The 144,179-nt window shown below is 41.3% G+C and overlaps 1 protein-coding gene across 1 annotated transcript; it reads right to left on the bottom strand.

The window, feature by feature from the left end:
- Window positions 1-45,077: 45,077 nt before the first annotated feature.
- Window positions 45,078-143,455, bottom strand: PRDM6 (PR/SET domain 6). The gene is made up of 7 exons (XM_060091894.1): window positions 142,849-143,455; window positions 133,561-133,868; window positions 76,034-76,161; window positions 72,376-72,500; window positions 60,967-61,309; window positions 52,298-52,474; window positions 45,078-45,192 (listed from the first exon to the last, which is right to left on the bottom strand). The coding sequence occupies exons 1-7, from the start codon at window positions 143,453-143,455 to the stop codon at window positions 45,078-45,080; spliced, it is 1,803 nt and encodes a 600-aa protein (XP_059947877.1).
- Window positions 143,456-144,179: the final 724 nt, after the last annotated feature.

Genomic DNA, 144,179 nt, shown 5'->3' with positions numbered 1-144,179 from the left:
GCCTCAGTATTAGTATCTGTAAGCAGGGTTAATAATAGTATCCATGTCTCTGTCGAGAGTCTTAGTTTCAGCAACAGATGTCACTGGTCCCATGGAGATGCCACTGTGACAGCAGTGCTCACTGGCTGCTGATGCTGGAAACCTTTGCTGTTGGAACCTGGCTATGGCTCTCCAGACCAGGGCATGCTCCAGGCGGTCCCTGCCCCTTTGTGTCATTCGTTCTCTGACTGAGGTCCAGAACAGGTCCATCTGACTGATGGAGCCTCAGTGACTTGTCCCCATCCCAGTTACACGGGAGGCTGAGAAAGTAGGTTTTTAGCTTCCATAAAGGGAGGAAGGGAGTCTCTGACTCTACTTAGACCTCAGGCTGGGAAATCCTCCAAGAGAAAGGGAGTTCAGGTGCTGGTAGGCCACAAAGAATGTCCACTGCACCTGTCTGAAAGATTACTGCGAGGATAAAATGAGCTCATGAATATGAAATGCTCAGCATAGCACATAATAGAATTTCAGAGCTCAGCGGAGAGGTTTAATGGCAGAAAACAGGGGTCACGAGAGCATCTGTGGAAGAAAAACAGAGCATATTCTGACCAGGAAATGGGGTAGATGTGTTAGAAAGTCCTTGTGTTCCTGTCAGCCAAGTTAACAAAGGTTTCCAGAGATTCTGAATTCTAAATTCACACATAAAATGTGAAGGACCTTGAACAACTTGAACAAATGGAAGATTAAGGAAGAAGACAGAAAATCCTGTGTTTGGCTTCATTTTGAAGGGGACTCATCTGTGATGAGCCAATAGAGAGAAAGCCTGTTTCCCTCTGTTCCCAGGTAGATATGACGCTATGGCCTTTTTCAGCACAAGACGCAAACCTTCTTCTTATTCCTGTGAGTTTTATTTTTAAAACGTAACTTACAAGATTTTTATGGAGCTACCTTAAGCAGAAACATGAAAACACCTGTAACTGCTCTTTTTTTTTTTTTTTTTTTTTTTTGGTGAAAGAATTGAGTTCACAGAAAAAGTCACTTTTCCTACGTCATAATGAGTCAGCAATCACAGAAGGCTTGAAGACGCATAGGGAATAATCAGGTGGAGTTTTGCAATCTTTATTAAAATCCTTCCTGCCTCGACATATTTCTTCAGCTCTGGCCTTATTTTCTGGAAATTCTGGGACTAAGCTTTATATCAGACCATAAGCAGGTTTCAGGGAGAGGCACATAAGTTCTATTTTCCTGTTACTTCCCACAAAAGCTGGCCAGGATCGCACTACTCCTCCAGCATTCAGCAAACATCATTAACCACAAGCAGTCCATATGCTGTATCTGGTGGGCCACCGCCAGCCCTCTGCTTCCTGGGACACAGGGAGAGAGAGCACCCTCACCTCATGCTATGAGAGTGGTCAGCATTAAACAGTATTTATTAAACAGTCCTATGCATGGGGCACCGGGCTACACAAGTAAGTAGGGCTGTCACAGTCCACACCCTTTGGGAGCTTACAGTATCAAACAGGAAATTTCTCAGAGCCTGGAGGCGCGCTGGTGAGGCACAGCACTAAAGCATTCATTCACATCACAGGGCCCGGTTTTCTCCCAGCCAGCGGTTCACTCCATCTGGCTCCCCAGGCTCTAGGCTATCACTTAGAGGCAGCTAAGCCTCAGCTCACTTAAAAGTTTCATTATTAGGAGAATTCACTGCAAATGCCTGTACTAAATCAGCCCTTGTACCAGAACCTCCACAAGCCCGGTCACTTCCCTTCCACAAGACCCACCAGGTCCCACGTGGGTTACAAGGTGAATGCCATGCTCTCTCCTCTGTCCAGCCTGCTGCTGGTGCAGAGGTGCGAGGCACCCCCAGTGATCCTGGATTATGGCAGAGGCCAGCAGGTATGATACAGCTCCCACTACACATGTCCTAATACACAATACAGAAAATGCAGATAATCACACGGAAGAGAAAACTGACCCTTCTGACTTGTGGGCATCAGAGAAGGATTCTGGAGAGGAGGGAACTTGAATTACATCTTGAAATCAGATGAGATTCTGATGGGCAAAGACCAGGGGGGCAGGCATTGCAAACTTTGGATGGGTCCTGGAAGAGTTGGGGGAAATGATGGATTTATGGTCTGGCTGTCAAATAATTCTCTCCCACATAAGGCGTATTTCACTTACTTTAAAAAATCCTTGGGTCTATAGGTTGGAAGCAGGATTGGGACGTATGGGGCTAGGAGTCACCCCTGTTCCCCTTGTTCCTGCTGCTACCACCCATCCCCTTGTTTCAGCTAGAGACACTCCACTCCAGGAGCACAAGAATGACAAGTGGAAGAACAGCCACAACCCAAACTGCAGCAATGCCAGATGAAGGAAGACTTTGGGGATCGTTCAGAAATACAAACTCATCCAGCCATCCCTGCCATTCTAGGTCAGAGTCAGAGGACTGAAGACAAGGCACTCTCATACACTGCTGGACACACGTGATCGTTTTCTCCCATCCCGGGAGTCAACAAAAGCATTTTGTCTGCCAGGTGTTTGGCAGTGGCTCGGACAGGGAGAGAAGCCAGTGCCAGCCTTATAGCCTTGGAGGCAAAGGGAGCTCCACAGTACATAGTTCAGCCCGCTGCCTTTAGTCTGGGAAACACGCAAGTCATAAGGCAGAGTTGAAAATGAAACAGTTGTTTCTAACTCAGAGAGTTTCTTGAGAAGATGAGGTTTAGAAATTGATGTGTCCAGCCTGATACTGGATGCTTCCCTCTCTTGAGCGTCCTCCTACCCAGGCTACCCATTCTACTCTTCTCATTGATTTGGGGTCACACATTCAAGAGGCAACTGCCTGTCCTTCCACTCCACAATGCCAGAGTTCGCAGGGAAAAAGATGGTCCTTAACCAAGGGTCATCTTCTCAGGAGAGGAGGTATCTGCTTTGCATCAATTCCTGTTTAGTTATATCCTACAATTTCCTCTGCCTTTAGTGATCGTAAATGAAAGCATACAATCATAGATACCAAAAGAGACCTATTATTACCCCTTTTTTTCAAAAGAAGAAGGAAAATGATGCCTTAGTCATTTCACATCCTCATATAGAAAACCAGCCAAGTTTGAAAAAGAACATTTCAGCTACACAAACTGAGACTCCTACACAAACTTCTCCTGACATGAGAAAGGATTCATTCTTCATGTGGATGAATTACTCGAGATTCTCTGATTTTGCTGGAAGCTTGCAGTTTTCCCATGTATCCCTATATCTTCATCAATCTGACTCATAATTCTTTTTTAATGTGGTCACTTATTAAAACCAAATATGTTCTACTTCTATCATGTAGTAACAGTGTGTGTTTGGATTACATTCATGCATGTTATTTAGAAAAAACTGGATAGCGTCATTACAAATGAAATTCCTCTGGAAGCTGATAACTTGTACACTGTGATTTCATCTTTCCACCTACAAATGGGACCAGTTCTAAAGATCTGTGACATTAAGTGAGTAGTTGTACAGAAATTGCTTGGGGATCATCTGGTTAATAGCAACTAGCATTTGGGGGTTTGTTTCTTTTTTTTGTTATGATTTTATTATAATTATTTTGGCTGAATTTGTTTCTTCAATTTATAAACTAGACACTAGATAAAGCAACCCAGACAGGAAATTCTCCACCAGTGAATGTGCAATTCAGATCCATTACTCTAGGTTTAAACTACCAATAAGATTTTTCTTCTTCTGAAAAATAAATGGGTATGTACTATTTCATCCAGGGCAGCAGGAAGAGAAGTTGGTCTTTCATCACTTTTATATAATTAATGTGGTACTCTCTAACTATAACTAAATAACAGTATATGGCAGATGAGTAGTCAAAATCATTCATCCAATTTGCTTTAAGAGTTAAGTATGGGGCTTCCCTGGTGGTGCAGTGGTTAAGAATCCGCCTGCCAATGCAGGTGACACCGGTTCGAGCCCTGGTCCGGGAAGATCCCACATGCCACGGAGCAACTAAGCCCATGCGCCACAACGACTGAGCCTGCGCTCTAGAGCCCACGGGGCACGACTACTGAGCCTGCGCACCACAACTACTGAAGCCCGCGCGCCTAGAGCCTGTGCTCTGCAACAAGAGAAGCCACTGCAATGAGAAGCCCGTGCACCACAACGAAGAGTAGCCCCCGCTCACCACAACTAGAGAAAGCCCGCGTGCAGCAACGAAGACCCAACGCAGCCAAAAATAAAAAAAATTTTTTAAAGATAAAAACTTTTTTAAAATAAATTAATTAATTAAAAGAAAAAAAGTCAAGTACATACATTGTTTGAGTGGAAGAAAAGCTTAGGCTAAGATAATTCTTTGTTGGAAAAATATAGGTTTTTCTTCCTTCACTGTAAACATTACATACTTTACATACTTATATAGGAAAGTAAAAGGAAAAACTACCCATAATCCAAACACCCAAAGAGCAACAAATCACAAGTGTTGGTAAATTATGTCCGTTCTTTTCTCTATTCATGGCTATTGAGTTGAATGTTTGTGGTCACACTGTATTTAAACTTTTACATTATAAGTTAACATGACAACATGACTTTCCAAGCATTTGTTGATTCTTTGTACACCTTATTTTAAAAGGCTGCATAATATTGCATTAAGCAAATAATTAATTTAAAGGCATTAGATTGTTTTCCTCTTTTAAATAAAATTACTTTGGACATCTTTGTGCATGAAGCTTTCTCCATCGTTAGGATTAATTTTCACTGGATAAATTTTCAGAAGCGAAAGTACAATTTTTCATCTTTATTTACAAGACTGTTTGAGGTCTACAATTATTTTAGTTAAGTAGAACTTTTTCCCCTGCCCTAGGGAGCACTCACTTCTCTGCCATAAGAGAAGTGATCTCAAGTTTGCAATAAATAACTTCATAATTTCAGATGATTCCCTTTTCAAAATGTCCCTGTTTTTAGGAAAATCATATCTTGATATGATCGCACTGTTCTTTTTCAAAGTCAGGATTTCAAAGCTCCGTTTTGGAAATATCTAGGGCTTGATTCAGTGCTTAGTATAGAGAAGAGAACTCATTAAAGACTGGAAGGAAAAAAAGAGAGACAACTTCTTTCGGCAATATTAAAGTATTATTTATGTGGCGGGACCAGACTAATTTTCTATTGTTTTTGCACCATTATGTTATATAGTCCCTGGAAGGGTGTGACACCAGGGTATGGGAATGTCCCCACGCACACAGTTCACATCTGCTTAGCCATGTGAATATCACTGTGCCAGGAGGCCGGGATGTCAGTTTGCAGCATAGAAATCATGCTGTCGAGATTTAGTTCCTGAGCAACTGGAAGAGAGATTCCAGAGGGCCAAGTTCAAGAATGACTTAGAAATTATAGACCAGATCACACAACTGTCATAAAGCTATCATCAGTTAATAAAAAAGGGTTTTCTTTTCATTAAAAAAAATTTGGCTTTTTTTCCCCCTTTTAAAAAAATTATTGATGTTGGAGGCTTTGGGAACTTTGTCTGACCTTCTTTCTGCTGACTTTTTCATTTCCTGTTTCTCTTTTTTTTTTCTTTTTTGCATAGCGTGGAGATCTCTGAAACAAGCTCCCAATGTGTTAAAAACAAACACACATTCCCTAAAAATAATTGAGCTTCAATGTCCTTGCTCCCAGAGCCCTGCTATTCTAGGGTCCATTGCTTCTGTGAACAAAAATTCAGTCTCCCTCCCCTCCCTCTCTTATCCTCCCCCTCCTCCCCTTTGCTCCCACAGAAACTAGGCTGTGCAGACATTTGTAGGAGGAAGTCCAAGAAAAAGTATGAGAATATTCTGAATGAAAAGCAAATCTCTAGTAAGGATGAATATAAGTGTCTGTAAAATGTTTCATAGATGAGCTTGGTTTAAATTCAAATCCTTACTCATAGCTCCATAGGGGGAAAAGGAGGGCACAGATAAGCCAGAACAGAAAATCACAAACATACTCGCTCCAGTTCTGCAGTGCATCAAGTTACCTAGTAGTAAGATGACATTCTAGGGCCTTCTCTGAAGCACTGAGAAAGTGCTTCTCAAGTAGCCAGGCCCCTTGCTCAGCACTGGGGATAGAGCAGTCAATATGGCAGACACCATCAGCACCCTTGTGGGCCTTCCAGACACTGAACAGGCACACAGCCCAGGCAGGGAAGGAGCCGTACAGGTGCTGCTGTGAGATCCCAGAACAATGGATCAAACCTTGTCAGGGCAGGGCAGCCTCCCTGAGGAACATGAATTTTAGCCCAGACCTGGAGCTTGCTAAGCAGAGAGCCAGGTGGGGAGAGGGGCAAGCAAAGAACATTCCAAGCCCAGGACCCATGTATTTGGAGACTCCATACCTGGTTTACTGCAGGCAGAGAGGACTGTCCAGGGTGTCTGAGAAAAAGGAAGAGGAGGATTAGAGAAGTTGCAGGGGGTGGGGGCAGGGATGCTATCATACAAAAGCCCCCAAGACTGTGAGATACATTTGAACTTGATCCCAAGGGCGGTAGGGAGCAATTAAGTGGGGATGCAACACAAGCAGATTTGTACATGGGGCCTGAGAGTATTTTGAAATAGTAGTTTAGGCTTTTTTTTTCTGTCCACCATTTTCTTCTTTATCTTTTTCCTTTTTAAACAAATATCTGACTGTGCTTTTCAGTATTTGGGGGAGGTGTGCTACTTGCAGGGCAGTAAGAAGATACACCATGCAAGAATTTCTGCTTTAATTTTTAAAGCCTAAACACTTAGGGAACTTGGAGATCTGCAAAGGAAGTAGGAAGGCATTGTAGGGTGAAGGAGGATGGAGATAGGGGCTTCCTTGCAGGTTAGAAAAATCGATTCCTTTGGACTTAGGGAAGAAGAGAGTGATTAGTAGGTTCTGGAATGGTGGGTGTATGGTGACAACCAGCAGCAGTGAGACACCAGGGAGCTCCTAAAAAAGAAACAGAGATGTGGGCGATGGTCATCCCAGAGGACATCTGTTGGCTGCCCCTAAACCTTGATCATATAAGAACCTGGAAGACTGACACAATTCCAGGGAGCCAGAGAAATCTCAAGAATGCCTGGGGATAACATTTCTATCAGCCTGGAAGGATTGGCCTTCAAAACTAAGAGAAGGGTGATCCATGAAAAATAAAGTCCCGTGGTATTTCTTACACAGCTGACGTTGTGGGCCACGATCCATACCATTTATGCATATTGAAAGGCAAAAGGCTCAGTCTGGCTCCTGTGTGAAAAATGGACGGGAAAGAGGCAGGTGAAAGACAATAGCGGCCTGTACTGGAGAGAAACATATGGGAATGAAAAGAAGTGGACAGATTTGCAAAATATTTAGGAAATGGAAGAGCAAGTACTTGGTGATGGGTCAGAGGTGGCAGTGAGTGAGATGGGGGAGTCAAGGATAACTCCCAGGTTTCAGGCCTGAACGATTAGGTGGGTGGTAGAATAATATAGGAGTCCATTTCCTTCAGTGACTAACTGTGCAGTGGGGCTGAGGAAGGTCTCTTAGAGATTTTATTGGGTCAGATGCAGCAATGAGATAGGGAGGACGTAACATTTTACCAATAGCGTATGAACAAAGATGTAGTAAATGCTCCCAAAGGCAGAAAATGCAGTTATTAGCTAAGGAGAAATAATCTCAGAGGTCAACACATTGCTGGAGATATCACCAATCAAAATCCTTTCTGTTGGGGCTTCCCTGGTTGCGCAGTGGTTGAGAGTCCGCCTGCCGATGCAGGGGACATGGGTTCGTGCCCCGGTCCCGGAAGATCCCACATGCTGCAGAGCGGCTGGGCCCGTGAGCCATGGCCGCTGAGCCTGCACGTCCGGAGCCTGTGCTCCGCAACGGGAGAGGCCACAACAGTGAGAGGTCCGCGTACCGCAAAAAAAACAAACAAACAAACAAAAAAACCTTTCTGTCCACTGTCTCAAATACAGAAAATGAAATATTAATGCTGAAAGAGGACTCAGGAGTCCTCAGACTGGAAGTGTTCCCTAAAGCAGGAATCTTCTCTCGAAGGATTTTGACAGCAGTCTCTGCTTCTGCACTCCCAGTGCCCCAGCACTTGCTATCTTTCAAGCAAGACCACATTTGGGATTCGTGCCTAATTATAAGAAAGTTCTCCTTACCTTACATGGAAAACTGCCTCATTCGCCTGCTGCTCCCAGTTTTGCCCTCTGGAGCTACGCTTAAGTCCAATTCCTCTTTTACATGACATTTGAAAGCTGTTATCATGTTTCCTCTAAGTTTTCTTTACTCCAGGCTAAAACTATACATCATTTCCTTCATTTTCAAGGGACGTGTAGTAACAGAAAGAGCAACTAATATTTATTGTGTGTTGAGAATGTGGTAAGGGGTAGGAATGTCTTCCCTGCTGTAGCAGGATGTCTTTGCCTTCTGCCTGCTGAATGGAGAGGATTCTGAAGACCAAGAGGTGGGTGGAGGCAAAAAAGACCATGAGAGCCTGGGTGCTTGTTCGTGGACAGCCACCCCACCATGATGCTTGCATTAGACTGTGATGTGAATAAAAAATAAATTTTCCTGGGTTAAGCCATTGAGAATATGAACTTTGTCTGTTACAGCAACCAGTGTAACCTTAACTAATACAGAGATCTGTAGGGGAAGTCAGATGCCATAACAAAAACCTAAAATGTGTGGCAGTGGCTTAGCAGCTAGTTCCAGAAGTTCTAGAAATTGTAGAAAGGGTCAGAGTGCTGGTGCATGTTGGCTACTAGCTGCCTTTAGCAAGGTATTATAAGAAAGAGCTGAGCTTGGGAAAGAATTGGCCAATTTTCAAGCAAGATTGGAATGAACAGAGGAAGTCTAGGGATCAAGGATCTTATAAGGTTGGAAAGATCAATCACTTCTGGACCCCAAAGGTTAAGAGATGAAATTGAAGAATGCTTTGGGGATAATGGCCCAGTGAGACTTCTCAGTTGAACAAAGTGACTCAGTCCTGGAGCAAAAACCAGATTAAAGCTATATTACTGTACATGTAATGACCTCAAAGAAGCTGTCATTTAATTGAGAGAGATGGAGAGAAGAAAGCAAAGAAATATGAATGTTGGAGAATAATATCTGAGAAAGAACTCTGTGTATGGTTACTAGCACAAGGAATTCACAGAAGCAAATAGATCAGAAGCCTTCTGAGTTTCTGAGAATATCCTCTTGCCAGAGAAGCCCTGAGCCTGAACCGAAACACAAAAACAAAAACTCTTTTGACTGTTTAAATGATAAACATCCTTCAGGTCCCTGAACTTACACCATCAGAAAGCTGAACAGACTGAAAGGGACACTCCTCAATATCCAACTTAGGTGTACTTACAGAGGATAATGGAAAAATTTTCAGAGGGTGGAGCCAGATCCTCAGGTGGAGGGCAATGGACAGAGGGTTTCTCATAGAGAGTAGGGCCACGAGGAGCCTCTTCTAGACCTGAGAGAAAGGGTTATATATTTCAGAGATCCTGGACTCTGAGCCAGATGCAGTAACTGGATGGGATTCAGAGCTGTCTCCTTTGGGAAAGAGGTAAGTGTAGAGGAAGAAGGAAGTGGGTAACTGGTGACCAGAATGCTGGACTGTGGCAGAGACTGCTATGTGTTCACCAAAACTCATTTTCTTTCTTCTTGGGCACTTGCATTTAGTATACTTCCCAGAAACCCTTGCACTTAGGTATGGCCACAGGATTGAATTCTTGACAATGGAATGTGAGTGGAAATGATTTGTCACTTCCCTGCTGATGAGGTTAAGAAGAAAATAGTCACTCACCTCATCTGCAGGTACAACTATGAGACAGAAGGATCTTGGGTCCCTGAATGACCTCATGGAAGGCCAACTGATGAGAATAACCACATTGGACTGTGATATGGGCAAGAAATAAACTGTAATTACATTGGGTCACTGAGAAGTCAGAGTTTTTTCTGTTCCAGCAGTAGGTCTTACCTTAATAAATACAATGCATTATCTCACTTAATATCCATTTTATAGATGAAGAAATTAGAGAAGTTAAATGACGTGTTCAGGATGACTCATTTAGTAAGAAGGACATCCAATGCTAGAACGTCAGTCTGTCTGGTCCCAAAGCCCATATATATATATATTTTTTCTGGTACGCAGGCCTCTCACTGTTGTGGCCTCTCCCGTTGCAGAGCACAGGCTCCGGACGCGTAGGCTCAGCGGCCATGGCTCACAGGCCTAGCTGCTCCGTGGCATGCGGGATCTTCCCGGACCAGGGCATGAACCCATGTCCCCTGCATCGGCAGGTAGACTCTCAACCACTGTGCCACCAGGGAAGCCCCCAAAGCCCATACTTTTAATCAATGTGCTATACTGTTTCCCAGGAGAGCAGGCTTCTAGATCCTGTACCCCCTGGCTCACAATCCCTGGATGTTCTGAGTTTGTCCACATTTTTTTCAGAACTGAGCACAATAATTTACGTAATAATTTAGGGGGATGTGACTTAAATTACTTCTCTCTTGTGGAATCATCTTCTATGAATGAAGCCCAGGAGCCCTCTCGTTATGTTAGTGGCCAAGCCTCATCCTAGGACCACTGACTTTAATCAACCAACACTCTTAGACCCTCTCACCACTGCTAAACCCCTGCCCCAGGTGGAACTTAAATAATTACTTTTAATCTAAGGGCAGATTTTAGAATCCATCCTGTTTAATTTCTTCTTGATAATTTCAACCCGGTGTTCTAGCCTGTCCACATTTTTCTTCAATCATCCAGATGACTATCCCATCTGGGACTATCCCATACTGGGATGGAATCAGCCCCGTGGGAGGAACAGTATCTTAGGATTCATACTATGATGAGTCATTGTACTAAGGACTTTCTGTGCTTACTTCCTTTAATCTTTTCCTCCTGCCCATTTTAGAAATGAGAAAAGCAAGTTTTAGAGAGGTTAAGATTTCACAGTTAGTAAGTGGAGCCCATCATCAGCCCTAATCACTGAGTGATCTGAACTGGTAGGTAATATACTATAATGACTTTTTCCCCTGAAAGGGGAAGAGAACTAATATTTACTAAGCACAAACTTTGTGTAAGGTGCTTTATCCTACCACATTTAATCCTCACAATGATCCATGGCATGGTGGAACTTGGAATAATTTTAAGAGATTTTAAACACAAAATAGAATAATTTGGAAGGTTCCCTATGTAGTAAAAGAGTCTATATAAATAAATAATGGCAGCAGAAAGAAGTCACCAAGTAGATACCTTGGGTCCAAGCTAGCTAGAGTGGAATTCTGTGAAAGCAGAGATTTTTTTCTCCTGAACACTGCCTGGCACAAAGTAAGTGCCCAATAATGTTTGTTAAAATGAATACATGAATGTGGACCTTAGTGGGCACATATAAAATTCTCTCTGAGACAAAAGCTTCACTCATACAACAATTATTTATCAGGCAGCTACTATATATGAGACAGTTTGTGGGGCGGAGGATGGCTTAGGGAAAAAAGAAATAATCCAAATACACACACACACACACTCACCCTGACACTACATAGATCTTGATTAATTTCCTGACCCTGACTAATTTCCTTGGAGGTTGTGGAGCTGAGCTATACCCAGGCCAGCAGTGTCGTGAAGTAGATATGCAGATTACTGTTCAAGAAGCCCTGCATTTAAACCCAATACAAACACCCAGACTTAGCATGGTGTTGGGTGTTGACCCTCTTAAATCAACATTGGCAGATGTTCCGTTGGATTGGAATAATTTAAGCATAACCATACTAGGGAGTGGGTCAGAAGACAATCCTGCTAGCCAGGCTTTCTCAATGCCATGGAATGTATGAGCTCTCCAAAGTTCCCCTGAAACAGACACTAGGGGATGGATTCCACATACACCAGGCCTTGTTTGACTCTCGTAAGTGTCAGCCCTTGTCTGTAAGGGTTTTCCTCCATCCTGCTCCTACCTGTGTCCTTTCTTGTTCTGCTCCAGTCTCTTCCTGCCCACCCCCACCCCCGCTACCATGCTAGTTCCTTCTTTCTGAGTCTCTTTTTCTCTTTTCTTTCTTCCCCCTTCTCTCCCTCCCTCTCTTCCCCGCTTCCTTCCCTCCTTCCTTATTTCTTTTCTATACCTTCTTTTTTAGTCTCTTTTCTATCACGCTAGTCTTTACCAGTCTCTCTCTAGAAGACACTGGAATTTAGAAGCTCCAAAGAGGAGTTAAGAACCTCCTTGTCCTTGCTTTGGAGGCTGAGATTAAAGCTGGCAGGGAACAATCAGAATGCGATTTTAGCAGCAGCCATTCACAGGCTACATCATACTTCCTGCTGACAAATCTACCAGCTGAGCTATTCACATGCTGTCATTTCAGGCAAAATTGTTTATGCGTCGCATAATGCTGGTCTATGTTGTGTCTGTTCAAGCCCTGGCCAGGGCTCTGTCCTGGATTGGGTAGTTGGACCAAGACACATGGTCCACACAAAACATGAGCGATCCATATTTGGTCATGAGTATGCCTTAAACACAAATGGAGTTTGGCACGACCATGGCTCTACAAATCCAGCCCACAGATCAAGTCACACATCAGGGAAAATCAAAACAGAATTAAGTTGGCCACTTTTTCTTTGCACAGACACGAGAGGTATTTTGGGTTAAGTCTGTGAAACCTTGTTTTTCATGTTCAAGTCAGCCTTTGGGCATGGCCAAATGTTATCAGTGCCCTTTCTTTATACAACTTTTTCCCATACACAGATGAAGGAGGCCTAGGCCCAGACTCAAAGCATGGATTCAAAAGCAGCCCATGATCAAATGGTAGTTTCTTTCTGAAAGAGTTTTGAGATAACTGGATAAACACCCATTTGCCCAGGACAGTTTGCATATGTTCCTGTTCAATGGATGGGGAATAAACAGGGTCTGGCCCATGATCCTCAGAAGTGAAAACACTTCTCAGAATAGAACACAGATTATGGACTCCCCATTGTCCTTGGCCTAGCCTTCCATGGACCTTGACATTTGGAAAAATTTTGGACTTACCTTCCATAATTCTTCTCTAGGAACTCAAAATTTCAGTCACATTGGGTAACTCTTTGTTTGCCTGATTCTCTTTCCTTCCAGGTCTTAGCTAATGTGATCCTTTCTCTTTGCACTTTCAACATTTCCAAACTGTAGTCATCCTTCAAGTCCCAGGTCAAATGTTAGTTCCAAATGGAAGCAATCACTCCTCTCTGTAACCTTGTAGCACCTTATGCCTCTTTAAAGATGCTTGTCATTTTCTATGTCCAACTGTAACCTCAGAGAATTCTGGTGTCACTAGAGGGAGTGCTAGACAAAAAGAATGGACAACTCTAGGACCAGCTGGTGACTCTGATTCCAGAGACAGGGGTTTGTGTTTCTTGGTGCTCCCAACACCCCACTCCACTCCAGCATCTACTCTGTACCTCTCTTTCGTAAAACATACATTTTTTCCTTCTTAGTATTTTGGAAGGTGGGAGAGACAAATTGCCTGAACTGCAAAGGAAAAAAAATAGCAGCAGCTCAGGAATGAAACTACAAAGAGTTCTCCCCCTACCGTACATTCAACGTGAGGGCTTGCCTAATAACCAATTTAGAAAATTAAATGATCAAGGTCACCCGTGAGGGAGAGAAGTACAGATATTAGATGAGACCAACACTGAGTCTTTAAGCATTCCAGGCAACCTAGAAAACCGGGGACTTGGCTACCCAACCACTAGCCACAGTCAATACACTGGAGGTGGTCTTGAACGAGAACCCTGAATGAGAAGACTCCCCCTCCCCCCCCTCCCCCTGCCCAGATACGGGGAATAAGGCTGATGGACACAAAGTACAAGATCTCCGGCTTCTCATGAAATCCAAAGACTTGGCATCAGTTAAATGCATTTCTTTACCCAGTGTTAAAAGTTTATTTTGGAGGTATGGGCATGGTGATAGGAAAAAAATGGTACTCATGCAGGTCCAATATAATAAGGAATTTGGCTAACTTTTGTTCCTGGTTCCTGGGAGGAAGCCTCTAATCCCTTAGACTTTCTGGAGCGACAGTGGTATCTTTGTTATTCATGGTGCTCCCCTTCCCCATCACAACCCTGTTTATGTCAATGGGATAACTCAGGATGGGACTGGTGATGTCAGAAAGACCAACCATGTGATTCAAGGGTTGGGGCTTTGAGCCATGTGATGTCAGCACCATCTGTGAGGATGGGGACTGGAAATTGAGCTGTGTGGACCATGACTCACTCATTCATACCTGCATAACCAAACCCCAATAAAAACTCTGAACATTGAAGCTGGGGTGAACTTCCCTGGTTGTCCTACATCGATGTGCCAGGAGGGTGGTGCTCACTGAGAGTTCAGAAGCTTTGTGTTTGGAAACCTCCCAGACCTGTGTGTCTTTTCTTTCTGATTCTGATTTGTATCCTTTCACCATATGAAACTGTAATCATAAGTAAAGCAGCTTTCTCAGTTCTGTGAGTCATCCTAGCAAATTACCAAACCTGAGGGGGTAGCGGGAACCCTCAAATTTGTAACCAGTTGGTCAGAAGTGCAGGTGGCCCAGGGGCCCTGTGTTTGTGGCTGGTGTTTGAAGTGAAGGTAGTCTTGTGGAGGACTAACTGTGCCCTCAACCTGCAAAATCTAACTCTGGGGAGTTGGTGTCAGAAGTCTTTGCAGCAAGAGAGTAAATATCCATAGAACAAGATTTGTGACAGAATAGATACTATTCCTAAATCTAGAGACCTGAGTTTCCCATGCAAGAATTAGGACCCAAATAAGATCTCTATGTTAATGCATGCAAGAGGCAGGGCTGTGCCTAAACAGCCCTGTGGTTCCCTAAATAACCAGAGCAAAGTCTTAATCTGTTTGTTGAATGAAGTAAAGAAGTCTCAAAAGAATAGACTAATTCTATCACTTTCACGAATTTTAATGGGATCAAAGTTTTGTAAAAAGTCATATGCCTTCTATGCCCAGGTTAAAAACAGAGAGTGGAAGTATATGCATCAAAATGCTAACCATAGTTATTTCTGAGTAGAGGAGAGGGAATTTTCCAAAATATATATTACCTTTTGCTTGCTGGTTTGTTCGTTTACATTATGTTTTGCTTTTATAACCTATTAAATAATGTGGGTTGGGGGGTGTGTGTGGCAAGCTTCTGGGAATAGAAGGATGTCTTCCAAGGGCTAGATAAAACATTGGGTTCTTTCTAGCACTGCTGATGCAGAACCTATGTAATAACAATTTTTTCCTGTTGGTGTCACTTTGGCTCTGTGATCTTGGACAAGTCATTTCACCTCAACTTCACCATATGTTAAATTGGGGCTTAAATAAGATGGTGGCTAATATTTCTTCCCATTCTAAAATTCGAAGTGTGCGTCTAAAGACTTAAGATTATGTGCCCATAGCTCCAAAACATCCACAGATGCTAGAGATGAGGAAGAGGAGTTTCTGAATAGGTGAGCTCCGCTAGGGGAGTGAATATTTGCATAAAGCTGATTTAGCAAGTGAAAAATGGACTGTGACAGATTAATGCTGGGAGACTTGATCTGCTCAGTGTCTGGCCCACACAGCCTGGGTCTGATCAGATCTTCAAAGTCACATGGTCCCTATTGGGTTTTACAATAAATAACTCAGACATATGAGTTAGACACCAATTAATGAAATCGTCTAGGCCAGAGGAGAGCAATCCTCCTGGGCAGTCATTTTGGAAGCATAGACCATCCACTTGGTTTGCCAAACCTGGGGCTTTTATTCCTGCCGGTGATAGAAATGGTAGGATTCCTCTTAATTCCAGATGATCTTTGCTCTGAAATACACCATTGGTTACCATGGAGGTCCAAAAGCGACTGGCTCCCACAGACTTTACTGATAATGAAAGGCCATTCTAATTCTACTTGGAGTTTGGACTCATTACTGGGAAGTACTGGGGGTCTGTATAAGAAGGACAAGAAACTTCTGATAAAACTATGTTTACTTACTTTTTTGTTTATATCCATCCTGAAAGGATATAGGAATGACTCCAGGTAGCGTTGTTTTGGAAAGTACTGGACGCAGCGTCTTGAGGCATCATGTTTCTGGTTGAGAAAGAAAACTATTGACGTATTCATATAGATTGAGAACTAAACCCACCATGGGTCCTCAATAAATATCAAGCAATCAATCAATTCTCCAGCACAGAGAAGCTTTCTGTTCCAAACATGCAGTCATGGAAGGGAGCTTGGCCCAAGACCTATCTCTCTTTTCCAAATGATGTGGCTCCCAACTCCAGGAAAAGTTCTGGGTGGTTTTTTTTTGTTTGTTTGTTTGTTTGTTTTTGTCCCACAGCAACTGACGGCACAATACTTGGCAGCCCTGGAAACAGTGATTTCCAGATCGAGACACCAAAGGAGTGAGATTCTGCTGTGTGTTGGTCAAACTTTTACAACTTAATGGAAAGAGAATCTTAAATTATCACCAGGCAGCTGATTGGAAGTGGCTGTACTTGTTTTCAGAAATGTTCTAAGTAAAAATTGATGTGATTTTTAAAATGGAAATCTATTGTATGGAACTCTTTAGCATGGAAAGCACTTGCTGGAAGATAGCCATAAACTACATTTATTTGATTCAATTTTGCATCAATCAGTATGCCTCAAAGATGACATTCTGCATTTTTTATTTAATGATATGTATATTATATTATAAATTTTACCTCTAAGTGTGGGGCAAGAGAATGTTAAAAATCCACTGTAATGTTTGACAAGCTCCTAACAATTGTTAAACACTGCTACTGCAAAAAACGATTACCAGTGAAGCTTGAACATTTGCAGTTACCCACTTTTTGACTTATAATACTGAGGTTTCACCAAATGTGAAATTCACTTCTGAGGGTTCTGCTTTTACATTGCCCTTTAAAATGATGCATGTTTTAATGGTTCCTTGGGCACATATGATTTGCAAGACTGTTTCAGCTGTAATTTTAGAGACCTTTTGATGGACCATTTTTCTTTGCCTTTTGGAGAGGAGAACTAAAGTTATGTGTTCATATATGTTTTCTATTTAATAGCCATGTATCAAATCCCTACATACTTTTTAGTGTGGTGGGACAATAATTTGATATATTAACCATGTGAGGCTTTTTTTGTTTGCATTTTTTTAGCACTGTGACCCCGTGAGCGTCTCCCATTAGGGCCATTAGCCATACGGCCTCCACTGGAGGGCAATTTCAGAGGGGATAGGTGAACAAAGGGGCAAATCACGAGTTTTTAAATTCAAAAGCTGCTTATCCTTGAGTCTGACAGAGGAAGCATTGAGACCTAATTAATCTCTGTGGGGTTCTACCCCTCACCCTCACCCAAAATAGCGATCCTGAGAGCTGGTGAGCAAAACAGAGCTGAGAGGATTTGTGATTGGCTATAAGATGGGGTGGACACTTTGCCCAGGTTGGGGGGTGAGTAATTAGATATAGAGAATCGGGCGTGTTTTCCATTGTGGGTACTGAGAGGTGGCCAAGCCCCTTAGAATTCCTTTGTCATCGTGCCCCTGGAAAGCAAGCTAATGGCGTAGCAGTGGGGAGACAGGGAAGAGAAAGGCAGTGCTCAGGAGGTCCTGAGGCCAGGGTAAGCAGCCCCTGCAAAAGAGATACGGCCTGGGGCTTCCAACCAGGGCTCTGATGAAGCATCATTCACTGTAGCAGATGCCAGCATGGAGAGATGAAGACCAGCTAAGACCCAAAGTACATGGCATGGCTTAGCAGAAGCCAGATCTTTTGTATAGATATGAAGAAGCCCGAGCACTTTTCACCATCACAAGCTCATGCACCCCCCTAAACTCACCCCAGACACCCTATCGCTAAGGAAGACTCTCTCAAGTCAACTGAGATGATTCGTTGCTAAGGAAGACCTTCTGAACCCATAATCCCTCATAGGAGAAGGAAAGAAAAAGGAAACCCTTAAGTGACTGAATCTGCCCTTAAAATTACGGATCAAATTTTAGAATTGACTAGATTGTGTTCTGGCTGTCAGATGAAGGCAGAAATGAAATGTAAGGAATAGAGCCACAATTCTTATAAGTTTGTGGCCTGAGAACTCTATCTTCCACAAGTGTAGTGTGAAACAAATATTCTCCTTAACGCCTACACGAACAGCAACAACGTACTGCGCAGAAAACAGAGAGGCTAAGTAAACTTTGACTTAGTAAATCATGAAAGAATGAAAGTTTCCCTGGTGAGTGGAAAGTCACCAGAAGACTGGAGTTCCAGTCTCAGCCCTGCCACTCACTAGCCGTGTAAGCTTCAGTGAGTCATCTGGTCTTTCCCAGACTCTGTTTTCTCATCTGTAAAGTAGGGATAACACTGCTGTATCACAATGACTTGCACAGGGTCACGGTGAAGGTCAAATAAGAAAGTATGTGAATGTGCCTCTTAGGCTACAAAACACTGCATAAATGTAAGGTATCTCAACTATTTCTTTCTGAGGAACAGAAACACGGGGAAATCAGTTCCAAGAGGCAACAAGAGCCTTTGGCTGCGTGCATGTAGGTCATTCAAATGGTCTGCCCTCAAGATCTAAGAAACAAAAGCTTACTTGAGATTTTAAATAATTCTTCTTAACTGGTATATTAGGAGAATGGTTGGTAGTCTGACTATTTTTCAACACTATGATTTTAATCACATCTAAATCAGGTAAGTGTGGAAAGCATTACATCTCCCTAGCTGACCTTCATCCAACATGCAGGGGGACAGCCCTTGAAATTGATTTGGTCCAAACATGTATTCCTCTTTCTTTTACAAGGCTGATTTCTGACTCCCTCTATCAGACTAGTTTTTCATATCAGAAGAATGTATTATAAAGTTAACAACTAATCTAAATAAGAAACGTCAATCCTCTCATGCTTCATCTCAAGGAAAGTAAATCAGATGCCATGAAGCTATGAGATACTGCAAAGAAATGGGACCATAAAAAACAGGACTGGGTGATGGATAAACAAAGTCAGGGAGTGGTGGTCGGTAAATTCAGAGGAATTCTTCAGCGATGGCCCCAGTGCCTGTGTGGCCCACACACACGGATGCCTGCGAAAGGCCATACACACACCAGGTTAACTTACAACAGCGCGCCCACACGTACTCAGGCGGGTCTGTCTTTTTGTGCAATTAAACATATTATAAAAGTATTTCTTGCACAAGTAATATTATATTTTGCTTTACTATATAATGAAACTTTTATACATATACATTTCTGTACTTTACATGCATTATAAGGGGTTTTCAGGGATGACTGGACTACGCACATTTCTTGCCTTAAATAATACTGACTTAGGAGCCAAATCTCCATATAAAATGGAACTTCTTTACATAGCTTAGTAGTCAATTCTTGCTAAGTTGACAAAATTTTAAACACAAAAGAATCATGCAACTCTCTAAGGCAGAGTCATCTTATCCATATTTACCTACGTTTGGAGAAACAAATTGATCCCAAATTGATTTGGAAGTGAATATCCTTACTAGATTTACAGACCTCTAGATAAGATTTGCACCTCCTCTGCCAACCTGTTTATTTCACTCCCAGCTAACCCAATTCCAGGGCTGACAATGTATTTTCAAAATCCTCAGGAATTTGGCTTCCAGAAGCACTGGCTTCACAAGTGGAACAGAAGGTAGGGTGAGTAAGGCATCACATGCATAACCAAGGCTTGAGGTAGGGCAGAGATATCTGATTTGAAAACCAATCCATTTTAATCACATCCCAAATTAAGAAGATGGACATGCAATCCTCAGGAAGGGATAGTACAGGCAGGAAGTCAGAAAACAATCTTCAGTGTCCTCTTTTGCTTTTGTTAACAGTCTCTGGAGATCTACATGAATTTTTGGTGAGAATATTTCTGCAAGTACAATGATAGGAAATTATTATTGACCTTTTCAATAGGCAAAGTTGTGATAAAATCTGTTTTTCTGATGCCTTTCAGACTGGTTACTTCTAAACACCAGCAAATTCCAGAAGTAGATAGTGACTGTAACAGGTATTGCCAGCCCAGGAAAGACTCAAGAGGATGGATACCCTACGTTTTTCATATCCAAGGGAGGCAAGTGGAAAATAATGGCAGCAAGCAGCATTAATTCTGTCCCTAACAGCATCATTCATGGCAAAACTAAGCCTAGAAGCTTCAGCTCCAGAAATACTGGGGCTATAAGCTTTGCCAGCCATTGCCTCTGGGGAACAGGTTTGTTGAGGATACTTGGGTCAATGCTTGCCCACTGGTTAGGTTTTAAAAATAATTACCGAAAACGCAAAATTTCACACTCTTTTCTATGGAGCCATGAGTGTTTCAAGGGACAAAGAAGAGGCCAGTGGGTCCTCCTCCACCCAAAACATCTCCACTGTTTTATATATTGGGATTTTGTTTAAAATTTCATTTTTTTAAAGTTCCACTGTTAAAAAAAAAAAAAAAAGCTTAAAAATTACTGATCTAAACTGTGCTTCCAACTAGTAATTTTTTCTACTTCACTTGGACGGAAATGATACCCCCAGGTGATGACTTTCATAGGTTGATGATGCATAGATGTAAAGAGTATATCCTTGAATCAATTTTTAGTGGAAGCCTTTGGACTTAATTTTAATTGAATATTGTCTGGGCCTTGAATTATGAGAGAACAAACCAGAAACACCTGTGTGACCATGCATTATTTCAATGTCTGTCATTTTTCCCCTGATATGCCTCATTCTGTCTAAATACTATATACCAGTGACTTCCAATTGGTTTTCTGCATCATTTCCATAACTTTATATTTTAGTTTCCTTCTAATAAGTCTTGGTAAAATGCAAAGTTAGCCCCTACTGCTCTCCAACCCAAGAATTTCTTAGCCTTCCCTCCTCTTCTCGCTGGTCAGTCTTGCTGGTTGCAAACTTCTTTGTCAGCCCATTTCGAGATATGAGAACAATCTTCACAGTTTTTCTAACTAAGAGTGAAACCAAAATGTCCTTCCAAAGTCAGAATAAAGTACCACAGTTTTGTACTTTCCCTGGCAGCAGGAAAAGATAAAGGTTTTCCATGCATGCATACATCACTCTGACACGTGGTTACTGGAGCTCATCAATTGCTGGCCAATTTTTACACCACTTTTGGCCTTCAGCTCCTAACACATAGCTCTTTGCATATGAGGACTCATGTTCAATGCAAAGAGACTTATTGTTCACTGAGTGACCCCATAAGAGGCAAAAACTTCATGCTTGTTTTGAAGGAAGAGCTTCATTTGGAGGAGACCAGTTCTCATCAGGGAAATGCTCTTCGGCTTTAGTGAGGGACATTTGCAATCCCCTTGGAGCCAAGTCATTTACAAGATCACTCACCAGCCCTGTGTGAGAAGGTTGCATGCCAACCACCATGCACCTGGGCAAAGAGGCATATATAACTCCAGAGCAGGTCATTCTGAAGACCCATTTTCTGAAGAGGAAAACGTAGTCGGGCAGAGAAGGAGGGGCATCTCCTTATCACAAAGCCTCCTTTGATAGAATCAAGCACACTTGACTGGCTGATGAACCCCAGGCCTCCCAGGGTAACCCTCAGCACAGAACAGCACTGATTCCTGCTCTCTGTGAATTCCTGCACTCTGAGGAATGGCTGTCTGAGAGAGCTTCGTGAAGCTGGAGCTTATAACTTCCCTCTGGAACATTCTTCTGGGGCTCTGCCAGCTAGAGCATTGCTTAGGGCCCCTGGCTCTGCAAGGGCCACAGAAGACAGGCCTCTAGAATAGCAAAGCCTCAAACAACAGCAAAAAAGGCCCCCAAGGGCTTCCCTGCTGGCGCAGTGGTTGAGAGTCCGCCTGCCGATGCAGGGGACACAGGTTCGTGCCCCGGTCCGGGAAGATCCTACATGCCACAGAGTGGCTGGGCCCGTGAGCCATGTCCACTGAGCCTGCGCATCCGGAGCCTGTGCTCCGCAGCGGGAGAGGCCACAACAGTGAGAGGCCCACGTACAGACAAAAAAAAAAAAAAAAGGCCCCCAAGACCCAGCTTCTGACCCTGTCAGTGATGGAGCCAACCAAGCTGTTTCTACCCACCAGGCCAAACCCAGAAGAAAGGGTTTGGCTGCACATGGTATTGAGTTTTTCTGTTGGCTTCTCAGGTTGACCCACTGACCAAATATGATACCCTACCACTGCTTGGGACTTTGCAAGTTTATAATCCATACAGAAGAAACATTGTCATGTAAACCTTGCCAAGACTCTAGGCCCTTTAAATTCCCAACTAAGAAGCCGAGGAAATTTATGGCAGTGTTGCTAGATGGGGAGGCCAAGTAAACGCACAATGTTGATCTTAGGTCTGTTTAAATTTCTCTTGCCTCTGGCACTTTAAGAAGTAGCGGAAAGAAATCATTTACTCATAGGTGCATTAAGCATTTGGAAACACAGGGGTACTGGGGAAGAGCATTTGGAATGTAATTGATGGCACACATGTGGTCCTGGCCTGAGGAGGGCAGGATTTCACTCCAACACTGTAGCCATTCCTGTCCTGTCCTGTCCTGGGTGGCACAAAAACCTAACAGTACCTTCATGCAATAAATAGAGTGAATTATGTGGACTCTCAGTTTTCCTACCAGTGATGTCTTGGTAATTAACCAGCCCTCCCGTGTCCCCATAAAAGGACACGCTGCTTGGAAATGGAGCTAGTCATCATACAAGGAAGATCCAGTTGGCCTCAAAATATAAGGACGTGGCTTTTTCATGCAGGTTTCCTCTGTTCCTTTGTAATTAGTTCTGGGTACCTCCTCTGTCTTTTGGGTCTGTAATGATTGCAGGATTAGCAACAGGAGTCACTCAATTTCAGGTCCTTTTAGGACTGTAGGTGGAGGAGAGTGAGTTGAACCATAAAGAGAAAAATCAGCATTTAGCACACACGGTTCGGCCTTCATTTGCGCGTTGCACATCTTTGTGGGAGAATCTGGGATTCAATCAACAATGAATGCTTTCGGCAAAAGGCTGTGCTTCTTTCTGCATGTCTCATGGAGAAGGGTGAGGCAAAATGCCACGGAATCTCCAAGTCTTGTCCAGAGTTGGAAGTGACATGAAGGAGGCTATTTTTACATGCCAGATTACCTTGATTTAATACAAGATGAAATGCAATCTGATATGAGAACTGGTAATGGACTAACAAATGACTCAAGTAAAAAGTCATTTTAATGTAAAGTGCTGGACATGATGTATAACCTTCCCGGGAAGCCTGCTAATTGTGCGCCCCTAAGGTTCATGGCTATAGGAATTTTCTGGATGTGACGCCTAACCCTTATCTACCCTCCTCCCGCAGTCTCCGCTTTAGTGCTCACTTGTGTGTAATCTGAGGATTTTATACTTGGAAAACTTGCTGGAGTTGAAAGTGGAAGAAAATACGCCTTAATAGAATTTATAATTTAACAACCCAATAAGTCAGACTAGAATTTATTGGAACAACATCTCCTAAGAATCTTCCATATCCCAACTTCCACGATCAGTGACCTGGATCTTTAAAAGAAAGAGAAAAGAAAAGCATGCCTTAGAATTTTTTTTTTCCAGCTGAAGAAAGCTGAACTTAAGTCCATAGGGTTATTTATAGACGGAGGGGATAGTGAAAGAAAGAAAGAGAAAGAAAGGAAGAAAGGAAGCAAAACAAAACAAAACAAAACAAAGGTCTTGGTTTCTAATTTCCCTGCAGCAGGAATGACTTACTTCTGTTTTCATTCCCTCTAGTCTCCACCCTCCTCCCATTAAGTTCTCAGATTTGTGTATCTTTAGATGCAGGCACTCGAATGCTTTCTTCACTCAGGAAGTTATTCTCCTCACGCCTTGTGAGGTCTTGGAATAAAAATCAGTTGAGAGAGAAACAACTGCTGCTTCACTGTTCAGAAAAAAAAAAAAAAAAAAAACATTGCATCATGTAGCTCAAAAAAGTGTGGTGGGTTGTGTTTTTTTCTTTTCTTGGTTGGGGAGGGGAGGGTGGGAAGGGGATAGCATTGAGTGGGGGGCAGGGAGGAAGGCAGAGGGGAGGAGAAGCTCATTTCCCACATGTGTAATTTTCTACTCAGGGGAACACATGAGCTAACAGTCACTGTCTGCAAACATGGTTTGTAGGGGAACAAAATGAAGAGCGTTTGGATATAACCACCTAAGTCAGAATGTGTGGTGTTTGTGCCTGTGAGGATTTGGAGTCTCTGTTTTGTCTAATTTCTTCACGTATCCCTCACTCTCGCTCCCACTAATCCCCTACCCCGACCCCCAATACTAAGGCTTTTCTCAATAACAAACAAAAATATTTTACGAAAACTAGGCTTTATACTCAAAACGTTCATTGCTTGCTCCCTTAAAGGAGGAGAAACATGGTTTGGAAAGGCTTTGTTTATTGGTCTATAAATCATGGTCACCATGTCTGACCCAGCTGCTGGGGTGCCTGGGGTCACTGGACCCTTTCAGAACTTAGAAGCTCTAAAGCTCCTCTTTTTGCTGGGCTCTTAATCAACCCTCCAAAGGCAGAAAGAACATCAAACAACTAAGACCTTGGAGAAGGATTGGCGGTTTAAGTGACTCAGCCTCTGCTGAGAGAAAGAATTTCTTAGCGATTCGACCCCATCGTAAGTGTGTTTTCTGATTATTTGGAGGCAGATGAGGGTTGGACAAGGGAGAAAGAAGAGATCATTCCAAATAATAAAAATGATTTAAAACCAAGAGCAAAGACAAGAAATATCAATCCCTCTGACTGAGTTCCCTCCTCTTGATAATAAAGATAATAGTAACTGCTTCCCAGTGACACGGGGAGGATTCAAGGGTGATGCTCAGTCTCCCAGTCAGTGTGCCCAGGTCAGATTCTGGCTATTTGTGCCTAGATTTTTCTCATCTGTAAAATGGTGATAAATTATAGTGTCTACCTTATAGGGCTGTTGTGAGAATTCAGTAAGAAAAGGACAGGCAATGTGTTTAGTAATAGGCTGGTATGTAGTAAGTACTCAGTGAAAGTTAGCTATTATCAGAAGACAGTCAAGCGCCTCGCATGATATCTAGGCCCTCAATGAAAGGTGGTTTCCCTACCCACAATTCTTAATTACCGGGGCAAAATGAAGCAGCATGAAGTAATTACAAGTCATATCTGGGTTCACATCTTGATTTCTTTCCTCACTAGCTATGTGACCTTGGACAAATTACTTTCTATGAGCCTTGGTTTTCTTCTCTAAACCAGATAACAACGCCTATCTCACAAGGTAGCTATGAGGACAAAATCAGAGGCTCCACACAGGAAAATGTTTCATTTGATGGTGATATCTGGCTTAGAAGCTGTCAGAAACCACAGATACACGCTCAGTGTTCATGGGTCTGATGAAATAAGCACGTATTGAATTCCCACTGTGGGCAGGTGCTTCAACAATACATACTGAAGATACAAAGGTGAATATCGCACAGTCCTCCCTCAAGGAACTTCAAGTCTAGGGAAGGAGACACATAAGGAAACATCTTTTTAATTCTCTGTGGCTCTTGGTCTTGTCAAAGCATATTCAGAAGACCAGAAAAGACTCGATAACGTACTGTTCCGTTGCCTGAGACATCTTTCTCCAACTCTTCACTGAAGTAACTCCTATTGTCCTTCACTTTTTAAAAAATTCTATTTATTTATTTATTTTTTATACAGCAGGTTCTTATTAGTTATCTATTTTATACATGTTAGTATATATATATATATATGTCAATCCCAATCTCCCACTGTCCTTCACTTTTAAGACTGAACTTCACTTGGTCAAGGAAGCTTTCCCGAACTCCAAGCTGCTACACAATACAAAGGCACCCCATGTTTCCCACTTTCTACACTCATCACATATATCATGGCTTGTTCATTGCACTCCCTACTACCTCAGCCTACTAGCACTTTCAGGGCTGTGTTAAACTCATTCACTTGGAAAATGCACTATAAATCTTTTACACACAAAGAACTGATATGCCCCCCCCCCAAAGTGGCTCATGGATGAATGAACTAATTATGAGGTGAATCAACTTTCTAGGACATCCTGGGGGCCTCAGTGTCTAGCATCTGGTCTGAAGGACCTGGAAGCAATTCTGTGATTGTTAACAGAATCCAATGAGTCAAGAATTACTTTGAGAATCCAGAAATAAACCCTCCCATAGATGGTCAAATAATGTTCAGCAAGAGTACCAAGACCATTCAGTGGGGAAAGGACTGTCTTTTCAACAGACGGTGTTGAGAAAACTGAATATCCCCACGTGAAAGTGTGAAGTTGGACCCTCACCTTATACCCTATATCAAAATTAACTCAAAATGGATCAAAGACCGAAATGTAAGAGCTAAAACTATAAAACTCTTAGGAGAAAATACAGGGAAAGCTTCATGACATTAGATTTGGCAATCATTTCTTGGATATGACAGCAAAGGCACAGGCAACAAAGGGAAAAAATAGACAAATTGGACTTCAATGAAAATTTAAAAATGTTGTGCATCAAAACACACTATCGGGCCTCCCTGGTGGCGCAAGTGGTTGAGAGTCCGCCTGCCGATGCAGGGGATACGGGTTCGTGCCCCGGTCTGGGAGGATCCCATATGCCGCGGAGCGGCTGGGCCCGTGAGCCATGGCCGCTGGGCCTGTGCATCCAGAGCCTGCGCTCCGCAACGGGAGAGGCCGCAACAGTGAGAGGCCCGCATACCGCAAAAAAAAAAAAAAAAAAAAAAAACACACTATCAACAGAGTGAAAAGCCCACTCAAGGAATGGGAAAAAAATATTTGCAAATCGTATAATCCCTGGCTAAAGGGTTAACAGCCAGAATATACTAAACCTTACAACTCAGTAACAACAACAAAAACTAACCTGATTTTAAAATGGGCAAAGACTTGAACAGACATTTCTTCAAAGGTATAACAAATGGCCAATAAGCACATGAAAAGATACTCAACATCACTAATCATTAGGGAAATAAATGCAAATCAGAACGATGAGGTACTACTTCACACCACTAAGATGGCCATTATTAAACAAACAAACAAACAAAAAACAGAATATAACAACTGTTGATGAGGATGTGAAAAATCGGAAAGCTTGTGTATTGTTGGTAGGAGTGTAAAATGGTACAGCCACTATGGAAAACAGTATGACGGTTTCTCAAAAACTTCAAACTAGAACTGCCATATGATCCAGCAATTCCAACTCTAGGAATATGCCCAAAAGAATTCAAAGCAGAATCTTGAAGAGATATTTGTACACCCATGTTCATATCAGCATTATTCACAATAGCCAAAAGGTGGAAGCAACCCAAATGTCCACTGGTGGATGAATGGATAAAGAGAACGTAGTATGTACATACAGTGAATATTATTAGTCTTAAAAAGGAAGGAACTTCTGACATGATACAACATGAATGAAACTTGAAGACACTAAGCTAAGTGAAATAAGCCAGTCACAGAAGGACAAATACTGTATGATTCTATTCATGTGGGTACCAAGAACAGTCAAATTCATAGAGATAGAAAGTGGAACAGTCTTTGCCAGGATCCAGGGGGAGAGGAATATGGGGAGTTATTGTTTAGTGGGTATAGAGTTCCAGTTTGGGAAGATGAAAAAAGTTCTCGAGATGGATGGTAGTGATGGACGCACAACAATGTGAATGTACCTAATGCCTCTGAACTGTACAGTTAAAAATGGTTAAAATGGTAGAATACTATGTTATGTATTTTTTTTACCACAATTTAAAAAATAAAACATTTACTTTGAACTAAAAGCATTTTGGTAATGAAAGGAATCTGAGAATCCTACCCAAGGTTTGAAGTCTGAGGTTTTTCTCCTTATGGGTTAAGTCAGTTTCCTTTGAAAGGCTGAAGAGCAGGGTCAATTCAAGTAGACAGGTGAGGAGAGAAGGCAGGATGCAGCTGGATGGTATTTGGAAAGAGGCTGGAGTTTGGAAAATCCAAAAAACACTGATCGTCCCAAGCTTCACTTCCTGCTTCTTTAGATATTCTTGTCTTTTTCAGGGAAATGGACTCCATTTGGTCTGAGTCACTAGCACTTCTTGAAATGTTGCTTTGAAGAGCTTGTTGATGTGCAAGAAAACCTTAGCCTCTTATCTCCTTTGTTTTTAATGAAAGAGGCTCTGTGATTGGCCAGAAGATCATAAAATCAGTAAGACTCAAATTCATATCCAAAGCTGTGGCCTGTGGAGTTTGAGCACTTCCAAAACTTGGCTCAAAGGGAAAGGGTTGGAAGGAAATCCTGCAGAATGAAAGTTGCGGTAGGCTGGGTACCCAAAGAATGAGCTGGGGATGGACCCTAACTCCTTAAGCAGGGGGAGGGCAGGAGGCCAGGACCCAGGTCTTCTCTCTTGGTTGCCTGGCTCATGTAGGCACAGCTGACAGAAGGGTAACCCACCAGGCTAACGCTCAGGAAGCACATGAAAACAACCCAGTCTAGGAAAGCCATCTTAAACTGAAAAAAGGCTGGAAAGGAGAGGAAAGACCAGGGTGCTGGCAGGAAGCTCTTAACTGTGGGAAATGGTCTTTTAAAAGAAAATGAGGCAAACCTATCAGTGATTCTTCAAACCTCACCTTGTGAGACTCAAGGAACCTCCACACTGAATCCAGTGTATTTGCCTCATCAGAGGGACTGTGGCCTTTTGTTATTTGGCCTGAAGTAAATGTATCAAAGTTGCCCCCAGTGAGTAGCAATGGGAGATACTAAATATATTTGTCCCATGGACAATGTCAACTTTTAGAAAGCAAACTATTTCTAAACCTGAAAACAGAATTCATCCAGCTGTGGCTTTTGGCCTATTTCCGTAAGGATTCACCTAAGAATAATTTCTCCTAGAGCAGTTACTTTGAGGTCTGTTTTATGTGGGTGCTGCCCTCATAGTTGGGACTCAGTGGATCAGGTCCCTTCCTGCTCTTAAAGAGGAGGGCCTAGTCAAGAGGCTTTTTTAAGACTCAGAGCCAGGGAAACTCCTCACATAGGAGATGCCCATGGAGGAGTGGGCAGTGTGTGAAGGGGGACAAATGGAGCGTAGTGTGAAGAAGGGATTTTTTTTTCCCAGAGTCATGTCCAAAATTTGCTTGGAGAAGCAGCAGGGCCAGGAAATAGTGAGTCACGTCCCAAGCCTCAGGAAAAGTGACTTTTAGACACTGCTGAGTCAGTGTGACTTGGCCCATAAAGAGAGCGATTTAAATGCCCATTGGTTGCAGAATAGTGAGATCTCCAAGCTCTGAGAGAGATGAGCACTGCTATGAATGACTTTCAAGGAACTTCACAGGATTCTCCTCACTCTTTCAAAGTTTTAGCTGATTTCCAAGTTCTCTTTGTCCTGGTCCTGGGCTATTTCTGTTATGAAAGTCCCAGAATAAATCTCTGTGAATGGCTCAAAGATTAAAACATTAGACCTTTAAGAAAAAATAAACTGCTATTGAAATCTAGATATACACACTGCAGACGAATGGTTCTGCAGAGCTTTGACAGCTACTAGAATTCTATTAAGTGGTCTTTAGCAGTTTAAAATCATGGCCCGGAACTTCCCTACTGGCGCAGTGGTTAAGAATCTGCCTGCCAGTGCAGGGGACGTGGGTTCGAGCCCTGGTCCAGGAAGATCTCACATGCCGCAGAGTGACTAAGCCCGTGTGCCACAACTACTGAGCCTGCGCTCTAGAGCCCACGAGCCACAACTACCGACTCCGTGTGCCACAACTACTGAAGCCCAAGTGCCTAGACCCCATACTCTGCAACAAGAGAAGCCACTGGAATGAGAAGCCTGCACACTGCAACAAAGAGTAGCCCACGCTCGACACAAAAAGCCCACATGCAGCAATGAAGACCCAGCACAGCCAAAGATAAATTAATTAATCTATTAATTAATCTATTTACTTATAAAAAAGAAAAAATCATGGCCCTCAAGTTCTTTGGCATTCCTTGAGTAGAGAAGTGAGGGTCAATGTCTCGTCTTTTGAGTTTGGGCAGGTTTGTAACAGCTTCACCCAATGGAACATGATAGAAGTGACACTATGTGACTTCCAAGGCTGGTCCTCTTGGGATGTTCACTCTGGGGGAAGCCAGCCACCATGTAACGCGTTAAACTCCCCCTAAGACTGCCATGCGAGGGAGGCCATGTCCAGGCACTCTTGTCAACCGCCCCAGCTGAGCTCCCAGCTGACAGCCAGCATCAACTGCCAGCCACACCAGAGAGCCATCTTGGATTGCAGCCCAGTAGAGCTTTTCACAGATGATCCAGCCCCATCCAACTGCTGGCTTGAGAGTTTCTAAACAAGAATCACCCAGCTGAGCCCTTCCTGAATTCCTTAACCACAAAATTGTGAGCAAAATAAAAAGGCTGTTTTAAGTCACTAAATTTTGGGGTAACTAGTTATGCAGCAATGGTAGTCTAAATGTGTCCCTTGGTAGTTTTAGTGGTTTCAGTGGGAACGGTGAGGAGGCAGGTTTATTTACACACATGTAACACATTTGTAATGTATGGTTGAGTAGGGTTTTTATAAAAATCCCATTCTGTTCTCAGTAACCATTATATTCTTAAGTTATACATGCACTATTAGGATTACATGGAGTCAGTTTTTCATGGCTAACTTTCAATTAACAGGCTACAGTTCTTCATTATATTTGCATGTTATTATCAACAACAGTTACATTTGTATTTTTCATTCTTGTTATCCATACATTTTTATTTGCTAGATGGAAGATATATCCCCATTTTATGGATGAGAGAACTGAGTCACAGAGACATTAAGTACCTAGCTCATGGTCACATAAATTTTAAGTGTTGGATTTGAAACATGACCCCAGGCAATGTAGCTTGAGTTAATAAACTTTGACCCTCTGCTGCCTCTCAATTATCGATCATTTTATTCCCAATTCACACACACACACACACACACACACACACACACGAATTCCAAAGTGATACACTGAAATGCAAAAGAAGTAATAAAAATAGTACTAAAAATATACATCTCAGGATGATGTCATAAATGTAAATGATCACCAGAACTCAAATGCAAATATATAAAATATGCATCTATATAGGCTGGGATGAGTGAATCCTAGTATATGATATCTGAAAAATAGATTTTATAAGATCCCCTCTCCATTTACCCCTGGTCTCTAGTATGTTTTCTGTTAAAAAAACTTTGTCCTGTAGTGTCATAAAGCAACTCGAGTCTTCCCCTTATTTTTAAACACAGCACAACAACCTTCCTGATAAACCAACAGTTTTTCTAGAACAAGCTCAAAATAATACTTTTCAGCAAGAAATTTACAAATTATGCTGCTAAGGCATACAAAAAACCAAAAGTACAGAGGCATCATTTAAAGTGACATTCTCTACAGCAAAACAAGCCACACTATTTCTCATAAGCTTGAAAAGCCAGCTAAATATTTACTGATTGATATCATGGTTGGCAAGAAAGCAGAACAAGCTATTGGAAAAGCTCCCTTTTCAGATGGCACTGTGGGTGCCACTTCATGACAATGACATAAAGAGGAGCAATTTCCATCATGTGTAGTGATTAAGAACATGGACTCCAGAGCCAGAATACCTCAATCCTCATAGCTACTCTGCTACTTGTTAACAGTGTGACCTTGGACAAGTTCCTTACCCCCTGCCCCAAGCCTCAATGTCCTTGCGTATAAAATAGGACAACAATAGTACTGCTGCTAGGAGGTTGAAGTAAATCAATAATGTAAAGCACTTAGGACAGTGCCTGGCACAGAGTACCTGCTATATAAGTGTTTGTCAAACAAGTAAATAAAACATGTGCTAACAGACATTCCACCCTGGAGTTGGACAAAACCACTGATGTACAGTGTACACATTCAGCATACGTGAATATGAAGGAGAAACGTGTGATGACTCTTGCTCTAATTAACACTGAAAGCTAATACTACAGAAGAAGAGACCTTTGGGGTTACCTTAATAATCATTTTGTGAGCTATAATACAAAAGGTGAGTCAGTTTGAGTACTGATGGGGTACTTAGTATGTATGTACTAAGAATAAAAGAGTAAAATAATTGTCAATTATTAAATAAGTGTCAATCCATAGCCAGCTTTATTCACAAAGAACAGTGCGTGGCCAAAAATCTGCCTCCAAATCTTAATTAGATGTTGAAGGAAATAATGAAAATTGTAAATATAATGGACTCACAGCCACTGATTGTCTTTTTGATGTGCTGTATGAAAAAGCAGCAGGAACACAAGCTCTCAGATTCTTTACACTGAGCTGTGTTGGTTACTGTATTGATTATCTATTGCCACAGTTATTCCATATAACTAAGAATCACCAGATCTTTGTGGCATGCAACGGTATTGCTCATGTAGTCAGAATCATTTGGGAATTCGCTTGGCAGTGCTGTTGAATTTGGTGGGGCTCACACACATTCAGGGGTTGGCTGGCTCTCAGCTTGGGGCTACTGGGGCAACGAGGCTTAGTTCCAAGGGCCTGGCATCCTCCAGCAGACAACACCAGACATGTTCTCTTGGTAACGAAGAAATACAAGAGCGCAAGCAGAAACACACAAAACCTCTTGAGGGCTAGGCTCAGACCTAGCCACAGTCACTTCTACACACACTACTGACCAAGAAGCTAAAAGCCAGCCCCTATTTGAGGTGTAAGGAAATAGACTCCACCTCTTTGGTAACCAAAACTACAAGCTCAACTTGGCAAAGGGAATGAATCCACAGAAGCAAAGGGAAAGACCATTTCAATGATTCAAAATGTTCTCTCCTCAAGATTTATTTTTCAGTTGATGTATTTTAAAATTTTACCTAAAATTGGTGGGCTGTGTCTATGAACTGCTCACAATGTGCTCTACGGTTTGAGAGCACGCTGATTCTACAATCAGCCTTAAGATATCATGATTTTAAGTTAAAACTGTACTTTCTTATAAGGCCAAAATGGAATACAAATGTCTAACTGCTAAGGGCTTTTTGATACTTGATTATTTTTATTATTTGTTGGAAAGAAATCAGTGATTTTGGACACTTTTTAAAACCATAAACAAATACTACAACAGAACTGGAAGAAATACTTTCTACAGCCATATACAACCACAGTGGATTAGGAAACCATTTGCCTTTAACTCTCAGGTTGAAATTTCAAATTTCCAGCTTTGAAACAGTATACGTTCTTCAGGGTAGACTCTGACACACAGCTGAAAGTAATTTTCAGTGATACAATTCTCCTTAATTCCTGGGCTTGTGGCTAACCTGAATGTTGATGACTCTGAATGAACCATCAAATACCTGCTGCCATTGCCAATAATATAATTGGGAATTAAGTGTTTCTAAATTAAAAGAAATAAAGAAAAAGAAAAGAAACTGCCAAGCCATGGAAACAGACCGATGGCTCAAGCTGTCCCTCATGGAACCAGACCAGATTACCTTTCAGGAAGACAATTTGGGGAAAGATAACGGACGCTATCATTCCTACTGTTTACATGAAAAAGGTTATGATTTATTTTTAAATGTTTTATTATTTAAAAACGTATGACAACTCTTTACACCTAAAATTGGTGGACTACATATATGCTCTTTGCCATTATACGTTCTGTAGACAATAAAAGTTTGAAAAACAAACAATGGTCAGCAAATTATAAAAAAGAGCTTGCCAACCCTGAGAATCAGCAGAATAGATTCTGTATAGATGCAGGCACTTGGAGTTAGATTCGAGAATACTTATCATTAGAGAATGTTGTCATCCTGCATTGCAAAAGTGACACGGTAAGCCTCACTGACCAATGAGGAAAAGCGCAAATGAAATTACCTTAATGGAGAAAATTTCCCAAAAGTGACTCTGACTGCCACTCACTAGTTGCAAGATGTTGGGTTATGAACTACAATGGTGCATCAGTTTCCTATAGCTGCTATAACAAATTACCACAAACTTGGAGGCTTAAAACAACAGAAGTTTATTCTCTGGCAAATCTGGAGTCTCTAGGGGTCTGAAATCACGGTGTTAGCAGGGCCATGTTCCCTCCAATGGCTCTAGGGGAAAGTCTTTTCCTCTTTCCATTTCTGGTGGCTCCAGGCATCCCTTGGCTTGTGGCTGTAGCACTCCCATCTCTGTCTCCATCTTCACATGGCCTTCTCCTCTGTGTGTCTTCTCTTCTTTTGTCTCTTATAAAGACACATCACTGGATTTAGGACCCACCTGGATAATCCAGGATCATCTCAAGATCCTTAGCTTAATTATATCTGCAGTGACCGTTTTGCAAAATAAGACATATCTACCCAGATATGCAAAATATTCTTGCATATCTGGGTGGATATGTCTACCCAGAAAGATATGTTCTGGGTAGACATATCTTTGTGTGTGTGTGGTTGTGGGGGGTACCATTCAACCTGCTACAAATAGGAAAGAGGATGGTAAAACTCAGAAGAGAATACAAATGGAAGCTTGAAAGTCTTGTTAAGGATGTTAAAGATAAAATGGATTGTTATCTCTTATAAAATGTGTGTGTACGTATGTGAGTGTACTAGTTACCTGAAAGCAAGGAAAATTGACAGAAATGCCCTGTAAGATCACTCCCCATTTTATTATATGGTGAGTTTGGGACTAAAAGTTCAATTTTACCTGCTCTGATAGGTACTAAAGAATTGATTTTGGTTGTGACTGGGATTCTAAATAATTAGTATTCCCTCACAATTGTATGCATGTCGTGCATAATTTCTGTACACTCAGATTTGCTTTCAATTTGGGGATCAGGAAGGGGAATAATCTGGCATAACAGGTGGGAAAAATCTCTGCCTGGCTGTGAGTTCCCCTTTAAATGAATAAGAAAATGACCTCTCTGACTTGTTGATTTGACCTGGCTTCCTTTCTGGGTCTCTGTGGGCCTCATACTGCATCATAAACAGGGAGAGAAGTTCTTGGTCTCAGAAGCAGGCACCCAGGCCTCTTGTCACTCTTGCTAGAAGAGGGAGCCAATCCACCTTGCTTGTTCTTCCTCATTACTTAGAATCTTCATGTAGAGAATGAAGAAACGCACATCTCTTGGTTAGCTACTATATCTACTATTACCTATTATTTCCATTCAAACTTTTGAAGCTCTAACTGACAACTGAAGGGCACCATTCGAAATGCAAGACCTTAGAGTCAGGGTTCTTTTTTTTTTTTTTTTAACATCTTTATTGGAGTACAATTGCTTTACAATGGTGTGTTAGTTTCTGCTGTATAACAAAGTGAATCAGCTATACGTATACATATATCCTCATATCCCCTCCCTCTTGCATCTCCCTCCCACCCTCCCTATCCCACCCCTCTAGGTGGTTACAAAGCACCGAGCTGATCTCCCTGTGCTATGCAGCTGCTTCCCACTAGCTATCTATTTTACATTTGGTAGTGTATATATGTCCATGTCTCTCTCTCACTTTATCCCAGCTTATCCTTCCCCCTCCCTGTGTCAGGTCCATTCTCTATGTCTGTGTCTTTATTCCTGTCCTGCCCATAGGTTCTTCAGAACCATGGGTTTGTTTTTTTTTTTTAGATTCCATATATATGTGTTAGCATACAGTATTTGTTTTTCTCTTTCTGACTTACTTCACTCTGTATGACAGGCTCTAGGTCCATCCACCTCACTACAAATAACTCAATTTCATTTCTTTTTATGGCTGAGTAATATTCCATTGTATATATGTGCCACACCTTCTTTATCCATTCATCTGTTGATGGACACTTAGGTTGCTTCCATGTCCTGGTTATTGTAAATAGAGCTGCAATTAACATTGTGGTACATGACTCTTGAATCAGGGGTTCTTAAGTTGAGTTCCAGGATCCCTCACTGAAGATCAATGTAAAGTTGGGTGTGTTTGTAAATTTTTCTGTGGAGCAGTCACATTCTCAAAGAAGTCCATCACCCCCAAAAGGTAAGAATATCCACAGGTTGACTCAATGCTATGAACCATGAGTTGGTTATTGACCTTTGGTAAGTTCTTTAGTTTCCATGTGCAAACTTATTATCCACATGGGGATGACAGCAATGATAAAATTTCAATAAAACAAAAAAAACTTTGACTCAAATATAATACAAATGTCCTAGTGAAGGGCACACTGGGTGGCCTTCAACGTAGGTGGCAAATTCTTCCAAAAGAACCCACATGGACAGTTCACTGTGGTAGCTATTTAGTAGGGAATACAAACACTTGTCTCTGTTCATTTCAACTCACATCTCAGAAGGCAACTCTGTGGACTTGCCTGAACTCTGCTTGCAGGGAGAACTGACCATTCTCTCAAATCTGTCCCCACTGCTTCTTGTACAGTCTCCTACAACCTCTATATTTTACTTGATTACATGTCTTTCTCTCTCTTCCAAATTTCATCACCCACCATGTCCTAGTGATTTTTGTATTAAGCAAAATGGAATCATAAATTTTTAAAAAATATTTGTTAAGTGGATGTATGAATGAATGGATGAATGACAAACACGAGTTGTCTAAGGACTAGAAGCCTCATTAAACCTGCTTCGAAGTGTACCAACCAGGAGGCTGAAAACCACAAACACCCTTCTGGCTGGCCCTGCCTTCCCTCCACCAAGCATGGAGCCTGACCAGAGAAACAAGCTACACAGGAAAACAGTCTCATGTGTATTCCCAGAGCACCCTTTCCTTAAAGAATCTCCAGAATGAAACGCAGGTGCCTGGTGGCTGCTGAGTACTACTATTTTGAAAGTAGATCCTCACTTCTGATGTAATGTTTTACTTGAGAAATTTTTGCATGTTGTTCCTGGACAATGGGAAATCCATTTGGTATGACAGAAGAAGCAACCTGAAAACTCCTTGTTTCCAGGTTGGGGTTCGCTGCTGAGCTTGGCCACTCAGGAGAGCAGCTGCCTGTTGGCAGGATCGTTTTCACATTTATTATACTGGAATCATCCTGGTGCTTATGGAAAGGACAAGCAACCGAAAAATGGAGTGTAGACTCCCAAACAGAAACAGTGCATCTTCCAGTTGCTTAGACCAAAATACCTTGGAGTCATCCTCGACTCCTCTCTTTATCTAACAGCCTGCATCTGACCCATTAGCAAATCCTGACAATCTTCAAACTATGCCCAGAAGTTAACCACTTCGGGCCACCTTGACCACTTCCACCCTAGCAGAAGACATTATCATCTCCATCTGTATTGAGATACCCTCCTAACCATCTCCCATCTTCAGCCCACATTCTCCTACAGTCTATTCTCAACAAATCAGCCAGAATGATCCTTTTCAATCAGCCCATGCCCCATCTCTGATCAGAGCCAGTTTTTCCCCACCTCACTCAAAGGAAACAGCCAAGTTCTCACAATGGCCACCCAGGCTCTAAATGGTCCACCCCACTTTACCTCTCCAACCTCACCTCCTACAATCTCTGCCTCTTTCCATCCACTCCAGCCTCAGTGTCCTTGCTAATCCTTGAAGTTCATATATTTCTTTCTCAGATACAAGTGGAATTTTATTTCCTAACAGAATAAGAGAAAAACAGCTGATTTTAGCCTTCTGACTGAGAGCCCCACGGCCTTGGACATTAAGAAGAGTCACAGATCCAGGTTACTCACAGAGCAAGTAAACTTCTTGAAGTTTTATGAAGGCCAGAGATCAAATATCAAATCCATCCTGCCACAGAATTGTGGCTGGGCCTCTGTGTATGAGTTTCGTTGAGAGGGGTCCCAACTTGGTTTAGCAAATGGGCATGAGAGCACATGAGTGAGGGAAAGAGCAATCTTGAATATATCTAATAAACCACAGGCATGAATTTTAACAATCTTTCTGCTAGCAAGTTCTACAAGCTTTCTCATTCCATTTTCTAGCTAATACTTTCCCCCAAAGAGTTTGTTGACTGCCTACTAGGTCCCTAAGCTGCATGCTAGAATTGAACAGTTTGTACTTGGGAAGAGGACCAATGTGGGACTAGAAAGAAACCAAGGGCAGATCAAGTCATCATAGGGATGTTTTATTAATCAAATATATTTACACTTCTTGGCCAATTATCTCTAAATGTGGGCCTGTTTTTCACTTAAACACAATCGAATCCTGGTAGATTCTATCATAAGAGTACAGCTGCATGCATCATCGCATTGGTTCTTTGTGTTTTTTTTAAGATGTGAGTTTAATAAGTTAAAAAAACATAAGCAAGTTGTTTACCATTCTAACTGCAGAATACTTGTTCTTGTCACATCAGTGGTCTTTACAGCAAGGGATCCTCACTACCCATAGTGAGCTTCTCCTCATTCTCTTGACTGACTTATTTAAACTTTCCAAACCTCAAAAATCAAGAAAAGAAACTGAGCCCTAACCCTAGCTATTTTCTTTGTGGGGAAGTTGAAGAGAGACATATTTCTATTTCAATGGGGAACATTTACAGTAAATTTTAAATTAGCATATGAGGGAAATTTATACAGTGCCTTGATAGCATCTAAACATCACATTTCTATTAGCATATTACAAAGCTGGATGCCCTCCCCTTGATATAACAAAATAAATTAAGGGGACATCAGGTTTCCAAACTAATTTTGCTGATCTAAGCCAAAGTTTTCCTCGATATCTGAGTCACCAACTTGGCATTTGCATTCGGACCAGGGGAAACCTCTTTCACAGAGTACTTAGAACTTCCCAGGAGAGAAATTTTGCCTGTTTTTTGCTATTTTATTCTCTCCAAGTTGGGAGAAGCTTTGAGTATGTGTACTAAATTGTTCAGAGAAAGTGAGTCTACCAGGGTTGATTTTTAGCGTTAGACAACGCTTGAATGGGGATCAACAGGGACAGTAAGCTGCCGGACACTTGGTCTAAAATGGCCGTTCTCTCCAACATGCGGTGATCACCTATCATCTGTGGTGATAGGCGCTTTTAAAAATATGAATGAGTCATGCTATAGAAAAATATCTCCAAGTTGTTGAAGTCTATATCAAGATTGTTTTCAGTCAGGAGTGATGTGCCAAGCTTTTGGGAGAAAAGCAGCAACAGGGATGTTTTGCAAGGCAGGAAACAGGAAATACCAACTGGAGCGCACCGTGTTTGACTGACGGGGAAAACACGTTCATCGTTTTGACAACCACTGCGCCTGTTAGAATCCATATTTGGAAAAAAGTAACATAGATTGTAATTTCAGGACCATGGTAAAGAACTGCCCTGTAATTAAGTCAGTTCATGAAGAAGTTCTGTTAACTTTCTTCTTGAATACCTCTCACAAATAGTCTCATCTAGATTGTTTCTAAGAACTTGAACTGGTTCCTTGAGTACCTCATGCACAGAACTACATTATCTGTGCCTTTGACAAACCAAACCTGTAATGACTCCAGTCTTTCTACCTCAGTGCTTTAAATCAACAGCCTAACCACAGAAGCTCATATTCTTAATGGACACAACTGCATAATTACTCCATTGATGCCTGAAAATAACTCACTTAGCATTCAGTCGGAGCAAAGAAAGAAAACTAGATTTCACTTAGCCCCGTTCAGGATGTGTTTTCACTTGTCAATAGCGTTCAAGCCTAGTTCTTTTTTGGCCAGTGTCCAACATAACCTGCCTTCCTGCCTGTTGCCATTTGTCCTAATGTGTATCACACACTTGAGAGGATTTTTTTTCTTTTACTGTGGAATTTTAGTTGCATGTTTAGAAAAATAAAACAATACCTGCCAGCCGTGGGATATTTGAAATTCTGCTGTCCAGAGGCACAGATTTAGAGATACAAAATCAGCAACTATAATAATGCATATTTTGAGAGTATTTTAGTATTGTTTCCACAAATTCATTTGATAAATAAACTATACTTGTGTTTATTTTAAAAAGCTCATATGCTTAAAAAGAGTTTGAATAAAGAGATATTTTCCCTTTTAAAAAATTACTGTTGTGTGGTTTTGGAGGGTGAAAATGTAAAGTTGCTAAGATAAGATTAAGTATGTAGGAGAAAAGGATAATGATAGTATCTATGTTACAAGGATTAAATTAGATAATCCATGTTGAGCAGTTAGAACAGTGCCTGACAGTGATTGCACAATATAAATTGCTATCAGTATTATTATTATTCCCATCGACATCTGAGGGAATAAGCTCAGATTTTATTTTTCCATTAAAATATACTCAGCAGATTCTTTTGTAATCCTAAGTACAATGGTAGCATCTCAGTATACAGGGCAGACAATTCAATGGTTTTATGTCTTTGCCCTGTTTTATAGCATATTTTTGGTTTTTTATCATTTTTCATATTGATTTGATGAAACATCTGACATACATTACTTAAAAGAATAAATCAAATAAATATTTTAACTGCTAAACACAACTGTGGATTACAGGCTAAACATCTGTGGCAAGGCTTCCATAGATAAAGCAATATCCTTTTCAGTTTGGCTCTCTTTGGCCAGTTGTATGTGACAGGTGATTGTTGGGTTTGTAGAATTTAATCTTGAGAAGGCTTGAAATATGTGGCTTTTCCTGGGACTCTGTTGTTATTTTGTGGTAGTTCAGATAAGTGCTAGTGATGGGGAAAGCCTCAAACTCTTGGGTGGATAAGGACCTAAACATCTTGTCACTTCATAAAATGTCCCCAAACCTCTTCACCTTGAAAGGAACTTGACAAAGGAGTGACATTTCTGAAACCTACTGTTATCACTTAAAGAAGCATATCTCTTACTATCTTTCAGGATTTGGTGTCAGGAATTGGTAAAGGCTACGGGAAATAAAATTAAATTCACGTCAAGGAAGGGAAATTGAAACCAACTTTTTTGAAAATGTGTTTATTTAGTTTATTTGTTGTTCCTGGCCTGGTTTCTGTAGATATATGTAGCCTTAATATGAGAATGATGGATTTGCTTCTCAACTCAGGCTCCTAGGCCTGCTCGGAGGACCCATGACCCCATGCTGTTCTGGAAATGCCCTTCTTTGTGAGATGTGCCACGTTTCCCATTTTAAACGACTCAACAGCCACTTGCATTTGATTTTTAAAATCGGTGCAAAACAAGTAACAGTAATGATGCTACTTCTACTATGAAAAGCAATGAAACATCAGTTTCTTAAATGCGCAACTCAGAGCCAATTATTAGCAATTAGTTCTGCAATGATGTGCCAGGTACCTGGGGCCTTGGAGGCGGTGCCACTGAGGAGGAAGATCCTCCAGCTTTACTGCATAAAGAGCTTGACAGTGAGGTTCAAAAACAAACTTAACCAAACAACTGCTACCTTTCAACCAGCAGTGAATATCCACCCTGATGGTGCTCTCTGAAACCTCTCAGAGCACCACAGCCCACACGCTGGGGACAAGGGCTGCACTGCCAAGGCTTGACACTCACAAGACCACTCAGACCCACACCGGGTCTGCAGAGCTCCTGCCCTGAGTAACTCCGGCCCTGTCCCCATTTGTTACCTTATCACTGGAATAGGGTCATAAAAATCTTAAGACCCAGACCCTAATCCTGGTATCTTGAGATTGTTGTTAAGAACCAACAGTGGGGCTGATCAGCCAAAGACATCCAAGTTGTGTATCTTAATTTGTTTTGAAATTTGCTACCTTCTGGTCCCCAGCTGAGTCTACATCTCTCTGATTCTCCCAGTAGTAGCAATCTCTGTAACTTCACTGAGACAACGGTCTAAAGGCCTAAAAGGCCCATGCTATTAGCCAGATGCTTAGGAGGAGAATATTATTTTCTCACCAATATTCAATTAAGTAAAACTCCTTACAGTGAACACCTAAAATGGGGTCTTTATACAAAATAAGAGTTCAATAAATACTTGATGAATAAATGAATGAAACAATGAAGCAATCAATTGATGAGAAAAATTTGATGAGTTGGTAAATGTTAGTAAATCTTTGTTTATCTCGACTAGAATGAACTTTTCCCAAAGTACAATCCAATAAATTGTAAACCCTGTGAGGACACTAGTGTACCATAAACCTTCTCTATTATACACAGTTTTCCCCCATAATGCTATACTTGAATGGACGTTCAATAAATATTTACTAATTGAATCAAATTATATAAATTACACAAGATTGAGTTTTATAGTTTTAACTATCCACACAACTCTATAAAAGCATTATCTCTTCCAAAAAAAGTCATTTTTAAAGACAAAGACAACCAAAACGCAAAGCTTATCTTAAAAAAATTTACGCACATTTCCTGGGGAAAATATTCAGCTTTACCTAAAGTTACTGAGATTTTTCTAGAAATGTGATGTCTGCATACCCACCTGGAATCACCCCCATTAGCTTAGGCTCTTAGCTAGACAAACTGGCATGTGCTAGGATGGCATGTCTTATTCTGGGAAAAAAAAAAAATTCAGTCCTCATTGATAGAAAGGGGCAAAAAAGGATTGCTCCAAAAGCCAAACACTGATTCAGCTCCTACAGTCTCCCTTTCTCATCTTAGATATCCTCCCCTCTCCTCAATGACTCAGAGTTTTTCTTTTTTTCTTTTTATACCATGATTAATTAGGAAGTTGCTAATAAAGAAAACTGACAGATCTTGATGACTGCAGTGTTTACCACCCATTTGCAGTGTCCATAGGAAATATCTGTCAATTTTAAATAGAAAAGGCTAAAGCAATTGTTGGGAGGTTTTAAGGAGAACTGCCCCCGACTCCCAGCTTCAATTAAGAGCATTTGGGACCCAAGCGATGGCGGTACCCGCTTCAGGGCTCCAAGTCAATTGGCAGGTATAGGCCTATCTTACCAGTAGACTGATGGCCAAGGCCAGTCTGCTAGAAGTCAGCAATGGCTCAGCAATGTGAAAATTTTGAATGTCCCCAATTTTCTATTTGTTCAGTAGCAAATATTTTCAGACCAAATTTGGTAGAAAAGACAGGCTGAAAGTTGCCCTTACTAATAAAGGAGAAAAAGAGACTTAAATGAGCAGAAGGCTAGAAGAATCTTTCAGTATAGGGGCTACCGCCATATTAAGTGGGACTTTGGGATCAGCTGGCAAAGCCACTAGAGTGGTAGAGACGGGGTATCAAGGTTGGAGTGAAGGCTTCTCATACTCGCATGGGAGCTCATGAGCACAGGGTGGGATGCACTGTGTAAAACTGTGAAATGAGGCAAAAGGCAGAACTGGTTTTTCTCACTGAAAACAGTATTAGAAACATACAGATGAGTCCCTTATCATTTTGAAAAAGTACAACCAAATGTTTCAACTTGAATAAATGGAGCAGCTTGCTCATCTGTATAGCCAGTCTGTCACTTTCTTGCCGATTTTGGGTTAATATGGCTACATATTGTCTCCACCCTTCCCAATGGCTCACACTTTTGTCAAACGTCTCTATCACTTAGGGCAAGAAACTATAAAAGCACAACACATTCCAATCTACCAAAGAAAATATTTTCCATCAGAAACAGTTACACAGCAGCACAGATTGCTTACTACTTCCATGACAAGGAGACAGCAAGGAATGGGGGAAAATCTGAACGACTTCAGATTGGGCAACGGAGGTCAGAATTCGCCAAATTCCTCTGTGAGACATTATTTTGAGACATATATAAATAAGTTACAAACACAATTAGTGAGGCCCCGTTTCACTCCATTTTAAATGTGGCAGATGAGTGCTAAGGGACGAGGAAGTGAAATGAAAAGAAGAGGAAGATTTCTGAGGACAAAATACATGATGGTAGATTAAACCAAACCACAGCTATCCTCGTCTTTCAGTGGCCAGTTCAGTTATGTGTCTCACATTTTTGCTAAGAGAAGACAATGGCAAGGCTAAAAAGACAAGGAGTTCCTTAACGGGCTGTGTCCTGCTATCAGGTGACCAAGAAATCTACAAACAAGAGATGGCTGCTGGTAAGTACTCTAAACTGTTCAGATTTACACCAGCCATCAAGGTAGACTCGGTCTTCGTGATGCTGCTGGGAGTTAACGGCTAATATGCAAGAGCCGTCAGTTCTTCCTGATGTGGGATTATTGTGTGGAATGCAACACAATTTGATTGAGCACCATTGCTAAATTGCCCAAAGGGTGGCTGAAGTGACACCCATTTTCCTGGCACTCAATCAAAGATCAGTGAAACTGTGTACATACTCCTTTCTCTTTCAGTGGATCAGTGTTGAAAGAAGAATATTATCAAGGGCCAGAGGGGATGAGAAGGGAACTCCTTTGAAAAAATTAGCTGTTCAGGGCGCTCTTTTCTAACCACAACCCTCTCCGTGGCTCCTCCTCTCAAGGTTTCCTTGTCTGGGCTATTTTCACGTATTTTTGCAGAAATGCCCCACACTCAGGAGGGCCTCCCAGGCTTCCCCTAGAGGTATGAGGAAGGAAGATGAAAGTGCCTAGAATGGTCTCGACAGCGGGGCTTGGCACTGTTTTTGCTCACATATTCAACACTTTCATAGACACAACAAAAAATTACTGGAAGCCTAATACCTTATATTCAGCCTCATACTGAAGAACTTTATTCTCGTGTTTTCTTTTTTAAGCTAAAATGTTATTGAAAACAAAATTTTCTCACTAGCTGCTTCAGAACAATATACTGTATTATGAAGCTCCGTACATTTTAAATGTTTTTGAAATCTTGACAGGACACCGTTAAGTCCCCATTTTTTTTCCCCTTGAATTTTGAATTTTAAACAATCTTCTTCCACTTCCAGGCTCTTCTGCATCAAGACCAGGCTGCTGGATGGAAGGAGCCGTGAGAAAAGTGCATGAGAAATAATAAGTGTGGAAAACACAGAAATGGAGCACCCGTGGGGCTGAAGATGGCCTGGACTCAGCGAAGGCTCTGGCTCCCGAATCTGTGGTCCCTGCTGGGCAGCCTGAGGCAGGCCAGGCCAAACTGAAACAGCAGGAAGAGCGCTGTACAATGGGTCCCCTTGAATCATGCTACTAAAAAAGGTGCAACGAGAAACAAGTCCCTGTGCATTCTTAGTCACAACTGTGGGCAGAAGAACCCATCCGATTCCTCCCTTTGGTATTAAATAACAGTTTAAGAAAGCTTTTCAGAAACAAAGCAAATACACGGTGGGACTGGAAATGTGAGCCATCCCAGGTTAGTTGTCCACTGAAATGAGTCTCATCCCTAGTCATAAATAAATAATCTCTCTCCTGGTCTGACTTCCACGCCAGGATCAATATCTCTTAACATCTTCCTTATTTTATTACTGCTTTTGGTTTTAGGGACTGATTGAAAGTTGCTCAGAGGAAATCTTTGGTTTTGCTTAAGTGTCCGTGACATTTAATCATGACTTTCCTTGAAGCTTAATTCCAACCAGTCAATCAGTTAATCCACTTCGATTGATTCTGGGCTCTCGGTTATTGGCTTGCACTCATTGGGCATCCGCTGGTGTCGGCTCAGCTGGGTGGCCTGCGTGAAGCTCCTCTCACACCTCTCGCACCTGGTGGAGGCAAGAGAGAAAATTGAGACCAGGGAGCAGGGCCTGCAGGTTGATGGACTTCCTCTCATCCTGCCTAATCAGAACAGACACTCCAAAGTGGCTTCAGAGTTTACCGGCTCAAGAGGTTTAATTGGTGGCTCCTTCCACGGCCTGGATGCCTGTGATGGGACAAAGCCCGGCTGATGCAGAACAGAGGGATCTGTCAATAGGCAAGAGGGAAGGTGATTTCTCCAGAGAGCCCTGTCCTGCTGCAGCTCTGACACTGTCATTTCAAATAGATAAAGAACAAAAAGAGATTTTTAGGAGTGAGCCATCAAAGCAGCAGCTTGTCTGTAGTTTTCTGCTCGGTAACCCCAAAGAGAAATTGATGACAAATAGAATTTCACCTGCTGCGAATTTAAAATCTGGAATTCTACTCCCCTCAGCACAGCAGCCAGAGAGCCATCATCTTTGAATTCGGAAACTGGAAGAAGCAGTGCATTCGTTTTCAGTGACTGTGACGGGTGGGTGTGGGTGATCGCTTTTGGGCAAAAGCTAGAGTATCACAGCTCTACCAAAGTCAGGGTTAAAAAATGTTTGCATTGGGATAGGGGACTCAGAAAAACCCGAAATCAACCAATGTTTGTGTGCTTCAAATTCACCTCTACAAGGTACAGCAGGAAGAATGTACACGTGGGCCGTAAGTAAGGGTTGGTGTGTCTGATAAGGAGAAAACTGGCATCGCACTTCAGGAATATCTCCTCTTCTCCTTAACTTAAAAAAAATGCTAACCTAGAGACCCTGGGCCTAAGCCATCTTCCCTGCAACACACACCGACTAGCTACACAATCTTCAAAACACACACACAGGGCCTCCCTGGTGGCGCAGTGGTTAAGAGTCCGCCTGCCGATGCAGGGGATGCGGGTTCGTGCCCCGGTCTGGGAGGATCCCATATGCCGCGGAGCGGCTGGGCCCGTGAGCCATGGCCGCTGGGCCTGCGCATCCGGAGCCTGTGCTCCGCAACGGGAGAGGCCACAACAGTGAGAGGCCCACATACCGCAAAAAGAAAAAAAAAAAAAACACACACACACACACACACGCACACTGCTGCAGCAAGCTGGGCACAGACAGTGGCTTCCCTGTCACTATTCCACTTGTCTGGGCTCCCTGGAGCACTGGCCGAGCACCCATTGGGGCACAGCAGCCCCCTCAGCGCTCCCCCTAATGCCCTCTCCTGAAACCTTAAAAGGAAGAGATATTCAGGAGAGCTGCAGACAGTTGTTCTTCTTTTAAATAATGCAACCTTTGGTCTCAGGTCCCTGCACTAGTAGGGCTGTGGTAAAGCCATCAGAAGAAAATCCGCACATGCCCAATCACTTGCCACATGCCCCCCTACCCGATAGGCAGCCCTGTCTTTTTCCTTTTGAGTAAATTATACAAAGTGCCTTGCCAGGGAAATAATTACCTAAAAAAAAATAAAACACATCGATCCCTACTAGGGAGTCTTGCATATGTTTTATCGTTGGGAGGCTGGAGCTTGACTATCATGCTTGGATTTTTCAGGGCTCCTGCACCAGCTGAATGTGTCAGCATGAGGAAGTTGTGTTTCTTAGATTGTCTTTTGGGGGATATTTTTAGCAGCCTGTTCCACTGTTAAAAACTGCACTGTGATCTTGACAAATGTATAATGTCAGCTTTAATGTATCAGACCTATCAGCTCAATGAAAATAACTCAGAAGTATTGATCAGCTAATGATTTTTGGTGTATTCATTAACATCCATGGGCAACTCATCCCCTCTCCAGAGCTCCTGAAGTGCTGATGACATGCTAGTGAATTGCTGATTGTTTATTAGAAAACTGATTAGTTACTTAGATTAGTGTGTCAAAATATACTACCTTTCACTGCCTGACAAACTTTCGAATTATTATATTCCTTTTTAAAAATTTTGAAGCTCTAGAATCAATTTCAAAGAGAGCAGAATAGTTTCAAAAATTATAAGTTATGACTAGTTACCTAGGTCATGTTTTTGCACCTTTGATTTTGTGTATCAGAATATAAAGAATTCAGAAGTGGGAGGTGTAGTGCTTCACATACAGCAAATGTGTATGTCTATATGTAATATTAAACACCCATATTGGGCACAGACAGTAAGAGGGGAGTTAACATTTTTCTCCTGTGTTTGCCTAACTGCCTCACAGATATTTACACTCATGGAACCATTTGTTGTCATAGTCAGGAAATTTACTAAGTCTGTAGGGCTCTCCTGAGATCATTACTGAAAAATCATCTCTAGGGCCATCTGCTCACCAAGTGTGAGTAAAAACACATGCAGATGTGTAGAAAATTACCTTAACTTAGATCCTTTTTCTAGGAATTTCCCCTTCTTAAGGAAAGTGGGCTACTAGAAATAATACCTATGTGTGTTGGTAATTATAAGAATGTAATTTGTATAATTAAGGACGTAAAGAGAACTTGACATAAAAATAGTTTTAAATAAGGGGAGAGCCTCAGTTTTATGTTCATCATCTTTAATTTTAGAACAAAAATCCCTTCACAAATCATTTTCATGGCTTAATGGAACACATCAGAAGGACAGACTCAATGCAAATGCTTAGGTTCTGGCAGGTCAGAGTTGGACTTCAGCTGTGTTGGCACTGAATTAACCCTGAACTACAATCTCAGCCAAGTGACTGGCCATGGGCACCTCCAAGCCTGGATTTCATGCGGTTTAGCAGAATAAGAAAGAAAGAAAGAAAGATGCGGGTAATGATCCAGGAGACTAAAACTGCTCTGGCACATAGGGTCTTCCTCTCAGTGCTGACGTCACAGCCTTTAAGGAAACACTGCAGGAACAGTGAAGTGGAAAGCCATCCAAATATTTCAGCAAAGAGAAATTCCCCAACTTTCTGCCAGTGTGGGCATCTTAATTAGACTTGAGTTCCTTTTAGATTTGCGATCATTCTTTACTTAATGTGATAGTTGACTGGCTTATAGGTACAGAGGGAGCTTAACAATTGTCATCTGGGCTTCCCTGGTGGCACAGTGGTTGAGAGTCCGCCTGCCAATGCAGGGGACACGGGTTCGTGCCCCGGTCCGGGAAGATCCCACATGCCATGGAGCGACTGGGCCCGTGAGCCATGGCCGCTGAGCCTGCGCGGCCGGAGCCTGTGCTCTGCAACGGGAGAGGCCACAACAGTGAGAGGCCCGCATACCGCAAAAAAAAAAAAAAAAAAAAAAAAAAAAAAAAAAAAACAATTGTCATCTGAAACTGACAGATGTGCAAAACGATGTCAAGTTCTGTTCACAGAAAACCTACAGGAAGCTTTCTTTCTGGTCCTCTATGGCCTGTCACCAAATATTTCCTGAATTAAACCAAATTGCTTCATACGTATGATGTGCTTAATGCATTCTACTGATGTGTTTTTTTGGTCTGCTTTGATTTTGACTAGATCTTGCTAAAGTATCAGATGCTCTTTGGAATATCCTTTGATTATTTTTTATACTAAGCCAAACTGTCTTCACTTAAACTTAGTGGGTTTTCCCCTGCTTCTAATGAAGAGGAAGAAAAGAAACTCTCCCATGGAAAGTCCTGGTCTTCCCAGGCGCAAAAGCCAGGCATCAAGCAGCTCACGTGGATCCTGGGCAGAGCGGTCTCTCTGAGATCTTGAGAGATTATGTTTAGTAACAGAGAAGGAGAAGGGGTTCTCACTGTAAAGAGTAAGTTTGAGACTGACAACTTCCTTCCTTCCCTCCTTCCTTCTTTCCTCTTTTCAATAAAGTGCTTGGCAATTGCTGTGAGATGAAATGTCTTGATTTTGTTCCTTGTTCTCCACGACTTCCAGTCTCACAGTACAAACGGAAAGTACAAGCTTCAATATGATCCTTTGATATGTGCTTTTCCTATGATCTCCTTCACCTTAAAAATTCTGCATCCACAGCCTAGGTTAGCTGCTGACAAGCCCATGATCTACCTAGAGCATGGGGGATGGAGTCTTTCAGTGGCATTTCAGCCAATCAGATTGTGAGACAAAGCCTGGAGTGAAACTCTCATCTCTTACTGCCAAATCTTCTCCAAGGCTTCTTGTATGGCAATAATCTTGATCTGCCTTGAAAAATCATTTTTCAGCAGAAGATTTTAGAAGCTAGAAAAGGCTTTCCCCTGTTGTGGCCTGGCCCCTAAGAATCTTGTGAAGGCCTCCCAGGCCCTGGGTGGGTAGGACAATTTGGGGACTGAGCCATTTGGGGCATGGGTTGCGTATCTTTACAAGATTCTCTTTCTTTGCAACACTGTTTCAGCCAATACCCATTAGTTGAAGTAGTAAAATTAACCATTGTGGCAAAATCCATTTTATTGACTAATCTGCAACAAACTTTTTTTGAATGTTTGTTTTATAGGCTTGTAAAAGGATATCCTCATAATATTTACAAATGTCCATGGGATGGATCTCCATGAGCTATGGTTGGAAGATTCCCAAAATTCCCTTGGGGTAGTTCAATCCTGAATGATCTGGTTGTATACACTGAAGGATTTAGCTTTCCATTTCCTAGAAGACGTTTAAATCTTGCACTTATAAAATAAGCATACACTCAGTTCTCCCCTGGCAATATGTTTAACATTTGATAAATTAAAAAAAAAAACTCTACAGCATATGGTTATCTTAATATGAGAAGAAGCAGGAGGAACTCAAACAGGCACAGTGAATCTAATCCAACCAACTCTGGTGTTTCCTTGTTTGTTTTTCCAGATGAAATCAGGTTATGGTCCCCAAAAATACTTCGAGAAAGGAAAAACATACAAGTACTAAAGCCCTTCAAATATTAATCTGATTAATTAAAATTAAGTTAAAATGGCACCTCTATTGGAAACAGGACGAAAACAGTATGTTAAGGAAAAAAAACTGATTGGAGTCAACGAGGTTATACTTAAGTAACACCTTAACATTAATAGAAATCTATTTCCCATTCTGACCCTGAAACCTCTTTAATTAATTACTAAAATCTATTTACACAGCAACAAGATAAAAATCAATCTGATTCCTGGCACTGTATCCATCTGGCTACCCTCTCTAATATAAGGGGCCAGGAGGATTGTCAGTCCTCCTGCATCTCTGCTTTTGAAGAGCTCTCTTGCTCAAAGGCATGGGGAATGTGTCACTGTCAACTTCTACATCTAGAACAGTGGTGAAACCAGAATCTGTGAACCCCCGAGGGCCTGGGGGAAATGACAAAGCCCACTGTGCAGACACAGACACCTGCCATAGGGAACTCAAGGACTGTGCTAACCTACCAGGCCCTTAAGGGTAAATTTAAAAAAAGGGCCCCTTGGGGCTATGGCAGCCCCAGAGGGCACAGCTTGGCTGGCGTAGTGTAGGGTGGATTTTTAGACCCCATCCAGTGCCCTCAGCCAGATGCCTTTATGCAGTAAATAAGCCCCACCTGTGTACACAGACAAAAATTAAAACTTTTCATTATTAATTAATATCATAAATTAAACCACAATGGAAAACAGTTAAGAATAATGAATAAAGGTAACTAATTCATGGGGAGGTGGGTAAAGATGACAGCCTTTTATGAGCCTCTCCCGCTCCTGGCAGACACCAAGGCAGGCAGGACCCAGACCAGCAGGACTCTGCCACCCCAAGCTGAGCCCGGCTTCAGGCCGAGCACCATGGCAACTGCATGCTACGCCAGCAGGTCCAGAGGGAAAAGCATGGGTAATGAGACTCTGGGAAGACTCCTTGGCTGAGACCAAGAAAGGGGATTCACCTCCTACTGCCTGAATCATTTCCTTTCTTGCTTGATCTTGTCCTACAGAAGGTAAATAGGCCGTTCAACCATGCCCTTTTCATGTTCCTCCTTAATCAAGGAAAGTCATCATGGCAAATGAGGAAAGAGAGATATAAGAGGGTTGAACAAAAAAGAGTCTATCACACAGACAGTAAAATCTGCTCTGAGATGACCAACCACTCACACAAGCTGGCTCAGCCTCCCAAGCCTTTCCATGTCCCACATGGGTTACCAGAAAGCCTCCTTTCCTTTGTATGTCTGGAAAACTCCTACTCATCATTCAAAACACATCTTAAACATATCTTTTCCATATAGCATTGATTACTCCACTTTCGTGCTACCCTGAAACACTGTATATACATGCCTTACTGTTTTTCACTTTTGCACCCTTCACCCTAGGTGGTAACACTTGCTTATTAATTGGGCTTCCCCATAAACTATGAGGTCTTCAAAGACTAGGGGGCTGAGTTTCAGTCACCTTTATATCTCTTGTGCCTAGTACAACAGAAGGTGTTCAATAAATATTTGCTGAATGAATGAACACATATATACATGAATGAATGAATGAGTGAGCGAGTGAATGAATAGACCATCTTGCAGGATTCAGATGTCCACCGTTTTCATGACTGTGCTATATCTAGAAACATAGTCTCTCACTCAGGTGCCCTTACCTTGCCAAAGCCCTTAGAATTCCGTTCTCTTTCCACATTCCCTGAATCCTCAAGGACTCAGACATGCCCTATGTTTGGTTTGGTTTTTCTTTTTTTGCATTAACATGATAAGTCTGAGATCCAAAGGGCACGCTGAAAAGCTACCAATTGGCTGCTATAATAGATTCAAACCCCCTTAACAAATATAAAAGAGGAAATTGTTCATCAGAATCCTAAAGGGTTCAGATTTCCCAAGAGACGATTCATTCAGCTGTCCTCGATTGTGGCCACCTCGCTGATGGTCAGGGGACTTGCATGCTGATGGCCAGAGATGGCATTCTGCATGCCTCCTAGCTCAAATTCTAGAAGCACAGACCCTCAGAAACCAGAAAGAGTCTTAAAATTACTTATTCCTACTTCCTGATTTTACTGGTGAGAAAACAGACCACGAAGAACGTCTCACGTCCAAGGTTGCATAGCTCAACCCAGGATCAGTGTATAAATTTCCTGACTTCATTTTCCCAGTATCGACCACTAAACAAGTGGGGCCGTTTGCAGCCTGGACGCTGACTTTCTAAACAGCTTTCTCCACCAGTTGGCTGAGCCAGGCAGTGCTGGGCCACCTTGTCTGCCGGCTCTCAGGAAAGGCTCAGAGAAAGAAGGGATACAGTGCGAGCCGCTACTTACTTGAAGGGCTTTTCTCCAGTGTGGGTTCGGATGTGGTTGTTGAGCGTGGTGGCCCCAGCAAAGGCACGACCACAGTAGCCACATTTGAAAGGCCGGTCACTGGAGTGAGTGACCACGTGGTTCCTCAGTTCTGAAGGCTGGGAAAAGGACTGGGAGCAGTGGCCGCACTGGTATGGTCTGAAACACATGAAGACACTGCCTGGTCATTACGTTCTATGTCAGTCAGCAGATGTTAGCATCATGAGGCAAGGGCCAAAACGTTCTGGTGACGTTCTCTCAGTTTCTGTAACAAAGCATAGCGCTGGGGCCGCTAGGTTCTCATGACTATACTTGCTGCCACACGAACAAAATTAACAGAGCTGATGAGACCCGTTCATTCCCCAAAGAATATTCCTTTCCAGTATTAGCCATACCATTTCAAGAACTCCTATTTCTTGTTTTGAGCCCCACCCCCAGGCAAATATTGGAGCTTTGAGAGTATTGATGAAGCACAAGAGTACAAGAGAAGATATGTAATTGTCTCTCATAATTCTGGGGCACTTTAACTTTTCAAAGTGCTTTAACATCAATTATCTAGTTTAATCTTTACAATAATCCTCTCAGGGAAAGCAGATGTTATGATCTCTGTCAGTTCAGAAAAGTGAGGATAAACTGTCCTCAAAGGAAATAAGCTCTTGATGCCAAGGTTACTCTAGGGTGACTGGACCTTATTCTAAGTCCCAGGTAAAGATGCAGGCAAGTCAGCAAGCTGCATGCGTGTTTTAATAGATACTAGACTGTCCTGGGGTCTGTCTATAGCACATCCCCAACTTGGGGTTGTCTGATAGTGCACAGACCAACACGGGCGTGCACCCAGATTTGTTTCTTTGTAAAAGAAATCCTGACTTCTACTTACTCTCTCCCCGCCCCAACCTAAACTCATATTTATCCACTGGGTCTTTTTTTGTGAACTTCGGCTCCCCAGTTTAATCTGGTAGCAAGCAATGACTTATAGCAGCACAGAAATGACAGGATGTCACTATGTTTGCAGGAGGAGGACTGGGATGCAAAAACAAATGGAAGGAAGTTGTGACAAATACCTGATAATTAGCAAGATTATCAGAGCGCATTCTTTTCAGCTCATGAGAAGGAAATCAATTTTTGGTTTTCATAAAATAAATTAAAATTCTGTCTTCTCTACAGAAGTTCTTCTGCTTACTTAAGCAGAATCTGGTGAGTGATATAAAACCTGGGGAGTTTTCCCTATTTGAGGCTATTTCATATCATTCCTTGACAGGGCTCTAATTTGTTTATCAAAATTTTTCTTGAGAAAATTAATAATCTGTCATGAGCAATATCAACAGAGCTCAGGAAGCCTTGGTTTGTGGCTCAGACATTTCTGGCTGCATTTAGAAAGCCAATGGCAAAAGCAGACTTAATTGCTCTACCTTTAGCAAATGCATAAGCTCCAATGACCAGAAACCAAAATGAAGGGCTAGGAAACAATGGTGACCGAGCATGTACAACAATTCAATTACATGCAAAATAAAGTGTACCCTCTCATTTGTCAAGTGAAGTGCTTAATTGTGGCTACTTGCCTCACTGAACACAAATACGATTATTTTACCAGGCTTCAGCGCACTGAGCACTGATTGTAGAATTTTTTAGCTTGATTAATAGTCTGGGATTGGTCAATAACTCAATACTATACAATTTTAATTACTTACATTTAGAAATCTATCTAACTGCTCTCAAACAAGTTTCAAAGAAATATATAAGAGTCCTTGGTAAGGGGTTTATCAAACTTGACAAATTGCACATGCATTTTACTACAATCATGAAATAAAGCTTTGAAGCCATTAAAATCATACGTAGATGAAAATATACTTTTGTCAAATTTATTCTTTGTAGTAACCATTAACCTTAAAGGGGTCCTCAAGAAATCATTCTCTCAGGGGTGAATTTTTAAAATGTATTGAAGATTATAAACAAAATAATATATTAATATATGCTATATCCACTGACAATTGATTTTTCTAATAGTGAAGGACCATTAACATTTATTAGCCTCTGGTTATCTATTTTTAATAGCTATCACAATAAACAATTAGCCACTAAATAAAACCAATTAATCTTTTTTTTTCTGACTCTGCTGTCAAAAGTTGGGGAGATTTATTTCCTATAGTCAGAAGTCATTCCATCCTTTTTATGCTAATAGTCAAGGTGGCAAAGATTTACACACAGAAGAGATGACCACAGAGAGGCTTATGCTGAATTCTTATATCAAGGTAACACCAATGAAAGGCAAATCAGATTATAAAACATCACCTTGGCCAGTACCAGCCTGAGCGGTATTTGCTAGGTATTCCGTGACCTACGGCGCAGCTTTTAAAACTCTGCAGAATTCAGCTGACAGAATGGAACAGCCTCGAACGGGCGAGATGTGAAAGGTGAGTCCTGCTTCAGCCTCCAAACCCAATCAGCTGTGGGACTTGACAAGTCACCCAACGTCCCTGACTCTCCACCTCCTCATCTCTCTGGTAAGCAGGATGGACTGAACTAGATGCCCTCTCGCACCCCATCATGTTCTGCTCCTGCTTTCAGATAATCAACAAGCACGTGCCACCTAAGGATCTGTCCAAGACATGGCCTCACAGTAGACAGCATGGACAATGTGACCTCCATCCTCCATCGTGTGTACCAGCCAGTGACCTGCAGGGAGAGCTTTCCACGGTTTTGTGTGTCTAGTCATGCTAACTAGAATACAGACCATTTAAACTTACTTGGTAAACAGTTGAGAATTCAGAGCAAGAAGAAAATCTAGTACCAAAATACAGGACCCAACTTTAGTTGATCTCAAAAAACAAAGTGATATCCCTTTAATTCTGGTACCTTAAAGAGTAAGATTTTAGGGCATATGGTCATATTCACCGTGGCAGAAACTGATTTCATGTAGAATTTAGAACTAAAATGTGTACTCTATTTGCCACTGTGTTAACAGATTCTCTCTCTCAGCCTAGAAATATATGGAAAGTTAGGCCTCAGAAAATACAGACAAGATACTTCTTTTCCTAGGTTTTCAATATTTCCTAAAAATGAATAAAAGGAAATGATCAAAAAGTAACTTTAACATTAATTGTATCCTAGAGTTCAGCTAAGGGCATAGGAATACATTCAAGACAGAATGAAATCTTCAAGCGCAAGAGCAAGGCTTACTTAGAAAACATCATCATCACCATAGAATCTCAGACATCACAACTTCTTTTGGGACAACTGACCACAGGATTTAAGACTCCGTATGGATGTTTTTAGTAGCACACCCTGACTCCTCACCTCTCAGGTTACAGCTAAAGGGCTTTGGGGGCACAGAATCAGTTGCCATTACTCAGCTTTTTATTGTGATGACTAACATTCCCATTAACTTTTCAAGGTCTGGTCAAAGGGGCAATACTGTGGTGGGGGAGTGGCAGGTACGAACTACTGGGTGTGAGATAGGCCCCAGGATGCATTGTACAACATGGGGAATAGAGCCAATGTTTTGTAATAACAGTAAATGGAGTGTAACCTTTAAAAACTGGATATTAAAAAAAAAGACTCATAGAATAAAGGGTGGGGTTTGAAAAGTTCTACAGATACTAAAGGGATAAAAAAGTGAAAAAAAGAAAAGAAAATATCATCATCAGCCAAAAAAAATTAAAAAGTAAGCCTTAATTTATTAAACTTTTGGATACAATCAATTTCAAATCTCAAGTTCTGCTCCCTTTGATGTGTCATACCAGAAGCAGGCCAGGAGGACTGGCATAGTCAAGTGCTGTGTTCAGCTTCACTCTTTGTAGGATCTCATGTCATTCAGCAGCTAAATGGGACTCTCCCTTCTAAAGCACTTTGATTCTTTCCAAGTCATCATACACATACAGCATTTTATTATTCTCAAAACAAATGCAATGAGCATTCTTCACAAAGAGATAACATTTCATAACCAGTAAAAGCTTTTGGCGGGGTTTTTTTTTTTTAACACTACCTGAGACATCTAGCAGTTCTGTCAATGACGGAAGTGTTCTATATCTACACTATCCAATATGGGAACCACTAGCCACAAGCAGCTACTGAGCACTGGAAATGCGGCTAGGGTGACTGAGAAACTGAAGTATTATTTTACTTAACTTTGATTAATTTAAATTTAAATAGCCTCGTGTGGCTTGTTCCAACACAGAAATATCAAGCTTCACGAAAAACTAGAATGTGCTCTGTCCTCAACAATGAAGTATCTAAAAAACAGACAAAGCCTGGGTCGATTTAGTTAGTGTATATCAATGCCGGTAGATTTTTAAGCAAAAAGAAAGCAGCAAGACAATTTTGTATGTCCCCTGGCATTCTCTGTAACTGGTGGCTCCTCTGCTAAAGATGACTCCAGTAAAATGTGCAATTCATTTACTTTGAGTCTGTAATTGGTTTGTTGTACACATAGGAAAAGGAAGAAACATTGAACAAAATTAAGTGTGGTTCGGTTAAAAATATTATTAATCCTTCTTTGATTTTTCTTTCATGGCATGAAAGCCTCCAGGACAAAAGTTGTTCAGTTGGGCCCACAACTGAACAACAAGCAAGGAATGTCTCCTTGCTCCCCATCAGTCAAGCCCAAGTGCACATCTCCTGAGACTTCAGACAGGGCGCTACTTAGGTCCACTGCTAGCTGTGTGGAGTGAGAAAAGAACTAAGCTCTATGTAAGGAGAAAAAGATTTCAGGAAAGTGGCTCAAGTATGCAGCCGAAACACTGGGAGAACATGGAAAGAAGGTAACCTTCACACTTGGGGGAGGGGGAAACAACGGAACTCGAGAACACTGACACATTCCAAAGAAACTATTATGGTGATGGATTATCTCCAGGCTCCTCCCACCAAACAGCTCCTTCTAGAGTTATCTTCCCCTCTGGTACCACCACACCCAATTATAAACAAGGATACTCAAAACATAAATGTGAAACGGCTGACAGTATGCCCAGGAGGCTAAAGGCAAACTATCCCCAGGTAGCACAATCAGAAAGGAAAGGAAAAGGATGCAAAATAAAGATAAGCACTAAAAAGATATTCTGCAGAAAATAAAAGAGAACATATTCATCAGAAAATAATCCACTAGGATTGAAGGCATTGCTTACCCCTTTCTGGACTGCCCCCGCCCCCAAATGGGACTGTTGAGAGTTTCTGTAGCAGAAAAACAGAAGAGAAAAGGGATTTCTAATTCCTGTTTCAGGCACAAGTCAGTCAAGCTGCCCTGGCCCAGGTAATAAGCTTATGCCAAAACTCAAATGTTTATGAGGTCCCTAAGTCCCTAGTCCTTAGTCTAGATCTAGGTTGATCTAGATTCCGACAGCTTCTTCCCTTTGAATTCACTCAGGAAAGAAAGTCAGTAGCTTGAGAAAAAAGAAGAGACTTTTGGTTTTGTATGTTTAATATTAACAGAATAAACTCAAGAAATAACAATTCTGTGGCTCCTGGGCCCTCATACGGGTGTATTTTTATCTTTAATGCTAATTCCTACTTTGAAAGGTCAAACGGAATTTTTTTCTGCGTTCAATGTAAATAACACGGTAGTGGAAAATGGTAATGCTGACAACCCTGAGTATCCTCGCATCTCCTTCCTTTATATCAAGGCACAGACTTACTGATGGTCCCTCACAAGAAAAAGCTCACAAATAAAGACACACACAGTCTCTTTCATGAAGGTTCAAATGTCTTGGGTTTCATGGCCAAATATTCAGTGTGCTGAGTGAAAAATCTTTTGGACCTAAGATTTGGGGGCCTGTTTCAAATTTGGACGTGTTTGAAACTCTAACCTGTTTACTTTCTGACTTTGTCTTCTGTGTCTCCCTTTCTTGCCTCTAGTTCTAGCAAGATTTTCCTATCAAAATAAAACGTTTGAGTTTTTCAAATAAAAGGGAAATGGTTTCTGACTGGCAGGTTCTAAGCTATTTCACTGTATATGGCTGAATGGGCACAAACTGCCAAAGACTAAAAGCCACCTAATTTATGGAGTCAATCACTAAAGAAAATATGTGTATTCAGCAGTTGTAAGTCTCCACATGGATAATAAGAGGAAAGACTCCAAATTTCACAACCGTGCACAAATTGATGTTCCATTTTAGTTCTGCATATTTCTCCTCTTTAGCAATTCACCTGTGTGGTTAAGAATTAGGGAAAGTATCTTCTACTTCAAAACTTGCCGGTACCAGGAGAGCATGCTAGATTCTAGAACACCATACAGAACCTATATGCTAAAAGCAAATTATATAACTCAATGAAATTATGTATCTCAATGAAACTAGTGGGTCAAAGAGACTGGGCATCTCTATTTCCCTTATCTCCAATAATCAACTCAGATGTAATGGAGTAATTCAAGCATCTCCCCATTACTAGTAAGAAACATTGTACTTTCTTACTTTGCCTATAAAGGGACTAATTCTTTGAACTCCTAATTCTTAGTTTTAACTTATTCATGAATGACGGTGAATCATATCACCTCTCAAGTCTTCACCAACAAAGCACAGGGAAGAGAGAAGTAGGAACCCACTGCTTTAATAATTTGATTCCACCCTGGTGATCTACCTGAATATCAAGCACATTACTTCACCTCATCTGGGAACCTGGCCAAACAACACCTGGGCATCTGCACCAAATAAGCCCATCAGGGTCTCGCACTGGATGGGAGTCTCAAGCCACTTGGATTTTTGCCAGTAACTCTAGATTAGCTTGGAATCAGCGATGACCTAACAGTCTCTCGTGGAAGTCTATTTTGTACCTGTAAGTTTTCTAATTTTGTAGGGTACTTTTCTGACAGATTACATAGATGCTTTACAAATTCTGACATTATTATTTGACAGAACAGACTTCATAGGGACTTAAACCATAATCCACATACGGTTTTCAAAGTGTAACTGGGGGTCAGACAAAACAGTCTGTTTTGCTAACTTTCTATTTACCAAGACATATTTTCACTGTTTTATATGACATTCAGCATGAAACTGTATCATACCCAAAGCTAAGCTTTCAGTTCCTGTATCCAGAAACTTTCAACTATCATTTCATCTTACCTTGTATGTTCAGTTACTATGACCACAATGAACCTGTGCAAATAACAGATCCATACACCTAAACTCATTCAATTCAAAAAGCAAGTTTATAATAACAAGATTTTAATGCATTTTTATATTTAAAAAAATAAAATGCTTTGCAAACTCTGAATAGATATATCTTGAGGCTATCTGTATACTTGCAAGGAAGGCAGACTTAAAAAAAAAAACCCTGTTGGAGTAAGGAAAACATTTTCAAAACTTCTGTGTCCCCTCTAAAGCCCGTAGTACTAAGATATGCAGAAGTCTGTGGATATTTTCACCAGGGGGCTCTCCTATTGAAGGTAAAAGATTATAAAGACACAACCGCCTTAACATCTGTAATACAAATGCTTCAACATCAATCAGTCACAGCAATGCTTGATGCCAAGCAAGTGGTTTCTAGAATGGCACAAATAAAAATATATACACATGTAAATGTGCACATGTACCCTAAAATGGATCATTATTTTTTCTGAAAAGATTCACCCCCTCTCCACCACACTTCTATCCTCCCTGCCTGCTTGGGTTCGAGTACACTGTCGTATCCTGCAGAGCTGGGAGGGGAGAGTTGGGTGTATAGCATAAGGCAAGGAGAGCCGAGTGGGTTAAGGTTAATCAGTGGCCAAATTAAGAAAATAATTCCGGAGTCCTGCTTTCGAGTCTCCTATCCTTCTTCCAAAATTTACTTTCTGCTTTTATATTCAAAATATTCTTAGATATTTGGGGTTTAATCAAATTTTCATAGGATGTGAAGGGGAGATAAAACACTGTCCTTTCTTATTGAATTAATTTGATTTTTGTCTTTTGCACTCCCAGCTATCAAGACTGTCGAATAAACCAGTTTTGACTCATAAATAATAGTTCCATTATATCTACTGTGCCACTCGTCAGAGTACCTGAAATTTTAATTCACTTGTTCAGCTAAATTCCATCCTCAGTTCATGGCCATAAAATTCTTTATTGACAAACTTTCAAAGCAACTTTGACTCTGAGGTATCTAGTCAACATTTTTCTTCTGTGTGGATATTAGTTTATTGAATAAGTGGCATCTGTTTTCCTCCACATCACTAGCAGAGTAGGTATTTCCTTTTGACAGCTTTGCAGGATTTATGGGTTTGCATGCTCTGAAGAAAAATAGTACTAAGCAAAAAATTCCAATTCATTACCTCTTAGTACTTAATTAAGTTCATACCCACGGCACACTGGAGGTGAACCCTGAGACGACTGGACAGCAGCAGAGCAGCCAGCTATATTATCTTTGGAAGACAGAGAGGATTCTAATTATCCTGACCTCATTTTTCCATCTATGATATTTATCAATGTGCCTTCTATTTTGCCTCCCGTTAGACCTGGGCAGAGCTGTTTGGAAAGCGACAGCAGATTCCTTTCTGCAGCCACCGTTCATGCAGCCCTTCTACACAATAAAGCCAAAGAGGGGCCCAACATTACTCTCTGACCTTCCAGAATGCAGAGCTCTGATCACAGAGTTCTCCCTGAGGTGTGACTGGAGGAGGCGACAGGAAGGCAAGCAGTGAGTCTCAGAAGCAAACACAGCCGGTGAGCAACGAGAGGTGGGGTTACCTGTCGGGGTTCTGTGTGCACACGTGCATCTGTAACAGGATCCTCTGTGTGAAAGTCTTAAAGCACTGCCCGCACTTCCAAAGATGCCAGTCACTGAACTCCGAGTGGAGCTGGCTGGTGGAGGTTGGGCTTGCAAGGACTCGCTGGTTTTTCACGTTGATTTGATTAAATCCTGATTCCATGGGCCCAGACTTATCCAGGAGGGAGAAGTTCCTGCCACACGGAGTCTGTGGGAAGACGACGGAGCGCTGCTGGACGGCAGGGGAGAGTTTGCTGCTCTTGTTGAAGGGCTGCAGGGGGTCCTGTCTGCACATGGCTTCCATGACCGTCGAGGGGACATTTACTGGGAGAACAGCAAGGGGTTGAAAAGATCAGTTTTATTAGCCCTTCAAATAAGCATGATAACACACACTTCTAAAAAATTCCTATAAGTCAACAGTTTAAAAATTGGTTTTTCTGGACTCAGAATGGACATAGAGCAGACAATTTGACTTAAGGGGGTAAGCACAATTACCACAAATGAACTCATTCAATGCCTATATTTATTAAGCACCTATTTTCTGCTCGAGATTTTTCATACATGGTCTTTGCCCTCACAGAGCTCACTTATGACTTGAGATAAAAAGACTCCATAACAAGGCTCCACACTGCAGCCTAGATTTGGGGGTTCTCAGATGGGAGGTACAGCAAGAGACAGGGAGAGAAAGGTGGAGCTCCCCTGAGAGGGTGGCCTTGAGCAGAGAAGGTAGATTCAAGCCTTCAGGATTTCAGGCCTTCCATCCAACCCTGCCAGCACAAAACAGGTTTTCAAGAAAAACTGGCTGAAGAGATGAAGGCAACCCTATGAAAGACGCCTGGAGACAGAAGTCTGGCACACTGGTGGGATGGCACGGGAATTGAGCTGACCGAGCACAGCGTGGGCTTTCGGGGGGCAGATCTCAGAGGGCCTTTAATGTCCAAATAAATAAACAGAAGACTTCAGGCCTAAGAAATAGACACTGACTGTTTCTGACCACAGGAACAGCAAGAAAAGAATCAGTGTTCAGGAAGGGCCTGAGTGAGGCACGATGCACAGACAGGGTGCGGTGTGTAAGGTAACAGTGGGAGGCGAAAGGGTACGCAATCTTGGACTTGACACTCGGGCTTTGGAATCAGAAAGATCTATGTTCAAATCCTGACTCTGCCTTTTATCAGCTTGGTGACCTTAGGCAAGTTACGCAATCTCCCTGTGCCTCTGTTTCATTTTACAGATGAGGACAATGGAAGTAATCATCCTAACAGTAATAGCATTATGGCTTAGAGGTTGAGATGGCCTAAATTTAAACTCCACTATTCACAACTGTCCCTTGGTATCCAACGCCGGTTGGTTCCAGAACCCTCGCAGATACCAAAATCTGTAGAGGCTCAAGTCCCGTATATAAAATGGCACAGTATTTGCACATAATCTACTCATATCCTGCCGGATACTTTAAATCACCTCTAGATTAGTTACAATATCTAATACCACGTAAATGCTATGTAAATAGTCGCCAGCATGCAGCAAATTCAAGTTTTGCTTTGTGGCACTTTCTGGAAATTTTTTCCCAAATATTTTCCATCTGTGGTTGGTTGAATCTGCGGATGCAGACCCTTGGATACAGAGGCTGACTGTAATACCTTTGTGACTGTGGGAAAATACAGAACATCTGAATCCACAATTTAGTCCTTGGTAAAATGTAAAGTGGTTACTGGAAGGATTGGGTGCGATAATGCATAGACAGCAGCTAGTAAATGCTATGGTTGCCACTCGGTAGATGTTGAGCTCTAGGAGCCCTGGCTTCCTTATCTTTAAACCCCCTTTTATGAGGTTTAAATGAGATACTGAAAGTACTCATCACAGGGCCTACCATCAACAACAGCCATCATTCTTATTCTAGAAGAAGAGCTTGGAATGAAGGGAGATGGATTCAAGTACGGGTGGTGGCAGTGGGAGTGGGGAAAGAATTAAAAGAAACATTTTTGAAGAGGGAACCCTAACATACTTGAAATTTTTCTTTCTTTTTTTTAAGTTGTCATTGTGTTAATAATATATATCATGTATTCACTGGTCAACCCACAGGTTCAGAGGTAATTAGAACCTAATATGCTTAAAAACTGTTATTATTTTTTTAAGTAACCACTCTGTCAATAAAATGTATTTCTTGGTATTTCAGAGATCATAGAGATTAAAGGTTACAGGGTGGTCAAGACAGGGAAATTAGAGACCAAAAAGTTTAAAAAGGATGACTGGCAAAAAGGTTAGTGATAGGAAGTAAAATATGGCTGTTGGCCACTAGTTCAAGGCCACGTGGAGGAAATACATGAACTGGGAGCTCTCATTCTTCCCTGACATGGACCATCTCTGAGAGTCCTATGAAGCACGAAGACTCAGGTGTCCTCAACTATAAAAAGAGAGTGGTAGGGGACCGTGACCGCCAGGAGGCTCCACGCTTGAGTGGACAGGTAGACACCACGTGTGGAGGTTAATGGGCTGCTACTAAGGACTCTTCAACTCTGAGTGTTCTATATAATCACATGTATTTGATGAACCCAACAAAAGGGATAGCTCATCCTACAGGGTTCTGTTGGCCTCGCCCATCCTATCTTAGGAAGGAGAAATAAAACAAGAGACTCACAGACCAGGGGAGAGCCTAGAGTTTGTCTAGTTGGCAGTTCTTTACCCTGAATGCATATTAGACTCACAGGGGAGATTTTTTTTAAAATACCAGAATCTCTTGGTAGGGCCTGGTCATCTGCATTTTAAAAAATTCCCCAAGTACTTCTAATATACAATCAGAGATGAGAACCACTGATCTAATCCTACCCTCTCTTATTACCAAAAAAAGAAAGAAGGAAAAAAAAATGCTAAAGACCAAGCAGGTCTAATAATTTGCCCATGGTCATACATTCGGTTAAGGATACAGCTAAGCTGGAAGCTTTAGCTTTCTGATTTCCAAGGCACTTTTTTCTGACCACACTCCTATTCTGTGTCTGCTCAATAGCTGTGTTGCAAAAACAAAAAGGACATTTTACAGCTAGTACAGAGTTCTGTGTGTGTATATATATATATACCCATGCATAAACATATGTTATATATGCACCTATATACACATGTATAGACATATTTATGTATATATTTCACATATAAAATTTATGTATAATTTCAACTTCTGGGGCAAAGTGTATAACCAATATGAAATGTGTGCACACATTTCAGACTCTCAAAAAATCTTTGATTGTACACAGACTGGGACTTTTAAAATACATATTGAAAGAAAAGAAGAAATGTTTTATGTTTTGGCTCTTTCTTAATCAAAAAAAAAAAAAAACAGCAGCATTGTCAGAGATTAGGGTAAAATTCATCTTATTTAGCCTGTTTATAACTAATCTGGAAGAGACAAAGCACAGGGAAACCCGCAAGTCTTCAGGCAACACTAAGCTCTTGCGGATTGGGAAGGCCAGACTAGCAGGAAGGAAGGCGGGGTGGGGAGACTGTGGAATGAAGATGTCATCAACATGCAAGAGAGCAGGAAAACCAGGCAGAAGCTCACTGCTGGAAAGAGGAACATGATGCCTCTGGGGGAAACCATACAAATAATACTCTAAGTATAGATTATAAATGCTGACTTCTCACTTAAGCTCCTGGAAAGTAACCCAATAAATTCATTTTCAAAAACTGTTAAGGTCACACCAGCTTTCTATTAAACAAAAGAATGTGTGGGTCAATGGATTTTTCTAAGTTTAATAATCAATGTCAAAATAGTAATAAACAAACGTATATACCAGTTTGTATAATGATTTGGGATAAACGGGATCTGAGTTAATGATAATAATAGCATTTAGGTAATAAGAGTTGGGATGGTTATCCTCTGTCTTATTTCCTCCTATGGGACACTTCAAAACAAACATATTATGTTTTCAAGATATAGCAGCGACACCTGCACTCTATATTCTGCTTTTGGCATGATCTTTTCTTGTACTTGTGAATAAATTCAATCCTGCTGAATGAAATGAGCATATAATTTAGAGCGAAAAAAAAAAAAAAAGTAAGGCTAAGAATGGCTAAGTTTCATGAAAGCAACCATATTTGCTCTCGAAGCTGTCCTGCAGAGCTCCTGCGTACTTCCACAGGACTGTAGAGGTCTAGATACAAAGCACACTTTTTTAAGCAGGACTTAAAAGGACACAGAGGATCATTCTTCCTAATACCAGTCTGACTGGCCCAACAAACAAAAGTATTAACAAAACACAGGGAATTATAAGAGGACAAGAAATGAATCGGAAAACACTATGTTATCCCAAGCCATGACAGTCCAGACCACTGCAAAAGGCCCAGAAACGACTAAGGCAATTCCCCAAAAGGATGAAGGGGTTTCTACATGAAGACATAGTGAGCAAGTAAAATCTCTTCAGTCTATAAGACAAAGGTTAAGGGAAAGAGGGCAAACTTTCAAAGCCCTAAAGGATTTAGTCAGGGAAGAACATGAACTCATCAAATCCTGCAAAATTAAACCCCTGAGAGAATGCAAGGCAGGATCTATACAACAAAGTCCTACTTTACACCCTCATCCATTCATTCAGTCCACAAATGCATACAGAGCATCAGTGACAAGCCTGACATCGCTGGCACTGAGGATACAGGGGAACAAGAGAGCCCCAACCCCAGCTCTCAGGCCACGTAAACTGTAGTGACCGACACAGATATTATACAGATGTCCTTACAGGTAAATATTTACTCAGTTTCATCAAATCTAAAATTCCATTAATTGCAAGCCACACCGTTAATTGTAAGTCACTGATCATTATAACACACTTACCAGGTTCAGAAAGATTAAAATGTGAAAAACATATGAATTTTAGAATTGACGATATACAGTTGCTACAAGTGTAATAAGTGCTATGACAGAGAAGAAAGGAGATCAAGAAAATGTCTAACAGGGATGGCTAAACTTCGGGTGGGAATGATGGCTTCCCTGAGGCAGTGACCTTGAACCTGAGTCCTGAAGCGTACACAGCATCAGACAGGTGCAAAGGGAGGAACAAGGGGATGAGAGGAGACGACACGGTGGCAGCTGTGCCACTGAGTCGGCATGGCATGCTGAGGTGAGGAGCTCAGGGCATGGAAGGAATGGAAAGCAGACTCATGTGGCCAGAGAACGAGGCAGAGATGGGTTGTAGCTGAGGCTGGAGAAGAAGGCAGCACAATTCCCAACGCCCGTGGCGGCAGGGCACATAGCAGCAATAAGGGCCGGGAAGCAGGTTAATACAACAGAGGATGGTGGGGTCTTCAGCAAACTAAATAGGGCATGGCCAGCGTAAAGATGTTTGAATTTGAATTTTGCAAAACACTATGTGAGCCATACAAAACATTTCTGGAAACTCTATGTAGCCCATGGGCTACCATATGAAAGAACGAGGGATTGATTATAAGAGTAATGGCTAGCCAATAAAGGGTTTTAAGCTAGGGTATAAGGTTATTAGATTTATGCTTTAAATGCATCATCACTCTGTATCATTAAATGAGAAAGCGAGGTGCTGAACAAAGAATATATAGTATGCTGCTATTTGCATACAAGGGGAGGGGTAGAGTGAGAGCCAGAGAAAGAGAGGGAGAATATGCTCAAGTGAGAGAACGGGCAAAAAATACATCTGGAAGGACACCTAAGAATGTTTCAACTGATTGTCTTTTGGAAGAAGAATTACTATGCCCATATTACTTTCTGTATTTTGATCTATGGAACCAAACTACCTATTAACAAAACAAATGAATAAGCTGAAACAAATCAATGCATTTTCACTTTGGCTGCTGTGATACTAAAAGGGAAAATGTGACATGTAGGTGGCTACCGCAGGGGTCCAGGCCAAAGCTGATGGTGAGGCTGATCGGGAGGTGGCAGCAGAAATGGAAAGAAACTCATTTAAGAATACACAATCAACAGGGATTTATGAATGACTGGATAGAAGGGGTGAGAAAGAACAAGGTGTCAAGGTTTCTAGAAAGAACAATTGGATGAATGGGAGTGAGAGCTACTGAACTGGGGGAGAGGCAGCTTGCAGGACAGAGTAGGGTGGTTTCACTTTACCACGTTTAGTTTGAGACGCCTGTGAGACAGGCAAGTGCAGGTGGGGATTCGACAGGTGGACAAGATCCTGGGGCTCCGGTGAGAGGTCTGGGTTGGCAGTATAAATCTGGGAGCACCTTTCAGCCCTCTACACCCCCAGGAATGGGGGAATGAGGGCCTCAATCCTAAAGCATGGCTGGGATCAAGGAGCCCAAGAGGTCAAATCTCTCATGACAATGGGTTTCCTTGTGTCTTTTGCCACTTCCTTCTGTGAAGGTGTTTTCAGTGGCTGTTGCTTTCTGTTAAGAGTCCTGTGCAGATATCAAGACATCCCTCTGGGGTGACTTCTCCTCTGTTTGTTCTAGGACCCTACAGGTTCCTCCAGTTCTGAGCCAAGTTTTATATTACTTCTTGGCCCAGGGTTTCCACAACTGGCAGGTAATGCAAAATCCAACCCTGTATCCTCCCATAGCTGGGGCTGGTTTTTTGGAGCATGACATACTGTTTTTTTCACCAATGGCCTATTGGCTTGAGGGTAGCACTTTTCTAGTCCCGTTAAGGGACAAAACAGTGACTTCTGGTTCTTGGATTTACGTGAGGATCCAGTCCCAGCTGCTCACTGTGCACAAGAAGCCTAGATCCGGGCCCCTCCCAACTGCAGTAAGACTGAGCCTAACACCCGCCTAGCCCAGGCTCGCAGCTACGGCCGTCTCACATGGCACCTGCGTTAGATTTGGTGTTGTAGCTTTTGCTACATGCCTTCTCCTACATGGAGTTCCTTGAGGACAGGGTCTGAGGTTTTGTACCCCATGATAATGCTTCCCACAGGGCCTTGCACACAGATGTTCTCATTGGACTGAACTATACTGTAATCGCCTCAATGTTCATACATAGAAGGCTTGAGCGGGGCCTTTCTATCCAGGGCCTAGTTCCTTATTGTTGGTGGGATGGTGGGGTCAGGGCGCCATGCAGAGGTGCCAATTTTTATTTTCTGCTCATTAAAATCAAAGAAAAAAGGCAGGCCTCTTGCGGGCAGAGTTTACTCCAGTGCAGCGAACCTCTGCGCAGCCATCAAGTGTCACATTCTGCTACCTCAGCTTCACATGCCAAGACAGAAAAAGCAGCAGGAAGACGTGTTTAACATTTATTCCCAGGTTTCTTTTTTCAATTTCCTCTGAAATGAATATGAATACACTATGGTCTTTACACTCTGCAGGAGCTAATCCCCCACTGGAAGCTTTGGGGAACCTCATTCCTTCTTGCGGATACAATCTGTCGACACAGGCGTTCCTTCAGGCTCTTCTGAAAGGCCCATAGTGGACAGAGCTGCGCTCTCTTTGGAGCTCTATTACACTTATAACTATGGGTTGTTTTTTTTTTTTTTTTAAGAAAATAACATAGGAATTGCTTCCAGAACCCAAGTGCCTGTGTGAAACGCTGCCTTCTCTTTGAGGCAAGGCTGCTTTCAATGGCTCCTCCAGGCAGTGAGTGTGTCCCACTGCTTCGTGGCCGCTGCCAGAGGGGCCAGTGACTGAAGCCTGAACCCGCCCACATGCTCAATAGGAAATGTGTACTTTCGCCGTTGAAAGAACCATGAGAAGAAAATGATATTTTTATAAATGAAAGCGCTTAATGAGTATTATTTACTAAGTAAAATCATATTTTCCTTGAATGTCTTGGACCATGTATCAATTTCATTAACCAAGAAAAAAATCTAGCTGAACTATGTACCCCTTCTAGTAATGGCAACAAAATTCTCCATATGTATCCAGTGAGCATGTATTAATTGTTTACTGTGTGCATAGCACTAGAAGGAGGCTCTGTGGAAGCATTTTGTCAAATAAGTCTTTGATCTCAAGAAGCTTCTTTTTAGGGTACCTGATTTATTTTGTGGCTAACTGGGTAGGATAAAAATTGTCTTCAAACTGCTAATCCCATTGAGATGATTTCAATTACTCAGGGTTGCAGAAGGCTATCTGTTAAATTATCTGTCCATGCCCTTTCACACATTTGTGCTTTTAAATCACACAGAGTATTTTCTCAGTACAGAATAAGGACCCCTCATTATAAAGCATCCCTAGGTCTCTCCGTGAATCATATGGAATGACAATCCATCTTCGAGTTAGAGTCAAAGTCATATATCTACCCCCACACCATCTGATGAAGCTTTCTGCTGGTTTCCTGGGTGGCCAATCACATGACAGATATATGACTTTGAGACAAGGACTGAAATAAAATTCCTGTAATACCCTTAGCGGGGAGAGAGATGGTCACTGCTGAGCATTTTAGTCAATGACTTAATTCCCTTTAAACTTCCCTCCACCCTTACTTAGAGCTCTGAACTCAACCTAAAAGAGCTGCATAGTTTACCTACTGAATCCACAATACTTCGAGGTGCGTTAGCTTTGTGAATTTTCTTCCAAGGATTTCAGGTGCTAAATGATACATAACATGTGCCCCGGGAGAGTTTATTCAATACTCTAATCAGCAACCTCAAGAATGCTTCACACAGGTTGGACAATGGGAGAAAGAAGGCCTCAGAAGCAAAGCACTTGGTGTTGCCAGAAAGTACATTTTTGATGGCACTATCACACTGAAACTGGAGACCAGCTGGTACACTCTTAGACACCATCGTCAGGTGGCTGTGAATGGCACATACAACCCCCAATCCTCCAGCTCAGCCCCTAAATGCCTCTCGTCCATGTAACAGCATCACGAGGTGGAAGCAATGTCGTAGATGTGAGACTTCCACCCCACAGATCCACATCAAGGGGAAGAAACACATTCCCTGGGCAGTCATTCCACAGTTCCCATGTCTGACTCATAACTCAGTAAATGGCCATTCTATCCATCCAGCTCCTCAGACCAAAGCCCTGGAGTTATCTTTGACTCCTTTCTCTCACTCAGCATCCAATGTGTCAGCAAATGCTGTTGACTTTACTTTCAAAATATATCAAGAATCCAACCACTTCTCACCACCTCCACCACTTTTACGCTGGTCCAAACCACCATTACCTCCCCCCACTGGATTCCAGCAAGAGCCTCTAACTGGGTCCTGCTCCATCCTCACCCTCACTGTCAGGTCCCCACTCAGTAGCCAGAGTAATCCTGTTACAACTTCAGTCAGATCATATCACTCTTGTGCTCAAAACTCTGCAATACCCCCTTTGTCCAATGCACACAGAGTAAAAGCCAGGGTCCTGACAGTGACCTCCTGGGCCCTACAAGATTCCTGCCCCCAAATCTAAGGTAACTCCTCCCCACTTCAACCAATACACTCCAACTGACACACCTATGTCAATCTTTGTGATGCTCTTCTGACAGGCCAGTAGCATTTCCATCTTGGGTCTTTACACTTGGAGTCCAGCTGCCTGCAACACTCTGCTCCCAAAGAACACATGGCTTGTTCCTTCATCTCCTTAAGTCTTTGCCCAAAGGCCACCTTTCTAGTAGGGCCCACCCCGATCATCTCTAAAATTGCAACTCCCAACTCCTGGCACTCCTCACCCCTTCTCTGCTTTGTTAACTCTATGACACTTATCATCACCTGACAAACTATTTATTTACTCATATACAGGTTGATAATCTGTCTCCCTCTACTAGACTCTATGCTCTAGGAGGACAGGAATTCTTGTCTGTTTTGTTCACTGCTGTATTTGTAGCACCCAGCAATGATGCTGGTCCTTAGTAAGTATTCAACTAATATCAATGAATGAATGAATGAATGAATTTATTTTTGGACTGTGTGCTATGTACTTTACAACTCTAGACTTTGATATGTTTACTCCCAGACATTCCTTGACACACATACCGCAATATTTTCAGAGTCTGGAGCAGGCTGTACTAAAGGAGGAAACAGAAGGCCTTATAAGATTTCTGGAATCTTTTTGGATCAGATTCCATCCTTTAGAAGGCGAAGTTCCACCAAGGTTCTAATGTATGGACAGGCCCATGTCAGCAGATCAAGGGAGTTGATACTGGTGCTTTTCCGTGTGTGTATCTACATCTAGTTTTAGGGGAGCTGGGAATGAAGCCATTGTGGGAAGACAAAGCACACTGGCTGCCATGGCCATTTCTGCCTGTAATACCAACCACACACTCATGTCCAACACTGAGATTTTCTCCTATGAAACAGACACTCCCTCAAACAGGAGTATGACTGCAGAAAAGAAACTTTCCGATGGAAACTTGGGAAATAAGAAGAATGTACTTACAAGTCCAAAGATTCATTTTTTGATTTGAGATTGGTTTGGGGTTAGGGTAAAGTAGAAAAGGAAAGTTGAGAGTCATATGCTTTTTGAGGATTCTATTTTTTACAAAGAAAATAAAGATAACATGGAAAAGAAATACCTGATCAGCATTTCAATCAGTAGTATTATAAACTTTTTTTTGGAGTTTATATGTGTGTGAGAGAAAGTAAGTAGAGAAGGAAAAATTAAAATAACACATTTTTTTTTCCAAAATGAAGTTTCTTAAATAGATCTGTTCTCTCTGCTTCTTTTTCTACTGTATAATCCCAAATTATCAGTTCACAGATTAGTCAATTTGATGACAAGAAAAAACAGTGTCATTAAAACCAGTGTTTCTCACTGAAGCACATCAGAATCACTTAATTCTGTTCCAAATACTGGAAATCACTTTATAACATTTTCCCAAAGAATTGATAAAAACAAATATATAAAGTTTAGGTGAAAATTGCTGCAAAAGTTTGCATCTGCCTAGACATTAGATTATTTTTTAAACATAATGATTGCCATGGTAAGAAAGATAGAAGAAAATTACATGGTTTGCTTTAGACTAAGTTCTTTAGAGAGAGACAAATTCCTCAATCATACGTCTATGATTTTCCCTACCATTTCTCATTCCAATGACTACTTAAGAGGAAACAAAACCAATCGACTGGAGGGGTGTTACTCCTGATTAAACAACAGTATTTTCTCATTATTTCATTATTGCAAATAATGCGACTCCAGCAAGACTGTGCATCCCTTCAGAGAAATTGTATTTTATGCTGCTCTTGTAAACAGACACATAGTAGGTGCTCAGTAAATACCAACTGCCTTAACATTTCTGCTGGCAATGATTTAAAACCAGGACCAAGGTTTTAAAATCATAAGCAGGAGAAGAAAAATTGGCCTGTACAAGTCAAGACTCCCTGTGAAAAAGCAAAGGACATACAAGGAAAAGAAAATGATGGAACAGACTTGTGCACATTTGTGTTACACAGCAGAGTGAACCGCATTTCAGGAGTTTCAAACAACACTCTTAAAAAGTTAGCTGTGAAATAGGTATTTGGAAATGTGAATTCAGAGCTAAAATAAATTCTTACAGTTTTCATCCTGGGCAATGCATTGTAAAGGGATCCCAAAGAAAGACGTATAGCTGTCATTGTACCACACCAGAAGCTCGGTACCCCTGGGAATATCTATACAGGCTCGGTAGAATATATTCGACCTATTCAAAACAAAAGAAAACCCAGCTTAGTAATCGGTAGGACTCACGTGCCCCATCCACACTTTTATTGCCCCGAAAAAGTTCTGCCCAGCTTTCCACCTAAACAGTTTCTGTTTGTAATAAAATCTGCACCCACCTTATCGTTCCCAACAACCAATTAGAGCCTGTAACCTGGTACGATAAATAGCTCACAGTTTATTTCCACAGTGTCCCTCCACAGAACCTCTTGGCTGAAGAGACAAGATATTTGGCCCGGGAGACAGCAGAAAGGAAGAGTTCATTAAAAAAAAAAAAAATTCCATCTCATACTAATGAGAAGAGTCTCTCTATTGGCAAATTGCAGACTCTGGTGCCTCAACCTCACATATAAATTAATACGATTGATTTCTTATTTGGAGGGAAAGCATTGTGTATATTCTTACAACTTGGCATTGGGAGTTCTCAAATGTGTACTAAAATTAAGCAGCTTTGTGATATAAGGACTGAGAGAAATAAAAATCTTCCCCATCGCCTTTTTTCTAAAGTTTGATACAGGAGAAGAGAAAAACCCTCTTAAGTGAAATGGATGGAAATTCAGTAAATACAAGAGGAGCACTTTACTCTGGCTGAAAGATTACACTCTGAAATGATGGAGTAAAGGTACCAAGAAATAACCATTTTTTATAACAGCTGTGGCACTGCAAAGAAAAATCTACAGATTAGAAGAAAGAGGAGCCTGCGACCGGTTTTCTCAATGAAGAATTGCTACAAATATTAGCCTCAAGTCTAAGATAAAAGTGTTTAGGGTTGGTGGACCTTAAATTTAGCCTTTCTGTAAGGAATTGGCCATAGCAGGGCAATTTGTTCCTTGTATAACACTGCAGACATAATGCGAAGCCTTCACCACATTTTTCATGGCAGTGAGATATGCACTTGTCAACATATTTTGTCACCACAAAGTGGCTCTTGGCAATAGGATCATAAAGATCAATAAAAAAAAGTGCAGATTCTCAATATTTTACTTGCAGCTGCAAAAATTTCATTTATCTTGTTATTTTCCTTACTTGCTGCCATTCTGTCTCACGAGGGCACTGCTAGCTAAGCAGAGTGTTTTTTCCCAACATTCTATGAATATCTGACAAAAACTCCAGCCAGCTGTCCGGACCTCACTCCCCTTCCTCCCTCCGCACCTCCAAGAGCTGTGCATTTTATTAATTCTTTCCACTGCTACATAAAAAAATCAAAATTGGAGCCGGGCTATAAATCACTGGCATCTCCTAACTTGAGAAAAATTGAGTCGACTTTGTACTTCACCCTTGTAACATTTCATCTCTCCGTTTGGCTTCCCTTAATATAAACACAGCGCCCGGCAAATGAATGTGCTAAAACCAAATGACACACTTTGCCGCTGAAAGAGCAGAACTGTTTTCGAGCAATGGGTGGTCTTTTGAGGCACAGAGTAGGCCGAAAGGGGGAAAAAAATGTGTAAGCGTACACCGTTCCTTACAAGCGGGCAGAGCTTCCAAAACTCGCAGAAATCTCTGCATGTTGAAGCACATCAAAGGGATTTTTCCCTTTTCAGATAATATTTCCTTTGCTGACATGTATTTAGTATTGTGGTTGGATGACTCATAAAGATAGCTTCATGGCGTCCCAACGCAGCTGAAGCAGAACACACGCCAACAAACATTATTGTCAGCCTCAAAATAAAAACAAAACGTTCAGCTAAGGGTCAATCAATCAAGGGTGCTTTGAAGAAAATTCCATTTAGATATTACAAATCATAACAGAATGAATCTAAACCAGCTGACTTTTTGTGAAGAGGACATTCATGTACAATAAAAATTAGGCTGGCTCTTCGGGGTCCAACTTTTCTATTTTCTTACTCTTGGACGTGGTCACTGGTGATGGATGCCAGTTTTTAAATTGTGTTTTTGTACTTCATTTTATAAAGATCTGAAGTAATCGAAAACAGATTGGCAGAGAGAACTTGATGTGTAAGTGCCATCAGGAAAGGGAGCAATAAAATCCACTTAATATTGACAGAAAGGTAATGACTTGCTCATACCCACCTTCCTCGTAGGGGTTTCTTATTTTCCCAAAGTCAGAATTTGTCTCAAGAGCTCCCTGGGTGCCCATGACAGAACCAGCCAATCTATCTCTTGCCGAATGGAGAAGCACAACCTTTACTAATTTTCTAGCTAGCTCCAAGTTTTATAAAAACTTCATGACAGAGATGCAGCTGCAGGGAAGGTGGGTGAAGCCCATATACAGACTGTAACCAGATCCCGTTGTGCACAAGTTCGTTTAAACCCTTATGTAATGAAAGATAACTGCCTAGGAAACCAAGGCAGTGAGTCACATGCTGCCCAAATATGTTCCTTTTGAATTTGGAGGCCTTTGGAGAGCAAGCCAGATTTGTGCAGCCTTTAACCTATAAGGGGAATAAAGCTTTTTTTTTTTTTTTAAGTCTTCATTTAAAAAAAAAAATGAGAATGAAAATAAATCGTCATAGGCAGGACTCCAAGTTGCCGAGCAAGGGCTCTTCTGCTTTGATGTGTCTGTGGTGCCTGGTAAAGCTAAACAGTTGCTTCTGATCCGAAAGGAAACACGGCTGTTTATAACTGAGGTCATATATTTACAGGGCGCATGTTTTCGAGGGATTCTGAGCAAAGAAGGCTTAGTGGCAGGGCTTTTTTCCTATGGGATCTGTCTTTGCCTTTTTGTCTCCACTCCAGCTTTTAGCATTAAATGGAAATGCCTGACCAACAGGTGCACTGGGCAGGTGTGGCTTAGGCTCTGGGAATCCACCCTGCTTCTATGCCCCCACCCCACCCCAGGCCTCCCGATGAGACTCTGGGCAATGGGGGTGGCTCACCTCATCTTTGTTACCCTTTGGGCTTTGCCCAAACATCTCAGGAGACCAGGGCCTTCTCTATGCTCCAGAACTACCTCATACCCTGAAAGGTACTCTGAATTGTCGCAGGACCAAAGCCAAATGCTTTGGCACCTTTCAAGGGATCAGAAGAGGTTGCTCTGACTCCGCCAAGGCTGCCGAGCATAATGGTTTTAGAAAAGCAGCTTTGGGAGGGTTGAGAGTTCTTGATTTCCCATGCCTTTGTACAAATCAAACTGTTCTCTCTAGGAGACAGCCACACTGAAGGGGACTGAAGGCAAACGACCCGGGACTGAATCTCTATAAACTCCTGTTTACGTGTGGACACGTCTGCTGGGGAGGAAATCACTCCGAGTCAGTGAGTTCGCTGGGCTCACTCAGGCCATTATGAAAGTTCAGGTAATGATGTGGAAGTAACTTTATCACATGCAGTGAGTGAAAAAAGCCTTCTCCTAGCATCTTTCTTCCTGAATTCTCGAGAAATTACTGTTACAAGAACTAAGGAGATATCACAAACCTAGCAAAAAAATTCCTGCCAGTCCTTGCACAGTTCTTCAGGACTCTGCAGGATTTTTTCAAAACTAGCAGCAAGCCTGAATTTATATATGCAAGGCAAAGGGCTTTGGCTTTGTAAGTGGTAAATCAAGGTATACTTTACCTGTACTGAACTACTGTTAGATTCTGTTCTCCGCAGTGCCTTGCACATCGGATATACCTCATCCAGCTCGACTTACTAGGTTCCCCACCATCAATAAAGTGCTGTAGTGTCCCATCTTGGTCATATATCTAGAGAAGAGGTCAGAAGGTCAAGTAGTTAGAACGAATCATCAGCAATCATTTTCCCTGCTTCCCTTGGTGTCTTTATGTGTCGGCTGCAGCAATTTATTGCCCGTAGGTTTGCTAGTGCTTATGAATGCTTGTGGAAACTCAACTGGAATAACAGAAGAAAAACATTTTCTGGTGATGCAAGTTAATCACGTTTTTCTTATCAAGCCAATCTTCCCTTTATTAAATATATTTGTGGCATCTCAAGGATGTGAGTGACCATGTTTCCCAAAGAATATTTAACCTCTTTTGACAGGCTACTCTTAAGTAATGAGCTGCTGGGTAAACAAAGCAAGCTGAGAGGCGAGGCCACGCTGACATGGCTGGAACATCCACATGAGAGGCCCTCCTCTCAAACACATAACTGCTCGAAGGCATTCGGGAGGCAGGGACCGTCTGCTTAACAAGCTGCGTGACACCTAGCAGAGGTTGGAGCGTTATGGAGCTGTATCACACTGATAAAGCAGACTCTGATTCAGATGAAATAAACGGACTCTCACCTCGCAGAAGATGTAGGACTTCAGCTGTCAGGACCTGAAACTATTAGGAGAGGAGTCATGAAAAAAGAGAGACCCTCACAAAGGGAAAGAAAAAATAATAATAACTGTTTCCTATGGATTTTTAATGTCTTAACTAAGGTTGGCCTAATAATTATTGCCTTAGGCCACCTCAAGCAGATTTTCTTTCAAGACCACATCCAAGGAAATGAAATCTGCTTCAAACCAGGCAATAAGTGTGGGACAAAAAGTCTTCTGTGAAACAACTAGCCAGCCTAGGACATGCGGAGTCAGTGCTGACAGCAGAGACAATTGGCTCTCACTTCCAGAAACCAGGTCAGCCCTGGGTACCTTGAAGGCTGTGGTATCTAGAGGAGTGGGAGATCCGGGGTTATATATGTACAGCAATTCTCAAAGGTCATCCTCAGCCCTAGGGGCAGCCAGGAAGCAAGGGGTACAGTTCTCAGAAGGACCATGGCAAAACTGGACCTTTTCAAATAAAATCAGCAGTAAGATTCTGTTCCCCAGAGCATCCTGAGAAAATATTTTTTACCTTTGCTAATCAGCCTTTCCACTTTTCCTTTCCAAATAGACACAGAGATAAGTTTCACAGAGAGCCTCACTGGTTACATTTCGGCCCTAAAATTAGTAGGGTCATTCATATTAATTTAGCTCAGTATTTCTATTCTGGAGGCCAAAGGGCTTAGTGATGACAGTTCTTTTTATCATCACCAGTCATTTTTAAATAGCTGATTTTTTTCTTTTTTTGGCTTTTCTTGAACTCATTTGTCTTCACCCCCAATCTTTCCACTAACCCCCAGAAACAGAAGAGAGACACCAATCTAACCAATACAATTGTTGGCAAAGTTATAACTGGGTAGCAGGCCAGAGTGATCACAGCTGATAATCAATGTAGCCTGAGAAGAATGAAGAGATTCCTGGATTATATTATATTTAAGATTAATGACTTTAAATTCCTAGTTCGGGGATGATGGCAGAGAATGGAAACATTTCATGCAGTGGATACATCTGCTCTTTGAGCAACCTAATGACAGATTGCATATTTAGGTTAGGTTATTACACTGTACTTATTTTGTTGTTGTTGTCTTTGTTTTCGTTTTAGGAAACTGGTTCAAAGGCTCAAAGTCTCAACCCTGAGTCTGCTGTTGACAACCCGTGCGACACTGAACACAGCCATCAGTTCTTTGAATGCCACTGTTTATCTATAATGGAGTCCAAAATGTTGATGATCCAGCCCCCTGCCCTGTCCTTCCCCCATGAACAAACCACCCATGACAGCTGCTAGTGAAAATAATGACACATTTGGAGAAGCGCAGTTCTCCTTTGTGCTTGTAGCTAATGTCCTCAACAGCAAGTAAAACTCTCTAACGTTTATATGTAGTCGTGGGTGTTGCCTTGAGGGTTAGCTCATTTGAACACCAGACACTAGCCAGTCAGTCTTGAAAATGAATATAAGAAAGTGTTTCCTTCTTTATCCATTCATGTATATGTATAGCCGATTCACTTTGTTATAAAGCAGAAACTAACACACCATTGTAAACAATTGTACTCCAATAAAGATGTTAAAAAAAAAAAAGTGTTTTTGGACTTCCCTGGTGGCACAGTGGTTAAGAATCCGTCTTCCAGTGCAGGGGATGTGGGTTCGAGCCCTGGTCCAGGAAGATCCCACATGCCGCGGAGCAACTAAGCCCGTGTGCCACAACTACTGAGCCTGCGCTCTAGAGGCTGTGAGCCACAACTACTGAGCCTATGTGCCACAACTACTGAAGCTCGTGTGCCTAGAGCCTGTGCTCCACAACAAGAGAAGCCACCGCAATGAAAAGGCTGTGCACCGCAACGAAGAGTAGCTCCCTCTCGCCGCAACTAGAGAAAGCCCACGTGCAGCAACGAAGACCCAACGCAGCCAAAAATAAAAGAATTAATAAAAAAAAAAAGAAAGTGTTTCCTCCCACACTGTTTCAACAATAGTCTCCTTAAACTAAGTATATTGTGATTACAGGAATCCTACAGTTTTTGCCTACCTAGTGAAACTCCTCTCGCCTTGAGGAAAGTAGATGGCTATTTGTCAGGCTTCCCCCAAATATCACACAATGAGCATGTAGCACGAGGTTGAGCCTCCCTGGCTTCAGCCTGATACCGATATCACACGATTTCACATGAAACTGATGAAAATCCCATGTACCTAGTTGGATCGCACAAGTGTGCATCCAGAGTTGAGGAATCTCATTCAACCTTGACACTGTTCTTTCCCTCAACCCCCCAGAGCCCAGCTATCACCAGATCCAGCTGAATCTGCCTCCTAAACATCTCTCCCTCTCCACCATCACCATCCTGCCCAAACCAGTTTCCTCTCTTGCCTGAAGGACTATAAAAGTCCCTTAACTGATCTTCCTGCACCTTCTTCAGGCCCTTCCAACCTAGTCTCTAAAGTATAGCCAGAGTGATCTTTCAAAACACGAATCTGATATGCTTTTCAACCCCTCCCCCAAAATAAAAGCTTCATAAATGTCATAAAATGTCAAATCATAACAACATATATTCACAGCATGTGAAATTTCCTCAAGGGGGCCCATCACGCTAATACGGGCAGCACCTCCAACCTAAATTACTTAGGGAGGTGGGTTGAAAACACGTGCCTTTGCAGTTGGCTCAAGACCATCCTGGAGCCCTTTCTGGCTTCTGCTGTTAGGAGTTAACATTTAAACTGTGTTTCTTGAAAGAGAAACAATGGGCCAGAAGGCAGTGATGACTATTTCTGTTCATTTTCCTAATAGAAGTAGAATAAAATTGGGAAAACCAAGATACCCACATGTGCACATTAAAGAGGAACTAAAGACGACTTCTCAGAAAAGCTCTGGGTCCTAATTTGAGCATTATTATTACTCTCCATCATTAGCTCAAGTTTGCTTCCATTTAAGAGCTTAGTTAAAAAAAAATTTTTTTAAAGAGGGTGATAAAATTCTGCATGTATCTGAACTATACAAGGACACTGTCCCTGTATCCAGACGGACTGACATTATTCCTTCCAGGAGAGAAGGATCCACGAGTGGAGAAATGTTTCAGCAGATTTTGGTCTAGAGCAGCTGCAACAATTTCAAGGTCAGGAGTTGTTCTTGGAAGCCGCATTAACATCTACATTTGTGTGACGCTAAAATGTAATTTTAAGCTAGGTACCTAATAGGTCTAAAAAATTTAAGGAATCTAAGGAGATGTATTAATGCCAAGACCAAGAGTTATTTTGTTTTCATTACCTTTCAAAAGATTTAAAATAAGCAGAAAAATATCAAAAATAATGCATAAAGTGTTTAGACATTCTCCTCAGGACTGATGAAAATGTCGAAAAGGTCAGAAATTGTATTCATTCAAATAGAGAGAATGAAGGTAAGAGTTAAATTTAGATTAGGAAAAAAATTCCTTGAAAGAACCCTTGAATCAAGCATAGTTTTGCTGGAAACTGTGCACTTTATTCTGAAAGAATATGAACCACCAAAGTTTTAATACTTGTTCTGTTTTTTCTAAAGAAGCTGAACAAATGACCCTCTGGAGGTAGGGGAAACACATGTAAAGAAATACACAGGACACTTGGTAGGAAAAGGGTTAAATTTTGTAATGGAAACCCCTCAAAGCTGTAGAAAGTATATTTGTTTTACAAAGCTAGTCCTAGCATTGCTGAGAGGGAATATAAAATGGCACAGTCACACTGGAGAACATTTTGGCAATACTGAAATAAAGTTGACAATGCATATTTCCTGTGACTCAGCAATTTCACTTCTAGGAAATTACTCCAGTGAAACTCTGATACATGTGCCTAAGGAGATGAGTTCAAGGGCATTCACTGTAGCACAGCTTATAACAGTAAATAATTAGAAATAAGAGAAATATCCATCATCAGAAGAATAAATTCATTGTGGTTTATTTATTCAACAAAAAAGTATAAAACACTTAAAATGAATGAACTAGATCTGTGTGCATTAAGATCTAGTTGATATAAACATCAAAAACATAATGTTGACTGAGAAAATCAGGTTGCAGATTAAAGTGTATGATATCATTTGTCAACATTTCAAAATATACAAAATAACACCCAAGAGTATCTTTTATAATAGTGTATATTGTAATATACATATAGCAATATGCCTATTTATATGTATCTATACATAAAGTACAATTCTGAACACACACACAGGAAGGATTCATGATAACTTCATCAGTCATGGCTTTGGAAAGAAGGGGATGGAAGGAAAACAAAGGGAACTCACATGTATCTGAAATGCTTCATTTTTCTTAAAAAAAAAGATTCTGAAGCAAATATGGAAAAGTGTTAACACTCACTTTTTTGGTGGCTTGTATATGGCATTTTATATTATACTTTGGACTTTTCTGATTTTTTTTTAAATCAAAGAGAGAAAAATAAATGAAAAGAAAGCCTAGCCATTTATTTCTCTGTACTTCAATTTTTGCATGTGTTGTTAAAATAGAGAAGCCTACTATCTTACCCAAGGTTAAAAACTGTATCTGTGTTATCTTCCTGGGAAACTCTTGGTAATATGTATCACTACATTATCAGCCACTGATTTCCTTCCTGATTGTTTTGTTGCTATTTTAAAACCACTGGTTTTGGTCTGTACTTTTTCTTTTATCCTGTATCAGTGGGAGTAGAAAGATAAGTAAGGGGGAGAGCTCATTCTTACCTTTTTAAGGAAATTTTTATAGTTTTCAACCCAATAATATTTACTGAAATGCCACACATGTGGTTGAGATAATGATCACACAAATTGTCGCTCATTATAAACCACGCATAGATTAACTGAAAACCACCATGTGAAAGGCATTTCATGCAATCCTGAAGATCAGGAAACTGCATTCTCTCCTACGATCTTATTTTCCTAGAATAAGAATCTAATTTAAATGAGAACAACATGAGTAAAAACAGCACCAGTGTTGTGTCCTAAAAACACTGGTCATGAGTGGCTTGTCCACAGCTTTGTCATTTATGAATGCTGCCAACTAACATTAACAATAATAATAACCATAGAAACAATGTAAGCCAGTGACTGACTTGGGCCCATTTTAACATAATAGCAAGAAAACCATCTTCTGAAGGATAAGAATTTGTGTATATTGGTAGCTCTGAGCAATCTGTTTCTCTAAAGCAAGATTTGCAAACTGGTGGCCCTCCGGCTGAATTCACGTAATTGACCAATTTTGTTTTCTCTCTGGTGTTTTAAAATTTTGGAAATTTTATCTAATTTCTAATTTTTCTTGAGAAAAAAAATCAGAAGATGGGTCCCCAATCTCTGGCACTAATCCACGGAAACTGAGGCCCCTTCAAAGTGGCCTCTTTAGATTAGCCATAGGCTTTTCTCCTTCCCCATACTCCCTACTACTCCCTATCCTTAAGTGTTCCTTACTTCACTCATTTACTTAGCTGCTTGGCCTCATAAAGCATTTAAGTTGGTAATTCCAGCTGTAAAGGAATTACTGCTGCCCCGTGAAAATCAGTCTGCTACCACTGGGGGGCACTTTCCAGAAAACCTGTTTGAACTGATAGCCTGGAAACACTGCAAACATTGCTGACTTGGGTGCTGCCCAGAAACCATCATCTGACCAAGATCCAAGCATCTGTGCTGTAGTTTTCCAGGGAGTGGGAGTACAGAGAAGAGAGTTCATTTCTTTTATTTTTACCAGAAGAGGCTTTCAATAATCTTTTTAAGCAAGGGGTCCGTTTTAATTCAAAGAAGTCAGAAATGTAATTACACTATAAAAACAGATAAAAGTTGCTGTGGTCTACTCTAAGAACACAAGGGCCCACAGTGGAGCGGGCACCCTGTTTGAAAAATCACAGGCAGAGCACTTCCTCCACTAGATAGGCTTCAGTCAACAACTCTGCTAGACAGCTGAGTACCTCAGCTAAGTTTAGAGGCCAGGGAAATGAGATTTGGAAGAAATCTCAGAGATGGCCTGCTCTAACCTGATCAGTTTGCAGTCAGCCCTTGGTTCTCCCACAAGTTCCGCATCCGCATATTCAGCCATTTGCGGAGGGCGCACAGACACGAGGGCAAAAGGCTGAATGCACCATGCTGGCTTATACAGGGCAGTGGTCCCCAACCTTTCTGGCACCGGGACCAGTTTCCTAGAAGACAATTTTTCCACGGACCGGGGTAGGGGGTGGGAATGGTTTCGGGATGATTCGAGCACATTACATTTATTGTACACTTTATTTCTATTATTATTACATTGTAATATATAATGAAATAATTATACAACTCACCATAATGCAGAATCAGTGGGAGCCCTGAGCTTGTTTTCACTTGCCACTCACTGATAAGAGTTTTGATATGAGTCTGCAAGCAATTGATTTATTATGGTCTCCGTGCAGTCAAACCTCTCTGCTAATGATAATCTGTATTTGCAGCTGCTCCCCAGCACCCAGTCTCAGCTCTACCTCAGATCATCAGGCATTAGATTCTCATAAGGAGCGTGCAACCTAGATCCCTCGCATGCGCAGTTCACAGTAGGGTTTGCGCTCCTGTGAGAATCTAATGCCAACACTGATCTGACAGGAGGCGGAGCTCAGGCGGTAATGCGAGCAATGGGGAGTGGCTGTAAATACGGATGAAGCTTCGCTCGCTCACCCACCCCTCACCTCCTGCTGTGCGGCCCGGTTCCTAACAGGCCACAGACCAGTGCCGGTCCGTGGCCCAGGGGTTGGGGACTCCTGATATAGAGGACTTGAGCATCCACAGAATGGGGTATCCGTGGTGGGTCCTGGAACTGATCCCCTACAGATACCAAGGGACAACTATATACGTAACGAAAAGGGGTCTTCAAAAGTTAGTGACTTAGACAAACTGAGACTCTAGTCAATGGCAGAATGAGGCCTCCTCACACCTCATTTAATCCTACAGATACTCTAAAGAGAGCCACGGACCTTAAACAAAAGGAACTTGAATTATAACTTAAACATTAATCTGCTCCTCCAAGAACTGGGGTCTCTGAATTTTGGCATGGACAAAAGGAAACAGAAAATGTCCAAAGGTTTTATTTGGAAGTATTAGCCAATTTTCAGAGAGTAGGGAGACATCTCAGGCTCCCTCTCCTACGATTCCACACTGTGGCATGTCCCCGTGCCTAGGCCCAAGCAGCAGCATTTGGTTATGTGCTGAAACACCAGTCTCCTTCAGTTTTCCCCCAAAATTTAGGTGAGGGTGCATATTTTATGTCCAAACATCTAATACAAGGCCTAACATGTTGGCGGAACTCAAAACATGCTGAAGTGAACTGAATTAAATTCTCACAATAATTCTATAGCTTCTTAAAGATCTCAGATTTTATTCAAAGTTTGAGAAGAAATCGCCACTAAATGCAATTAAAACTTCATTCTAAGCACTAACAACCAGGGCTTTTTAAAGAAAATATTACATACTTTTTGAACCTTCTTTCAATTCTATGAAATGCAAAGGTGGTTTTCATATGATGATTAAAATGTAATAAACAATTAACCATAGAAAAGGGTCAAGAAGAGGTCTTGGGGAGTTTTCCAGTTTAGACCTGAGAACCCAGCACTGTTTTAAGTCCCTTCACAGCACATGGAAGATCCAGGGAAGAACGGATACAAAGAGAGTTTCTCAGATCTCCTCCACCCATTCTCTACACACTACTTTTAGACGACCCCGTCTTTCTGTAAAATTCAGAAAACAAGGGCTTCAATAATCAAGTGTATTAGTAATTTGAGAAACTGAATTGAAACTATACTGTTTGGCAAGATGGATAAAAATGTTTTACTGTGAGATTCCTTTGTATCAGAAGATAGAGGCGCAATATTTTGTTATACAACTATTTACACAAAAGAATAATTCTTGACTGTTTGGACTGAAAAGTTAAAAAACACATTACCTTTGTTGCTCAATAAAAGATTTTACTTTTAATAGTATGGTTGTTAGAGGAGAATTTCTAAAGTATTACCAATGAAAACGTGCAACAGGAGCCACCCCAGTCAGAAGGAACTGGAGAGGGTAGAGGGCAGAGGTTAAGAGCACGCGTGTGGGTGTCAGCTCCAATGTGTGTGAGTTACAATCATAGCTTCACCTCGGATGGCCAAGTGACTTTGGGCAGTTACTTAACCTCTTGAGGAAGCTGAGACCTTCTTTGAAAAAAAGGGTGTTAATGACAGTCCCAGTCAAAGGGCTGATATGAAAATCAAATGAGCTAGTATATGTAAAGGACTTAAATCAGCTCTGGGCACATGGTAAGAGTCCAGAAAGCATTAGCTATCCTTAGGCCATCACTATAATTAGATGGGAAATGTCAGCCTGGACTTCATCTACTAACCTGCTCGTGGACACTGACCACAAGATAATTCATGTGGCATTTGCAAACTCATTACTGCTAAGATTACAAGACCGGAACATTACAAGCTCATTGAGGGTAGGAATGCATTTTAAATATTTTAAGATTTTAACCATCGGTACCTTACACAAAGCTTTGTACATACCGGGAAATCAACTTTTGTTCAAAGTGAGAGAAGGAAAAATTGGGAATAACATAAAGGGGGTGTAGAAATAAACCAGTCGTTCTAGTTTATGTTTTTGCCCCCCCCAATGAGTCTATCCAAAGATAAAACAAAATATAAAAAATGCTGGATGAATGTGAATACTATCTAGAAAACAGTAAGGAAGCATTTCTTCAGTTCTACATTTTCCATTTCTTAAAGTTAACACAGTGTTACAAACATGTAAACCAAAAGACACAGGCACCCACCACACCTTTAAGAGCATTCCTGGAGTATCTCTGTAACTAACAGGTTGTTACAAGTATTTTAATTAATTGTGGCTTCAGCCCTCTTACTGAACATCCTCTACCATGTAGGACTGCTTGACCTCTGAAGACACTGACATTTCTGGCTAGAGGAGGCTCCAACTCACAGTGCCTCATGTCTACATGAGCACTGAACATGGTCAAGGTAGGTGAGCCGTCTGTGCAGGCAAATGTACCTGGATGAGGAGCCGGGGACATTTGTGGATGGCAGCCTTGAGCATCAGATCAACAGGGAGCACTGTCAGCCATGGCTTCTGGGCACTGCTTCCCAATCTAGAGAGGAAGACAGCAAGAACCACACCACTGCGGTCTCCTAAAAGCTTTACTTGTAAACTTTCAACTCAAGCTAAGTCAAACCTTGAGAAGACAGACCACAAAACAATACTTTAGAAATGAGTCAAGCAGGAATTCCCTGGTGGTCCAGTGGTTAGGACTCTGTGCTTTCACTGCCAAGGGTACGGGTCTGATCCCTGGTCAGGGAACTAAGATCCTGCAAGCTGTGTGGCTCCACCAAAAAAAAAAAAAAAAAAAAAAATGAGTGAAGCATCTGCCTCCACCTTAACACAAAGAAAAAACAGCAGCTAATAACCAGGTCATACACATTTGAGCAGGATTTTACTTTATAAAATACTTTCCCAAGCTTAATTGATCCTTACAACTGACCTAGAAGGTAGGCTGGAACATTTATTCCATTTTACAGATCAGAAACTTCGGGCTGAGAAAGGTGAAATGACTTGCCCACAGTCATATAGTGGGTCTGTGAGTGTGATAAGGATGAAACCCTCCTGAATCATGGCCCACCATGTGACTGTTGTTTTTATGACATCCCATTTGTCTTATCAGGGAGAACTAGCCGAGCTTTTTCATTAGAAGCACCTGAAACTCTTCAAAGGAAGGAATGAGGGCCATGAAAATGTCCATAATGATTAATAATGTCATTATCAAATTCCTATTTTCAGAGCAAACGTCAATTTAGTGAGAATTACTTAACCTGTTAGTCCAATTTACACAAAGCAGCCAAGCAATGGACAAAGCCACCACTCGCCCACTCTGTAAAACCCACTCTCCTTCCACTGGCAATGTGTCATAATGACCGGGACCACCAAAAAAATGGCCAAAGCATAAGTCTGTGGAGGAAGATGCATATTCTAAAATGAAAGTTTCTTCATTAAAGCAAATACTCGTTAGTGTGGCCAGATTTATTTGTGTTCAGGTTTTCCACTTTTTCCTCAAATATATAATACATGTTTTTTCATTTCAAAAATTTCTCCATTAGAATTAACTTATTTTGTTGTTTTTTTTCATAAGAAAACTCTTCCCTCTTATTTTGGTTTGGAGTATTTTGGAATATCTGGAATGCCAAGGTTTTGAGTTGAGGCTTCAAAGGTCAAGAAATGAGTAATGGTTATATACACCGTTGCCGTATTTTCAGTAATGCTGATATAAAGCTATATACTGTACTTTGTCAATTCACATTCATCAAGTTCCAGAAATATTAGAAAATCTTTAGAGGTTTATGTTGACTTTGCAGATAATACTAACACATAAGTCAAGACTGAAATATGGTAATCAGAAAAACAGTTGAAAAGTGTCAATAAACCGTAAAACACCGGTGGTGGTATCCGTGAAGCCTGCCTCAGAGAGCCAGGCGTGGGAAGAGATGAGATGGGTGTTTTGGTCACACTGTGGGGTAGCAGCTGTTAGGCTGCAGGCTGGAAGAGGAGAGTGGGTGACTGAGGATTCCAGCATGGAGATCGGGAGCTCCCGAGAGCCTCTAAGCATTTAGTGAATCCCTTTATCTCCGAGGATGGCAGTGGTCATCCATACAAAGCCTGCCATCCATCAATCCAGATTCTTCCTCAGATATTCTCTGTCTGTTGATCAGAGGGAAGACTTTGGGGATCAGGCTTGCATTATCAAGACTTTGTCTGTGATCCGAACAAGCCACTGAACCTTTAACTTTTCACTTGGCAGAAGCATATATGCTGGAAAAGTCCTGACAGTTCATTCATTTTGCTCCATCCTGGAGCCCGCTGATGTCTGACTGGGGAGACCCACCCTCTTTGATGTTGTCCTCTTTTGAGAGCGCCCTGCTGTGAAAAAAGTTTTATCCATCCAAATTAAAGAGAAATATTTCTGCATCCAGCTGTTAGCTGTGACACGTTTGCCATTTTTCAGGGCACTGGCTTGGTGCCATCCGCAGGCTCGGCTGCAAACCCATCTTTTCCCCTCTCCTCTGTCACAGCAGTAATACCCACAGTGCACAACTGTCTCCAGTATCCATGCAACATCTACACTGAAAAGGAAAATACCGCTAATCCTATATGCTAAGAACAGCCTTGGAAATATTTTCATGCAGCAATTTATCTTTCATTTCTTTCCTTTTTTTCTTTTTTTTGTGTCAGCACTAATGTTTTTCACAAACTGTAAAATCTTTGATGTAAGCCACCCATTTAAAGATTGCTTTTACTCTTTTTTCAAAAAATCCAGTTTTAATTAAAGTAACCAGAAAGAAGTCCTGACCAAATGAAATGAATTTGAATCCTGTGAAAAACTTGTTTCATATGTACTGGGTCCACACTTAAAAATGGACATTTGTTCAGTGGAGAGAGCTCTGTGTAAATGAAGAAAAACTCTCATGAAAGCTTGAATAAACATTCAGATCTAAGTAATCAAGAAAGCCTGTATCTTCTCATATTTGTTAAATGCCACTGGGGCTTATAAAGACTGCTGCCACGAACTGTATGTATTATAAACAAAGGACAACTCACAGTATTACCACGTTTTTCTCTATCTACTGAGATGAACGAGCAAAACACCACAGCTTCCAGCTACCCTCCCATTCTGGCCCTTCTTGATCTTCTCTCTCATTTTCACTTTTGCTGAGGTGCAAAGGGATCCATGGAACCAGATCTCAGCACTGAGCATCAGAGAATCCTGCCTTATGACTGATCTCAGACTCTGACTAGTGAACACGCACAGCTACTCTCCATCTTTTCTCAAATCAGTGAGAGGTGGGTTTTGAAAAAAATAAACAACAACGTGCTCCTTGTGAGAAAGCATCAATTTTGGAAAATTAAACCACAGGGAAATTTGAATGAACATACTCCTACAGTTGGAAAAACAAAGCCCTAGTTTTCTACCAAATAGGAAAGGGGACCATTATTTTGTTAAAATAATCCTAGAAATATTACCAGTGTGAACTTCTGGGATTTGCACATTATCTATGACAGTGTACCAAATAGTTCTACACTTGAAAGCCACAAAAGAACACAGTAAAGTGAGTGCATTGTGGTAAGCACTTGAATTCTCCATATGGTTCATGCACTGTATCTCATGGGGTACTATTTAACCCTTACTGTAGTGGAAATTACTTGTTTATAAATTCCATGGGGTATGATACTATACAGACCTTTAGACCTTGATGAAAATGATAAGTGATTTTATACTTCAGCATGGTAGCTATGATTTCCAAGAAGCAGCTTGGACCAAAGCCTAGGTGCAAACTGCTATGTTAGTGATAATATTAAAAAACTTACAAGGTACTAAGTGGGGAATGTTTGCAAAGAGAATGTCCCTAAAAAATCAGAGCGAGGCTACTTCCATGTACGTGTAGACACACACACACCATGCCCTAGAGGTCACCCTCCTTTTTTTAGTAAGAACTTTCTGAAGACACAGAACGTTTGTTCCAATGAAATCATGGTTTCCTATGGTTTACTTCTTTTCAAAGTAGTCTACAGCTTTATTTCTTCACTGCAGTGTGTCACTCTCTAAATTATTATGTTTTCTCAAGTCTACGACATTCTTTTCCTAACCACACCAATAAAGTGTGATTGTCAGACACGCTTTATTAAGGGGAAAGTGACCATCTGTCGAGCGTAGAAAACATATTTTCAGATCTTCAATAATTTAGGAGACATTCCTTACGTCAAGTTGGGACAGTACCAAGCATGCCCTCAATTCCCAATTTACACCATCATGCCCTGGATCACAGGAGAATGGAAGAAACAAAATAAATCCTAGATTCAGGGTGCTCAAGAAAGTGAGAGTGTGGAGGCTAAAGCAGGCCTAAACCAGGTGGTCTCAAGGGAGAGCCCCCTGAGCTTGCTGTCCTCCCAAGATAACTGCTTACAGGCAAAACCAAGTGAAATTCCAAGTTTGTCCTGGAGCAAGAAACATGGGAGAGGGATGAAATTTGGCTTCTCAGAACCATTCTTCTTGAAGCAAGGTTTGCACAGTTGTGCAGAGGACTGAATGAACACATTGGTTTGCCATAGATCTCCTCCCCATCAAGATCCAGGAGATGAGGCAGCAAGGACAGAAGGTCATGGCAGTAATGGTGAGCCCTGAATGGAGACTTCTGACTTCCCAGACAGCATTCTTTCAACAAACATTTAGAAAGCAGCTACTATGTGCCAGCCACTGTGCTTAGTGCAGGGCATGAAAAACTTAAGACCTGGTCCCTACCCTCAAGCAATTTACAGTTCAACAGGAGAGATACACACTTAAACAAATCAGAAGACATTTATTCTGGCATGACCATCTGTAGATTTTCCCATCCAATCTTTGAACATTTGTCTAGAATGGGGTTCCTAGGTGTAGGAAGGGTAATCCATTACAATTCTGTAAAAAGAACATCAGGATTTAAAGAGTTAAAGCTAGCTATTTAAACAAATTGTAGACTGTGAAGGCAGCATTAAACAAACATTTAATTAAAATCTGCCAGACTATAACCTCAACGAGGGCAAAGATAAAATGTCTTGTTTGCTATAGTTTCCCTAACGGTTAACAGAGAGCTCAGCATACTATAGTGCTTGGTGTTCAATAAATGTCTGTTGGTTAGTTGGTTTAGTGGGTGGATGAGTGGATGGGTGAATGGGTGGATCGGAGGGTGGATGGGTGGATGGGTGGATGGGAGGGTGGATGTGTGGATGGGTGGATGGGAGGGTGGATGGGTGGGTGAGTGGATGGGTGGATGGGAGGGTGGATGGGTGGATGGATGCGGGGGTGGGTGGGTGGGTGGATGGGTGGGTGGATGGGAGGGTGGATAGGTGGATGGATGGGAGGGTGGGTGGGTGGGTGGATAGAAGGGTGGGTGTATGGGTGGATGGTGGATGGGAGGGTGGATGGGTGGATGAGAGGGTGGAAGGGTGGGTGGGTGGATGGGAGGGTGGATGGGAGGGTGGGTGGGTGGATGGGAGGTGGGTGGATGGGGGGTGGATCCGAGGGTGGATAGGTGGATGGGAGGGTGGATGGGTGGATGGGAGGGTGGATGGGTGGGTGGATGGGTGGGTGGGTGGATGGGTGGATGGGTGGGTGGGTGGATGGATGGGAGGGTGGATGGGTGGTTGGGAGGGTGGATGGGTGGGTGGGTGGATGGGACGGTGGGTGGGTGGGTGGGTGGATGGATGGGTGGGTGGGTGGATGGGTGGGAGGATGGGAGGGAGGGTGGGTGGGTGGGTGGGAGGGTGGATGGGTACACAGATGAATGAATGGAGAGTCAGAAGGATACAGGTGATAGGATAAGGTGCTTTCTAGGTACCCAAGCACTAAAGGCTGGACCATGTCTCTCTGCCCTTTGGGCAGGCCAACACATCTAAGGCAGAACTGAATATCCAACTGGGAAAATTTTAAGGAATGCAACATTGCCGAAAACGTGTACTTTTCCTTACTAATTAAAATTAACAGTACTTTTATTATTTTTCCCCTAGTTCTTTGTTTCTTTTTTAAATTTCAGTTTTACTGAAGTATAACTGACAAATAAAATTGTAAGACATTTAAAGTGTACATGGTGGTAATTTGATATACACTGTAAAAGGATTTCCTCCCCTTCTAGTTACTTAACACATCCATCACTTTACAGACTTATCTGGTTTTTTTTTTTTTTGGTACGAATATTTAAGTTCCTTTAAAAATGTTCAGTTGTCTCTGCAGAGCAGAGGTCTCTGCAAAGCAGCTGGATGGAGACTTCAGTCAACGGCAAGGCCAGAGCCTGGCACATACCTGCCTCTCTGCAGTTGCCCCCTCTCATGCCCCCCCCCCACTGCCCCGCCAAATTTGCCCCCTGCTGTGGGTCACTGTTACTATCCCTAGTCTTCTCTTTAGGTGGCTCATTTTCTACCTTCCATCATCCTTCCAGCCCTCTCTTCTGGGCCCAGTGCTTGCCCTCATCAGGCTCCCAGTAACTGAGACTTACACCCAGTTTTGAGTGTAGGTCAACATGCTGCTCCTGGAAAGAATATTTGCATTTAGAGCTTTATGTTCAAGTGAGGCTTGAAAGGGGGTCTGCCTTTTGAAAGGAATTTGAAGTACCATAATAAGGGCTGAAGTCATCCTGGGGAGGACAAAATGACCATCCCTGGGACCCTTCTATTGCACAGATAGATGGTCCATTTTGGTCCTCAGTAGAGATGCAGGGTGAGCCCGCTGACTGTGCTGCTACAGCTCCAGGTCGAGGGCACAGGTAGCTTCGGAAGAGTGGGGGGCCTGGAGGAGAAGGTCAGGGACTCTGGGCAACCCCAGCTCCTCCTGCAGAAGCGTTTTCTGCAGATCCTCTCCAGGGTGTGCCGGCAGTGCCACTCAGCCTCACTTACATCAAGAGCCTCAAATTTAGACCTTTGAAGTCATTTCCAAATGAGGGTATACATACAATCAGGAGACGGACAGACAGGATTAAGAGAAGGCAGCCTTTGCAAACTCTGAACTTGGGTCCTTTGACCAGACCACACTGCCTGAAGTAAACCATAAATTAACATTTTTATAAATCCTGTAATTAACTTATGAATAGCACAATTATATGTTTCTGGTATTAAAAGCATTAAGTTGTTAAAGATAAACAGTTAAAGTATACCACTGTTTTTGTAACCCTGTTTCGGCAGTTTTTCATTTTTCCATATATCAAGGACCTCAAAAAATGGAAGTTGCCCAGGTCTCTAAACAGCCCTGCTTAGGGCTTGTTAATAAAGCTCCTTTTACACAGTCAGGCCAGAGGGCTGGCCAGTGTGTAGCCGACATGATATTTTCCCACAGAGAGACAGTCCTGTGTTCCTGGATCCACAGTCAAGTCCTCAAGGCATGATTCCTTAGAAATCCAACCAAGAAAAGTATATGTATGACTGATTCACTTTGTTATAAAGCAGAAACTAATAATAATAAAAAAAAAAGAAAAGTAGTAAACCTGAACGTCTGAGGCACAAGGTTTGCAAATCTCTGGCTAGCGGAGGTGTGACTAATGTCAACACCCAAAGAAAACCAACACCTAGTTATCACATTGTTAGAACATGCATGCTTCCTAACTTTTAGACAAGACTTAGGATTCCTTTCTTTCCACAGGAAGCATCTGTGGGCTGAAAGGAAAGAATGGAAAGAAATCTCTCACACCGGGGTCCATAGCGAGGTTTCAGGTAAGGCTACAAATACCTTGAATCTCAAGAAAATGACATCTGTGCATATGGGTAATCTTCTGGGAAGAAGTTCTGTAGAGTTAGTGGATTCTCAAAGGGGGTGTGTTTACACACACACACACACACACACACACACACGAAACTACTGCCAGATTCTACACATTCAGATAGGAGAAAGTACTGAATGAAGAAATGGAAATGAAACCATCTGTGGATGAGCTAGAATCCTTGAAGTGTTTTATGTACTTTTGGTGAGGTTCTCTTTAAGGACTGATAAGCTTCTTTGGGCCTCTGAATTATCTGATCTCATTCTCATTTCCTCTTCTCTGAAGCTAGGGACCCTGAGCTTTCCGTGATCCCTTTACTGGATCATTTTGTATTTGATTACAATTGTGTTTTGTTGTACTGGTTTTGCCTAAAACTCTGACCACATTTTCATGACCATTAGATAAGTAAACTGGAATAGTAAACCTTTGGTTGGTTTATTTCATAAGACATATCTTCAGCTTAGAGATCATGTGAGTGGGCCAGATTACACTGGATGGCTCAGTGTTTCAGCTCGGTGGACACTAAGCATTCTGGATTTAGTGAGTCAATGGTTATTAATACTCCAAAGCATTCCCTTTCAGCTTTGATCAAACCCTTTGATGCCACCATTTTTTCCTACTAAAAAGAAAGTATATAGTCACTCTAAATCAGCCCACCCAATAGAACCACTTGCTTTGTAAACTGTAAAGTTTTTCTAAATTAAGGCATTATTTACCTTCTTCAGCGTTATGCCTTTATATTTCCTAATTAATTCATTGGTAGATGAGCTACAAAATAGGAATCTTGGGTTCTAATTCTGACTTGGCCAGTAGTAACTTTGTGATGTAGATAAGTCACTTAACCTGACTTTTCAAGTCCTCCAATGTGAAGTATGGATGTTAAATTAGATGACTTTTGGGATCCTCCAGCTCAACTTCCATGATCCTATGAGTTGATAACTATGTAAATATGTCTTAAATATAAGTACTTGGTTGCTGGAACTCGGAAGGATAAAGGCTATAACAACCACTTCAAGTACATATAAAAATATTTTGATGTCCAGTAAGGGGGGGTAGAATAACAACCTTAAGTCACATACTTTTTCATTAGATCTGTGCCAATTTAATTATAATTCACACCTTCCAAGCTGTAGAGTATACCTAAGTCAAAAATAAACTCTTCAACAGTTATATATTTTTAAATTCCATGTAATTGAAAGTGAATTCAATTATGCAAATATGTAATGGATACATTCAGATTTCAGTGAAAAGTAGACATAGTCATGGAATAGAATCAGACAGCCTGAGTCTGAATCTTGGATTCAGCAATTAGGAGCTGTGTCATCTTGGGCAAAACACTTATCTCATTTGTAAGATGAGGAAGATGATAGTGCAACTTCAAAAGGGTTTTGTTAGGCTGAAATGAGGTGATCCATATAAGTGCCTGATACATAGTAAGTGCTCAATAAATAGCACCAATTATCCTTGCTTTTTACTGGTGGGTTTGAGTTTTCCTTTCCAAAACAAATTTCTCTTTACTTCAATATTTCTGAAAAACTAAGTACAGAAGAAAATGACAGAGAATTTTCATCCCTTGGGTGTTGTGTGTTCAATGGAATTGGGCAGAATAGGAATCAAATCTCAGCTGTGTGAATTTGAGTTGTGGGTGACTTTGAACAAATTGCTTAATATTTCCAAGTTCATTTTTTCATGTGTAAAGAGAATAATAGGCTGTGCTAGGATTGAGAAAAATAAGGCACATAACAAAGGCTGAGAATAGTGGCAGACACACAGCTACAAAAAAGAATTACTAGAAAAATTAAAAATTTTTCTGTAGTTCAGTGGCCCCATTATCTTAAATACTAAGAGAGCCAAATAATAACAAACTCTGAAAAAAACTCTATGCAATTATTTTTAATTAAAAACATAAATGCCATGGTACTCAGTGTTTAAAATATTAACTGAGGCACATTCCAACTTGAAAATAAATTTCCACGTCATTTCAGTTTTATCTCATTTCATTGTAACACATCGTATTTCTTTTTAGGTTAAAATAATAGTTTAGAGGGGGAAAATAATACTACTTGTATGTCCTCAAAAGAATCAGAACTTGATATATTTATTTTACAGAACAATTCTGAGCTTGGGATATAATTACTCAAAACTGGGTTATAAAACCAAGGAAGTATAATCACAAGAAGCTTCATAGAATTTATATTTCTCTGTGGTGAACTAAATGGGAAGGAAATCCAAAAGAGAGGGGATATATTTGTACGTATAGTTGATTCACTTTGTTGTATGGTAGAAACTAACACAACATTGTAAAACAAGTATACTCCAATAAAAATTAATTTTTTAAAAAATTGTATTTTTCTCTATCTCAATAGAAATATTTAGTTTCTACTATCACCCTTGCAACAACTACCATAATTTAACCCTAAAAAATAACTGACTTCATTAAAAAAATTTTTTTACCTTAGAACCTGAGGTTCAATTTAAATGGGAGGACATGACTGATGAAATACAGGTCAATAAAAATAGTTAAAAACAATAATACCTATAATTTATTTAAGAATTAACAACTTACCTTCTCTTGATCAGTAAACCATTTAGAAACCAGCAGCAAGAGTAAATATGTATAACAATTTCACACACCAGAGGGAAGACTGAATACAAAGATTCTCTCATTCATAACACCTATTTCTCAGACCTCTGCTTTCATTAGAAAGCAAAATAATATAGTCTTACCAAGATACGTTAAATTATATAGTCTTACCAAGTCATTATTTAATCGACTTTTTTTCCTATAACCGTCTTTACATTTCTTTTGTCATAAATTAAATACATGTCAAATTCTAAATGGCATAATTAAAATCCAACAAATATACATTTTCCTTTAAGTTGAATAATTTTGTCCTGCTAAGAAGCTGCATAAATCTTGACTAGTTTGTACATTTTTGCTTTCAAGGATGTAATGTGACCATTGGAGCTGTTACATCATATAAATAAATTTCAAAGATGGTATTAATATAAGAACTATATCACATAACCCTAAAAATTTAATATAGCTGCCATGGCAATAACCAGATCATTTTTCCAAACAAATACATATTTCATCATGTCATTTTGAACTTTTTCTGACCTTTTTTTTTTAAAGAAAGAAATCTACAATTGAGACCAAATGTTTTGTGAAAGAAAATACAGGCAAGCTGATTTGGCCAAGCACGGATAATTTCAGATTAAAGATGTTCTTATATCTTAGAACTTAGCACGGTAACTCATAAGCATGGTAATTATGATATAATTATGATCTGAAATGATGATGTCACTTAGAAAATCTATGACCTTGCAGTTGTGCTTAGCGTATTTTTTGAATGGTTTGATACAAACTGTGACTATCAAATACACAGCTCTTTTTTTAAAAAAAATCAAATGCCAGGCTTACTACGGTTTGAAATAAATTATACAATTATGTCAACATCTTTTAACAAACAAATTACAAAAATATTTGCATCAAATAGAGGTCATCCCTGCAGCATCCTTTTTGCCACCCATCCTTCCCTGTTCCTGATCATCCTCCCCCATCACTCAGCCCAACCTTCGTACTCCTCTCTCCCCTATTTAGTTCAACTCAATGAGCAAGAAGTTCTGCCCTCTTTCAATTCAACTCTGCCTCTGTAATAAACCCAAAGTCCCCAAATTCCCATATTTTAAGCATTGGTTGGATCAGTCAATGGAATCAAAACAGTAGGTGCAGTGACTTTATAGAAATAAGGCACCAGGGTCCAGCACAGCCTGCACACACCAAGGGAAGACTGACCTCAAGAATGGGCTCAGCATATACCAGTACGGAAATGACTCTCCAAAGATCCCTTCAAGAATGGCAAAGACCCTGTGGCCCACACTGTCCTGTATCCTCCTCTCTCTCAAGCGCACTATCCCAAACTACACACAAAAGAAATTACCAAAAAAGTGGGTGCTAATTTTAACACAACAGCAAGACCTAACTTTCACTAAATATTATCTGTAAATGACCAGCTGTGCTTCTGAATCATGCACATGAGGAGATTAGTTCACAAACCACCTAAAAAAGAACTGGCTTTCAGAATCTACCAAGATTCCAAGTTATACTTTAAAGCTGATTTGAGCCAGGCTAGCTCCCTAGTTAGAGGGATAATAAGCAATTTCTCCTTTTTCTTATTTGTCAAAGAACAACCAAGTTAATATTAGAATTTCATTCATTTTAAAAATGACCTAGTGCACTTTCCCGGAGGGAGAGATAGAGAAATGGTGCTTAACAAGGGTGAGTGAAACAACATGGATGGAGCTAGAGATTGTCATACCGAGTAAAGTAAGTCAGACAGAGAAAGAAATATCGTATGATATGGCTTATATGCAGAATCTTAAAAAACATTATATAAATGAACTTATTTATAAAACATGAACAGACTCACAGACTTAGAGAACGCACTTATGGTTACCAGGGGGAGAGGGATAGTTAGGGAGTTTGGGATTGACGTAGACATACTGCTATATTTAAAATAGATAACCAACAAGGACCTACTGTATAGCACAGGGAACTCTGCTCAATATTGTAACAACCTAAATGGGAAAAGAATTTGAAAAAGAATAGATACATATATATGTATAACATCACCTGAACTATCACACCATTGTTAATCAACTGTACTCCAATATCAAATAAAAAGTTAAAAAAAAAAAAAAAGGGTGGGTGAGAGCCCTGTCACTCCTCTCCATGAACCCGGCTGACATTTCCAAGGGCTTCCCTCCATGTCTTCAAAAACAATCAACAAACAGGACAAATAACTGAAACAAAACCAAGTATTTGTTACCTAATATGCTCAAATCTTGAACATTCTAATTATGTCTGCTTTGCTTTAAAAAAATGTGATGTATAAATATCCAAATTTATATGATAAAGGGGTGATTTTGTTTGACAAAAAGCTTTACTAGTTTTCCTTAGAATATTCGACTTCTGCAGAACCCTAAGGGATAACCCAAATAAAACAAATTCAAAGTATTTATAACATTTCAAAAATATAGCTACTGTTTGAAAGAGGGTTTACCTGTGTGTGCACATACAGCTACAGAGAAGGGATGATATGGGCGCTTCACAATCTTTGTGGAACGTGAATGGGTAAATATGCATCTGCGTGTGATAAGATAACCCACTATCAGAACCATTCCTGACATGTGGGTTTTCATATCTGCCTTTTCCCTCTAAAGTGCATCTCACACTTCCCTCAGCTCGGTGCCAGTGCCAACAACTACTGCTTCCCTTTGCACTTAGGATTCTAGAACAGGATGTCATACGGTTAACCAATATCCATTTATCCATTTTTTAAGTTACTAGAACAGGAAAAACCCCTCGGGCCAAAGAAGTCTCTTTGGGCATATAATCATGAATTTAAAAAAGACCTTAAATCATAGAAAACCGTGCGGGCTGTCACATAGTTCTGGCCTCTGTCAGTATCTGAAGGGACGGGGTGAACCTGGAATAGCAGGATTTCCCAAACCTCAGCGTCGGCATGAATGATTTTTGCTTTATCTTTACACTATCTATACCATTACCTACTTGATGTCCTTTTTTAAATGACTTTAATTCAATTTGTTCACATAACTTAGCCTTGACGTAATCAACACTATTTATAAAATTGTGGGTTTGCTGTATACTACTAATGCTACTACTTTAATACTACTAATCCTGTAGTAAGTTTAATACTACTTTAATACCACTAATACGATAGTATTGAAAACATTTTTCTGTATACTACCTAAAATTATTTTAACTACAACAACATACACACTTTGGCAAACACTGACTTAAGAAATAAGAACACTGCATTGGCTTCCAAGGCCAGCTCTGCCCTAGTTATATGTGGCACGCAGGGAGTAATTACAGGCTCTGTGGATCTCCTGGTTTGCTCGGCCATAAGTAATGTCAGGGTAACCTTAAGTCTCTTCTAAATTCTAAAATGTGATGATCTCAGGACTCCTAGAATGATCTGCACCGTCATCGCACACAGAAAGCCAGAGCAGAACTAGATCCAGACCTCGGGTTTCTTGACTCCCAATTTAGTGCTCCTTCATCCTCATCCTACCTTGCACACAAATTTGCAAGTGGCTTGGAAATGAGCATATTGGGAAATGACAGCAAACATCTACCTAGTGCTTACTTTGTCTCAGGGATGGTGCCATGGATGCACCATATATTATCTCACTTAATCCTCACAACCATTCTTTAGCCTATTTCACAGATAGGAAACTGAGGCATGAAGAGAAGGAACTTGCACAAGATTATAGGGTTAGGTAAGAGGTGATGTAGCTGGGAACTGGAGCCCCAGAAGCCTGCCGGCAGTGTGGACTTTTAGGTTCCCATGCACACTGTGCTGACACAACTCTGAGGACGTGAGGAGAGCAGTAGGAGAGGCAGAGAGAGAACCAAAAATATGGAAAGCGAATGACAGCTGGAAAATGAAAAGGAAACTGAAAAGAAACACACTGCAACATATATTCTTTAGACTAAATTTAGCTTAAATGCCATCAGTAACATTAAACCTTTTAATAGCACTACAATCAACTGAAAAATTAAAAACCCAAATAATCCATACCCAGCATCTCCCTGCCCCGCCCCCACAAAAGGATTCATATTAAAAAGAAAAATTGTGGCCTAAAATGTACTTGCAGTCTCTTAGATTTACTGGCTAATTAAATAATTTGCTATTAGGTTATTTTTTTCTTTTTACATGTTAATTCTTTCTACAAAAAAGCAGAAAATAATAACGATTGGAAACACTTCGGCCTCTTGGGTATTTAGTCTGTGAAACAGTCTACTGTATTGGGCAAATAACGTCATATATCTCACTGCCATTCTTGGCCAACACGTACCCTATAAACACATTAAAACAATTAGAACAGAAATAAAATAGAAATAGTGTGGCTCGTCTTAGGCCTACATAGTTCACATTACACCGTGCAACATGCCACAGAATACATTCAGAGTTGCAGTCATATGATCACAGCCCTGAAACTTAAATGGAACAATTTCCAAAAGGAGTTAAAGGTCTGACTTCATAGTATGATGAGGCTTAAAATATAGCCTTATAATTTAACTCTTCCCCAAAAGTTCTCATAAGAAACCTGGTCGCTCTCAAGTCACAGAGACCTCTGAAAACCCATGAATGTCAGCAGAACAGCGAGACTTGGCCTAACAAGAAAGTTTCATTTTTATTGTAAGATCTTAGACCATCTGCAAATATAATTTTAATACGTTCCTTCACTTAGTGAGAGTGAAAAAGTAATAAAAAATTGAAAAAAATATCCCAGGGCAATGTGACAGTTAACAAAACAAACTAATGAAATTCTTAAATAATTATGTTGTACTCTGCTGTCCAAATAGATTGGTCTGGTTATTTTAATATTTGTGTAACATGGATAAATATGCGTGTGTGTGTGTGTGTGTGTGTGTGTGTGTGTGTGTGTTGGGGGGTGATGGTGCATGAATAGATTCTAAGGAATTCAGAAATTCATCCAAAATCCAGCAGTTTGAGATGACTTAATGAGTTTGATAATAGGCTACAGAAACTTTAATTCTTAAATCATTTGTCTTATTTCAAAGCAGTCAGGGGTGATTAATCAGCTTTAATAATAGTTTAGTGGCTTAGATATAGTTCCTGGGGCTCTGGGCTAGGAAGATGAGGGTGATTTGGGGTAATGTTGCATTACCAACATCTTATCTATAGCGACCCTTCAAGGACACACCCTCAAGTTTTATTAAATCCACAGGTCTTTAATACAAAGCTGAAATACAGCCTTCAGACATGAACACAGTGTGGAGCCACATCAGTGGAGGAACTCCTGCATTCACTCTTGGAGCCAGGGATGGCTTTCTGGTTTGTTGTGTTTTGTTTGGGGGAATGGCCTTACCTTTTTCAGTGTGGTGAGTTTCACAATCCTACATTACCTTAAAGATGTTCCACAAACACTTTTATCTGAACTACTGACTTCTAACCCTCCCTCCGTTAGGATGAGTAAAACGTTTTCAATGCTTATAGTTTCATCCAAGTTTATCTGACATCACGGTGCATTTGTGTAGAACTTTATTGTTCTCAAAACACTCTCATACATTTTACCTCACTATAGTTTGCAGCCTGTGTAAACCAACCAATAATTGCTAATTCTGGGATGACCATGATCTTTTAAATCAAGACAGCCATGGAGATTGATTTTCAGCAAAAGTTTTTAATTACTTAAGGAGAACAGGGATCCATAAGCTTTTCTTAAAGAATATTTTGCCTCTTTTTATGCATTTATTTGGTACGATCTGGGTGTCCTCATATCCTGCAGAGGCTGAATGTGTCAATCATTGCAGGTTAAACATTCCTGCACTGCAAAGTGATCAGTTTCTTAAAACACTGACATCTTCTCTAACGTTCTATTACACATCTCTGCATGCTGAGCAGTAACTGGAGATGAACCAGTCTATTGAAATGTACTCAAAGAACTAATTCCTGCAAGCTAAACCACATAGACTGTTTAGCAGAAATCTTAACTGAAAATGATTGGTGGAAATGTGAGGTTAATAATTTTTATATGTCTGTTTACAGTTATTCTGTCTTAATTTCATTTAATGACTCCATTTTATGACAAACACATGAACAAGTTCAGGTCCTTCCAAAAATAAATTAAAATATGCCCGTAAATTAGCTTTCTGTGTGCTACAATTTAAAATACATACAAATTAAAAAGCTTTCTAAATAGATGGAGGTTATAGAACATCTAAATCTATTTCCTTATACCGATTCATATTTTGTTAACAGACTGTACCAACCCTCTTCATTAAAGTTAGCTTAATCTATTACTTTGAAATTAACATGTACAATTTTTACTACGTTTCTTCTAGATGCTCATTTGAAATACCAAAATAAGATCTCTTTAAAAACTTACTGATTTTGAATGCATCCGCATTCTTTTTGGTGTTACATTTTAGAGTTAGTTTCCAACAATTAAAGCCATTACAACTGTTAAGAAAAAGAAAACAAGGAACCCAAATGCAGTGGTAAAATCACGCTAGGAAAATATTATGTAAACCTCACATTTATTTTTCAGATACATTCTGAGTTTTTTTACAAGGGGAAAAGAACTACAACTTGGCTGACAATTAGAGAAAGCTCTTCGTAAAAAGACAAAGTGACTCTGAGTTGCTGGAACTATTTATACAGAAGTAACCCAAAAGTTTATAAAGTGATCCTTAACTGGTTTGATTAAAAGAGGGTAATTAATAAATGACAAGACAGAATGAAAAGTTCGGTGTGGCATTTGATAAACCACCCAAGAAGTTAAATCAATGCTTTTCTGTTTAATTTCACTATTTGTTTTTCCATTTGAGCTGCCAATTTTTTAACATGCTACAGAAGGAAAAGAAACTTTCCCTTTTATTTTTTTGATTGATAAACATCACAGATTTTTGTTTCAAATCAATTGAACTTCTTCAGGATGATCCTTGTATTTGCTGTCACACTTCTGGTGAAGCCATTATTCCATCAAAACTCTTTAAATAGCCCCCCTTTCTTAGCTACTTTGACAAGAACACCATAACAGTTCACATCACCCTTGACCTTCAGGGTGTATATCATCTTGTCAACATATAAACAAACATACTATTGGTTGTGTTTTAATAGATTCTGTAAATATCAAGATTCAATTTATCAAAAGGTTCACCCTATGTGACAGCGCTGAAGTTCTGGCTTGTATCTGCAATGTTAATTATGACTTTTAATGAAAAAAGATATTTTGGTTGTGTTTTGTTCTTTTGTCTTTATTTTTCTTTTTAAGAAGGTGTAATAAGCTACCAGAACTTTCTTTTTTTTTGTCCTTTTCTATGATGGAAGCTTTGACTCTGATTCCACTTCAAAAGGAGAAAACTACCAGTACTATCTATCAAAGGTGGTTATTTCTCTCAGTTATAGGAGGAACATACATGTTTGAACAGGAAGAATTTATATGAGATTCCTACTCTCTCCTCAGTTTGTCAAAATGCATAACCTGTGATAATAAGAATACTTTGTTTTAAATGGAAAAGGAGATTATAACAAAGGTAATTAACACTATTTCTGCAATCAAGTCATTCTTTTCTTTTTACTTCCATATTTATAGCCATCTCACACTAGGTGTCGCTGACTCTGTATCTTCTTTCCAAAACTTAAAATGTGTTATCAATATCAACGTGTCCTTTCTCCTTACAAGGCCCTTCACTAGGAGATACTGTACGTTTCCAGGGCTTGGAGAATTCGATGGACAATATGTCCTGTTCGTCAGAAAATAGCCTTCTAGATAATATTTGCCAAAGATAATATGTAAGAGTTTATCAAAGTTCAACTGTAAAGATATAATATCTACATGCTGGAAAAACAGAATAAAATTAACAAAACCTAACACATCTGAGAGAGTAAATGTTTAATAAATAATTAAAACCTCTAAAATAATGACGATAAGAGAAAGGCAGTGGTCTGGAAGAGATATCAACCTGTATAATACATATGTGTGTACAACCAAAATTCTACGTTAGAAATCATCTTGGAAACTATCTTGTGTAGGCACATTTCTCTGGGTCTGGGCCAACCACTCAGCCCAAAACACCGATGCATTTAGAAACATTCAAAGCTTCCTGAAATGTCAACACACTTTAAGAGTGCTCCACCAGAGATATGGGGATGTTATACCTGCTCTTGTGGAAAACTAAACAAGGAAACCCATTAGAAAGTACTTACAGAACATCCAGGATTTGGAAACTTCTCTTTGATAAGTTAGGAAGAGGAAACAAAAAACCCCGCATAACTTGTTGTTACTTGGACAGAGGAATGTGTTTATCCCGCTTATGTGAAGGTTGAGCCAGCAATAATTCTAATTTTGAAAGGCCTGAGGTATTTCTCCACATTTATGTATCCTGTGTGTTAATGGATGGGCTTCTCAGTGCTGAAAAGACCACAATGTAGGAATTTAGCTTGAGTAATAGACAACGGAAGTCTGGATCTCTCTACATGAACATTTCTAAGCGTAACAGCAAGAAAGCTAATGTACAGTCATGATAACTATACTTAATAACACCATACTGAACAGTAGAAATATGCTAAAATATAGATTTCAAGTGCATGATCACATAACAAAAAACAGTAACTATGCGAGATGATTTGTTAATTAGCTTGACTATGTAATCATTTCACTATATATATATATATATATATATCAAAATCCTCAAGCTGTCACCTTACATATACATGATTTTTAGTTAAAGATATGCAAATAGTTTTTTAAAAAGAAATACAGGTGTTTTTAGAAAAAGAGCACATACTTTGGAATGAGACATGCCCGGGTTAGAAATAATAATGATCGTTAATATTTACAGGCTGCTTGCTCTGTTCCAGGCACTAAAAGCTTTATATGTTAACTCATTCACTCCGCAAGCTGCATTACAGAAAAGATACTATTATTATGCCCAGTTTGCCTTTGATGCACCTGAGGCACAGAAAGGCTAAGCAACCTACCCAAGGACACACTCCTATTAGAGGACTAAGTTGAGACACAAACCTAGATCATTCTAGATGCAAAACATCTCGGCACAGAGTAAGTACTCAAAATGATAACTCTTATCATCATTGTTCATCCACCAAATATTTATCAAAACTGAAAATATACAGTTGACCCTTGAACAACATTGGTTTGAACTGAGCAAGTCTCCATTATACACAAATTTGTTCGATAGTAAATACTATAGTACCACAGATCTGAGGTTGGTTGAAATCTCTGTGCAGAACTGCGATGGGGAGGAACCACAGATACAGAGGAGCGAATGGAAGTTATATGTGGATTTTCAACTGGGCAGAGGGTTGGCACCCCTAACACCCCGCGATGTTCAAGAGTCAGCTGGACACTTGAGTCAGACATGACCTTTGACTTCAAGTTACTTTTATTCAGTCTACTGAGAAATACAGATATTAAACTTTATGACTACAATGCACCATGATGTTATGATAGATATAGCTTCCCAAGACCACAGTTCTTGATGTATAAAATGGGCATAATTAAACCACCCTCAGAGGGATGATTCAAGGATTAAGATGGATAACGTGTGCAAAGTGCACAGAACAATGCCTGGCACATGGTAAATGCTGTTAATATTAATAACGATAACTTTTAACGTAATGAACAGAATGTAGTAGCCTGGAATACTGTGTGCTGTCAGGAATACAAGTGGAATTGCAGCTGTATTAACTTCTCAGACCATCTCTTGAGAGAATTCATAACTGCTTATTGACTATCATTTGGCTCAAATGCAATTTTTAATCTCTTAATACTGCAAACACTTTAATGGAATGCATGGACTTTATCATGTAAAAAAATTCCTAAATAAATGAGAGTATTTAAATAAAGTCATTACGAAAGAGATCTTCTGTGCCTGATTCTAATCCAAAGATATACATGCATTGTTGCATGTATTAAGAAATGAGTTATTCCCCATGGTTGAAGATTTCCTGATTCTTCAAGATGTGTTTCAGGGCTAACCACTGTGGAGAAAAAGATAAAGAGAGAAGGGACGAGAAGGATGAGAAGGGAAGGAAGGAAGGGAAGAAAGGAAGGAGGGAGGGAGAAAGGGAGGGAGGAAGGAAAGAGGGAAGGGGAGAGGGAGGGAGGAAGAAAGGGTGCCAGCCCTTTCAGATGCTATTTTTATAAACAGGAATTGCTTAGGTCTGACATAGTAGATTTGCTGATTCTCTCTGGCTTAGATGTTAAATGGAGCAGAACTTCATACTCTAGATTTTTTTTGAAAATGCAGTGAAGGGAAGGAAACATTTACTGAGAACTGACTATGTGACAAGCAGCATGCTTCATTTATATAACTTAGTTGTATTTAATTCTTATCAAAGTTAGATGAGACTGGTATTCCTCATTTGACAAATGAGAAACCTGAGGCTAAGAAAAGTTAAAAGTGACTTGTCCCAAATCACATGAAGTGGAGTCAGGGTTTGAACAACCTGCATAATTACCAAGGCCTTATTCGTTACATCACCCCACGTAGCTCCTTTCACATAAAGGCTCATTCTTCATACAGCACTGGAAGGAAGGAAGATGCTTGGGAAGATCACACAACAACCTTTACTTAACATCCTCAAATGGTGTTGTGCTTGTTTACAATGCAAAGTGTTTTTCAGACACTTTGAATTAGTATATTCAGGGTAGAACTAAAGCTTAATAAACACCTCAGGAGTTTCTTACTATGCTTAGATTTTGGAGATGTTGTTTGTTAATAATAATCCATACACTAAGTCCTGAATTCCATATAATCTTAAATGACTTCAAAATACTAACATATTATCAAGAAATCCCTTAGAATATCATTCCTCTAAAAGTTCTGTTTTAGGATCAAAATCCTTTGTTTTATTTTCATCCACAGATCTTTCCAAGGTATGGATTTAAAAGTTAACAAACCTTGAAAAGGGTTAAGACTCATCACTAACAGTGTTTTCATCTTTTTCAATCCCAAATATGTAGTCACTTCTCCATTTACTTCTCTCAATGGTGCTGCATACAGAGACCACATCTTTTACCCTCAAACTTAAAATTCTAAGGATTAGAAATAAGAACTTTTTCCCAACCTCTTGATTTTTTTTCCCTTCCACCTCAATTGTCAGATTTTCCCAGTGCTTCTGATTAATAGGAGTAAAAGTAAGTAAGTGTTGGGAGTGGGGTGCCATCTTTGTCTAAGTTTTGGGAGTCTGGCTTTTCAGTTAAATTTACTGCTAAGTCATTTGTATCAAAACAACAAAAACAATAAACATTTATCAACTTTCCTTACACCAACAAAAGAAACCACTTTGTATCACATTATAAGACAAAAAATCTTATTAATAATTATGATGATGATAAAAAAATCTTTGGAGACTAGGATCAGGTGAGTATCTGGAAGGTTTCTTTTGTGTAAAACCTTTGGATATTCCTGTCATTGGCAAGGAATATTCTCCTTAAAATTAATCTTATTTCCTACATTCTAAGAAAATGTAGGAATATATATGACCTGTTGTCTAGGAAATATATCTTGCTTAAACAAACAAAACTTTGTTAAAACAGAATCTAAGAAATCGGTAATGCCTTAAAAAGAACTGGATCGGTTCTGAGAATGTTTCAGAACCCGGGTATGGTGGTGGCTGGTATGAGACCATTTCCATAACTAATTAGCTAAGCCCAGAGAAAATGCTCTTCCCGAACAGAACTAGTTCACTGGTCACTGCCAGGGGTCTCAGATCTACAGAGATCCACTATAGAGAAGCTACATTCGAAACTTCACTACGAAAATCATCATCAATTATAGTCAACAATCCCTGCTGGACCTAGAGTCTGTCATACAGAGTGAAGTAAGTCAGAAAGAGAAAACAAATGCCGTATGCTAACACATATATATGGAATCTAAAAAAAAAGGTTCTGAAGAACCTAGGGGCAGGACAGGAATAAAGACGCAGAGGTAGAAAATGGACTTGAGGACACGGGGCGGGGGGGAAGGGTAAGCTGGGACGAAGTGAGAGAGTAACACTGACATATATACACTACCTGGGCTTCCCTGGTGGCGCAGTGGTTGAGGGTCCGCCTGCCGATGCAGGGGACACGGGTTCGTGCCCCGGTCTGGGAAGATCCCACATGCCATGGAGCGGCTGGGCCCATGAGCCATGGCCGTTGAGCCTGCACGTCCGGAGCCTGTGCTCCGCAACGGGAGAGGCCACAACAGTGAGAGGCCCACATACCGCAAAAAAAAAAAGTATATGTATAGCTGATTCACTTTGTTATAAAGCAGAAACAAACACACAATTGTAAAGCAATTATACTCCAATAAAGATGTTAAAAAAAAAAAAAAATCCCTCTTTCAGACTTCAAAGCAGTCACCTAAGGACAAAGGAGGTGTCCTCTGACATTTTATTCCAAGCATGAGATATAGTGATTGTCACGAATGTGACATAACTCATGGACTCCTGCTCCCTTCTCTTTGCCTTTATTGATACGACCCAATACCCTCTCAGATTAATGAGGGATTGGGCCTAGTTACGCATGAACAAGAGTGAGAAGCTGAAATGAATTGGGGAGAATTCCTGGCAGGTTGGTTTCTCATTCCCAGAACTTATCTGCTGTGCCAACTTAGTCCCTACTTCCTAACTGTTAAAAAGGAAGTAATTACAACCTTAAAGTAACATCTGTCCAGCCATAAATGAATGACTATATCTCTATCCTTCCCTCCATTCACATAAGCACAACAGAATGAACGTAGAGAGAGAAGGACAGGACCCTAGATAGGCTTGACAAGGACTTGGAAATGGCGTGTACACTGTTCCCCATGATCTCTGAGAAAGGACATTCTATGGTTTCTCTCCAAAAGCCTGCATGTTAGGGCTCAGTGTCCTTCAGACCACGAAACTCTTCAGTGAGAACACTTTGGGAAACGGCCTCTTTTTCAGACATCTGAAACCAAAAATATTTTTTTTCCTAACTTTCAAGTCTCTCCCACTAGAAGTCACCAAAAAACGCCAAAGAAATGCAGGAAGAAGTGTTCCATTTTGAATATTAGGTAGCTTCTTTCCTAAGCCTAATTACAATGTCCCCCACCCAAGAGTATTCATCTAGCTTACATTTTGCTGTAAACTTATCAAGCACACAGAAGGAGTAAGATTGGAGGAGGGACCACGTCAAGTCGACTTCGAATTTCTGGCAAATGGCTCACTGCATATTTCATTTCAAAGGCCCAATTATGTCTGCATAAATAAACTGTGCTACGCAGCTTGATGCATGGCCATTTGTCATATTAAAACAATAGCAGCCAAAGTAAATCCCCATTAACATTGTTTAATTTTAATGCTTTGGGGTATCTGCTACTCAAATGATTTTTTAAAAATGGAGTTATTTATGATACCACAATTTAAATGAGGCAAAAATAAAACCAAACAGACTGTGAGTCACCAGACTTAAAATGTACTACAAGCCTAGCTGGGTTAGCAGCACGAAAGGCACCCACAGCTGAAGAGTCCGTGTGTGTGTGTGTGTGTGTGTGTGTGTGTGTTTATGTGCACTGAGCAGGGTACTGGGAGAGTTTTCAGGAAAACGCAACACAAGGTTTCAAAAAAAAATGTTTTATAAGTTGCCCACACTACGTCTCCAGGGAAATATCTGTAATGATGAGTTTCTAGCATCAAATCTTTGGGGTACACAATATGTGACTACAGAGAAAGCAGTTTTTTCACAGATCTGGATGCAAAAGCATGGATGGTTTTTTCCTTTATTTTATTTTTTTAGAAAACTGTAAGTAGAGTATCTTTATTTTATATGAAGAGAAAAAATACAGAGGTAGAAGACATATCCTTTCAGAGACCACAGATCAGTCTTCTAAAGTAAAGCATGATGCAAAGGCTAATAAATTAATAAATGACAGAGCTGTCTAACTTTCCAGACGTCCCTGGTCTTAACCATAAATATTCCGGATGTGGCAATGTCTTAGTTTTCACTGCTGTCAAACTTGTCCACTTTGCTCCTGGGTGGAGTCATTTTATTCCCTGATCCCTGTCCCACCTAAATCAAGGCAGTGTGATTGCCAAAAACAGCAGAGTTTCTGAATTAGACACTGTATCTTTGAAAGACCAGAATCATTCCATTTAATGCCAGCTCTATGTTAGGCTATTGTCTTAAAAAGCAGATTTGGATAAATACATTTACCAATGAAGTAATAATATTTTTGCCTTAGCCCTTGAGAACCAAACTTCCTGTAAATACTTCCATAAAAATACTTTGAGGTCTTTTAAAACAAAGCACCATATGAAGTGTGTATAAACAGCACAAAAGTAAGCTAAAATTTGGCAACATTCATTGTACCAATGTGAGTGGCGACACTGGACAATATAAGATAAAATCATTTCCATTGGAGTCTCAGTTATCCTGCTAGCCATCTAGACTGAAATAATTATTCAGAAAATCACCAGATTGACTCTTCCTGTTGTGCTGCATAAAAAGTCACAAACGCAAAGTATTTTGGTGTGGTTGCTCAGGACAGTTGCCGCACACAACAGAGATGCACAACCAACTTGCCTTCAACACAAAAGTAACAGCAGCTCAGCCTGTCTGGTCAGGCTCCAAGGTTGGCCCACCCTGGGCCAAGTTGAAACTTACAAGGGATCCTGTCTTCCCTGATTTTGCTCATTCCACTCTGATGAGCTTTGTTTAAGGACTGTCATCTACTCCAAACCATGGTTTTCAACAGTTTTTTAAAAATATTCAAAAACCCCAGGTCTCCCTTTCCCCATCCAAACCTTAGCTGTCTTTCCATGGTATTCCTTTTTCAGTCACCCTGTAATGACAGCCCTTAGAGCTCCCATCTGACACAAGAGACTGGACTAAAGGGGAGCCAGAAAAGCTAGATAAGAAATCAGGTACATTAAGGGTCTATGTCACCCAGGGTTAAAGTTTCAAACTGTATCAGAGTGGTATCAGAGTTTGCATGGGAGGAGAGAGAAAACATATGCCTATTATGGCATCAGTATAAATGTCGAAAAGAATGAAGGGCAATAAAAATGGAAACTATACAACCAATTGTAAAATATTTTGTCTGCAAATTTGGCCTCTACTAAAGATAATTGACAAAGTTCATTTATTTTGGATTCATTTTGCTTATCCACAAAATGCAGCTACCTCTAGAACTAGGACATTTCATTATCTATGCCACAATGCAATATTTAAAATGATCAAACTACACAAAAAAACTCAATAGCAGCTACATGATTCTACCATCCTTTATCCCTGTAATGAGAGCTGAGGGCTTTGAACTGACCACAGGTGGAATCCCTGACCTCTGAAGTGTGTCTCCTAATACTCCAAGAGTCAAAAAGATCAAATACTAAATCATCAGGTATCATGTGCCTCAGAAAGCATAACTGAGTGTAAGTCAGATCCTATATTTAAAACCAGTAATATGAAAGAGGGAATGACAAATAACTGGTTTATAATAGAAAAAGAGCACACTGTAGATATGGGGTCAGGGAAATAAATAGTTTCTCATCCACTCAGAAGAATGTAAACTAATACAACCGTTCCGAAGGCAAATTAGGCAAGATTAAAAGCCTTTAAAGTGTAAAAACATTTTAGCTTAGAAATATAAAAAGTTAAACCAGGAAAACAATCATACATATGTAAAAAAATCTATACTGATTCTATTAGAGTATTATCCATACCAGGGAAAAAAAATTAACAAGACAAATACCCAACATTAGACCATACCCATATGCTGGGATACTAGGCAGCCATTAAATTTATAGTAAAGAATGTTTAGTCGCTGAAAAAAAACATTTACAATATATCATGTTAGAAAGTTAGCAAAATGCTCATAATAGAACTTAAAACTTTATTTTTTTAAAAAGTTGACTGCCATAGGAAAAGACTAGAATGAACTACAGTGAAAATACTATCAGTGGTTACCTCTAAACAGAGAGTATAGATAATTTTTATTTTTTTCTTATTTCCCTACATATCCTCATTTAAAAAAATTTTTACAAAGATAGATAACTACATATATGATACAAATAGACTGAGAAATTTTAGTACTGATTTCTTAACAGGAAACAGTAAAAACACCTATCAGGGGGAACAATCATCAAGAGAAAAAGAAGTTATTGTGAAAAGAAACCATAAATCACCTCAATCATCACCCATACAAGAAGTAATTCTCATTTTGGGAAAATCCAATATATAAAGGGTTCACATTTATAAAATAAATAAAGCAGGGAATTAGGGGGTGATTATTTTAGTATTTCAAAAAGTTTACTCCTCTACTAAAAAATTCACTCCAAAGGTGTCTTAAGTATGCTCATTGATAGAGATTCTCTGTTTCTCCATCAGAATCACTGCTAGAGCTTCTACAAAATGCAGACCGTCAGACTACCTCCCTGATGATCCTGATTCAATAGGTTAGAGGGGAAGACTCAAGAACTCTCATAAAAGAAAAAAAAAAAAAGCTCCACAACTATTCAAGTTATAGATTAAAAGAGACCTAAGAGAAATTTCAACAAAGTGCAATGTGACGATCTTGTTTTGATTATTCAAACAAACCAACTGTAAAAACGATACTTGGGAGGAAATGAGGGAATATGGAAATTAGATAATATTAAGAAATTATTGTTAATACTGCTGAGTGTGATAATGGCATTATGGTTATGTGGGTTTTTAAAATCTGTATCTTTTAGAGGGAGTATCTGTAGGTAAGATACTATGGTGCCTGGGATTTACTTTAAAATATTCAAACAATAACAAAAAATACAAAACAAAATTAAAACAAAGCAAAAAAATGGCAGGATAAAACAGAAGGAAGAGAATGGAAAGAAAAATTATTCAAAACAGATGCTGGGTACAAGAGGACTTGGTACTAGCTCTCCCTTCCTTTGGGTAGATTTTAAACTCCTATAGAAAGTTAGGGAAAAAGCTTCCCAGTGGCTTGGGAACCACTGCCCTAGTGATTTAAAAATATTCAGTTTGCAAAACTGAACCTAAAGCAACTTTTCTCTCTTGTATAAAGTTAGGAATTTTACATTTTTGTAATTATCATTTTCAAAATATCAGTCAGTTAATGTTTATAAACATCAACTCAAAGATCTTAAGACAGTCCTATTCAGGCCAAAGGTAAAGAAAATGGGGGCCCATATTTAATAAGAACCTACTATTTGTCATATATTACCTTATTCATTATTATCAATAATCTGTAAGAGAGAAATAATTCCCAATATACAGAGGTCAAAAGCATGGTAAGTAACATGTCTAAATATGTTCATAAAAATAATGAAAACCTGTAAACAACAGAGATGTTAAATATCTAACAATAAGAAAACAGTTAAGCTAATTCTGACTCATCCATTTGCTGGACAATATATTAAATAAAGTGATTACAAGAATATTAATTATACTCCAACACGCTTAGGCAATAATTTTAAGTAAAATTTTTTTCAACATAATACACACACATATATATATATATCTTTCTTTAAAAATACATTTAAAATTTAGAGTTTGTAAAATAAAATAAAATAAAATTTAGAGTTTGTTGCCAGGTGGTGGACTATGAGAATTTAATTTTTTTCTGTTTTTTTTAAATTTTTGATAATAAACATCAATTACTCATTTTATAAGCAAAAAAAAAACAATAAAGAAACACAGCATTGCACAGCTACAGTCAGCTACACCCCACAGACAGATTTCAGCCTGCCCAACTCTGCATGTGTCGCTCTGTTGCCTCCAGATGATGGTAGCATCATACACATTCTACAAGCAAATAAACAACAGAACACCTGGAGGGGGAGTAAATCAGGTAACCATGTCAAGACAACACTATTTGGATATAACATGTTCTAGCACCAAAACAATACCTAGAATTTTTTTTTTTTTTTTTTTTTTTGCACAGGCTCCAGACGTGCAGGCTCAGCGGCCATGGCTCACGGGCCCAGCCACTCCACGGCATGTGGGATCCTCCCGGACCGGGGCACGAACCCGTGTCCCCTGCATCAGCAGGCGGACTCTCAACCACTGCGCCACCAGGGAAGCCTACCTAGAATATTTTTAAGCTATGCACATTTGTTGCTATTTTCCATTTTCATATCCCTAAAATATTTATCAGTCTCTAAATGCAGACTCTCTAAGGGCCATTTTAAATCTTTTTGGAACACAGTAAAATGAGAATAAATAAACACCTTGAAAAAATGAAAGATGTTAAAAACTAAGCAATAACTCTTTACAAAATAGCTAATATATACTGGGCACTGTAGAAGACACGATGAAGGAAAAACCTGTAAAAATAATTCTTAACTTAAAATGTTCAGATTAAAGAAATTTAAAAATATAAATTAAAATATAATTTTTCAACCTTGTTTAAAGCTCTGGAATAAAACTGACCTGACTTAACTTGGTAGTATAAGCAGAGACATATATTAATTTTAAATGTCTTTATTTAGCTTGCCCCCTTGAAGTCATTTCTGTTGCTTAATTTCCAAACAAGAGATATTACTGCTAGTCTTAAATGGATGCATCATCTGAGAAGGGTCTCTCTGACATCGCTGACAATGTAGTTCTAAAAACAGAAAATTATAGATTATCAGAGAAGGAAGTTTAGAAGTATCAGCTTCGGGTCTGAAGCATGTCTTGTGAGGCCACCCAAAAAGACAGCTTTCCTTGTAGTCCCCCACCCGAAACTCTAATCTCCAGCCCACAAACAGATGCATTCCTCTAATTCCAAGAGGGGGCAGGGCTAGGCATCACGGGCAGAAGCTGCCGGTCACTGTAGCAGGAGTGGAGAGGAGCAGTTATAGCCAAGCTATAACTGTTTCTGCCTGGTCATCAAAGAAACATGTGCTCTTGTGTTATCCTAATGGAAGATTATGTGTTTTCTGTTGACTAATTCCGGACGCTTTTCGTCAAGTGCTGCTTTCAGTTGGTCTAACTGGGAACAGTACTTGTTGGAATTAATCATTCGGCTTTCCAGAAGGAGCTCATAATAGAGGACTCCCTTCCAATTGCACCATATACACAACATCACCTTCTTTGGATGAAGACCGGCCTTTGGTGTGGTTGGTGGTGGTTCATTTCACTTGCTCCACAATCGCTTCCGTTCCACATTATTGTACAGTATCCGCTTTTCATCACCCGTCACAATTTGTTTTAAAAACAGAACATTTTCATTACGTTTAAGTAGAGAATCACATGCAGAAATACGATCAAGAAGGTTTCTTTTCTGCTTAACTTGTGTAGAACCCAAACATCAGAGTGATGAACATAACCAAGCTGGTGCAAATGATTTTCAACTCTTGATTTGGATATTTGGAGTATGTCGGCTATCTCCTGGGTGGTATAATGCTGATTGTTCTCAATTAATGTCTCGATTTGGTCGCTATCAACTTCAACTGGTCCACCCAACCGTGGAGCATTGCCCAACAAGAAGTCTCCAGCACAAAACTTCGCAAACCACTTTTTATTTTTTTTGCGATACGCAGGCCTCTCACTGTTGTGGCCTCTCCTGTTGCGGAGCACAGGCTCCGGACGCGCAGGCTCAGCGGCCATGGCTCACAGGCCCAGCCGCTCCGCGGCATGTGGAATCTTCCCAGACCAGGGCACGAACCTGTGTCCCCTGCATCGGCAGGCGGACTCTCAACCACTGTGCCACCAGGGAAGCCCCGCAAACTACTTTTGACACATTCAATCAGTCACAACACTTTCTCCACATACTGCACAAATCGTTTTTGCGTTTCAGTTGCATTACCTTTCTTGAAATAGTAAAGGATAATATGCCAAAAATGTTGCATTTTTCCTTCCATCTTCAATATTAAAATGGCTGCACAAAAATTCACCGATTTTGATGGTTTTTTTTACTTCCACGCTGATATGACAGCTGTCACAACACAACCTAACAAAATTATTTCAAATGAAGTTAAAGGCAACTAAGCGCTACTAGAGCCATCTTACGGAAGAAAATGAACGAACATTTTTGGGCAGCCCCAGTATACAGACTGACTGGTTGAGCGGCTCTCCTCGGTCACAGCGTGAACTCTTCCAGATCTGGGACTGCCTCTGTTAACACTTTACACATCTCCACAACTTCTGCTCCAGTTTTCAGTGTGCTAGTCATCATGCATGCAAAGCAAATGCTACTTGGATTTTACATTCATTCCTATGTGACACTCTCTACAGTTGCTCTGAGTGATGCTCTCTGCTCTGGTAACTTCAGCAAGATTTAAATAGAACTTCCATCATTAGACACCTTATGCCAGTGGGGTAAATCTGAGCAAAACCCATCGGTGACTCTAGCCAAACAGGAGAGGTGATAAGACACCAAAATGAAACCCACCTTATTTCCTACTGGTTACCTAGTCCTTTAGAATGTGTTCCTAAAACAGCCATTTTAAACTTTCCAGACACAAACTTGCTGTGATCCAAAGTTAAGAGTGTGAAAATTTCCATCATGCCAGGCTACTAAACAGTTTTCAGAAGTCACTACCGTTCCTCTTCCTTGGCCAGGAAAAAAAAGCCAAAAACCCAAGGTACCTCAAATGACCCACTGCCTTCTAGGGCAGTCCAATCTTGGCTGTGATCACTTAGCCATAAGCCCCCTAGCAGAGACTGCTGGGTGTGTTCACTGCCCTCTCCCAGTACCCACACCCCTTATTAGGAGCCCTAAGACTGTTAAAAGTTGCATAACTCTAGAATTACTCTGGACCTCAGTCCAAAATTAAATGAACTGTTGGGATACCGGGCATCCTTGGAAGCCCCATGGGGAAAGTCATCAGAAAGCCCAGAGCTTTCAGGGCTCCAGAGCTCCCTGGCAGGGTGGCGGGAACCAGTTTGTGCATAAAAGCAGGAGGTAACACAAGAGTCTCACAACAGAACTTGGTAGCTGGAAAGTCGGTTTATGTGAGGTACAGAACTTGAGGTACAGGAATTTGTCAGCTACAGAAAAGTGAAGTAAATTAGGGAGAACAAGGAAATTACTGGCTGGGAGGCAGAGTTATTATGAAAAGCTGATTTCACTGTCCAAAAATGTTAGCCTGCATTTATTCTCAAAATTATCCAAATATTTCAGCAATTACCTATTTATATGGCTGTTTTCTGAATATATCCTTACTGTTTCTCTCCAGTCTTTTATACAGTGTGAAAGTGATTTGCTTTTGAAACCATTTCCCCACTTTCGTCACAACCTATAAGGCCTAATCTATCCACCCCTCTAGATCCCAGAAGGTCCAGACTTGGAAAAGGGTTTCAACTGGCCTGAAACGAAATGTCCTGAAATAGAAGAAATTTTTTTTTCATTTTGCTACACAGTTAAGTTTGATTTGCATATTTATCCCCTCCAAGAGCCACTGTGGACAGTGATCCAAGTGTGCTTTTAAAAGATATTTCTGGAGGGGATATGGGGATATATGTATACATATAGCTGATTCACTTTGTTATACAGCAGAAACTAACACAACATTGTAAAGCAATTATACTCCAATAAAGATGTTTAAAAAATTAAATTAAACTAAAAAATAAAATATATTGCTGTTTTCTTGTAGAACTCCAGGCCTGGAATACAAGATGTACAAAGACGTAAAACAATTTTCTCAATTGGAAACCAGTTCAGTACTATCTCGGCAATGCAGAGTTTGCAAACCAACTTCTCCTGTTTTGTACATTTTCAAAAACAAATCTCACAATAATGAGTGTGTGAGTCATTCACGTGGAGGTGACTTATAATTCAAACTGAATTAACAGTAAATGCAAAGCAATTTGAAAAAAATGAAGCCCTTATGTCCAGTGTTGTCACTACATTTGTTAGGGATTTCATCACTGTATGGAGGCGTTTAGTTCCAGGCTAACATTTGGACAGATGGAAAGCTCCCCTGGAGCAGTCGGGTCCAAAGAGCCAGCTCCACCCGCCAGGCCTTCTGAAGAGCAGAGCAGGCAGCCCCCAGGACCCAGCTTCCCCATCTCACTCGTACCAGGCAGCACAGAGCACTCCCTGCATTTGAGAGGCTGCAGCAGCAACAAAATCAGTGAGCCGGTTGTGAAATCTCGAATAAATTAGAAAGTGCAGGACAAATGTCTCCTGTTGTTCTTAATGTTATTTTTGTTAGTATAAACAGAGTTTTTCTGTGTGTGTTTTTTCCTGCATGTATTTTGGCAAGCATGATCCAATACACTCAGGATATCAAATGATTAGTAACACTTTCAAAGTAAGGAGAGAGGGTGGAAGGAAGGAAGGGAGGAAAGGAGGTAGGGGAGGAGGGAGGGAGTGAGGGAGGGCCAACACAAGTATTCAACAATTGGATTCAACCATATTAAGAGTATATAGCCAATCAACATCACTGGCTATATACTCAAAGAATTTTCAAAATGCGGAAAATGCTTATTGATTTTATGATAAAAGGCAAACAGCATGCTTTCATCTGTATAGTAAATGAAAAAAACTAACTGCAATAAGAAAGAATGACACCAAATTAATTACAGCTCATTTTTCTTTTCTTTTAAAAATATTTTTCTGCATTTTCCAAATTCCCTTTCATAAATATGTTTAGCACTTATAATCGTAAAAAAAAAATAAAATAAAGACCTCGCAAGAAGCATGATGAAAACTGAAAGAGAACACGGGGATGACTCACTACGAATAGAGGACATACATGAGATTTTCCACAGAACATGTAGGTGAGTCAGATTAAGCATCCTCTCCTTGGGGAAGGATCCTAATATAGACCGCATCTAGGACATATAATGGCTTCATGGTTCACAGATGCCAACACATTTCAGAGCGGCAGCATCATTCTAAGTCGCTGTATTACTGCCTCACTGCCATTCTACCAGAGGCAAAAGTAAGGACAGTCCCCATTACTGGCGCAGGAGGGAAATGAGGTGAGGCATCCACAGCTATACCTAACTTGTTTAATACCTTGTTTAAAACTACATGGTCCTTCATCCACATTCAACCTGGAGATCCAATTCACAGAGGTTTCTAGAACGAGAGACATCGTAGCTCTCCTCTAGTCAAAGCTCTGCCTACCCACACTGCCCAGCTGACCTCAAGTAGTCCTATGGATTTAAATAACAGCCAAATGCTCACAACTCCTATTTATTTCTCCAGTCACATCCTGTCCTCTGAGTTCCTCCTACCAGCATCCACCCTTGTCCCGCAACAGACTTGTTCTCCACACAGCACCCCAGAGTGATCCTTTTAAAACAGAGGTTGGGACTTCCCTGGTGGTGCAGTGGTTAAGAATCCGCCTGCCAATACCAGGGTTCGAGCCCTGGTCCGGGAAGATCCCACATGCCGCGGAGCAGCTGAGGCCATGCACTGCAACTACTGAGCCTGTGCTCTAGAGCCACGAGCCACAACTATTGAGCCCACATGCTGCAACTACTGAAGCCCACACACCTAGAGCCCACGCTCCGCAACAAGAGAAGCCGCCACAATGAGAAGCCTGCGCACCACAACAGAGTAGCCCCCGCTCGCTGTAACTAAAGAAAGCCTGCACACAGCAATGAAGACCCAACGCAGCCAAAAATAAATAAATTTATTTTAAAACAATAACAACAACATAAGTTGGCCTGTGCTACTCCTCTCTCAAGATCTACTTCGCTCAGGATAAAATGCAGTCTTTCTCATGGTCTAATTTACCTGATCCCAGATACCTCTGACGTTCTCTCCCACAAAGCTCCTCTGAACTCACTGGGCTACCAGCACACTGGCCTCCCTGACAGTTCATTTCTTTTTTCATCAGGTCTCTCCTCAACGTAACCTTAATAGGACTGTACATTTCACACATAAAAATACAGGACACTCAGTCAAAGCTGAATCACAGACAAAGAACAAGCAATTTTTTAGTCAAAGTATGTCCCCAAAATGAGCTTACCAAACCGAGGCTGCAAGCAATATCAGGCGAAAGAGCAAAACTTTAACCCTGTCAAGGACAGGGTTGAAGGAAAGAGAATGTGGAAAGGGTGGTGGAGACCTGGGGTTAACCCCCAATGAATTCTTGGAAGATATGACTCTAAAAAAGTAAAAGATATAGGTTGACCAGAATAAGAAGCAAAAACCTTCTAGGTGAAGTAATAGCTTAGGCAAAAGCACAGCAGTGGAAATTAACAAGACGTTGACAAAGAACAGGAAGCAGTTCACTTAGAATGTAGGAGCTGAGCTTCCCCTAGGAGCATCTTTCCTCCCAATCCCTGACTCTCTGAGTATTAACTATCTATGTCCCGAGGTCAAATTTCTCCTCCTTCCCTGATCTCAGCAGGAACCTCTCCCCTCTGTGCACCTCAAAAAGCACTTTCTGGACACTGTTTTCAACTGGAATTACTTGCAATCCTACTATTCTACAGTACTTGAGGGCAGAGTTGGTCTTGCCCACCTCTGTGACACGCACAACACCTCATGCACAGTACTTTCTCCATAAATGTGCTTCCCTGAATGCTGAGTAGTTTACATTTTCTGGGATGATAAATGTGGAGCCCATGATCCTGGAACACAAGGTGGACTAATCTCAAGGGCCTGAGCTATGGGGTCTCTGTGAAGCTGGCTGGGCTGTGTCTGAGAAACCAAAGCAGTGCCCACCAAGAAGGGAGTGTTCCCAGCCAGGTCCAGAGACCAGGTTGGATGCACAGAGAAGTCTGTGGCAGAGACTGCAGCCCTGTAATATGATGGGAGTTCAGGTCTGAGAGTGCAAAGGGCAGGCAGCACAGCAACAGATGGGTTCAGAGCAAAAACTCTGCAGCTCACACAACTCGGTGGAAATCCTACCTTTACTACCTACAACCTTGGGCAAGTTACTTAACTTCTCTCTGCCTTCATCCGAAAACTTGCTTCATTTGAAAAATACTGTGGTAGTCTTTACCTTATTGGGTTATTCTGAGGGTGAACTAAGATAATTCCTATAAAGCTCTCAGCAGAATGCCTGGCACAAAGTTTCAGCTTAAATGTATTAGTTGTTACTACTGCTGTCAGATCAACAGCGTTTCCAGTGTCAGATTATTACCTCCTTACTTTTTACAGAAGTAGGCTCTGAAAGTGGATCTTAGCACCAATTGCAGCTTGTGTCTAAGATGTCCCACTGCAATTTTTAATACCTTGTTTATAAAAAGTGTCACAGATAAGATTTCTTTAGACATCTTTAGTAATGTCAAATGAGTTCTCAAATTTCAAGAATAAAAAGAAATCTTTTATTTTTTATTAGCAACAGAGGATATTTGCCTTTCAGTAATGGGTACTTCTGGACAGAAGCAAGGATGCAGTTTAGGATTCATATTTGGACTTTATTTTTTTTTTACAAAATAATTTATATGCACTATTAACTTTTATTTGAGTGATCCTCCAATTTTTTTTTCAAATTTGTTCATATAACAACTCCAACTCTAAAAAAAAAGAGATCAACAGTGTTTATTAAGTGCTTTTTGTGTGCTAGATACTCTGTTAGTTGCCAGAAATACAAATATTTTAAAAAGCCATTACAGTAACTCCAAAAATGCGAGGCTCATAGGCCAAAAAGGAGAATGTGGATTCCTATTTGAGGAGGTGTGAGGTGGCCGCCGTTAGTGAACTCAATTTGAAACAATGTCAGGATACCTAAATGGAGACGTCCCACAGACAAGTGAGGATAGAGGATCTCAGACCCAGTGTGGGAAACGGAGTCTGAGAGCCACCTCTCACAGGGAACAACTGAAACAGTAAGAGCAGGTACGGTACGCTGTGATCAGAATACAGGCTGCATGCTCCCTCAACGGGCAGAAATGGGAACCCGAAGAGGAAGACAGAAAACAACCAGCACATTTGCAGATAAAGTTAGCATATGGAAAATTTACAGACCGCAAATCACAAATATCATGCAAGGAGTATATGGCCTCTCTACGATATAGGGTTGCACAGAAGGGGCTGGCAGGAGACATGGAAAGGACAGTGCCGTCAGATGTAGTGCTGGTAAGAGCCGAGGGAGTGAAGGTATCTGCTTGCAGTCACACAGCTCACACCCAGTGAGGGCTGGAACTCAGGCCCTGTGAATGCCACCAAATGCCTTCCAGAGGGCCACCTCCTCCTGAAGCACACCTTGATTGCTAAGGGGCTAATTACACACTGCAGCTGACACGAAGTGGAAAGCTTTCTGCCTTTTTGGCTGCTTCCTTATACCTGGCCAGAAGGACTTCAGAAAGACAGAAAATATGAAAGTCAGGCAAGTCCATTTTGCTGTTAGTAGTTCTTTAATATTTATATCTATTTTTATCTGTCTATTTACCCATCTTGGGGTGTGGGTGGTAAGGGAGGAGTTTGGAAATGCCTAGAGATTAGCAAGGTGTAGCAGGAATGAAAGCAAGGGATGAGACTAGAATTAACATAGGAACAGATGAGACCAGATATAGAAGGGAAACCGAAGATATGCCAGGTTTGCTCAAGAGCAGCCAAGACAAGGGAAGAAGCACGAAGGGAAGTTAACAACCTCAGGAGTAAGGCCGAGAAAGGGGGAGCTTGGCATTTCGTTCCCCAAACTGTAGTTCCAGCACCACGTGGGACACTGGTTCAGAAAATTGATTCCTGGGTCCCAATGCAGGACCACTGAATCGGAATCTTTTGGGGGCAGGTCCCCAGATTGAATTTTCCTGGGCTCCTTGCACCTGGAGATTCTTGTCTCCAGGATGTGAGAGTTTAAGAATCACTGAGCTAGAAGAAAAATCACCGAAAATATAGTTATTATTCTTTTCTTATTGTGGTAAAATACACATAAAAGTTACCATATAGTTTAGTACTGATAAGAATATCCACAATATTGTACAATCAATCTCCAGAACTTCTTCATCTTGCAAAACTGAAACTTATACCCATTACAGACTATTTGTTTAATGGCTTTGCTAAAGCTCTGCTAACTATCCTAGCTTTGGAGCTGATATGTAGCCCATGGAGCACAGATACAACTGTAGGCATCCAGGTTTATGAGGCAGGGTCTAAGCTGGATTGGTTGTCAGATATTTTGACTATCACCCCTGATTAGATTATCATCAAAGTAAAAACTCCAGATAACATAAGAGATATGGTTAATATTCAATAAATATATATTAGAAAAATATTAATTTCAGTTTAATTTTTGTTCTCTATGACAAGTTTTGGTATTTATGTTTATTTTTTCATTTAAAATTTTCTGTCACTTGGAATCAACACTGACACATATTCTTAAGTTGTATAATGTACTATTATGTAGGTATTCACTGGTACACACATAGCTGCACACACATTTTTATGGACAGTGGCAAAAGTGCCACTATGTTGATTTGTTGTCATTTAATATTTATTGACAAGTCACGATATGCTGGGCATTGAGATGTTTTTCTATTCAGAATTCAATATCCAGGGTCAAAGCTACCTATTGAATTGCTCCTGATTCAAGGTCCATGGTCAAAAGACCTTCAGGTTTAGGGCTGCTTGGTGATTTTACTAAGTTTTTCCCCTTGCATGTTCATATTGCAAGTCAGTTCTCTGTTGTGAGGATGATGAGTGACTATTTCACTTACTGAAATCATGTACCTCTAGGAAATGTTCTTTATGTGTCTAATATTTGTAGTTACCCTGTTGCCATCCATTAGAAATGTTCTTTTAAAAATTAAAGCCAGCGATGATTTTTTGTACATCCATGTTGTATGGTATCCCCTTAATACATAATCCTTTCTTACTTGTAAGCAGTGTTAAATAAATTTGCATTTAAATATTAAGCCTGATTTTATAGAAAGTAATTAAATCCAAACTGTGTATCATGGGCTACCATGTACAATCTTTTGTTTCCACAGACAAATAATGAGATTCTTTATTACTATATGCAAGTCCACTACAGACTTAAAAATTATTATTAAAACCCCAATTGAAAAAGGGAAAATCTCTTTTATTAAACAAGCATCATAAATATTGTCACTCTAATTTGTGTAATAGTACAATATGGCTCTCTTTTACATATGGAGAAACGAGAGGTACAAAGAAATTAAGTAGTTTCCCTCAAGTCTCACACACAGCTACATAAATCAAGGAGTCTTCTTACTTAGAAAAGCATTTCAAAGAGATTTGATTATTTTTTGTTAACACCTTGATGTATTAAAAGAAACACAAAAATTTTTTCCTTCCTCCCTGAGGACTATTAAAATCTCCCTACAGATCTCAGAAAGGCTCTGGTCTTATTAAAGATGTGCTATAAAACATGAAAATATCAGTAGAAATGCTTCTATAGTATCAGTAGGATCTGCAGACTGTTAATGAAATTTCCCACCAGGGAAGATACAGAGAGCGGAGGATGGGACTAGACACAAAATCAAAATCTATTCATGGGTGAGCCAAATTTAAACATCTGCAGGAGATCCTATGAAAACAGTGTCATTAGTTGCTGCTTTTAAAATGTGTTTTGCAGATTCAAGGAGATAGCACAAGTATCTTTTAGCAAAACTGTGATTCAATGTATATACAATGCATATACAAACAAATGTATATTACATTACATAGTCATCTCTCAAAAGACCATTATAAAAATTGTCAATAATGGTTACCACTGGTTTATACTTTCATACAGTTTAAATTTCTTATGATAAGAATTATTTTTAATAGAAAAGTTCATTTCTACCATTTTAAAGTTTAGCAATTTGATTTTCTACTTTGTAGATTATCCAGGTCAAATTTTAAATTGCAATTAATTGCAATAAATTGAAATTAAGTGTTTTCCTCAGTAGACCAATATTTTTCAGGACTCTCTCTCCCAGGAACTATTTGTGCATTTTGTATATCAAAAATAAATTTTAATATTAGTGTGGGACAAACACAACAGGTTCTAAAAACACTATATTCTAACCTAGAATTTATTTACAGGTTATCTACCATTTTGGAGTTTGCAAGGATATCTAGGAATTTAGTACTGTTGCTTTTGCGATAAACATTAATATTCCCACGTGTGCTAACAACACTTGAGGCCCTGGTGCTTTACAAGATACTGAAGACATGACTTGATCATATTTAATTTAATTCCAATTATAAAAAGAACTTAAGAACTTTCTACTGAATTAGATTACACCAAATGTTTCTACAGACACTTCATTATCGGAGGCAGGCTTAATTTAAAATGATCACAGAGAGTGAAAAACACTGTTCATTTTAATAAAATGGGCTTAATCCCATATCATTATTTCACAATTGCATGCTGTAGGTGTTGGTTTATTAAATAAATTTACAAGGGGATTGGCAAAAACACCTATAAAACTGAGTGCTTCGTTCAGAGCTCCCCGGAGACAGATCTAGTCCCACGGCTTTTAAGTCTTAACAGAAACCAGAATACTGTGTAAAAAAAAAATTAAATAAAAATGAAGAGATCACATCAAGACACTGAACTGAAACACTGCCTTTTTTACTCAATTTTTAAGCAGTGAATTTTACAACTAATTAAAAATGAAAATGAACTTCTGCCTTAGAGTATTAAGTAACAGTAGCCAAATAAGTGCAAAGTGCCCCCAAGCCACAGGACTTCCCAAAACATACATCTTCAATTTAAAACAAAGAACTACCTTGAGATCAAATTATTATATATTCAAATCAGGACAAACTGAAAATTTTTTGCCTTCCCAACAGTGTTAAACAATTTTCTAAAGTGTTATTGTTTTACAAGCCCCACTTTGTTAGAGTTCCAACAGGGGAAAATTATGATTAAAAACAAAATGATGATTGAAAACAAATGTCTAAAGTTAGTTATTCTGTACTAAGCATAAACTGCACAGCCAGCTTTCATTGGATAGAGCTCTGCAGACACATCTGGCATGCCCATCTCTGATATTTCAGAAATAAAGACAACTTTGTGGTTTGTGGTTAATGATTAAACACCAAGTGAACTTGTGTGCATTCTTATATAGGAAAATCTGCAGCATTTTGAGCATTTCACACTTGCAACAATGTCTTTATTAGGCTTTCCAGAATTAATTGACCTAAAATCCAGTGACTCTCTGATATATCTATTGGGTAATTAGAACTCTAAGGACCAACAAATAAAACACATTATTGACTTTTAGATCTTCAATCAAACAAATATTTATAGATGCAATTTGCAAAAATTATTTCCTTTTAAGTTGGAAACATCTCAAAATCTGTGCTACTGATCTGAAGCATATCGGGATCATCAATACCCTCCCACAAAGTATGATTAAAATATAAAAACAATGCTCCAACCTTTTTTTTTCCTTAACATTTTTATTGAAGTATAATTGCTTTACAATGGTGTGTTAGTTTCTGCTTTATAATAAAGTGAATCAGTTATACATATACATATATCCCCATATCTCTTCCCTCTTGCATCTCCCTCCCTCCCACCCTCCCTATCCCACCCTTCTAGGTGGTCACAAAGCATCGAGCTGATCTCCCTGTGCTATGCGGCTGCTTCCCACTAGCTATCTCTTTTACATTTGGTAGTGTATATATGTCCATGTATACACTATCACTCTCTCACTTTGTCCCGGCTTACCCCTCTCCCTCCCCGTGTCCTCAAGTCCATTCTCTAGTAGGTCTGTGTCTTTATTCCCATCTTGCCCCAGGTTCTTCATGATTTTTTTTTTTTTAGATTCCACATATATGTGTTAGCATACGGTATTTGTTTTTCTCTTTCTGACTTACTTCACTCTGTATGACAGTCTCTAGGTCCATCCACCTCACTACCAATAACTCAATTTCGTTTCTTTTTATGGCTGAGTAATATTCCATTGTATATATGTGCCACATCTTCTTTATCCATTCATCTGTCGATGGACACTTAGGTTGCTTCCATGTCCTGGCTATTGTAAATAGAATGCTACAACCTTTAAGAGCAACCCACACCTACCCTCACAGCCTAGGTGAGTCTCCTCTGAAGACAAATGAAACTTCATAATTATAAGCTTCTTTGAAATCAGTCTGCCTGACCTTGAGACCAAGAACAGAAGGGGGGTGAGGAATACTGACCTGGTTTAGTGACCAGTAGCTATAGATATCAGAATGTGCTTGTTGTCAATGATCGCTGCTGAAATCTGTCTATACCACACTGGAACAATCAATTTTGTAAATGACTGCAATAATCAAGGAAATTGCCTAATTTATAAATCCTTGCATACAGCATTTTAATGGATTCCTCCATTTTAATGCTGATGCCTTCAGAGTTAAATGAATTGTTGTCCAGGCTGTCATTACAAAAAATGATAAAAACATTTGTCTGGTGGGGAAACCACATTTCATGGATATTCAGACCCTCAACCCATAATCAGTCATTAGTGACTTCCATGAAAGCTTCACCCTGCTGAGCCCCAGGAAGAGCAAAAGAATGGGCTTATCTGTCTCTCTGCCTTGGTACAAAGCCCTGTTACAGTTTTGCAACTTAAACAAATTACCTTTCACTGAACTGTAACGCACTGGATGTGTCTCCCAGTTCTGACAGCCCCATATTTTAATAGTTTTTTTCTCTCTCTCTCCTGTCTAATGCTAGGGGCATTTTTTACCACCCAACTCAGAATCAGCAGGCTCTGCCGCTCTGAACCCCCAGATCGTGAAGCATATCGACACGACGATGCTGGATGCACCGCAGCAAATGGGTGACATCCCAACCCTCACAGGTACATCTACAGACTCCACCTGGAAACCCAGACTGCACACTTAGCTCTTTCCCTAAGCCCACCACACAGAGATTGCTCTTCTCAGTTAAACCTTGGCCAATTGATTCCAGCCAATAGTGTGCTGTCAGTACTTTACTTACTGCTCAATCTCACTAACCTGACATTTATGGTGCACTGATTGGCCTCTGTCAGTGGTGCTGGTTGTAAATTCACTTTGAAAAGCTTTGTGTTAACAGCCTTCAACCAGGCTCCAAGAAGAGTACGAACAGGCAGCCTGACAATTGCTCGACCTCCTGCCCTTATTACAGTGAGTAAATCAGGGTTTGAGCCATTAGGCTGGAGCCTGGGGCCTACACAAAAAGGATTGACATGACGAAAGGTCAACCTCTGTCACACATGTGTAACAATTTGGATAATGGAATTCTGTAACTTATCTGAGCGAGGTGGCAAATGCTTACAAGGAAAAGTATACGCTGTTCTGGCTGCTCTAGCTTTTATGCTAAGTAGTTATACCGGAGTCTGTATTTCTTGTGTAAATACACAAGGAATGTCTCAACTCATGAAATTGTGGATTATATATGATTCCAAAAAAGAAAAAGAAAAAAGGAGAGCAAGGCAGTCTCATAGTGGTCCCATGCACAGCACTTTTTAGAAAAGCCAAACACCAATGTATCACATCCACCCTCTGAGAAATGAGGATTTTGGTACTGTGGACATGATTCCTCAGCTGAGTAATAGGCAGTTTTCCGTATTCAACCAAAAACGTTTAAACTCATAACATTATACGACAACTACAAGTGGTTTCTGGGTAATGCGGTAGATTTCCTTGAATAGTTAAAACTGCCTTAATTGACAGTGAAATTAAAAGGCTCCCCTTCAGGTTTCTCTGACCCAGTGTTACCAAAATCACATTTTCATCAGATCACTTGCTGCCACGCAGTGATTGGAGACAGATTTCATCTGTCCTGTAACCTCTGCAAGTCTGATTTTAATTTCCATACCCTATTTTTAAGGCAGTGTGGAAAAAGGAAAAAAAATTATACAATGTAAGAAAATGTGCAGTTATAGACCAAGAAATACTTGTGAATTACTTTCTTCACATGGACAAAATGCTATCAAAAGAAGCAATCTGTAAACAATAGATAAACTGAACTGACCAATGAGAAAAGTAGTTCTGCAGATACAGAACACATCATTCTTTATAAAGTATTTGCAACTAAAACACTCTAGTGCCGCATGCATATTTGGATTAAACTTCACTAACATGAGAATTTCCAAATGGCTGTTATAATTTTTTTTAAAGCAGAGTCATTTTTGGACTTAGAAAACCAAGGGTGGCATTTGGTACATAAACCAAGAGGACCAGGACTTTAAATGGACCTTTTCAAAGCCAACTTTAAGTACTAAGTTTTGATTTTTAACACAATTCTGGAAACCATTTCAAGAGGCGGCAGATGGTTTTACAGTTTATGTAAAACTACAAAATGCTCACACTCGATCAAATGGGCACCACTATAAAAGATATCTTCAAATCAAATGAGGCAAAGCCAAAGAGATGCACCAGCTGTTACTCTGCATAATTAAAAACATAATAGTAACATGACTATGGTTTATTTTGAAGGAGACATTATTTGGATTTCATGGAGTTGATATATTAAAAACTAAAATGACAAGCACTCTGCTATATTAAATGATAAATTGCTAAGAAACACAATTTTTACTTCAATATAGCTGTGACAGCCACATAGTTCTGTCCCCTGGTGTTTTGGTGAATAAGGCCAAAATGAGCCCAGGTCTATAAAGCAAAATATGGAGTATACAGTTACAGCACTATCACTGGAACAATTTTTAAGTGATTTTAATTGAATTTAAAAATGATTTTTATTGAATTTAAAATTATTATTTTCAAGTGATTTTTTTTCAACATCTAAATATATACAAATGGGTACAGTACTATAGATGGAGTTGGGTCGCTTACGGAAACATACATAATACACTTAAAATATGAAATCAATTCATTTCCTTCTAGTACCAATTACTTGTGATGGCTTTGAAATATAAACATTTAGCAGCATGTAATACATTTTTAAAATTGGTTTTCATTAATGTCTTTTGACCTAAGCTAAATAGTAATGATGAAAAATAGACCATTTGCTTCAAAGTAAAACTCTTATTAAACCTAAAATATTATGGCACAAAATCAAACCACAAAAAGGACCACATTATGTTATACCCCTTGATTTTCTGAAGAAAAATAATGAAGCTTTCTACGTAGTGCAATTGAAAATGAGACACTCAAATTTTACTCAGGCAAAGAGAAATTCTGTAAAATTAGTACCTTGACTGTAATCCTAACAAGTTACTGCATTATTTCAATTAACAGAAAAGCTTTTCTGGGGTGAAAATAAGTGCAATTTATTTTGTCAATGTTGGTAAAATTTCTTGTCAAATCAGACTTTGAGTTGAAAGGCTTGAGTAATTCTAGGCTATCTTAAACTGTAACTTAATTTTAAATTTCCGTATTTTCTTCAGGTAGAATTTAAAGTATACACCATGTACATTCCTCAGGTCCAGTCGTATTAAATTCTGATGTTAAGCAGAAAGGGGAAACCATGTACGACTAGATTAATTTATCTCAAGGGAAAAGGGGCACATTAATAATTGAGATAATGTTTTCATAAATGTTGGAATCAAATGTGCCCTTTCACTTCTTTATTAGAAAACACATTAGGACAAAATTATCTCACTCTCATCAATAAGACCTAATTGCTGAGAAAGACTATGCTTTCTTTGCAAAACATTCAGAAAGATCTTTCCTGTTATGGCCAAATAGCTAGAAATATATCATGCATCCAAGTCTTGCTGGAATACAGGTATATAAGCAAGGCAAGTGATTGTTTAATCCATCCTGTAATATTTCTGTTTTAAAGTATCTGAACTTATTATTTTTTGTAAAACACATTAAAATTCTGATTCTAAAAGAAATTGGCCCAAAAAAGGACTAATAATTTGGCTTTTAGCTTGTTAACCTCCTTAAACTACAAATACCCAAAAGAGTCAAAACATAATGAAGGTAGTGGCATGATATTTAACTTTCTTTAAATTGTATTTTTATGAACCAGGATTATACATAAAGAAAATATTAACTAAAAGATGATAGCACACTTATAAACCAATCAAACAAGCTCTCCGTAAATGATATATGTTAAATATTTTAAAAGTCATTTTTCTACAAAAAAAAGAGCTTTTAATGATTCAACAAAAGGAGTAACTAAAGTGAATCTGATTGTTTCTGTAATAAGCCTTCATGTGTATAATAAAGTACAACCTTACTAAAAACAATGAACTGTAAACTGAAACAAAAATCCATCATCTACTTGGAAACAGTGACGGGATTAGCAATCCATTTATTGTACTGAAATAAAGATAAGTAACCTTGGTAAGATCCATCAGGACCTGAGTATTGAACTCTAAATATAAAGACATTTCTTCACCTGCAAGTGACTTGAAAAACATGTGAGAAAGAGAAACGATTCCAGTTGACTTTTAAAATGAAATAGTAATGATCGATTGCTTTTAATTTTTTCAAGATCTGCTTTATGTCGATCTGATAGTCTGGAAGATATCTTTAAAAGTATGTTTTCAAAATGGATAATTATTACATGAGTCATTAAATAATTATTGCCAAAAGTTTCTTATAGACCTACAGTGTATTCCAATTACTGATTCTTTCTAATATAAAAAATATAGTAATTAAAATTTTTCACAATAAAATTTAGATTTGAAAGGAAAGACTAAAATCTGAGGAACAATCCCACATTTAGAATTTTCTGTTATAAATGTAACAATTCAAATAGTCACATTTTATAAAAATAATAAATTATAATGCTTAAAAATTAAAATAAACTTACACTTCGTATCTTAAAAATAATTATACTAGTAAAACTCTGAAACCTATTAAATAAGTATTTTATCTTACACATGGACATTGGCACTCAGTTACGTGACCCTGGTCGGTCTCATTTATATGATCTCCCAGGAGCCTGATACGTATTACATGGCCTCAGTTTTAATATCCCTTCCATCCCCTAAATGCATGTTATTGTAACTATTCTTACAGATGATAAAAATAAATAGATTATGTCCTTTTTAGAAGTAGATCATTCAAGCATAAACTCAGCAAGTCTTTTTTTGTAACACAGAACCAAGTCTATGTACCACCCCACAACACACTCAACTCACATACCTTAAACAACAGGTAAAACTCACTTTATATCCACCGAAGTATCATCAACAACAACAAACTAATTAAATTCCCCAGTCTCTTTGCTACAACAGAATTTTAACTTCATCAAGTACAAGTAAAGGTGCAGAAAAAAGGCTCCATAGTTTTCAGTATTGATATATATCATCATATTCTATCTGTATAGTGGTCTCCTGCCAACATCCCAATCATTCAAAGCCTTTCAGGAAAACAAAAACCAACAACCACAATAAGCTATGGGATTTTTTTCATATTTGTGGCTTTGTCCCCGGCACTCTAAAAACAGACGGGCACTAAACCCAAGGCATCAGAGGGCAATGTAATAGTGCTCAGTTTTAACATTTTCAGATAGAACAAATCTGTACCACTAAGCAATTGCTTTACAATTTCTTCAGAAAAGTATTGGCAGATCTTTAACTGTATGGTATACAGTTCCTAATAATACCACTGGAACACGAAAAGTGACTGGAATTGTTTTATAAACTTGAAACCACAGTGGAGGTAACAACTAATTAGTCAAAAACAAAAACCAACTAGAAAATATTTCAAAACCAGATGCTTTATTTCCCACATGTCAGTTTCTCCTATCCAAAAGCTCTAAAGTCTAACTTGACTCAATGTATTGACCATTTTCTCCTGCCCCATTTCCCTATATAACATTTGTTTAAAAAAAAAAAGAGAAAGCACTATTTGGCAACATAAATATGCCTCTTTTTTTCCTCATTCAAGAATTCTATTCTGAAAGATTTAAAATGTATAATTGTTTTCCAGTAATAATTTCACAATAGTTTAGGTGTGAAATGGAACCTGGGAGCCTGGGCACAGTGCAGTGCACCAGTGGATAACTGTAGGGTACACAGCCCAGTGGCCACCATGTGGTCATCTTGGGCTGCTTGGCTATGAGCTCATAGATTTAGTTCCTCCCCTTTAATCAAAGGCAGCTCTGCAGACACAGGCCTTAGTACCCACTGCCAATAGTCATACAAGCGTCCTGGAGACCAAGTCATAGTGCTGGCCAGAGTGGGTGCTCAGCAAAATCTGAGTGGATTATTGAATCGTATGAGTTTAGTTAGTGACTATAAGGCAACTTGCAGTGAAAAATGATCATCTTGCAGGCTACTGAGCCAAAAGTGGGGGGCAAGCTGTTGCAGAAATGAGCCATTAATGGAGCCTTAAGGTCCATGCCAACTTGGCCTCTGGCATTTAAAAAAGTTTGTCTTCTGGCAAATCCCACTCCATTATATTGCCTGGCCTCAGTCAGATGTACATACTGCTTAAGAGTAAGACTTCTGGCACCTTATTTTCATAAATAACTCTCCATGGTGGGAGTATCTAAAATTGGTGTGGGGGAAACCTACATTAAGGGTCTGTCTCTTCCGGAATGGACCTCAATAATCAACCATGAAGCTTTGAGACAAATCTCAGGTTAATAGTTTTCAAATACATTGTTGACTTTTAAGTAATAGCATCAGGTAAGATTGTACCATTGAAGTACTATCAATTGGGTTATACCAAACTGCCCAGAGTTTTCCTACAGTACCTTGTTGAAGACTGAATAACTGTACTTTGTCAGAGAAGCAGAATTTGTGGTATCTGATTCACAGTACGATTTTGCTTTACTTTGGGCACTTTGAAAGTTGTGAAACATGTTACAGTCTCTCACATTCAGCGTTTACCAAATTGTTTTCATCTGAGAAAATGAACCTGACTCTCCTTCCTGCTGTTTATGCTTATGTTCCTTCTTGCCCAGTGGGCAAAAACAAAAACAACATGTTGGAAGAGCTTAAAATAGAACACAAAATTCACCTAGCTCACATCCCAATGCCCAGCCTCCTCTGTTCTACCTCCTCAGGTGTTTTCTCTTTTTCTCAAGATCAAGGGAGACAACAGTCAAATCTATCACACCTGGAATGGAAGCTTGTTATGGTGATTCCCTCTTCAGAAACCTGTAAGCCCTGTCTTCCTGGCTGGGTTGCTGTAGTGCTGGGCCTGGCTCTGCACCTCTTCACTGCAGGTGCTGAAAATACCAGGCATCTGCGTGACCAGAGAAATCGAGCCTCCACTACCCTCTGGGGAACAAGGGAGGCTCTTTGCCGGCCAAAGCTCCGGCTGGGTGGCAAGGTTCTCGGTGGCGGCCGACTTACCTCCCAGAGATGCTGCGTGTTCCTCACGGCGCCGGCCTGCACCTTCTCCGGGGGCAGGAGCACGCCCTGGAAGGGCCCAATCCAGGTGCCCTGCTGAATCCTCTGCGCCGCGCAGATGCCGTAGGCCAGACCGGGCACGGTGCTGGTGCACAGACACACCTCCCGTGGCAGGTCCCGAAGCCACTCGGGCAGCTCCGGAGGGGGCGCGGCGGCCGCGGCGCTGCTGGTACCCACGAGCCGACGCAGCGAGTGCAGCGGCCCGTGCATGGGGCACTCGCCGTTGCGGTTGTCCGCACACATGTCGCAACCTGCCGGAGACACGCGAGAGGGAGGGAGGAAAGGGAGAGGGTTAACCCCGGGTACACCCCGCGCCAACAGCATCCCCGCCCGGGTGAGCCACCTGCGAGGGAGGTGACGCCGGAGGGCGCCGAGGCCACTGGGAGCAGGGGGAGAGGTGACCCGACGTGCTCCCTTGGAATTCGTCGCACCCAAATCCACCTGGCACAGGGTCGAGGCCCCGGGCGCTTCCAAAAGCCTCCTGAGTTGGGTGCGGACGGCGCTGTCGTCTCCAAGGAACCGACGGCTCTCGGCTTTTCTCCCCGGCCTCTGCCCCTTTCTCTCCCTCTTCCCTTCTGCCTCTAGCTCCCTCTGACCCTCTCCCCTGTTCCCTCAGGTTCTCTCTCTCACTGGCGTTTCAAAGTGTATTTATCGTTGTACCAAGAGAAAAGGCGGTCTCTCGACCATTCTGATATCTCGGAGACATTCTACCTTGGTCGCCAGGGTATGTCTGGTTTTCCTTTCTTTACAGTTATAGAAGAGACTTTCAAAATCACCAGCGTAGGCGGCCGACCGGTCTAGCGCTGCACGCCATTCCCACTCCTCGACCCACGCCCCCCTCTCGCGAGAACGTCCACGCGAGTGGGCGGAGCCGGCCTTGGCCCCGCGGAGCCCCAGTTCTAGACCCCGGCCACAGAGGGCGCACTGGCGCTAGGGTCTCTCGAGCGCCCCGGCAGCGCCCGCTCCGGGCACTCCAGCTAGGTGGGGACGGGTAGGGAAAGGGCGGGGCTGTTCTGTCGGGTTTGGGGTGCCCTATGCTTGCGTGCAAGCTCTTCCCGGAAGCCCGCCCCCCAAAAAACCAACAGCAAATTTAACGATCAAGATAATGGGTCTTTAATGATGAGGATAAAGGTTCAATGGAGAGGGCCCCAAATCCTGCCCAGACGGTTGAGCCCGAGGCTAAATGCAATTATTTTGCGTTATAAATTAAGTGAGAGCTGTAGTAAAGCCTACTCTTTCCTATGTTCCTCAGAGCAGCCGGCGCGCGAGGGGACCCCCACCCTCTGGGGCGGCCGGCCGTGGACCCCCAGTGTCCTTCGACTCAAACTGGGCAGGAACAGGTCAAGCAGCCGCGGGAAGCAGGCCTGCGGCGACCATGCTGTCGGATCGCAGCGCCCTCCGGGTTATTAATGGGCCTGGCGGAGCCGCCGTGTCTGCGCCCTGGCCTGGCGGACCTGCCTCTGGGAGGCGGCCTCGGCGCCCGCCGGCGAAACCAGCCTCCCTGGCCCAGCTTCCCTGGGGAGCCACGGCGCCCCTGCGCAACAGAGCCCTGTGGTACTGGGCCTGATATCGGGCGAGCCCCGACTGGCGGAGATGGCAAGAGCTGGGCGCCAGCGGAGGAACCAGCGCTAGGCGGCGGGTCGCCCTCTGGGCTCCTGCGCCCAGCCTTGGTCACAGCCAGTCCTGGTGGATCGCCCTGGGTGTGCCCTATCCGTGCTTGAACAATTGAAATGCCCAAAGAACTTGTGAAAAGTGAGTCACTGAGGAACCTTCGAGGAACACCTAATCGCAACCCAGCATGGTGTGCGATACCATTTTGCCATTCGCTTCACCGCGAACCGAAGGTTGACTAGGTGAGTATCCTATTTCAGTGAAGAAGGGCTCCAGCCCACGGCGCCTTCCCCTCCGGCAGCTACTCCTCTACTTCCCCCAAAAGAGCCCAGGGAATGAGGGGACCTTTGACCTCAGCTTCTTGAGGGTGTCCCCAGGCCTCTCAAGTGAAAAGTAGCAACCTGTTTCTGCAGGTAGTGAAGTGGCCATGCCTCCTGGACCTCCATCACACAAAGGACCCCTCTTTCAGCAACACAAACTAATGTCAAAACTGTGCCAGGCTCTGCTTTTGACCCTAGGGCTAGATGGAGGGAGGTAGTCTCACCCTTACCCGTAAGGCAACTCCTCCAGAATGCAGACACTTCACACACCCTCTCAAGCTTCTGATTGTGAAAATAAAAACCTTAAGATAAAGGGGGGATAGAAGGAAAGACAATAAAAACTCACAATTACCAAGTGCCTACTATGTGCCAGACACCTACCTTCAACCAAACAACCACCATATTATCTAAATATCAAAATTTCCATTTTGCAGATGAGGCAACTGAGACTTCATGAGCAATGTAACTTGACCAAGGACCAGAAACTAGAAAGTGGCTGAGAAGGATTCACAATCAGGTCTGCCTGACTCCAAAGCCTCCAAACCTAGAGATCTAAGGTTAATGAAAACTAGGAGAATTTTATATCCAAACTCATAACTCAATCAATATAATTGAAATATTTCACTGAAGTCACTATTTTGGGGCTGCAAAACTGTTGTAGGATGATTGAACTAAAGAGATTTCTCTCTTTTTCCCACACTCTTGGGTTTGGGGAGGTTAACGTAAGAGGATGATTTGAAAAGTAAGAAGATAATGTCCATAATTTTGAATTTTAGTGCCTAACTTCAGAAATGAGCTTTCAGCACCTTAGCAAAAATAGCTTAAAACAAATGACAATAAGCAAAGGCAATATGCCCATAAAAATAAAAATAAATCACCCCAGGGAGTTAACAGACTTTCCCTTTTTGGTTGGCTCAGTGAAACAAAGGGTGAGAAGAAAGAGCATTTGGTATTTCCTCCCTAACAGTCCATACCAGAGATTCTGTCAACTTACAAGATCTCCACAACCTGTAACATCACACCCACTACATCAGCAATCAAATAAGGAGGAAAGGTGCCAACTCTGGCCACCACCCACACAGACAACAAGCACACTCCTGTTATTTGTTATGCATGATAGAGTATGGCTAGTCCTTTCTCTAAGAAGTCCTCTAAAGTACTTCTTCAACTTATTAAATTTCATTTGTCTCCATGAAGTGTTGAAATATTTAATAGCAGCATTCTGCAGAGTGACAAGCTGAGGCTCTCCCAATATGTAGAAGAACACCTGCAGGGTAGGCAAGGCCAACCCACCATCATTAGTTCATCCAGTATAAGTTTTCTTCATTTATAAACCATTTCATGCTATTTCAAAATACTCTACCTGAAAGGCTATGTCAAAATACATGTTATATCCTAACGTTACTGTTTCTTAATACACAAAACTTCTGCCACTGAAAACATGTGGCTTCTGACTTATGTCTTGGAGTCCCAAAGGAGCCTGAGGATGACTAAAACAAGTAACTGATTAGCTGGGGTTGACAAATGTGGCCCAAGTGGACAAACATTCTAGCAGAGTGTCTTCTAGACAGCAAGCCACTAACACCTACATGAAAAGATTTGAGGAAAAAAGTGGGCTAGATGCCTACACTACACATAAAAAATACATATGTATTATATACATGATACAGCATTCCAGGCCAAACAATACATAGTACGTCTATTTGTATTCATAAAGAAGAGGCAAATAAATGTTCCTATTTTCTCTTAAAATCAGGGTAAGTTTTTTCACAACTTCATACTTATTATTCATAAAATGTTGTCTGTATCTGTGAGAGATATTATATTCCCCAAGCAAGATACTTCAAAATGCCATTTTAGCATTAGGGAATGTAAGAGATCATGCTCTCTCCTCTCTCTTGAATAGATCTGTTAATACTCTTGTTTATGGGTCTCTGAGTAAGAGAAGGAGGTATCATTAAGTTATAGACTAGTTCACCCACTGGCTTCAGGAGGCCAGGCCAAGTGGAGTGAAGACCAGACTTTCACTCTTCCCTCCTTATCCTTCTGTATTGTTCGAATGTTTTTACAAGGGCACGTGCAACTTGTGTAATTGAAAATGGATCTATTTTAAGGTAAAAGGGGCAAAGCAAGCCGGAGTTCTCTGGTATCTCATTTCTCGTTCTAGGAAAGGAGAAATATAAAACGTCTCAGGGCTCTTTCGCCTTCTGGAGAGGTGGGCAGGAGCGCGTGGGCGCAGGCGGAGCGGGGACCCTCGGGACGCGCCTGCCGCCCTGGATCTTCGCTCCCCAGAGCCTCTCCGCCGCTTTCTCCTGCCCTCACGTATCCTCCGGAAAGACAAGCGAGAAGCAGCTGAAAAGCCTGTCTCCCCGCCTGGGCGAGGGTAACCGCCCGGCTATAAATTCTCTGCGACCGCCGCCGAGGTCGCGGCCCTCTGTCCCACAGGCCGAGCCGGGTGGGGGCCGGCGCCCATCGATCGCCGCCCGGTGACGGCGACGCGGCCCCGGGAGTGCCGCCTGCTGGCAGCTCCGCTTGCTTCGTGGCGGGGGCACTGGGCCTTGGGGTCGCCGAGGGCGCTGGCCGACGGGGCCGAGGGCAGGCGGAGCGCTGTGGCTGGGAGTCTCTCGCACCAGAGTTCCACGTCCCCCTGCAGCCCGCACTCCCTGCTTAGCCCTCCCCGCGCCAAGCCACTGGCTGGCTGGGATGGCGGTGGGCCGTGCACGGGGTGGGCGCCAGGCCCCCCAGCACTTAAGCTGTATGTTGAAGGCCTTGCCCCTTTCCTGCCAGCGGGAAGGGGTCTTCTAGGCTCCCGGGAGCGGGTCTAGGAGCAGATCCAGAGGCGAGGCAGGCCCGCTAGGGGAACCGATTGTGGTCTCGCTCCCGCGGGGCGGCCCAGCTCCCAGGAACCTTCTGGGAGCCTCTCTCTAGGCGAGTTTAAGGCTTCCCTACGAATTGCCTACGCGCTAGGCTTTCCCTGCTCGGCCTGGCTGCCGGCTTGGCCCTGGGACCAAGAGGGAGAGACAAAAGGGGGAGGGAAAGAAAGAGGGAGGAAATGTGGGTTTTATTTGTCTCCTGATGACTGTATTAATAAATTAAATGACAGCGCCAGTGTGTGAGGGTGAGAGAATATTGCGCCGAGATAAACCTCGCCGGCCCCTGCCCCTGCGAGGCCGCCATATACATTGTGGAGATGATGAATAGGAGGCGCGAGAGGAGATCGAAGCGGGTCTGGGCTGGCTCCACTCTCTCCTACAAAACTATAGGGCAATTAATTGTGGCTTGTCCCCTCATCCTTCATCTTCTGGTGGCACATATCGATGGAGATTACTGCTGATGAACCGTTTTATCACCTTAAATAAACAGTCACCACCTCTTCTAACCTCAATCTAATATATGGCTCTATGTTCAGTTTCAGGGCGCTAGATAACGAATGATGTAAAATAGCTAAATTATGTGTGTTACGGGATGGGGCTGGGCGTGCACACAAAAAGAGAGCAAAGAGAAAAAGAAAAAGAGAACAACACAAAAGTCCACACAGTGACGCCGAGCCTCCCTCCCACCGGAGACCAGGTCTGAAATCTAAGTCGCTTGCTGGCCATTGACAGCGGGGAGTAGCGCAGCGAGTGTGCCTTGGCGTCAGGAGAATCCCACTGGTGGGTTACTGGGCTCGGGAGCTTCCCAAACAGGACCTGCGTTTTCCAACTGGGTGGGAAGAGATTAGGGAGGGTCAGTAAACACTGGCCCTCCTTTTCTCTCTTTCCCTGACCTCTCAACCAAACAAACCCCAGATTTCCTTCTCTCCCCAGTGTCTCTCCTCAAACCCTTGGAAAGGATGGCGCTACCAACAGGGGAGCCTCGGGCCCAACTCCAACACCTGCGCACACGCCGTTGCTGTTCCCTGCGCAGCAGGGCTCCCCGAAATACGGAGGAGATAGAGACCTCCAGCTGGGGAAGTTGCGGACTGCCCCGACTCAATTCTCCGCAGAGAGACCCCAGGCGGGATTAGTCCCCTGCTCTCTCCCAGGTACGAGGGAGGAATGTCTTAACCAAAAAAAAAAAAAAAAAAAAAAGGTGGGGGGGGATGAAAAGCTAACTGGCTCGGCCGGCTGTCTCCGAACAAACACAAACGTCCGGCGCTCCCCTTGGCCGCTGCTCAATACCTTCCAAGCGTAGTGACAGGGTCTCAAACAACGCACCAGCTCCCAGAACCCGAGAAGAGGCCACCGCAACGGAGCCTGAAGGAATCAATGGCTTCAGGCAAACCGGCAGCAAATGAGGGCAGTAATACAGGAGGAAGAAAGGTCCCCATCCCCCATTTACATTACACAAGCTCCACCTGACTTTAGAGATGAAAGAAGAGGCAACTAAGCAAGAATTGAGAGCCTCAGTGGAAAGTGCACTTCAATCATAGAATAACTTCATACACGGAGTTAGATATATACTGGAAGAGCTCACCCGGGCCAGCTTGTATAGTTTCTGCTGGTTTGAAATCTTTTTATGTGTGAAAGAGAGCTACAACACCCTTCACTATGGCATTTGCCATAGGTGGCAATAAAGTTTCAAGGTGAAGGTGATACTGATTCACAGGTGTTACTAGGTTGCTGATCCCAGGCAAAAAGTTACTCTTCTAAAAGGAGAAGTACAGAGGCCCCTTTCTTTGCCTTGTAAGAAAAAGAGAATACGACTCAATACGTTTTAAAATACAAAGTAATAAAACGAAGCAATGCTCAGTGGTCACTTCACAGAATTCTTTTTAAGGGAAAGGGCAATAGACTAAAAGGAAAACTAGGATGATCTGTGCCTGATAAATTAATAGGTGCTTCCCTTCTGCCCACCTCTCACCCCACCCCCGACCCACATACAACCTGGGAATGGAGAGAAGCTGTTATTCACCATCTTTCAAGTGATATATCAACTTTCCCTGCCAAGGGAAAAACCAGTTTCGCACTGTTTGCATTTCTGAGTTGTTCTGATCCCCTAGTTAGATTAAACTCAATCTCTTCTCACTTCATCTTTGTAAAACACATCTCATGGTTTCAAATGAGTGCCTACTCTTGCCCAGAGAAGTTCCTGGAAGCATGGCAGACATAGTCTCCCAGCACTACATAGAGAGCTACCTCAGCCTTCTATTTTCTTTCTCAGTTGCCCTTTAATTAGACAGCAATGTGAAGTGTAACTCTAATGAGACAATCTGACTTCCTTTCTCTCCTGTCCTTGCCCCTGCACTTTGCACACTGAAGCAGTCCAGTCGACGCAAAAGGAGATATCAGAAGATTAACACAATAGGAATAATTTGAATAAATCATAATTCATTTCCTCCAGCCACGAAAAAGGGTACCTAGACAATAAACTAGTTCAATAGCCACATATTAATTAGGAATCTGTCCCAATTCTTTCTCTGATTAGTCTAGGTTTTTCTCTGGTGAAAATGTATTGAACCTCAAGATTGCACTGTAAACAACACATGGAGCTCAGCGCACAGCCGGGGCTTTGGGGTGCACTGCTGGTGTCTTTTCCAGCACTAATTTAATTCAGAAGAAAGACTGCAAGTTTGATGAAGCACTCTCAGTCCACAGGGACTATATTTCACTTAGGGGTAAGAAATACCTTTTACGAAAGCATTTCTTATCTTTTTATTTTACATTTTTAAAGAACTGCTTTGAAAACAACACAATCAAGAAATTCAGTAGGAGATAAGTACTTTTTGAAATCCATTAAGACAACATAGTTTTATAAAATTTTCTGGAACTCTGAAATAAAGGAATTTTCTTAACTGCAGAGCAAATCTGAGTTGAAACCCTCATTTTAAACCAAATACTTTACCCTCAGACTCTAGAAAGTAACAAAGTAAATACAACTACTCTTTTATTAATAATAATTACCTCCATTAGAACAATTATCTCCAACCATTATGAAAAGATTAATACACCTCAATCACTAGGGTCATGCTCAGTGTTTTTAATCAAAGTAATAAATTTGGGAGTCCTCTAAATAACTACAACCTGTAGTTATTTTGCTTTTACAACGAATTAAGAAGCTCACGGATTAGTAGACATTCTGCAAGAAGGGACTTGTTCAAAATAGAATGATCATATACATTTACAATTAACTTTCCTCATGCAGAAGCTAGATGAAGGAATGAGACGAAGAAAGAAGCTGAGCACTGTTTCAAATCCCGTATTGCTTTCAACCTAACTCTTGACCTGCTTTAATGTTCTCTCCTGGGGTCTCTGGGAGTATACTTAGCATTTATCTCAACACATTAAGTGTAAACATAGCATAACTCCTGAAATTACCAAAAAGAATTTGATATAAAAAATAAATAACACATCCTTGATCTTCATTTAGAGTTTTGGTTCAAAACCTGAAAATGGAACTACGCTTGGGATCAAGAGTTTGAAATTGTGAATACAGGAACGAAGCTAGAAGAAAATTGATGTTAATTTAGGCATTTTGTCATTTATTTCGGGAAAAGAGCAAGCTTCTTATACTAAATTACTGTTACCCTCATTAAAAAAAAATACGTAAGCCGACAAGCGTGGCTACGGACTGTAAACGTTTGCAGGGTCCAGGGTGCACGGAGAATGCGGGATCCGCAGGGAACGACCCTGCCCTGAAGTCGGAAATGGTTTCTCACTAAGCAACTGGCATTCTTTTTCTTTTCCTTCTTCTCTAAAATAAATAGTAAACCTAAGAATAATGCCTGCCTGCAGGGAAAGACTGACCCAGTGTCATCCAAAACTCCTACTCCAGCGAGGCCGGGCCAGCAAGCAGCTCCCGGCCGGTTCCCCGACAGCCCCGCGGACCGAAAATGAGCTGACGCAGTTAACCCCAGAGGTAAGATAGCGAGGAGGAGAAATTAGCTCTGGAATCCACTCTCCCCAGGACCGCTGACAGTCCCTGCCCTGTCCCCTCTAAGGCCAGGCCGGGCCGGTCCCCGGACACTCCCATCGCGCGCTGCTAGTACCCGCCCCGCGCGAGGCGCAGTATCCCGCGGGAGGGCTGTGATCTGTACTCCTCGGTCCGCGAGCAACTCGGGTCTTAAAAGATTCGGAGCTGGGAAGCAGGGAATGGGAGGAGGGGGAAGAGGTAACCCAGAGGTGTCACCCGGCCGTCCCAACCGTTCTCCTTCCTTCTCTAACCCAGAAAACTTTGGCTACAGTGGTCTGAGAGGTGCGGGCCCGCGGCCTGGAAAGCCCACAAGCCGGTGTCCCCCTCATCCGACCTGCCTCCCGGACCGGCGCCCGCGCTCGACGGAGCCAGCGCCCCGAAAGAGAGCGCGCGGTCTGCTGCTACGTACGGTTGTTGGGGTCGCTGGTGTGCTGGTTGAGCGGGATGATCTCCATGCGCTGCTGGCCGTACAGGTAATAGTCCAGCTCCTCCGCGCTGCAGCGGAAGCGCGGGGCGCCCCGGACATCCCCGACGCCGCCGCCGCCGCAGCCGCCGCCTCCGCCTCCGCACTTGGAGGGCCCCGGGCCCGAGGCGGCGCCGAGGCACAGGTCCTTGGGGGGCAGCGGCTCCGCGGCGACGGCGGCGGCGGCCAGAGGCGCGAACACTGGTAGCTGCGCCACGGGCAGGGCCGAGAGACCGGCCAGCGCGGCGGCAGCGGCGGCCGCGGCGGCAGCGGCGCAGGAGGAGGCAGAGGAGGCCGAGGTGGAGGAGGAAGCCGGAGTGGAGGAGGCGGAGGAGAGAGAGGCGGGCCGCGGGCGCAGGCTGTCCGGCTGGGGCTCAGTGCGCTCCGGGGGGGGCGGCGGCTGGAGAGGCTGCGGTGCGCCCAGGGGACCCGCGGCACCGCCGCCCTTGAGCGGGCCGCCGCCGCCGTGCGGGAAGAGTTGCTGCCAGTGCTGCAGATAAGCTGGGTCCACTTTGAGGAATGCCGAGCCGCCGGGGTCTCCGGGCTTCAGCATGTCAGACGCTTCAAGCTGGGGGCAGAGGGCAAAGAGGAGGGAGCGCGTGAGCCGGACTCAGGGCCTGGTGCGAGAGGGGCGGGGAGGACCGCCGCCAAGACCCTGGAGCGAGAGTTTTGAGTCCTTGGCTCCGCCGGCGGCAACCCGGTTCGGAGGCTCCCTCCTCTCAATTCGGCTGGGGCGCAAAGTTTACTCTGAAGCCGCAGCGCCGCGCGGGGGGAGCTGTGTGCACCCTGCCTTGCCTCCCAGCCCGAGGCGCCCAGCGCCCACCCGGCACTGTTGAAGCCCGGAGAGAGGGCGCTTCCCAGCAGAACTCAGCGGCAGGACGCAGCCCCCACCCTCTGCCCCCGCCCGGAGCCGACCCGAACTGGAGTGGCGCAGCGCCTGAGCCACGCTGGCCTCCGGCGCCAGGAGGCGGGACAGTCTCGCCCCCCGCCCCCAGCGCAGGACCTCCAGCCTCCTATTCCCCGGGTCCAAGACCCTCAGCCCCAGACAAGCCACGCTTACCTGAAAACTCGGAGCCGCCGGCGGGTGCGTGCGTGCGTGTGTCTCGGTGAGCGTGCGGGAGAGTGTGCGCCCCGGCTACGCTACATGCCCCTGGGCAGCGCGGGAGCAGAGCCCTAGAGATCCGCCCGCCCGGGACCCTCCGGGGCCGCAAGCCAGGTATGTGGAGGCCTGCGGAGGGCGTGAGAACAGTTACGCTGAACGCGGGAGTGCGGGCGGA

This window comes from Mesoplodon densirostris, chromosome 3, assembly GCF_025265405.1.
Source record: "Mesoplodon densirostris isolate mMesDen1 chromosome 3, mMesDen1 primary haplotype, whole genome shotgun sequence".
Lineage (NCBI taxonomy): Eukaryota > Metazoa > Chordata > Mammalia > Artiodactyla > Ziphiidae > Mesoplodon > Mesoplodon densirostris.
The sequence above is the reverse complement of the archived record's forward strand: the minus strand, read 5'-3'. Positions and strand labels throughout refer to the sequence as shown.

Bases quoted from the DNA above. Each gene is read 5' to 3' on its own strand.
- PRDM6 (XM_060091894.1), bottom strand. From the start codon at position 143,455: ATGCTGAAGCCCGGAGACCCCGGCGGCTCGGCATTCCTCAAAGTGGAC. The intron at 72,501-76,033 runs GTAAAGTATACC...TGTTTTGAATAG, and splicing joins CTAACAGTAGTTCAGTACAG to GTCGAATATATTCTACCGAG. The intron at 45,193-52,297 runs GTAAGTAGCGGC...TGCCTCCACCAG, and splicing joins ACTGGAGAAAAGCCCTTCAA to GTGCGAGAGGTGTGAGAGGA.